This window comes from Pseudophryne corroboree, unplaced genomic scaffold (genome assembly GCF_028390025.1).
Source record: "Pseudophryne corroboree isolate aPseCor3 unplaced genomic scaffold, aPseCor3.hap2 scaffold_746, whole genome shotgun sequence".
Lineage (NCBI taxonomy): Eukaryota > Metazoa > Chordata > Amphibia > Anura > Myobatrachidae > Pseudophryne > Pseudophryne corroboree.
The window spans coordinates 193,268-316,262 of record NW_026970326.1 but is presented as its reverse complement, the minus strand read 5'-3'; the positions used below and the strand labels follow the sequence as shown (position 1 = coordinate 316,262).

At 49.4% G+C, this 122,995-nt stretch overlaps 1 protein-coding gene and 1 pseudogene across 2 annotated transcripts; one reads left to right on the top strand and one right to left on the bottom strand.

Moving 5' to 3' along the window:
• The first annotated feature begins 2,746 nt into the window (after positions 1-2,746).
• Positions 2,747-84,124, top strand: LOC135040589 (arf-GAP with GTPase, ANK repeat and PH domain-containing protein 3-like; annotated as a pseudogene).
• Positions 84,125-101,138: 17,014 nt separating this feature from the next.
• Positions 101,139-111,453, bottom strand: LOC135040590 (homeobox protein CHOX-7-like). Of its 2 annotated transcripts, none has more exons than XM_063954832.1 (2): positions 109,326-111,453; positions 101,139-101,926 (listed from the first exon to the last, which is right to left on the bottom strand). In XM_063954832.1, the coding sequence occupies exons 1-2, from the start codon at positions 109,369-109,371 to the stop codon at positions 101,415-101,417; spliced, it is 558 nt and encodes a 185-aa protein (XP_063810902.1). In that variant the 5' UTR covers positions 109,372-111,453; the 3' UTR covers positions 101,139-101,414. The 2 variants fall into 2 exon arrangements, with proteins under 2 accessions (XP_063810902.1, XP_063810901.1); XM_063954831.1 differs by lacking the exon at positions 109,326-111,453 and adding an exon at positions 104,877-105,319.
• Between the last annotated feature and the right edge of the window lie 11,542 nt (positions 111,454-122,995).

Here is a 122,995-nt window from a genome sequence, read left to right as displayed (position 1 = left end):
TCTGGACACAAGGGGAATCTGAGGGTGTATCAGGATAGTGACACTGAGGGGAGACGTAGACTGATGTATACACTGTAAGGGATCAGAGCTCTGGACACAAGGGAATCTGAGGGTGTATAGTGACACTGAGGGGAGACGTAGACTGATGTATACACTGTAGGGATCAGAGCTCTGGACACAAGGGAATCTGAGGGTGTATCAGGATAGTCACCACTGACGTGGGGAGACGTAGACTGATGTATACACTGTAGGGATCAGAGCTCTGGACACAAGGGAATCTGAGGGTGTATCAGGATAGTGACACTGAGGGGAGACGTAGACTGATGTATACACTGTAGGGATCAGAGCTCTGGACACAAGGGAATCTGAGGGTGTATCAGGATAGTGACACTGAGGGGAGACGTAGGACTGATGTATACACTGTAGGGATCAGAGCTCTGGACACAAGGGAATCTGAGGGTGTATCAGGATAGTGACACTGAGGGGAGACGTAGACTGATGTATACACTGTAGGGATCAGAGCACTGGACACAAGGGAATCTGAGGGTGTATCAGGATAGTGACACTGAGGGGAGACGTAGACTGATGTATACACTGTAGGGATCAGAGCTCTGGACACAAGGGAATCTGAGGGTGTATCAGGATAGTGACACTGAGGGGAGACGTAGACTGATGTATACACTGTAGGGATCAGAGCTCTGGACACAAGGGAATCTGAGGGTGTATCAGGATAGTGACACTGAGGGGAGACGTAGACTGATGTATACACTGTAGGGATCAGAGCTCTGGACACAAGGGAATCTGAGGGTGTATCAGGATAGTGACACTGAGGGGAGACGTAGGCTGATGTATACACTGTAGGGATCAGAGCTCTGGACACAAGAGAATCTGAGGGTGTATCAGGATAGTGACACTGAGGGGAGACGTAGACTGATGTATACACTGTAGGGATCAGAGCTCTGGACACAAGGGAATCTGAGGGATGTATCAGGATAGTGACACTGAGGGGAGACGTAGACTGATGTATACACTGTAGGGATCAGAGCTCTGGACACAAGGGAATCTGAGGGTGTTATAGTGACACTGAGGGGAGACGTAGACTGATGTATACACTGTAGGGATCAGAGCTCTGGGACACAAGGGAATCTGAGGGTGTATCAGGATAGTCACACTGAGGGGAGACGTAGACTGATGTATACACTGTAGGGATCAGAGCTCTGGACACAAGGAATCTGAGGGTGTATCAGGATAGTGACACTGAGGGGAGACGTAGACTGATGTATACACTGTAGGGATCAGAGCTCTGGACACAAGGGAATCTGAGGGTGTATCAGGATAGTGACACTGAGAGGAGACGTAGACTGATGTATACACTGTAGGGATCAGAGCACCGGACACAAGGGAATCTGAGGGTGTATCAGGATAGTCACACTGAGGAGAGACGTAGACTGATGTATACACTGTAGGGATCAGAGCTCTGGACACAAGGGAATCTGAGGGTGTATCAGGATAGTGACACTGAGGGGTGACGTAGACTGATGTATACACTGTAGGGATCAGAGCTCTGGACACAAGGGAATCTGAGGGTGTATCAGGATAGTCACACTGAGGGGAGACGTAGACTGATGTATACACTGTAGGGATCAGAGCTCTGGACACAAGGGAATCTGAGGGTGTATCAGGATAGTGACACTGAGGGGAGACGTAGACTGATGTATACACTGTAGGGATCAGAGCTCTGGACACAAGGGAATCTGAGGGTGTATAGTCACACTGAGGGGAGACGTAGACTGATGTATACACTGTAGGGATCAGAGCTCTGGACACAAGGGAATCTGAGGGTGTATCAGGATAGTCCACACTGAGGGGAGACGTAGACTGATGTATACACTGTAGGGATCAGAGCTCTGGACACAAGGGAATCTGAGGGTGTATCAGGATAGTGACACTGAGGGGAGACGTAGACTGATGTATACACTGTAGGGATCAGAGCTCTGGACACAAGGGAATCTGAGGGTGTATAGTGACACTGAGGGGAGACGTAGACTGATGTATACACTGTAGGGATCAGAGCTCTGGACACAAGGGAATCTGAGAGTGTATCAGGATAGTGACACTGAGGGGAGACGTAGACTGATGTATACACTGTAGGGATCAGAGCTCTGGACACAAGGGAATCTGAGGGTGTATCAGGATAGTGACACTGAGGGGAGACGTAGACTGATGTATACACTGTAGGGATCAGAGCTCTGGACACAAGGGAATCTGAGGGTGTATCAGGATAGTGACACTGAGAGGAGACGTAGACTGATGTATACACTGTAGGGATCAGAGCTCTGGACACAAGGGAATCTGAGGGTGTATAGTGACACTGAGGGGAGACGTAGACTGATGTATACACTGTAGGGATCAGAGCTCTGGACACAAGGGAATCTGAGGGTGTATCAGGATAGTGACACTGAGGGGAGACGTAGACTGATGTATACACTGTAGGGATCAGAGCTCTGGACACAAGGGAATCTGAGGGTGTATCAGGATAGTGACACTGAGAGGAGACGTAGACTGATGTATACACTGTAGGGATCAGAGCTCTGGACACAAGGGAATCTGAGGGTGTATCAGGATAGTCACACTGAGGGGAGACGTAGGCTGATGTATACACTGTAGGCATCATGGATGAAAATGATAATTACCGATATATGAGACCTGGGAGATGGAGTAACTCTAACACTCTGTCGCAATGTAGAACCAGAAGAATCCTACGGCTTTGTCATTGTGTCACTCTCACTGGTCAGAGCTGGCACTTTGAGGCATCTCTGTACGAGGATCGGGAGCTTTGGGTTCAGGCCATCGAGAGCCAAATCTTAGCTAGTCTACAGGGGTGCGAGAGTACAAAAAATAAGGTAAAGTGACCCACGTTCCCTCTCCAGTGATGTCTCCCTCCCCATGTCCTGCTCATTGCCTCTCATTCCTCTCCTTCCTTTCCAGACTCGTCTCGGCAGTCAAAGTGATGCTCTCGCCATCCAGTCTATCCGGAGCGTGAGGGGGAACAGCATGTGTGCAGATTGTGACACCCCTAGTGAGTACTCATCTGTTCCCTTCCTCACCTCCCTCCATCATCCTCTCACACACCCCACCTCCCTCCATCATCCTCTCACACACCCCACCTCCCTCCATCATTCTCTCACACACCCCCACCTCCCTCCATCATCCTCTCACACACCCCACCTCCCTCCATCATCCTCTCACACATCCCACCTCCCTCCATCATCCTCTCACACCCTCACTCCCTCCATCATCCTCTCACACATCCCACCTCCCTCCATCATCCTCTCACACATCCCACCTCCCTCCATCATCCTCTCACACATCCCCCTCCCTCCATCATCCTCTCGCACATCCCGTCTCCATCATCCTCTCACACATCCCGCCTCCCTCCATCATCCTCTCACACACCCCACCTCCTTCCATCATGCTCTCACACATCCCACCTCCCTCCATCATCCTCTCACACCCTCACTCCCTCCATCATCCTCTCACACATCCCACCTCCCTCCATCATCCTCTCACACCCTCACTCCCTCCATCATCCTCTCACACATCCCACCTCCCTCCATCATCCTCTCACACATCCCACCTCCCTCCATCATCCTCTCACACATCCCACTCCCTCCATCATCCTCACACACATCCCGTCTCCATCATCCTCTCACACATCCCGCCTCCCTCCATCATCCTCTCACACACCCCACCTCCTTCCATCATCCTCTCACACATCCCACCTCCCTCCATCATCCTTTCACACATCCCACCTCCCTCCATCATCCTCTCACACATCCCACCTCCCTCCATCATCCTCTCACACATCCCGTCTCCCTCCATCATCCTCTCACACATCCCGTCTCCATCATCCTCTCACACATCCCACCTCCCTCCATCATCCTCTCACACATCCCACCTCCTTCCATCATCCTCTCACACATCCCACCTCCCTCCATCATCCTCTCACACATCCCACCTCCCTCCATCATCCTCTCACACATCCCGCCTCCATCATCCTCTCACACATCCCGCCTCCCTCCATCATCCTCTCACACACCCCACCTCCCTCCCTCATCCTCTCACACATCCCACCTCCCTCCATCATCCTATCACACATCCCACCTCCCTCCATCATCCTCTCACACATCCCGCCTCCCTCCATCATCCTCTCACACATCCCGTCTCCATCATCCTCTCACACATCCCGCCTCCATCATCCTCTCACAAACCCCACCTCCCTCCATCATCCTCTCACACATCCCACCTCCCTCCATCATCCTCTCACACATCCCACCTCCCTCCATCATCCTCTCACACATCCCGCCTCCCTCCATCATCCTCTCACATATCCCGCCTCCCTCCATCATCCTCTCACACATCCCCCCTCCCTCCATCATCCTCTCACACACCCCACCTCCCTCCATCATCCTCTCACACACCCCACCTCCTTCCATCATCCTCTCTCACATCCCACCTCCCTCCATCATCCTCTCACACATCCACCTCCCTCCATCATCCTCTCACACATCCCGCCTCCCTCCATCATCCTCTCACACATCCCACCTCCTTCCATCATCCTCTCACACATCCCACCTCCCTCCATCATCCTCTCACACATCCCACCTCCCTCCATCATCCTCTCACACATCCCACCTCCCTCCATCATCCTCTCACACATCCCGCCTCCCTCCATCATCCTCTCACATATCCCACCTCCCTCCATCATCCTCTCACACATCCCGTCTCCATCATCCTCTCACACATCCCGTCTCCATCATCCTCTCACACATCCCACCTCCTTCCATCATCCTCTCACACATCCCACCTCCCTCCATCATCCTCTCACACATCCCACCTCCTTCCATCATCCTCTCACACATCCCGTCTCCATCATCCTCTCACACATCCCGTCTCCATCATCCTCTCACACATCCCGCCTCCTTCCATCATCCTCTCACACATCCCCCTCCCTCCATCATCCTCTCACACATCCCACCTCCCTCCATCATCCTCTCACACACACCCCTCCATCATCCTCTCACACATCCCCCTCCCTCCATCATCCTCTCACACATCCCCCTCCCTCCATCATCCTCTCACACATCCCACCTCCCTCCATCATCCTCTCACACATCCCACCTCCCTCCATCGTCCTCTCACACATCCCCCTCCCTCCATCATCCTCTCACATATCCCACCTCCCTCCATCATCCTCTTACACATCTTACCTCCCTCCCTCCATCATCCTCTTACACATCTTACCTCCCTCCCTCCATCATCCTCTCACATCCCGCCTCCCTCCATCATCCTCTCACACATCCCGCCTCCCTCCATCATCCTCTCACACATCCCGCCTCCCTCCATCATCCTCTCACACATCCCGCCTCCCTCCATCATCCTCTCACACATCCCGCCTCCCTCCATCATCCTCTCACACATCCCGCCTCCCTCCATCATCCTCTCACATATCCCACCTCCCTCCATCATCCTCTCACATATCCCGTCTCCCTCCCTCCATCATCCTCTTACACATCCCGCCTCCCTCCATCATCCTCTCACACATCCCACCTCCCTCCATCATCCTCTCACACATCCCATCTCCCTCCATCATCCTCTCACACATCCCACCTCCCTCCATCATCCTCTCACACACACCCCTCCCTCCATCATCCTCTCACACATCCCGCCTCTCTCCATCATACTCTCACATATCCCACCTCCCTCCATCATCCTCTCACACATCCCGCCTCTCTCCATCATACTCTCACATATCCCACCTCCCTCCATCAGTCTCTCACACATCCCGCCTCCCTCCATCATCCTCTCACACATCCCGCCTCCCTCCATCATCCTCTCACACATCCCGCCTCCCTCCATCATCCTCTCACACATCCCACCTCCCTCCATCATCCTCTCACACATCCCGCCTCCCTCCATCATCCTCTCACACATCCCGTCTCCATCATCCTTTCACACATCCCGCCTCCCTTCATCATCCTCTCACATATCCCACCTCCCTCCATCATCCTCTCACATATCCCACCTCTCACACATCCCGCCTCCCTCCATCATCCTATCACACATCCCACCTCCCTCCCTCCATCATCCTCTCACACATCCCACCTCCCTCCCTCCATCATCCTCTCACATATCCCACCTCCCTCCATCATCCTCTCACATATCCCACCTCCCTCCATCATCCTCTCACATATCCCACCTCTCACATATCCCACCTCCCTCCATCATCCTCTCACATCCCGCCTCTCTCCATCATCCTCTCACACATCCCCCCTCCATCATCCTCTTACACATCCCGCCTCCCTCCATCATCCTCTCACACATCCCACCTCCCTCCATCATCCTCTCACACACACCCCTCCCCTCCATCATCCTCTCACACATCCCGCCTCTCTCCATCATACTCTCACACATCCCACCTCCCTCCATCATCCTCTCACATATCCCACCTCTCACATATCCCACCTCCCTCCATCATCCTCTCACATCCCGCCTCTCTCCATCATCCTCTCACACATCCCCCCTCCATCATCCTCTTACACATCCCGCCTCCCTCCATCATCCTCTCACACATCCCACCTCCCTCCATCATCCTCTCACACATCCCACCTCCCTCCATCATCCTCTCACACACCCCCCTCCCTCCATCATCCTCTCACACACCCCCCTCCCTCCATCATCCTCTCACACATCCCGCCTCTCTCCATCATACTCTCACATATCCCACCTCCCTCCATCAGTCTCTCACACATCCCACCTCCTTCCATCATCCTCACACATCCCGTCTCCCTCCATCATCCTCTCACACATCCCACCTCCCTCCATCATCCTCTCACACATCCCAACTCCCTCCATCATCCTCTCACACATCCCACCTCCCTCCATCATCCTCTCACACATCCCACCTCCCTCCATCATCCTCTCACACATCCCCCTCCCTCCATCATCCTCTCACACATCCCCCTCCCTCCTTCATCCTCTCACACATCCCACCTACCTCCATCATCCTCTCACACATCCCACCTCCCTCCATCATCCTCTCACACATCCACCTCCCTCCATCATCCTCTCACACATCCCCCTCCCTCCATCATCCTCTCACACATCCCACCTCCCTCCATCATCCTCTCACACATCCCCCCTCCATCATCCTCTTACACATCCCGCCTCCCTCCATCATCCTCTCACACATCCCACCTCCCTCCATCATCCTCTCACACATCCCACCTCCCTCCATCATCCTCTCACACACCCCCCTCCCTCCATCATCCTCTCACACATCCCGCCTCCCTCCATCATCCTCTCACACATCCCACCTCCCTCCATCATACTCTCACATATCCCACCTCCCTCCATCAGTCTCTCACACATCACACCTCCCTCCATCATCCTCTCAAACATCCCACCTCCCTCCATCATCCTCTCACACACCCCCCTCCCTCCATCATCCTCTCACACACCCCCCTCCCTCCATCATCCTCTCACACATCCCGCCTCTCTCCATCATACTCTCACATATCCCACCTCCCTCCATCAGTCTCTCACACATCCCACCTCCCTCCATCATCCTCTCACACATCCCGCCTCCCTCCATCATCCTCTTCACACATCCCGCCTCCCTCCATCATCCTCTCACACATCCCGCCTCCCTCCATCATCCTCTCACACATCCCGTCTCCATCATCCTTTCACACATCCCGCCTCCCTCCATCATCCTCTCACATATCCCACCTCCCTCCATCATCCTCTCACATATCCCACCTCTCACACATCCCGCCTCCCTCCATCATCCTATCACACATCCCACCTCCCTCCCTCCATCATCCTCTCACACATCCCACCTCCCTCCCTCCATCATCCTCTCACACATCCCACCTCCCTCCATCATCCTCTCACATATCCCACCTCCCTCCATCATCCTCTCACATCCCGCCTCTCTCCATCATCCTCTCACACATCCCCCCTCCATCATCCTCTTACACATCCCGCCTCCCTCCATCATCCTCTCACACATCCCACCTCCCTCCATCATCCTCTCACACATCCCACCTCCCTCCATCATCCTCTCACACACCCCCCCCTCCATCATCCTCTCACACATCCCGCCTCTCTCCATCATCCTCTCACACATCCCACCTCCCTCCATCATCCTCTCACATATCCCACCTCTCACATATCCCACCTCCCTCCATCATCCTCTCACATCCCGCCTCTCTCCATCATCCTCTCACACATCCCCCCTCCATCATCCTCTTACACATCCCGCCTACCTCCATCATCCTCTCACACATCCCACCTCCCTCCATCATCCTCTCACACATCCCACCTCCCTCCATCATCCTCTCACACACCCCCCTCCCTCCATCATCCTCTCACACATCCCGCCTCTCTCCATCATACTCTCACACATCCCACCTCCCTCCATCATCCTCTCACATATCCCACCTCTCACATATCCCACCTCCCTCCATCATCCTCTCACATCCCGCCTCTCTCCATCATCCACTCACACATCCCCCCTCCATCATCCTCTTACACATCCCGCCTCCCTCCATCATCCTCTCACACATCCCACCTCCCTCCATCATCCTCTCACACATCCCACCTCCCTCCATCATCCTCTCACACACCCCCCTCCCTCCATCATCCTCTCACACATCCCGCCTCTCTCCATCATACTCTCACATATCCCACCTCCCTCCATCAGTCTCTCACACATCCCACCTCCTTCCATCATCCTCACACATCCCGTCTCCCTCCATCATCCTCTCACACATCCCACCTCCCTCCATCATCTTCTCACACATCCCACCTCCCTCCATCATCCTCTCACACATCCCCCTCCCTCCATCATCCTCTCACACATCCCCCTCCCTCCTTCATCCTCTCACACATCCCACCTCCCTCCATCATCCTCTCACACATCCCGTCTCCATCATCCTTTCACACATCCCGCCTCCCTCCATCATCCTCTCACATATCCCACCTCCCTCCATCATCCTCTCACATATCCCACCTCTCACACATCCCGCCTCCCTCCATCATCCTCTCACACATCCCACCTCCCTCCCTCCATCATCCTCTCACAAATCCCACCTCCCTCCCTCCATCTTCCTCTCACATCCCGTCTCCCTCCATCATCCTCTCACACATCCCACCTCCCTCCATCATCCTCTCACACATCCCACCTCCCTCCATCATCCTCTCACACATCCCACCTCCCTCCCTCCATCATCCTCTCACACATCCCACCTCCCTCCCTCCATCATCCTCTAACACATCCCACCTCCCTCCCTCCATCATCCTCTCACATCCCGTCTCCCTCCATCATCCTCTCACACATCCCGTCACCATCATCCTTTCACACATCCCGCCTCTCTCCATCATCCTCTCACATATCCCACCTCCCTCCATCATCCTCTCACACATCCCACCTCCCTCCATCATCCTCTCACACATCCCACCTCCTTCCATCATCCTCTCACACATCCTGTCTCCCTCCATCATCCTCTCACACATCCCACCTCTCTCCATCATCCTCTCACACATCCCCCTCCCTCCATCTTCCTCTCACACATCCCACCTCCCTCCATCATCCTCTCACACATCCCCCTCCCTCCATCATCCTCTCACACATCCCACCTACCTCCATCATCCTCTCACACACCCCTCCCTCCATCATCCTCTCACACACCCCTCCCTCCATCATCCTCTCACACACCCCCCTCCATCATCCTCTCACACATCCCCCTCCCTCCATCATCCTCTCACACATCCCCCCTCTCTCCATCATCCTCTCACACATCCCGTCTCCCTCCATCATACTCTCACACATCCCCCTCCCTCCATCATCCTCTCACACATCCCCCTCCCTCCATCATCCTCTCACACATCCCCCCTCCATCATCCTCTCACATATCCCACCTCCCTCCATCATCCTCTCACATATCCCACCTCCCTCCATCATTCTCTCACACATCCCGCCTCCCTCCCTCATCCTCTCACACATCCCGCCTCCCTCCATCATCCTCTCACACATCCTACCTCTCTCCATCATCCTCTCACACATCCCGTCTCCCTCCATCATACTCTCACACATCCCCCTCCCTCCGTCATCCTCTCACACATCCCCCCTCCATCATCCTCTCACACATCCCCCTCCCTCCATCATCCTCTCACATATCCCACCTCCCTCCATCATTCTCTCACACATCCCGCCTCCCTCCATCATCCTCTCACACATCCCGCCTCCCTCCATCATCCTCTCACACATCCCCCCTCTCTCCATCATCCTCTCACACATCCCGTCTCCCTCCATCATCCTCTCACATATCCCACCTCCCTCCATCATTCTCTCACACATCCCGCCTCCCTCCATCATCCTCTCACACATCCCCCTCCCTCCATCATCCTCTCACACACCCCTCCCTCCATCATCCTCTCACACACACCCCTCCATCATCCTCTCACACACACCCCTCCATCATCCTCTCACACATCCCCCTCCCTCCATCATCCTCTCACACATCCCCCCTCTCTCCATCATCCTCTCACACATCCCGTCTCCCTCCATCATCCTCTCACACATCCCGTCTCCCTCCATCATACTCTCACACATCCCCCTCCCTCCATCATCCTCTCACACATCCCGCCTCCCTCCATCATCCTCTCACACATCCCGCCTCCCTCCATCATCCTCTCACACATCCCGTCTCCCTCCATCATCCTCTCACACATCCCGTCTCCCTCCATCATCCTCTCACACATCCCCCTCCATCATCCTCTCACACATCCCGCCTCCCTCCATCATCCTTTCACACATCCCCCTCCCTCCATCATCCTCACACACATCCCGCCTCCCTCCATCATCCTCTCACACATCCCGCCTCCCTCCATCATCCTCTCACACATCCCATTCCTTCCATCATCCTCTCACACATCCCCCTCCCTCCATCATCCTCTCACACATCCCCCTCCCTCCATCATCCTCTCACACATCCCACCTCCTTCCATCATCCTCTCACATATCCCACCTCCTTCCGTCATCCTCTCACATCCCACCTCCCTCCGTCATCCTCTCACACATCCCACCTCCCTCCATCATTCTCTCACACATCCCACCTCCCTCCATCATCCTCTCACACATCCCCTCCCTCCATCATCCTCTCACACATCCCACCTCCCTCCATCATCCTCTCACACATCCCGCCTCCCTCCATCATCCTCTCACACATCCCACCTCCCTCCATCATCCTCTCACACATCCCCCTCCCTCCATCATCCTCTCACACATCCCCCTCCCTCCATCATCCTCTCACACATCCCCCTCCCTCCATCATCCTCTCACACATCCCCCTCCCTCCATCATCCTCTCACACATCCCCCTCCCTCCATCATCCTCTCACACATCCCCCTCCCTCCATCATCCTCTCACACATCCCCCTCCCTCCATCATCCTCTCACACATCCCCCTCCCTCCATCATCCTCTCACACATCCCCCTCCCTCCATCATCCTCTCACACATCCCCCTCCCTCCATCATCCTCTCACACATCCCACCTCCCTCCATCATCCTCTCACACTTCCCACCTCCCTCCATCATCCTCTCACACATCCCACCTCCCTCCATCATCCTCTCACACATCCCACCTCCCTCCATCATCCTCTCACACATCCCGTCTCCCTCCATCATCCTCTCACACATCCCCCTCCCTCCATCATCCTCTCACACATCCCGCCTCCCTCCATCATCCTCTCACACATCCCCCTCCCTCCATCATCCTCACACACATCCCGCCTCCCTCCATCATCCTCTCACACATCCCGCCTCCCTCCATCATCCTCTCACACATCCCATTCCTTCCATCATCCTCTCACACATCCCCCTCCCTCCATCATCCTCTCACACATCCCGCCTCCCTCCATCATCCTCTCACACATCCCATTCCTTCCATCATCCTCTCACACATCCCCCTCCCTCCATCATCCTCTCACACATCCCCCTCCCTCCATCATCCTCTCACACATCCCACCTCCTTCCATCATCCTCTCACATATCCCACCTCCTTCCGTCATCCTCTCACATCCCACCTCCCTCCGTCATCCTCTCACACATCCCACCTCCCTCCGTCATTCTCTCACACATCCCACCTCCCTCCATCATCCTCTCACACATCCCCTCCCTCCATCATCCTCTCACACATCCCACCTCCCTCCATCATCCTCTCACACATCCCGCCTCCCTCCATCATCCTCTCACACATCCCACCTCCCTCCATCATCCTCTCACACATCCCCCTCCCTCCATCATCCTCTCACACATCCCCCTCCCTCCATCATCCTCTCACACATCCCCCTCCCTCCATCATCCTCTCACACATCCCCCTCCCTCCATCATCCTCTCACACATCCCCCTCCCTCCATCATCCTCTCACACATCCCCCTCCCTCCATCATCCTCTCACACATCCCCCTCCCTCCATCATCCTCTCACACATCCCCCTCCCTCCATCATCCTCTCACACATCCCCCTCCCTCCATCATCCTCTCACACATCCCACCTCCCTCCATCATCCTCTCACATTTCCCACCTCCCTCCATCATCCTCTCACACATCCCACCTCCCTCCATCATCCTCTCACACATCCCACCTCCCTCCATCATCCTCTCACACATCCCGTTTCCATCATCCTCTCACACATCCCGCCTCCCTCCATCATCCTCTCACACACCCCACCTCCCTCCATCATCCTCTCACACATCCCGCTCACGTGATTCGCCGTATACTGTTATATACGCTCTATAACTATAGCGCCATGTCCTTATACCTAGAAGTAAATGAAGATTGGAGATTTTAAAAGATATGATTACGTATCAGTGATAAACAGCACAGGATCTCTCTTGGAAGTGAAGAATATTCTCCAGGGTTGTTGTGCTGGGATAACCCTTCATGCCTTTAGGATGTTACTTATTAGCTGTCAGATCTATGCTGCACCCAGAACACAGGAAATGCCAAACTGCATACAAATACAAGGAGAGGAGCCGGGTCAGTATAGAAGACACGGATAAGGAAAGGAGCAGGGTCAGTATAGAAGACACGGATAAGGAGAGGAGCAGGGTCAGTATAGAAGACACGGATAAGGAGAGGAGCAGGGTCAGTATAGAAGACACGGATAAGGAGAGGAGCAGAGTCAGGATAGAAGACACAGATAAGGAGCGGAGCAGGGTCAGGATAGAAGACACAGATAAGGAGAGGAGCAGGGTCAGGATAGAAGACACAGATAAGGAGAGGAGCAGGGTCAGGATAGAAGACACAGATAAGGAGCAGGGTCAGGATAGAAGACACAGATAAGGAGAGGAGCAGGGTCAGGCTAGAAGACACAGATAAGGAGAGGAGCCGGGTCAGGATAGAAGACACAGATAAGGAGAGGAGCAGGGTCAGGATAGAAGACACAGATAAGGAGAGGAGCAGGGTCAGGATAGAAGACACAGATAAGGAGAGGAGCAGGGTCAGGATAGAAGACACAGATAAGGAGAGGAGCAGGGTCAGGATAGAAGACACAGATAAGGAGAGGAGCCGGGTCAGGATAGAAGACACCGATAAGGAGAGGAGCCGGGTCAGAATAGAAGACACAGATAAGGAGAGGAGCCGGGTCAGGATAGAAGACACAGATAAGGAGAGGAGCCGGGTCAGGATAGAAGACACCGATAAGGAGAGGAGCCGGGTCAGAATAGAAGACACAGATAAGGAGAGGAGCCGGGTCAGGATAGAAGACACAGATAAGGAGAGGAGCAGGGTCAGGATAGAAGACACAGATAAGGAGAGGAGCAGGGTCAGGATAGAAGACACAGATAAGGAGAGGAGCAGGGTCAGGATAGAAGACACAGATAAGGAGCCGGGTCAGGATAGAAGACACAGATAAGGAGTGGAGCAGGGTCAGTATAGAAGACACAGATAAGGAGAGGAGCCGGGTCAGAATAGAAGACACAGATAAGGAGAGGAGCAGGGTCAGGATAGAATGCACAGATAAGGAGAGGAGCAGGGTCAGGATAGAAGGCACAGATAAGGAGAGGAGCCGGGTCAGTATAGAAGACACAGATAAGGAGAGGAGCAGGGTCAGTATAAAAGACAGATAAGGAGAGGAGCAGGGTCAGGATAGAAGACGCAGATAAGGAGAGGAGCAGGGTCAGTATAGAAGACGCAGATAAGGAGAGGGGCAGGGTCAGTATAGAAGACATAGATAAGGTGAGTAGCAGGGTCAGTATAGAAGACATAGATAAGGTGAGTAGCAGGGTCAGGATAGAAGACACAGATAAGGTGAGGAGCAGGGTCAGTATAGAAGACACAGATAAGGAGAGGAGCAGGGTCAGTATAGAAGACATAGATAAGGTGAGGAGCAGGGTCAGGATATAAGACACAGATAAGGAGAGGAGCAGGGTCAGGATAGAAGACACAGATAAGGAGAGGAGCAGGGTCAGGATAGAAGACACAGATAAGGAGAGGAGCAGGGTCAGGATAGAAGACACAGATAAGGAGAGGAGCCGGGTCAGGATAGAAGACACAGATAAGGAGAGGAGCAGGATAGAAGACACAGATAAGGAGAAGAGCAGGGTCAGGATAGAAGACACAGATAAGGAGAGGAGCAGGGTCAGGATAGAAGACACAGATAAGGAGAGGAGCAGGGTCTGGATAGAAGACACAGATAAGGAGAAGAGCAGGGTCAGTATAGAATGCGCAGATAAGGAGAGGAGCAGGGTCAGGATAGAATGCACAGATAAGGAGAGGAGCAGGGTCAGGATAGAAGACACATAAGGAGAGGAGCAGGGTCAGGATAGAAGACACAGATAAGAAGAGGAGCAGGGTCAGGATAGAAGACACAGATAAGGAGAGGAGCAGGATAGAAGACACAGATAAGGTGAGGAGCAGGGTCAGGATAGAAGACACAGATAAGGAGAGGAGCAGGGTCAGGATAGAAGACGCAGATAAGGAGAGGAGCAGGATAGAAGACACAGATAAGGAGAGGAGCAGGGTCAGGATAGAAGACACAGATAAGGAGAGGAGCAGGGTCAGGATAGAAGACACAGATAAGGAGAGGAGCAGGGTCAGGATAGAAGACACAGATAAGGAGAGGAGCAGGGTCAGGATAGAAGACACAGATAAGGAGAGGAGCAGGGTCAGGATAGAAGACAGATAAGGTGAGTAGCAGGGTCAGGATAGAAGACACAGATAAGGAGAGGAGCAGGATAGAAGACGCAGATAAGGAGAGGAGCAGGGTCAGGATAGAAGACACAGATAAGGTGAGTAGCAGCTTCAGGACAGAAGACACAGATAAGGAGAGGAGCAGGGTCAGGATAGAAGACACAGATAAGGAGAGGAGCAGGATAGAAGTCGCAGATAAGGAGAGGAGCAGGGTCAGGATAGAAGACACAGATAAGGAGAGGAGCAGGATAGAAGACACAGATAAGGAGAGGAGCAGGGTCAGTATAGAAGACACAGATAAGGAGAGGAGCAGGGTCAGTATAGAAGACACAGATAAGGAGAGGAGCAGGGTCAGGATAGAATGCACAGATAAGGAGAGGAGCAGGGTCAGGATAGAAGACACAGATAAGGAGAGGAGCAGGGTCAGGATAGAAGACGCAGATAAGGAGAGGAGCAGGGTCAGTATAGAAGACGCAGATAAGGTGAGTAGCAAGGTCAGGATAGAAGACGCAGATAATGAGAGGAGCAGGGTCAGGATAGAAGACACAGATAAGGTGAGTAGCAGGGCCAGGATAGAAGACACAGATAAGGAGAGGAGCAGGGTCAGGATAGAAGACACAGATAAGGTGAGTAGCAGGGTCTGGATAGAAGACACAGATAAGGAGAAGAGCAGGGTCAGTATAGAATGCGCAGATAAGGAGAGGAGCAGGGTCAGGATAAAATGCACAGATAAGGAGAGGAGCAGGGTCAGGATAGAAGACACAGATAAGGAGAGGAGCAGGGTCAGGATAGAAGACACAGATAAGGAGAGGAGCAGGGTCAGGATAGAAGACACAGATAAGGAGAGGTGCCGGGTCAGGATAGAAGACACAGATAAGGAGAGGAGCCGGGTCAGAATAGAAGACACAGATAAGGAGAGGAGCAGGGTCAGGATAGAAGACACAGATAAGGAGAGGAGCAGGGTCAGGATAGAAGACACAGATAAGGAGAGGAGCAGGGTCAGAATAGAAGACACAGATAAGGTGAGGAGCAGGGTACTGTGGAGTCCTACATACTGTAGGAACCCACTGTGCCAGATACACACATGCCCCCACTGTGCCTGATACACACATGCCCCCACTGTGCCAGATACACACATGCCCCCACTGTGCCAGATACACATATGCCCCCACTGTGCCAGATACACACATGCCCCCACTGTGCCAGATGCACACATGCCCCCACAGTGCCAGATACACACATGCCCCCACTGTGCCAGATACACACATGCCCCCACTGTGCCAGATACACACATGCCCCCACTGTGCCAGATACACACATGCCCCCACTGTGCCTGATACACACATGCCCCCACTGTGCCAGATACACACATGCCCCCACAGTGCCAGATACACACATGCCCCCACAGTGCCAGATACACACATGCCCCCACAGTGCCAGATACACACATGCCCCCACTGTGCCTGATACACACATGCCCCCACAGTGCCAGATACACACATGCCCCCACAGTGCCAGATACACACATGCCCCCAATGTGCTCACCCTCGCTTCTGCCTGGGATCTACTGTCTGGCTGTGTGTGAGGGCAGGAGAGCGCAGCGCGCGCCTCTCCTGCTTTTCAGTCCGGTCTCTGGCGGTGGTGCCAGTATCTTAAAACAAGCGCCGGTTCATGAGCCAATCAGAGCTTGCGGACCCACAGCTCCTGATTGGCTCATGAACCGGCACCAGATTTAAGATACCTGCGCCGCCACCGTAGACCGGGCTGAGGAGCAGGAGAGGCGCACGCTGCGCTCTACTGCCCTCGCTGCATATAAGGCGGTCAGGCTGCAAAAGGACTCCTGCCCGACCCTGCCAGCGGGCCGGAAAAGGATACAGTAGGTGCCGCCGTGCGTTTGACACCCCTGCTGTACACCATTACACTAACCTGTCTGTCACAGGTCTACCAAGTCTCCTCACACTCTACAAATGTCCTACATTCCCCCCTCTCTGCCCCCGCTACTCTCACCAGTCTCTATGTTCTCCTGCACACTCTACACCATTACACTAACCTCCCTGTCACAGGTCTACCAAGCCTCCTCATACTCTACCAGTGTCCTACATTCCCACCTCTCTGTCCCAGCTACTCTCACCAGTCTCTATGTTCTCCTGCACACTCTACACCATTACACTAACCTCTATGTCACAGGTCTACCAAGCCTCCTCATACTCTACTAATGTCCTACATTCCCACCTCTCTGCCCCAGCTACTCTCACCAGTCTCTATGTTCTCCTGCACACTCTACACCATTACACTAACCTCCCTGTCACAGGTCTACCAAGCCTCCTCATACTCTCCTAATGTCCTACATTACCACCTCTCTGCCCTCGCTACTCTCACCAGTCTCTATGTTCTCCTGCACACTCTACACCATTACACTAACCTCTATGTCACAGGTCTACCAAGCCTCCTCATACTCTCCTAATGTCCTACATTCCCACCTCTCTGCCCTCGCTACTCTCACCAGTCTCTATGTTCTCCTGCACACTCTACACCATTACACTAACCTCTGTCACAGGTCTACCAAGCCTCATCATACTCTCCTAATGTCCTACATTCCCACCTCTCTGTCCCAGCTACTCTCACCAGTCTCTATGTTCTCCTGCACACTCTACACCATTACACTAACCTCTATGTCACAGGTCTACCAAGCCTCCTCATACTCTCCTAATGTCCTACATTCCCACCTCTCTGCCCTCGCTACTCTCACCAGTCTCTATGTTCTCCTGCACACTCTACACCATTACACTAACCTCTATGTCACAGGTCTACCAAGCCTCATCATACTCTCCTAATGTCCTACATTCCCACCTCTCTGTCCCAGCTACTCTCACCAGTCTCTATGTTCTCCTGCACACTCTACACCATTACACTAACCTCTATGTCACAGGTCTACCAAGCCTCCTCATACTCTCCTAATGTCCTACATTCCCACCTCTCTGTCCCAGCTACTCTCACCAGTCTCTATGTTCTCCTGCACATTGTACACCATTACACTAACCTCTATGTCACAGGTCTACCAAGCCTCCTCATACTCTCCTAATGTCCTACATTCCCCCCTCTCTGCCCTCGCTACTCTCACCAGTCTCTATGTTCTCCTGCACACTCTACACCATTACACTAACCTATCTGTCACAGGTCTACTAAGCCTCCTCATACTCTACTAATGTCCTACATTCCCACCTCTCTGCTCCTGCTACTCTCACCAGTCTCTATGTTCTCCTGCACACTCTACACCATTACACTAACCTCTCTGTCACAGGTCTACTAAGCCTCCTCATACTCTACTAATGTCCTACATTCCACCTCTCTGCCCCTGCTACTCTCACCAGTCTCTATGTTCTCCTGCACACTCTACACCATTTCACTAACCTCTCTGTCACAGGTCTACTAAGCCTCCTCATACTCTCCTATTGTCCTACATACCCCCCTCTCTGTCCCAGCTACTCTCACCAGTCTCTATGTTCTCCTGCACATTGTACACCATTACACTAACCTCTATGTCACAGGTCTACCAAGTCTCATCATACTCTCCTAATGTCCTACATTCCCCCCTCTCTGTCCCAGCTACTCTCACCAGTCTCTATGTTCTCCTGCACACTCTACACCATTACACTAACCTCTATGTCACAGGTCTACCAAGCCTCCTCATACTCTCCTAATGTCCTACATTCCCACCTCTCTGCCCTCGCTACTCTCACCAGTCTCTATGTTCTCCTGCACACTCTACACCATTACACTAACCTCTCTGTCACAGGTCTACCAAGCCTCCTCATACTTTCCTAATGTCCTACATTCCCCCCTCTCTGCCCTCGCTACTCTCACCAGTCTCTATGTTCTCCTGCACACTCTACACCATTACACTAACCTCTATGTCACAGGTCTACCAAGCCTCATCATACTCTCCTAATGTCCTACATCCCCACTTCTCTGTCCCAGCTACTCTCACCAGTCTCTATGTTCTCCTGCACACTCTACACCATTACACTAACCTCTCTGTCACAGGTCTTCCAAGCCTCATCATACTCTCCTAATGTCCTACATTACCACCTCTCTGTCCCAGCTACTCTCACCAGTCTCTATGTTCTCCTGCACACTCTACACCATTACACTAACCTCTCTGTCACAGGTCTACCAAGCCTCCTCATACTTTCCTAATGTCCTACATTCCCCCCTCTCTGCCCTCGCTACTCTCACCTGTCTCTATGTTCTCCTGCACACTCTACACCATTACACTAACCTCTATGTCATAGGTCTACCAAGCCTCCTCATACTCTCCTAATGTCCTACATTCCCACCTCTCTGCTCCTGCTACTCTCACCAGTCTCTATGTTCTCCTGCACACTCTACACCATTACACTAACCTCTATGTCACAGGTCTACCAAGCCTCATCATACTCTCCTAATGTCCTACATTCCCCACTCTCTGTCCCAGCTACTCTCACCAGTCTCTATGTTCTCCTGCACACTCTACACCATTACACTAACCTCTATGTCACAGGTCTACCAAGCCTCCTCATACTCTACTAATGTCCTACATTCCCCACTCTCTGCCCTCGCTACTCTCACCAGTCTCTATGTTCTCCTGCACACTCTACACCATTACACTAACCTCTATGTCACAGGTCTACCAAGCCTCCTCATACTCTACTAATGTCCTACATCCCCACCTCTCTGTCCCAGCTACTCTCACCAGTCTCTATGTTCTCATGCACACTCTAGTTTACACCATTACACTAACCTTTATGTCACAGGTCTACCAAGCCTCCTCACACTCTACTAATGTCCTACATTCCCCCCTCTCTGTCCCAGCTACTCTCACCAGTCTCTATGTTCTCCTGCACATTGTACACCATTACACTAACCTCTCTGTCACAGGTCTACCAAGCCTCCTCATACTCTACTAATGTCCTACATTACCACCTCTCTGTCCCAGCTACTCTCACCAGTCTCTATGTTCTCCTGCACACTCTACACCATTTCACTAACCTCTCTGTCACAGGTCTACTAAGCCTCCTCATACTCTACTAATGTCCTACATTCCCACCTCTCTGCTCCTGCTACTCTCACCAGTCTCTATGTTCTCCTGCACACTCTACACCATTACACTAACCTCTCTGTCACAGGTCTACTAAGCCTCCTCATACTCTACTAATGTCCTACATTCCCACCTCTCTGCTCCTGCTACTCTCACCAGTCTCTATGTTCTCCTGCACACTCTACACCATTACACTAACCTCTATGTCACAGGTCTACCAAGCCTCCTCATACTCTACTAATGTCCTACATTCCCACCTCTCTGTCCCAGCTACTCTCACCAGTCTCTATGTTCTCATGCACACTCTAGTTTACACCATTACACTAACCTCTCTGTCACAGGTCTACCAATCCACCTCACACTCTACTAATGTCCTACATTCCACCTCTCCCCCTGCTACTCTAACCAGTCTCTATGTTCTATTGGACACTCTACACCATTACACTAACCTCTCTGTCACAGGTCTACCAAGCCTCCTCATACTCTACCAGTGTCCTACATTCCCACCTCTCTGCTCCTGCTACTCTCACCAGTCTCTATGATCTCCAGCACATTGTACACCATTACACTAACCTCTCTGTCCCAGGTCTACCAAGCCTCATCATACTCTACTAATGTCCCACATTCCCACCTCTCTGCCCCCGCTATTTTCACCAGTCTCTATGTTCTCCTGCACATTGTACACCATTACACTAACCTCTATGTCACAGGTCTACCAAGCCTCATCATACTCTCCTAATGTCCTACATTCCCACCTCTCTGCCCTCGCTACTCTCACCAGTCTCTATGTTCTCCTGCACACTCTATACCATTACACTAACCTCTATGTCACAGGTCTACCAAGCCTCATCATACTCTCCTAATGTCCTACATTCCCACCTCTCTGTCCCAGCTACTCTCACCAGTCTCTATGTTCTCCTGCACATTGTACACCATTACACTAACCTCTATGTCACAGGTCTACCAAGCCTCCTCATACTCTCCTAATGTCCTACATTCCCACCTCTCTGCTCCTGCTACTCTCACCAGTCTCTATGTTCTCCTGCACACTCTACACCATTACACTAACCTCTCTGTCACAGGTCTACCAAGCCTCCTCATACTCTACCAGTGTCCTACATTCCCACCTCTCTGTCCCTGCTACTCTCACCAGTCTCTATGTTCTCCTGCACACTCTACACCATTACACTAACCTCTATGTCACAGGTCTACCAAGCCTCCTCATACTCTACTAATGTCCTACATTCCCCACTCTCTGCCCTCGCTACTCTCACCAGTCTCTGTTCTCCTGCACACTCTACACCATTACACTAACCTATCTGTCACAGGTCTACTAAGCCTCCTCATACTCTACTAATGTCCTACATTCCCACCTCTCTGCTCCTGCTACTCTCACCAGTCTCTATGTTCTCCTGCACACTCTACACCATTACACTAACCTCTATGTCACAGGTCTACCAAGCCTCCTCATACTCTACTAATGTCCTACATCCCCACCTCTCTGTCCCAGCTACTCTCACCAGTCTCTATGTTCTCATGCACACTCTAGTTTACACCATTACACTAACCTTTATGTCACAGGTCTACCAAGCCTCCTCACACTCTACTAATGTCCTACATTCCCCCCTCTCTGTCCCAGCTACTCTCACCAGTCTCTATGTTCTCCTGCACATTGTACACCATTACACTAACCTCTCTGTCACAGGTCTACCAAGCCTCCTCATACTCTACTAATGTCCTACATTACCACCTCTCTGTCCCAGCTACTCTCACCAGTCTCTATGTTCTCCTGCACACTCTACACCATTTCACTAACCTCTCTGTCACAGGTCTACTAAGCCTCCTCATACTCTACTAATGTCCTACATTCCCACCTCTCTGCTCCTGCTACTCTCACCAGTCTCTATGTTCTCCTGCACACTCTACACCATTACACTAACCTCTCTGTCACAGGTCTACTAAGCCTCCTCATACTCTACTAATGTCCTACATTCCCACCTCTCTGCTCCTGCTACTCTCACCAGTCTCTATGTTCTCCTGCACACTCTACACCATTACACTAACCTCTATGTCACAGGTCTACCAAGCCTCCTCATACTCTACTAATGTCCTACATTCCCACCTCTCTGTCCCAGCTACTCTCACCAGTCTCTATGTTCTCATGCACACTCTAGTTTACACCATTACACTAACCTCTCTGTCACAGGTCTACCAATCCACCTCACACTCTACTAATGTCCTACATTCCACCTCTCCCCCTGCTACTCTAACCAGTCTCTATGTTCTATTGGACACTCTACACCATTACACTAACCTCTCTGTCACAGGTCTACCAAGCCTCCTCATACTCTACCAGTGTCCTACATTCCCACCTCTCTGCTCCTGCTACTCTCACCAGTCTCTATGATCTCCAGCACATTGTACACCATTACACTAACCTCTCTGTCCCAGGTCTACCAAGCCTCATCATACTCTACTAATGTCCCACATTCCCACCTCTCTGCCCCCGCTATTTTCACCAGTCTCTATGTTCTCCTGCACATTGTACACCATTACACTAACCTCTATGTCACAGGTCTACCAAGCCTCATCATACTCTCCTAATGTCCTACATTCCCACCTCTCTGTCCCAGCTACTCTCACCAGTCTCTATGTTCTCCTGCACACTCTACACCATTACACTAACCTCTATGTCACAGGTCTACCAAGCCTCCTCATACTCTCCTAATGTCCTACATTCCCACCTCTCTGCCCTCGCTACTCTCACCAGTCTCTATGTTCTCCTGCACACTCTATACCATTACACTAACCTCTATGTCACAGGTCTACCAAGCCTCATCATACTCTCCTAATGTCCTACATTCCCACCTCTCTGTCCCAGCTACTCTCACCAGTCTCTATGTTCTCCTGCACATTGTACACCATTACACTAACCTCTATGTCACAGGTCTACCAAGCCTCCTCATACTCTCCTAATGTCCTACATTCCCACCTCTCTGCTCCTGCTACTCTCACCAGTCTCTATGTTCTCCTGCACACTCTACACCATTACACTAACCTCTCTGTCACAGGTCTACCAAGCCTCCTCATACTCTACCAGTGTCCTACATTCCCACCTCTCTGTCCCTGCTACTCTCACCAGTCTCTATGTTCTCCTGCACACTCTACACCATTACACTAACCTCTCTGTCACAGGTCTACCAAGCCTCCTCACACTCTGACTAATGTCCTACATTCCCACCTCTCTGCCCTCGCTACTCTCACCAGTCTCTATGTTCTCCTGCACACTCTACACCATTACACTTACCTCTCTGTCACAGGTCTACCAAGCCTCATCATACTCTACTAATGTCCTACATTCCCACCTCTCTGTCCCAGCTACTCTCACCAGTCTCTATGTTCTCCTGCACACTCTACACCATTACACTAACCTCTCTGTCACAGGTCTACCAAGCCTCCTCACACTCTGACTAATGTCCTACATTCCCACCTCTCTGCCCTCGCTACTCTCACCAGTCTCTATGTTCTCCTGCACACTCTACACCATTACACTAACCTCTCTGTCACAGGTCTACCAAGCCTCCTCACACTCTGACTAATGTCCTACATTCCCACCTCTCTGCCCTCGCTACTCTCACCAGTCTCTATGTTCTCCTGCACACTCTACACCATTACACTAACCTCTCTGTCACAGGTCTACCAAGCCTCATCATACTCTACCAGTGTCCTACATTCCCACCTCTCTGTCCCTGCTACTCTCACCAGTCTCTATGTTCTCCTGATATTGCTGTACGACATCTTATCCTAACCCTAGAAATAGCCCTTAATGTGGTTCCAGGATCTCTACATAATGCACATATCCTTTCATCAAACACGGCACAGCCAATGATGTCCTCACATACAGTATACATCTTTCTGTCACTCCTGTGGCCAGGCTCTGTACATGGCCAAACCATTATTTCTCTTACATCCTAGAGGATGCTGGGGACTCCGTAAGGACCATGGGGATAGACGGGCTCCGCAGGAGACATGGGCACTAAAAAAGAACTTTAGGTATGGGTGTGCACTGGCTCCTCCCTCTATGCCCCTCCTCCAGACCTCAGTTTATTACTGTGCCCAGAGGAGACTGGGTGCATTACAGGGAGCTCTCCTGAGTTTCCTGAAAAGGAAGTATTTTGTTAGGTTTTTTTATTTTCAGGGAGCCTGCTGGCATCAGACTCCCTGCAGCGAGGGACTGAGGGCAGAGAAACAGACCTACTTTAATGTTAGGCTCTGTTTCTTAGGCTACTGGACACCATTAGCTCCAGAGGGAACTGAACGCAGGTCTCACCCTCGTCATTCGTCCCAGAGCCGCGCCGCCGTCCTCCTCGCAGAGCCAGAAGATAGAAGCCGGGTGAGTATGTGAAGAAAGAAGACTTCAGAGGCGGCAGAAGACTTCAGATTTTCATAGAGGTAACGCTGTGCGTCATTGCTCCCACACAGCGCACACACGGCAGTCACTATAAGGGTGCAGGGGGGGCGCCCTGGGCAGCAATAAGGACCTCCAAATCTAGCTTAAATAGTGATATACAGGCAAGGCACTGTATATATGAGACCCCCGCCAGTTTTTTTAAATTTTTCAGCGAGACCGAAGCCCGCCGCTGAGGGGGCGGAGCTTGTTCCTCAGCACTCACCAGCGCCATTTTCTCCACAGCACACCGCTGAGAGGAAGCTCCCCGGACTCTCCCCTGCTTACCACGGTGACAGAGAGTTTTTAAGAAGGGGGGGGGCACATAATTAGTCGCAAAATAGATGATAACAGCGCTATCTGGGTAAACATATAGTGTGTTTTTTCCCTGGGTCATTAGCGCTGGGTGTGTGCTGGTATAACCTCTCTCTGTCTCTCCAAAGGGCCTTAAGGGGGAACTGTCTTCAGATAAGAGGATTCCCTGAGTGTGTGGTGTGTCGGTACGCGTGTGTCGGCATGTCTGAGGTAGAAGGCTCTCCTAGGGAGGAGGTGGGAGCAAATGACTGTGGTGTCTCCGTCGGCAACACCGACACCTGACTGGTTGGATATGTGGAATGTTTTAAGTGCTAATGTGAATTTATTGCACAAAAGGTTGGACAAAGCTGAGTCCAGGGGATGTACAGGGTGTCAAACCCTGCCTGCCCCTATGTCACAGGGCCCTTCGGGGTCTCAAAAGCGCCCACTATCCCAAATAGTAGACACGGATACCGGCATGGATTCGGACTCCAGTGTCGACTACGATGATGCAAAGTTTAGCCAAAATTGGCTAAAAGTATTCAATATATGATTATTGCAATAAAAGATGTTTTGCATATCACAGAGGAACCCCCTGTCCCTGACACGAGGGTACACATGTATAAGATAAAGAAACCTGAGGTAACCTTTCCTTCGTCTCATGAGCTGAACGAGTTATGTGAAAGGGCTTGGGAATCTCCAGACAAAAAACTGCAGATTCCCAAAAGGATTCTTATGGCGCATCCTTTCCCGGCAAAGGACATGATACGGTGGGAATCCGCCCCAAGGGTGGACAAAGCGTTGACACGCTTGTCCAAAAAGGTAGCGCTGCCATCCCAAGAGGTACCTTACTCAGACCGGCGATAGCGTCGGCTTGGGTTTGTAGCGCTGTAGCAGCGTGGACAGATACCTTATCGGTGGAAATTGATACCCTGGATAAGGATACCATGTTATTGACCCTGGGTAATATTAAAGATGCTGTTTTATATATGAGAGATGCTCAAAGAGACATTGGCCTACTGGGTTCTAGAGTCAACGTTATGGCGATTTCTGCTAGACGAGTCCTATGGACCCGGCAATGGACAGGTGATGCCGACTCAAAGAGGCATATGGAGGTTTTACCTTACAGGGGTGAGGAATTGTTTGGGGAAGGTCTCTCGGACCTGGTTACCACAGCTACGGCAGGTAAATCAAATTTTTTGCCTTATATTCCCTCACAGCCTAAGAAAGCGCCACATTATCAGATGCAGTCCTTTCGGTCAAATAGAAACAAGTGAGTACGAAGACCGTCCTTTCTTGCCAGAGGTAAGGGCAGAGGGAAAAAGCTGCCTACCACAGCTAGTTCCCAGGAGCAGAAGTCCCCCCCGTCCTCTACAAAATCCACCGCATGACGCTGGGGCTCCACTGAGGGAGTCCGCCCCAGTGGGGGCACGTCTTCGACTTTTCAGCCACATCTGGGTTCACTCACAGGTGGATCCCTGGGCAATAGAAATTGTTTCCCAGGGGTACAAGCTGGAATTCGAAGAGGTGCCTCCTCGCCGGTTTTTCAAATCGGCCCTGCCAGCTTCTCCCCCAGAAAGGGAGATAGTTTTAAATGCGATTCACAAATTGTATCTTCAACAGGTGGTGGTCAAAGTTCCCCTGCTTCAACAAGAGAAGGGGTATTACTCAACCCTGTTTGTAGTCCCGAAACCGGATGGTTCGGTCAGACCCATTCTAAATTTAAAATCCTTCAACCTATACTTGAAAAGGTTCAAGTTCAAGATGGAATCGCTCAGAGCGGTCATCGCCAGCTCAGAAGGGGGGGATTTTATGGTATCACTCGACATAAAGGGTGCATACCTTCATGTTCCCACTTATCCACCTCATCAGGCGTACCTGAGATTTGCGGTACAGGAGTGTCATTACCAATTTCAGACGTTGCCGTTTGGGCTTTCCACGGCCCCGAGGATTTTCACCAAGGTAATGGCGGAGATGATAGTGCTCCTGCGCAAGCAGGGTGTCATAATTATCCCGTACTTGGACGATCTCCTCATAAAAGCGAGATCACGAGAGCAGTTGTTGAACAGCGTGTCACTTTCAATTAAGGTGTTGCAGCAACACAGCTGAATTCTCAATATCCCAAAGTCACAGTTGGTTCCTACGACTCGTTTGACCTTCTTAGGCATGATTCTGGATACGGACCAGAAAAGGGTTTATCTTCCGATAGAAAAGGCCCAGGAACTCATGACTCTGGTCAGGGACCTATTGAAGCCAAAACAGGTGTCAGTGCATCACTGCACTCGAGTCCTGGAAAAGATGGTGGGGTCTTACGAGGCCATTCCCTTCGGCAGGTTCCATGCGAGGACTTTCCAATGGAACCTACTGGACAAGTGGTCCGGGTCACATCTACAGATTCATCAGTTGATCACCCTGTCCCCCAGGGCCAGGGTATCTCTCCTGTGGCGGCTGCAGAGTGCTCACCTTCTAGAGGGTCGCAAGTTCGGCATTCAGGATTGGATTCTGGTAACCACGGACGCGAGCCTCCGAGGTTGGGGAGCAGTCACACAGGGAAGAAACTTCCAAGGTCTTTGGTCAAGCCAGGAGGCTTGTCTTCACATCAACGTCCTGGAGCTGAGGGCCATATACAACGCCCTTCGTCAAGTGGATACTTTGCTTCGCGATCTACCGGTTCTGATTCAGTCAGAAAACATCACCGCAGTGGCTCATGTAAACCGCCAAGGCGGCACAAGGAGCAGAGTGGCAATGACGGAAGCCACCAGGATTCTTCGCTGGGCGGAAAATCATGTCAGCGCACTGTCAGCAGTGTTCATTCCGGGGGTGGACAACTGGGAAGCAGACTTCCTCAGCAGACACGATCTACAGCCAGGAGAGTGGGGACTTCATCAGGAAGTCTTCACACAGATTGCAAGTCGGTGGGGACTGCCCCAAATAGACATGATGGCGTCCCGCCTCAACAAAAAACTACAGAGACCCTCAGGCGGTGGCAGTGGATGCCCTGGTGACACCGTAGGTGTTCCAGTCGGTCTATGTGTTTCCTCCTCTTCCTCTCATCCCCAAGGTGTTGAGAATCATAAGAAAAAGAGGAGTACAGACAATTCTCATTGTTCCAGACTGACCGCGAAGGGCCTGGTATCCGGATCTGCAGGAAATGCTCACAGAAGATCCGTGGCCCTTTCCGCTAAGACAGGACCTGTTGCAGCAGGGGCCCTGTCTGTTCCAAGACTTACAGCGGCTGCGTTTGACGGCATGGCGGTTGAACGCCGGATCCTAGCGGAAAAGGGCATTCCGGATGAGGTCATTCCTACTCTGATAAAGGCTAGGAAGGACGTGACAGCTAAACTTTATCACCGTATATGGCGGAAGTATGTTTCTTGGTGTGAGGCCAGGAATGCTCCTACGGAAGAATTCCATCTGGGCCGTTTCCTTCACTTCTTACAAACTGGAGTGAATTTGGGCCTAAAATTAGGCTCCATTAAGGTTCAGATTTCGGCCCTATCCATTTTCTTTCAGAAGGAATTAGCTTCTTTTCCAGAAGTACAGACTTTTGTGAAGGGAGTGCTGCATATTCAGCCTCCTTTTGTACCTCCGGTGGCGCCTTGGGACCTTAACGTGGTGTTAAGTTTCCTTAAGTTCCACTGGTTTGAACCACTTAAAAAGGTGGAATTAAAGTATCTCACTTGGAAAGTGGTTATGTTAGCCTTGGCTTCGGCTAGGCGAGTGTCGGAGTTGGCGGCTTTGTCTCACAAAAGCCCCTATCTGGTTTTCCATGTGGATAGAGCAGAATTGCAGACTCGTCCTCAATTCTTGCCAAAAGTGGTTTCATCTTTTCATATGAACCAACCTATTGTGGTGCCTGTGGCTACGCGAGACTTGGAGGATTCTGAGTCCCTTGATGTAGTCAGGGCTTTGAAAATTTACGTGGCCAGAACGGCTCGGGTCAGAAAAACAGAGGCACTGTTTGTCCTGTATGCAGCCAACAAGGTTGGCGCACCTGCTTCTAAGCAGACTATTGCTCGCTGGATCTGTAACACAATTCAGCAGGCTCATTCTATGGCTGGATTGCCGTTACCAAAATCGGTTAAGGCCCATTCCACTAGGAAGGTGGGCTCTTCTTGGGCGGCTGCCCGAGGCGTCTCGGCATTACAGTTGTGCCGAGCAGCTACTTGGTCGGGTTCAAACACCTTTGCAAAGTTTTACAAGTTTGATACCCTGGCTGAAGAGGACCTCCTGTTTGCTCAATTCGGTGCTGCAGAGTCATCCGCACTCTCCCGCCCATTTGGGAGCTTTGGTATAATCCCCATTGTCCTTAAGGAGTCCCCAGCATCCTCTAGGACGTAAGAGAAAATAAGATTTTAAACCTACCGGTAAATCTTTTTCTCCTAGTCCGTAGAGGATGCTGGGCGCCCGTCCCAGTGCTGACTTACTCTGCAAGACTTGTATATAGTTATCGGGCAAAACAGATTACAGAGGACTAGTCCTGCACTGGGACGCCAGTGTAAGGAAAAGTGGAGATTTTTATTTAAACATCTAATTTTTATATGGTATTTTATTACATATATAACGACACAGAATATTGAGAGTTATGTGGCAATAACGGCAACTGAAACATCTGATTAATGTTCCCTACTAAATAGATATTTATGTAGGCTTATTGGTGAAATCAATTAATCTGAGTGGCTTTTTAGTTTATTATCACTTGCAATAAGGACTGCAATTGGTTGAAACAAAATAGCTATTTTGAGCTGATACATGTTATTGTGCATTTTTACAAAGTATTTTTATATTTGTTATATTTTATGTATTATATTTGTTTTCAGTAAAAGAAAATAATTCAACAAGTCTCTTGGTTTTTTAGTAAAGGCAAACATTTTTACTATCACTGTGTTTGGAGTCACTGAAGCGCATAGACACATTTTTTCTTTATTTTAAATTATCTTCAGGCATTTGCAAAGCCTGAGTTTGTGCAGCTAGTGTCTACCTAACACAAGTGAATTAAAAAATTATCTATAGAAATTTGCGCCTGGGATTTTGGTGTTAAGTACACCCACCTGTTTTTTGTCTGTGTTATATAGTTATTGCTACATAAGGGTTATGTTACAGTTTTGTTCAGTCTCTGACTGATGCTGTGTTGTTTCATGCTGTTCACTGGTTCGTATTACCCGAGTTATACGGTGTGAATGGTGTGGGCTGGTATGAATCTTGCCCTTGGATTAACAAAAATCCTTTCCTCGTACTGTCCGTCTCCTCTGGGCACAGTTTCTCTAACTGAGGTCTGGAGGAGGGGCATAGAGGGAGGAGCCAGTGCACACCCACACCTAAAGTTCTTTTTTAGTGCCCATGTCTCCTGCGGAGCCCATCTATCCCCATGGTCCTTACGGAGTCCCCAGCATCCTCTACGGACTAGGAGAAAAAGATTTACCGGTAGATTTAAAATCTTATTTTCCAATCTCATCTCTGCTCAGGCATCAAATCCCAAATGCCTCCTTATTACACCTTAATTTGTTTTCCCCTCTCCTGCACCCAACCCACTGACCATCAGTAGTGCCAAAGGCCTTGTTTCCTACATAAGGACCAGGGTGATCAGATCTGCCACAAAATGGTATTCTCAGCCAGTAACCAGACAAATACCTTCCTTGAACCCTCTGCCACCTTCTCTTCATTTCTTTTCACAAACCCGCACTCTTCTCATTCTCCTCCTCTACTGCATCCCATTTCATAAATCCACACTCTTCTCATTCTCCTCTACTGCATCTCATTTCATAAATCCACACTCTTCTCATTCTCCTCCTCTACTGCATCTCATTTCATAAATCCACACTCTTCTCATTCTCCTCCTCTACTGCATCTCATTTCATAAATCCACACTCTTCTCATTCTCCTCTACTGCATCTCATTTCATAAATCCACACTCTTCTCATTCTCCTCCTCTACTGCATCTCATTTCATAAATCCACTCTTCCCATTCTCCTCCACTGCATCTCATTTCATAAATCCACACTCTTCTCATTCTCCTACTCTACTGCATCTCATTTCATAAATCCACTATTCCCATTCTCCTCTACTGCATCTCATTTCATAAATCCACACTCTTCTCATTCTCCTACTCTACTGCATCTCATTTCATAAATCCACTCTCTTCTCATTCTCCTCCTCTACTGCATCTCATTTCATAAATCCACACTCTTCTCATTCTCCTCCTCTACTGCATCTCATTTCATAAATCCACACTCTTCTCATTCTCCTACTCTACTGCATCTCATTTCATAAATCCACTCTTCCCATTCTCCTCTACTGCATCTCATTTCATAAATCCACACTCTTCTCATTCTCCTCCTCTACTGCATCTCATTTCATAAATCCACTATTCCCATTCTCCTCTACTGCATCTCATTTCATAAATCCACACTCTTCTCATTCTCCTCCTCTACTGCATCTTATTTCATAAATCCACACTCTTCTCATTCTCCTCCTCTACTGCATCTCATTTCATAAATCTACACTTTTCTCATTCTCCTCCTCTACTGCATTTCATTTCATAAATCCACACTCTTCTCATTCTCCTCCTCTACTGCATCTCATTTCATAAATCCACACTCTTCTCATTCTCCTACTCTACTGCATCTCATTTCATAAATCCACTCTCTTCTCATTCTCCTCCTCTACTGCATCTCATTTCATAAATCCACACTCTTCTCATTCTCCTCCTCTACTGCATCTCATTTCATAAATCCACACTCTTCTCATTCTCCTACTCTACTGCATCTCATTTCATAAATCCACTCTTCCCATTCTCCTCTACTGCATCTCATTTCATAAATCCACACTCTTCTCATTCTCCTCCTCTACTGCATCTCATTTCATAAATCCACTATTCCCATTCTCCTCTACTGCATCTCATTTCATAAATCCACACTCTTCTCATTCTCCTCCTCTACTGCATCTTATTTCATAAATCCACACTCTTCTCATTCTCCTCCTCTACTGCATCTCATTTCATAAATCTACACTTTTCTCATTCTCCTCCTCTACTGCATTTCATTTCATAAATCCACACTCTTCTCATTCTCCTCCTCTACTGCATCTCATTTCATAAATCCACACTCTTCTCATTCTCCTACTCTACTGCATCTCATTTCATAAATCCACTCTCTTCTCATTCTCCTCCTCTACTGCATCTCATTTCATAAATCCACACTCTTCTCATTCTCCTCCTCTACTGCATCTCATTTCATAAATCCACACTCTTCTCATTCTCCTACTCTACTGCATCTCATTTCATAAATCCACTCTTCCCATTCTCCTCTACTGCATCTCATTTCATAAATCCACACTCTTCTCATTCTCCTCCTCTACTGCATCTCATTTCATAAATCCACTATTCCCATTCTCCTCTACTGCATCTCATTTCATAAATCCACACTCTTCTCATTCTCCTCCTCTACTGCATCTTATTTCATAAATCCACACTCTTCTCATTCTCCTCCTCTACTGCATCTCATTTCATAAATCTACACTTTTCTCATTCTCCTCCTCTACTGCATTTCATTTCATAAATCCACACTCTTCTCATTCTCCTCCTCTACTGCATCTCATTTCATAAATCCACACTCTTCTCATTCTCCTCCTTTACTGCATCTCATTTCATAAATCCACACTCTTCTCATTCTCCTTCTCTACTGCATCTCATTTCATAAATCCACACTCTTCTCATTCTCCTCCTCTACTGCATCTCATTTCATAAATCCACACTCTTCTCATTCTCCTCCTCTACTGCATCTCATTTCATAAATCCACTCTCTTCTCATTCTCCTACTCTACTGCATCTCATTTCATAAAACCACACTCTTCTCATTCTCCTCCTCTACTGCATCTCATTTCATAAATCCACACTCTTCTCATTCTCCTACTCTACTGCATCTCATTTCATAAATCCACTCTTCCCATTCTCCTCTACTGCATCTCATTTCATAATTCCACACTCTTCTCATTCTCCTCCTCTACTGCATCTCATTTCATAAATCCACACTCTTCTCATTCTCCTCCTCTACTGCATCTCATTTCATAAATCCACACTCTTCTCATTCTCCTACTCTACTGCATCTCATTTCATAAATCCACACTCTTCTCATTCTCCTCCTCTACTGCATCTCATTTCATAAATCCACTATTCCCATTCTCCTCTACTGCATCTCATTTCATAAATCCACACTCTTCTCATTCTCCTCCTCTACTGCATCTTATTTCATAAATCCACACTCTTCTCATTCTCCTCCTCTACTGCATCTCATTTCATAAATCCACACTCTTCTCATTCTCCTCCTCTACTGCATCTCATTTCATAAATCCACACTCTTCTCATTCTCCTCCTCTACTGCATCTCATTTCATAAATCCACTCTTCCCATTCTCCTCTAGTGCATCTCATTTCATAAATCCACACTCTTCTCATTCTCCTCCTCTACTGCATCTTATTTCATAAATCCACACTCTTCTCATTCTCCTCCTCTACTGCATCTCATTTCATAAATCCACACTCTTCTCATTCTCCTCCTCTACTGCATCTCATTTCATAAATCCACACTCTTCTCATTCTCCTCCTCTACTGCATCTCATTTCATAAATCCACACTCTTCTCATTCTCCTACTCTACTGCATCTCATTTCATAAATCCACACTCTTCTCATTCTCCTCCTCCACTGCATCTCATTTCATAAATCCACTCTTCCCATTCTCCTCTACTGCATCTCATTTCATAAATCCACACTCTTCTCATTCTCCTCCTCTACTGCATCTCATTTCATAAATCCACTCTTCCCATTCTCCTCCACTGCATCTCATTTCATAAATCCACACTCTTCTCATTCTCCTACTCTACTGCATCTCATTTCATAAATCCACTATTCCCATTCTCCTCTACTGCATCTCATTTCATAAATCCACACTCTTCTCATTCTCCTACTCTACTGCATCTCATTTCATAAATCCACTCTCTTCTCATTCTCCTCCTCTACTGCATCTCATTTCATAAATCCACACTCTTCTCATTCTCCTCCTCTACTGCATCTCATTTCATAAATCCACACTCTTCTCATTCTCCTACTCTACTGCATCTCATTTCATAAATCCACTCTTCCCATTCTCCTCTACTGCATCTCATTTCATAAATCCACTCTTCCCATTCTCCTCTACTGCATCTCATTTCATAAATCCACACTCTTCTCATTCTCCTCCTCTACTGCATCTCATTTCATAAATCCACTATTCCCATTCTCCTCTACTGCATCTCATTTCATAAATCCACACTCTTCTCATTCTCCTCCTCTACTGCATCTCATTTCATAAATCCACTATTCCCATTCTCCTCTACTGCATCTCATTTCATAAATCCACACTCTTCTCATTCTCCTCCTCTACTGCATCTCATTTCATAAATCCACTCTCTTCTCATTCTCCTCCTCTACTGCATCTCATTTCATAAATCCACACTCTTCTCATTCTCCTACTCTACTGCATCTCATTTCATAAATCCACTCTTCCCATTCTCCTCTACTGCATCTCATTTCATAAATCCACTATTCCCATTCTCCTCCTCTACTGCATCTCATTTCATAAATCCACACTCTTCTCATTCTCCTCCTCTACTGCATCTCATTTCATAAATCCACACTCTTCTCATTCTCCTCCTCTACTGCATCTCATTTCATAAATCCTCACACTTCTCATTCTCCTCCTCTACTGCATCTCATTTCATAAATCCACACTCTTCTCATTCTCCTCCTCTACTGCATCTCATTTCATAAATCCACACTCTTCTCATTCTCCTCCTCTACTGCATCTCATTTCATAAATCCACACTCTTCTCATTCTCCTCCTCTACTGCATCTCATTTCATAAAACCACACTCTTCTCATTCTCCTCTACTGCATCTCATTTCATAAATCCACACTCTTCTCATTCTCCTCCTCTACTGCATCTCATTTCATAAATCCACACTCTTCTCATTCTCCTCCTCTACTGCATCTCATTTCATAAATCCACTCTTCCCATTCTCCTCTACTGCATCTCATTTCATAAATCCACTATTCCCATTCTCCTCCTCTACTGCATCTCATTTCATAAATCCACACTCTTCTCATTCTCCTCCTCTACTGCATCTCATTTCATAAATCCACACTCTTCTCATTCTCCTCCTCTACTGCATCTCATTTCATAAATCCGCACTCTTCTCATTCTCCTCCTCTACTGCATCTCATTTCATAAATCCACACTCTTCTCATTCTCCTCCTCTACTGTATCTAATTTCATAAATCCACACTCTTCTCATTCTCCTCCTCTACTGCATCTCATTTCATAAATCCACTATTCCCATTCTCCTCTACTGCATCTCATTTCATAAATCCACACTCTTCTCATTCTCCTCCTCTACTGCATCTCATTTCATAAAATATCCTAAACATTGTTTCTCTAACGTCCTAGTGGATGCTGGGAACTCCGTAAGGACCATGGGGAATAGCGGGCTCCGAAGGAGGCTGGGCACTCAAGAAAGATTTAGGACTACCTGGTGTGCACTGGCTCCTCCCACTATGACCCTCCTCCAAGCCTCAGTTAGATTTCGTGCCCGGCCGAGGTTGGATGCACACTAGGGGCTCTCCTGAGCCCTTAGAAAGAAAGTATAATTTTAGGTTTTTTATTTTCAGTGAGACCTGCTGGCAACAGGCTCACTGCAGCGAGGGACTAAGGGGAGAAGAAGCGAACTCGCCTGCTTGCAGCCGGATTGGGCTTCTTAGGCTACTGGACACCATTAGCTCCAGAGGGATCGACCGCAGGCCCAGTCCTTGGTGTTCGGTCCCGGAGCCGCGCTGCCGTCCCCCTTACAGAGCCAGAAGCAAGAAGAGGTCCGGAAAATCGGCGGCAGAAGACATCAGTCTTCACCAAGGTAGCGCACAGCACTGCAGCTGTGCGCCATTGCTCCTCATGCACACTTCACACTCCGGTCACTGAGGGTGCAGGGCGCTTGGGGGGGGGCGCCCTGAGCTGCAATAAAAACACCTTGGCTGGCAAAAATACCACAATATATAGCCCTAGAGGCTATATATGTGGTAAATTCCCCTGCCAGAATCCAGAAAAAAGCGTGAGAATAGGCCGCGGAAAAGGGGCGGAGCTATCTCCCTCAGACACACTGGCGCCATTTCTCCTTCACAGATCCGCTGGAAGGAAGCTCCCTGGCTCTCCCCTGCAGTCTACACTTCAGAACAGGGTAAAAACAGAGAGGGGGGGCACTAAATTTGGGCACAATACATATATAATATAAAAAGCAGCTATAGGGGACATAACTTAGTTAGTCCCTGCATTATATAGCGCTCTGGTGTGTGCTGGCATACTCTCACTCTGTCCCCCCCAAAGGGCTTTTGTGGGTCCTGTCCTCATTCGGAGCATTCCTTGTGTGTGTGCGGTGTGTCGGTACGGCTGTGTCGACATGTTTGATGAGGATAATGATGTGGAGGCGGAGCAGATGCCTTTAGAAGGGATGTCACCCCCTGCGGGGCAGACACCTGAGTGGATGGGCTTATGGAAAGTAATGAGTGCACGTATAGACTCCTTATATAAGAAAATCGACGACATGCCAAATGTGGGACAGCCGATTTCTCAGCTCGTGCCTGCCCAGGCGTCGCATGGGTCGTCAGGGGCTCTAAAACGCCCGCTACCTCAAGCAGACCCAGATGTCGACACGGATACTGACACCAGTGTCGACGACGATGAGTCAAACCTGATGCCCACTAAGGCCATTCACTGTATGATTGAGGCAATGAAAGAGGTGTTAAACATTTCTGATATAAATACAGGTACCACTAAAAAGGGTATTATGTTTGGAGAGAAAAAACTACCCGTAGTCTTTCCCCCGTCAGAGGAATTAAATGAAGTGTGTGAAGAAGCGTGGGCTTTCCCTGATAAAAAATTGGTAATTCCTAAGAAGGTACTAATGGCGTTCCCTTTCCCGCCAGAGGATAGGTCACGTTGGGAAACACCTCCTAGGGTGGATAAAGCGCTCACACGTTTGAATAAAAAGGTGGCACTACCGTCTCCGGATACGGCCGCCCTCAAGGAACCTGCTGATAGAAAGCAGGAGGCGATCCTGAAGTCTGTATATACACACACAGACATTATACTTAGGCCAGCTATTGCGTCAGCTTGGATGTGCAGTGCTGCCGCTGCGTGGTCAGATAAACTGTCAGAAAATATTGACACATTAGACAGAGACACGATCCTGTTAACCATAGACCATATAAAAGACTCAGTTTTATATATGAGAGATGCACAAAGGGAAATCTGCCGATTGGCATCTAAAGTAAGTGCATTGTCCATTTCTGCTAGGAGAGGCTTATGGACTCGCCAGTGGACAGGAGATGCAGATTCAAAAAAGCACATGGAAGTGTTACCATATAAGGGTGAGGAATTATTTGGGGATGGTCTCTCGGACCTAGTTTCCACAGCAACGTCTGGGAAGTAAGCATTTTTACCCCATGTCCCCTCACAGCCTAAGAAGGCGCCGTTTTATCAGGTTCAGTCCTTTCGGACCCAGAAAAACAGGCGTGGAAAAGGCGGGTCCTTTCTGTCCAGAGGCAGAGGTAGGGGAAAAAGACTGCAACAAACAGCTGGTTCCCAGGAGCAAAAGTCCTCCCCCGCTTCTTCTTCCAAGTCCGCCGCATGACGGTGGGGCTCCACAGGCGGAGCCAGGTACGGTGGGGGGCCGCCTCAAGAATTTCAGCGATCAGTGGGCTCGCTCACAGGTGGATCCCTGGATCCTTCAAATAGTATCTCAGGGGTACAAACTGGAATTTGAGGCGTCTCCACCCCACCGGTTCCTAAAATCTGCCTTGCCGATTGCTCCCTCAGACAGGGAGGCGGTGCTAGCGGCAATTCACAAGCTGTATTCCCAGCAGGTGATAATCAAGGTACCCCTACTTCAACAAGGCCGGGGTTACTATTCCACACTATTTGTGGTACCGAAACCGGACGGTTCGGTGAGACCCATTTTAAATTTGAAATCCTTGAACACATACATAAAAAAATTCAAGTTCAAGATGGAATCGCTCAGGGCGGTTATTGCAAGCCTGGACGAGGGGGATTACATGGTATCCCTGGACATCAAGGATGCTTACTTGCATGTCCCCATTTACCATCCTCACCAGGAGTACCTCAGATTTGTGGTACAGGATTGCCATTACCAATTCCAGACGCTGCCGTTTGGACTGTCCACGGCACCGAGGGTATTTACCAAGGTGATGGCGGAAATGATGATACTCCTTCGAAAAAAGGGAGTTTTAATTATCCCGTACTTGGACGATCTCCTAATAAAGGCGAGGTCCAAGGAACAGTTGTTGGTGGGAGTAGCACTATCTCAGGAGGTGCTGCACCAGCACGGCTGGATTCTGAATATCCCAAAGTCACAGCTGGTTCCGACGACACGTCTACTGTTCCTGGGAATGATTCTGGACACAGTCCAGAAAAAAGTGTTTCTCCCGGAGGAGAAAGCCAGGGAGTTGTCATCTCTAGTCAGAGACCTCCTGAAACCAAAACAGGTATCAGTGCATCGCTGCACGCGGGTCCTGGGAAAGATGGTGGCTTCTTACGAAGCAATTCCCTTCGGCAGGTTCCATGCCAGAATCTTTCAGTGGGACCTGTTGGACCAGTGGTCCGGATCGCATCTTCAGATGCATCGCTTGATAACCCTGTCTCCAAGAACCAGGGTGTCGCTACTGTGGTGGCTGCAGAGTGCCCATCTTCTAGAGGGCCGCAGGTTCGGCATACAGGACTGGGTCCTGGTGACCACGGATGCCAGCCTTCGAGGCTGGGGGGCAGTCACACAGGGAAGAAACTTCCAAGGACTATGGTCGAGTCAGGAGACTTCCCTTCACATAAATATTCTGGAACTAAGGGCCATCTACAATGCCCTAAGTCAAGCAAAATCCCTGCTCCTACACCAGCCGGTGCTGATCCAGTCAGACAACATCACGGCAGTCGCCCATGTAAATCGACAGGGCGGCACAAGAAGCAGGATGGCGATGGCGGAAGCCACAAGAATTCTCAGATGGGCGGAGAATCATGTACTAGCACTGTCAGCAGTGTTCATTCCGGGAGTGGACAACTGGGAAGCAGACTTCCTCAGCAGACACGACCTCCACCCGGGAGAGTGGGGACTTCATCCAGAAGTCTTCCAGATGCTGGTAAACCGTTGGGAAAAACCACAGGTGGACATGATGGCATCCCGCCTCAACAAAAAGTTAAAAAGATATTGCGCCAGGTCAAGGGACCCTCAGGCGATAGCTGTGGACGCTCTAGTGACACCGTGGGTGTACCAGTCGGTTTATGTGTTCCCTCCTCTGCCTCTCATACCAAAGGTATTGAGAATAATAAGAAAGCGAGGAGTAAACACCATTCTCGTGGTTCCGGATTGGCCAAGACGAGCGTGGTACCCGGAACTTCAAGAGATGCTCTCAGAGGACCCGTGGCCTCTACCGCTCAGACAGGACCTGCTACAACAGGGGCCCTGTCTGTTCCAAGACTTACCGCGGCTGCGTTTGACGGCATGGCGGTTGAACACCGGATCCTAAAGGAAAAGGGTATTCCGGAAGAAGTCATTCCTACGCTTATTAAGGCCAGGAAAGATGTTACGGCAAAGCATTATCACCGCATATGGCGGAAATATGTTGCATGGTGCGAGGCCAAAAAGGCCCCAACAGAGGAATTTCAACTAGGTCGATTTCTGCATTTCCTGCAAGCAGGAGTGAATATGGGCCTAAAATTAGGCTCCATTAAAGTACAGATCTCGGCTCTGTCGATTTTCTTTCAAAAAGAACTAGCTTCACTACCTGAAGTTCAGACATTTGTGAAAGGAGTGCTGCATATTCAGCCCCCGTTTGTGCCTCCAGTGGCACCTTGGGATCTCAACGTGATGTTGAGTTTCTTAAAATCACATTGGTTTGAGCCACTAAAAACCGTGGATCTGAAATATCTCACGTGGAAAGTTGTCATGTTATTGGCCTTGGCTTCAGCCAGGCGAGTGTCAGAATTGGCGGCTTTATCATGTAAAAGCCCTTATCTGATTTTCCATATGGATAGGGCAGAATTGAGGACTCGTCCCCAGTTTCTCCCTAAGGTGGTGTCAGCGTTTCACCTGAACCAGCCTATTGTGGTGCCTGCGGCTACTAAGGATTTGGAGGACTCCAAGTTGCTGGACGTTGTCAGGGCCTTGAAAATATATGTTTCCAGGACGGCTGGAGTCAGAAAATCTGACTCGCTGTTTATCCTGTATGCACCCAACAAGATGGGTGTTCCTGCTTCTAAGCAGTCTATTGCTCGCTGGATTTGTAGTACAATTCAGCTTGCACATTCTGTGGCAGGCCTGCCACAGCCAAAATCTGTAAATGCCCATTCCACAAGGAAGGTGGGCTCATCTTGGGCGGCTGCCCGAGGGGTCTCGGCTTTACAACTTTGCCGAGCAGCTACTTGGTCAGGGGCAAACACGTTTGCAAAATTCTACAAATTTGATACCCTGGCTGAGGAGGACCTGGAGTTCTCTCATTCGGTGCTACAGAGTCATCCGCACTCTCCCGCCCGTTTGGGAGCTTTGGTATAATCCCCATGGTCCTTACGGAGTTCCCAGCATCCACTAGGACGTTAGAGAAAATAAGAATTTACTCACCGGTAATTCTATTTCTCGTAGTCCGTAGTGGATGCTGGGCGCCCATCCCAAGTGCGGATTGTCTGCAATACTTGTAAATAGTTATTGTTAACTAAAGGGTTATTGTTGTAGTGAGCCATCTGTTGAGAGGCTCTGTTGTTTTTCATACTGTAAAACTAGATATAGTATCACGAGTTGTACGGTGTGATTGGTGTGGCTGGTATGAGTCTTACCCGGGATTCTAAATCCTTCCTTATTATGTCTGCTCGTCCGGGCACGGTGTCCTAACTGAGGCTTGGAGGAGGGTCATAGTGGGAGGAGCCAGTGCACACCAGGTAGTCCTAAATCTTTCTAGAGTGCCCAGCCTCCTTCGGAGCCCGCTATTCCCCATGGTCCTTACGGAGTTCCCAGCATCCACTACGGACTACGAGAAATAGAATTACCGGTGAGTAAATTCTTATTTTCTATGCAAGGTCATTTCTCTTACAATCAAGTGCAACATTTAACTGATATTCATTTCATACGGTTTTCTTATTGCATAAATTATATTAGCCCTACAGTCTATAGTGCAGCGCCTACACTGATCCTCCTCACACAACGTTCTGCTGCTGCTCCGCTCTGTCACTCCCTACACTCTATACTGAATGCAGCGCTTACACTGATCTTCCTCACACAACGTTCTGCTGCTGCTCCGCTCTGTCACTCCCTACACTCTATACTGAATGCAGCACCTACACTGATCCTCCTCACACAACGTTCTGCTGCTCCGCTCTGTAACTCCCTACACTCTATACTGAATGCAGCACCTACACTGATCCTCCTCACACAACGTTCTGCTGCTGCTCCGCTCTGTAACTCCCTACACTCTATACTGAATGCAGCACCTACACTGATCCTCCTCACACAACGTTCTGCTGCTGCTCCGCTCTGTCAGTCCCTACACTCTATACTGAATGCAGCACCTACACTGATCCTCCTCACACAACGTTCTGCTACTGCTCCGCTCTGTCACTCCCTACACTCTATACTGAATGCAGCGCCTACACTGATCCTCCTCACACAACGTTCTGCTGCTCCGCTCTGTCACTCCCTACACTCTATACTGAATGCAGCACCTACACTGATCCTCCTCACACAACGTTCTGCTGCTGCTCCGCTCTGTCACTCCCTACACTCTATACTGAATGCAGCGCCTACACTGATCCTCCTCACACAACGTTCTGCTGCTGCTCCGCTCTGTCAGTCCCTACACTCTATACTGAATGCAGCGCCTACACTGATCTTCCTCACACAACGTTCTGCTGCTGCTCCGCTCTGTCACTCCCTACACTCTATACTGAATGCAGCGCCTACACTGATCCTCCTCACACAACGTTCTGCTGCTGCTCCGCTCTGTCACTCCCTACACTCTATACTGAATGCAGCGCCTACACTGATCTTCCTCACACAACGTTCTGCTGCTGCTCCGCTCTGTCACTCCCTACACTCTATACTGAATGCAGCGCCTACACTGATCCTCCTCACACAACGTTCTGCTGCTGCTCCGCTCTGTCACTCCCTACACTCTATACTGAATGCAGCTCCTACTCTGATCTTCCTCACACAACGTTCTGCTGCTGCTCCGCTCTGTCAGTCCCTACACTCTATATTGAATGCAGCACCTACACTGATCCTCCTCACACAACGTTCTGCTGCTGCTCCGCTCTGTCACTCCCTACACTCTATACTGAATGCAGCACCTACACTGATCTTCCTCACACAATGTTCTGCTGCTCCGCTCTGTCACTCCCTACACTCTATACTGAATGCAGCACCTACACTGATCTTCCTCACACAATGTTCTGCTGCTCCGCTCTGTCACTCCCTACACTCTATACTGAATGCAGCACCTACACTGATCTTCCTCACACAATGTTCTGCTGCTCCGCTCTGTCACTCCCTACACTCTATACTGAATGCAGCACCTACACTGATCTTCCTCACACAACGTTCTGCTGCTGCTCCGCTCTGTCACTCCCTACACTCTATACTGAATGCAGCGCCTACACTGATCTTCCTCACACAACGTTCTGCTGCTGCTCCGCTCTGTCACTCCCTACACTCTATACTGAATGCAGCACCTACACTGATCTTCCTCACACAATGTTCTGCTGCTCCGCTCTGTCACTCCCTACACTCTATACTGAATGCAGCACCTACACTGATCTTCCTCACACAATGTTCTGCTGCTCCGCTCTGTCACTCCCTACACTCTATACTGAATGCAGCACCTACACTGATCTTCCTCACACAATGTTCTGCTGCTCCGCTCTGTCACTCCCTACACTCTATACTGAATGCAGCACCTACACTGATCCTCCTCACACAATGTTCTGCTGCTGCCCCGCTCTGTCACTCCCTACACTCTATACTGAATGCAGCACCTACACTGATCCTCCTCACACAACGTTCTGCTGCTGCTCCGCTCTGTCACTCCCTACACTCTATACTGAATGCAGCGCCTACACTGATCTTCCTCACACAACGTTCTGCTGCTCCGCTCTGTCACTCCCTACACTCTATACTGAATGCAGCGCCTACACTGATCCTCCTCACACAACGTTCTGCTGCTCCGCTCTGTCACTCCCTACACTCTATACTGAATGCAGCACCTACACTGATCCTCCTCACACAACGTTCTGCTGCTGCTCCGCTCTGTCAGTCCCTACACTCTATACTGAATGCAGCACCTACACTGATCTTCCTCACACAACGTTCTGCTGCTCCGCTCTGTCACTCCCTACACTCTATACTGAATGCAGCACCTACACTGATCCTCCTCACACAATGTTCTGCTGCTGCTCCGCTCTGTCACTCCCTACACTCTATACTGAATGCAGCGCCTACACTGATCTTCCTCACACAACGTTCTGCTACTGCTCCGCTCTGTCACTCCCTACACTCTATACTGAATGCAGCACCTACACTGATCCTCCTCACACAACGTTCTGCTGCTGCTCCGCTCTGTCACTCCCTACACTCTATACTGAATGCAGCGCCTACACTGATCTTCCTCACACAACGTTCTGCTGCTGCTCCGCTCTGTCAGTCCCTACACTCTATACTGAATGCAGCACCTACACTGATCCTCCTCACACAATGTTCTGCTGCTGCTCCGCTCTGTCACTCCCTACACTCTATACTGAATGCAGCACCTACACTGATCTTCCTCACACAATGTTCTGCTACTGCTCCGCTCTGTCACTCCCTACACTCTATACTGAATGCAGCGCCTACACTGATCTTCCTCACACAACGTTCTGCTACTGCTCCGCTCTGTCACTCCCTACACTCTATACTGAATGCAGCGCCTACACTGATCTTCCTCACACAACGTTCTGCTGCTGCTCCGCTCTGTCAGTCCCTACACTCTATACTGAACGCAGCACCTACACTGATCTTCCTCACACAACGTTCTGCTGCTCCGCTCTGTCACTCCCTACACTCTATACTGAATGCAGCACCTACACTGATCTTCCTCACACAACGTTCTGCTGCTGCTCCGCTCTGTCACTCCCTACACTCTATACTGAATGCAGCACCTACACTGATCCTCCTCACACAACGTTCTGCTGCTGCTCCGCTCTGTCACTCCCTACACTCTATACTGAATGCAGCACCTACACTTATCTTCCTCACACAACGTTCTGCTGCTGCTCCGCTCTGTCACTCCCTACACTCTATACTGAATGCAGCACCTACACTTATCTTCCTCACACAACGTTCTGCTACTGCTCCGCTCTGTCACTCCCTACACTCTATACTGAATGCAGCACCTACACTGATCCTCCTCACACAACGTTCTGCTGCTCCGCTCTGTCACTCCCTACACTCTATACTGAATGCAGCACCTACACTTATCTTCCTCACACAACGTTCTGCTGCTGCTCCGCTCTGTCACTCCCTACACTCTATACTGAATGCAGCACCTACACTTATCTTCCTCACACAACGTTCTGCTGCTGCTCCGCTCTGTCACTCCCTACACTCTATACTGAATGCAGCACCTACACTGATCCTCCTCACACAACGTTCTGCTGCTCCGCTCTGTCACTCCCTACACTCTATACTGAATGCAGCACCTACACTGATCCTCCTCACACAACGTTCTGCTGCTGCTCCGCTCTGTCACTCCCTACACTCTATACTGAATGCAGCGCCTACACTGATCTTCCTCACACAACGTTCTGCTGCTGCTCCGCTCTGTCAGTCCCTACACTCTATACTGAATGCAGCACCTACACTGATCCTCCTCACACAACGTTCTGCTGCTGCTCCGCTCTGTCACTCCCTACACTCTATACTGAATGCAGCACCTACACTGATCTTCCTCACACGACATTCTGCTGCTGCTCCGCTCTGTCAGTCCCTACACTCTGTACTGAATGCAGCACCTACACTGATCCTCCTCACACAACGTTCTGCTGCTGCTCCGCTCTGTCACTCCCTACACTCTATACTGAATGCAGCACCTACACTGATCTTCCTCACACAACATTCTGCTGCTGCTCCGCTCTGTCAGTCCCTACACTCTGTACTGAATGCAGCACCTACACTGATCCTCCTCACACAACGTTCTGCTGCTGCTCCGCTCTGTCACTCCCTACACTCTATACTGAATGCAGCACCTACACTGATCTTCCTCACACAATGTTCTGCTACTGCTCCGCTCTGTCACTCCCTACACTCTATACTGAATGCAGCGCCTACACTGATCTGCATCACACAACGTTCTGCTGCTGCTCCGCTCTGTCAGTCCCTACACTCTATACTGAATGCAGCGCCTACACTGATCTTCCTCACACAACGTTCTGCTGCTGCTCCGCTCTGTCACTCCCTACACTCTATACTGAATGCAGCGCCTACACTGATCCTCCTCACACAACGTTCTGCTGCTCCGCTCTGTCACTCCCTACACTCTATACTGAATGCAGCACCTACACTGATCTTCCTCACACAACGTTCTGCTGCTGCTCCGCTCTGTCAGTCCCTACAGTCTATACTGAATGCAGCGCCTACACTGATCCTCCTCACACAACGTTCTGCTGCTGCTCCGCTCTGTCACTCCCTACACTCTATACTGAATGCAGCACCTACACTGATCTTCCTCACACAACGTTCTGCTGCTGCTCCGCTCTGTCACTCCCTACACTCTATACTGAATGCAGCACCTACACTGATCCTCCTCACACAATGTTCTGCTGCTGCTCCGCTCTGTCACTCCCTACACTCTATACTGAATGCAGCACCTACACTGATCCTCCTCACACACTGTTCTGCTGCTGCTCCGCTCTGTCACTCCCTACACTCTATACTGAATGCAGCACCTACACTGATCCTCCTCACACAACGTTCTGCTGCTGCTCCGCTCTGTCACTCCCTACACTCTATACTGAATGCAGCGCCTACACTGATCTTCCTCACACAACGTTCTGCTGCTGCTCCGCTCTGTCACTCCCTACACTCTATACTGAATGCAGCACCTACACTGATCTTCCTCACACAATGTTCTGCTGCTGCTCCGCTCTGTCACTCCCTACACTCTATACTGAATGCAGCACCTACACTGATCCTCCTCACACAACGTTCTGCTGCTCCGCTCTGTCACTCCCTACACTCTATACTGAATGCAGCACCTACACTGATCTTCCTCACACAACGTTCTGCTACTGCTCCGCTCTGTCACTCCCTACACTCTATACTGAATGCAGCGCCTACACTGATCTGCATCACACAACGTTCTGCTGCTGCTCCGCTCTGTCAGTCCCTACACTCTATACTGAATGCAGCACCTACACTGATCCTCCTCACACAACGTTCTGCTGCTCCGCTCTGTCATTCCCTACACTCTATACTGAATGCAGCACCTACACTGATCTTCCTCACACAATGTTCTGCTGCTCCGCTCTGTCACTCCCTACACTCTATACTGAATGCAGCGCCTACACTGATCTGCATCACACAACGTTCTGCTGCTGCTCCGCTCTGTCAGTCCCTACACTCTATACTGAATGCAGCACCTACACTGATCCTCCTCACACAACGTTCTGCTGCTCCGCTCTGTCACTCCCTACACTCTATACTGAACGCAGCACCTACACTGATCCTCCTCACACAACGTTCTGCTGCTCCGCTCTGTCACTCCCTACACTCTATACTGAATGCAGCACCTACACTGATCCTCCTCACACAACGTTCTGCTGCTGCTCCGCTCTGTCACTCCCTACACTCTATACTGAATGCAGCACCTACACTGATCCTCCTCACACAATGTTCTGCTGCTGCTCCGCTCTGTCAGTCCCTACACTCTATACTGAATGCAGCACCTACACTGATGTTCCTCACACAACGTTCTGCTGCTGCTCCGCTCTGTCACTCCCTACACTCTATACTGAATGCAGCACCTACACTGATCCTCCTCACACAACGTTCTGCTGCTCCTCCGCTCTGTCACTCCCTACACTCTATACTGAATGCAGCACCTACACTGATCTTCCTCACACAATGTTCTGCTGCTGCTCCGCTCTGTCAGTCCCTACACTCTATACTGAATGCAGCGCCTACACTGATCCTCCTCACACAACGTTCTGCTGCTCCGCTCTGTCACTCCCTACACTCTATACTGAATGCAGCACCTACACTGATCTTCCTCACACAACGTTCTGCTGCTGCTCCGCTCTGTCACTCCCTACACTCTATACTGAATGCAGCACCTACACTGATCTGCATCACACAACGTTCTGCTGCTGCTCCGCTCTGTCACTCCCTACACTCTATACTGAATGCAGCACCTACACTGATCTTCCTCACACAACGTTCTGCTGCTGCTCCGCTCTGTCACTCCCTACACTCTATACTGAATGCAGCACCTACACTGATCCTCCTCACACAACGTTCTGCTGCTGCTCCGCTCTGTCACTCCCTACACTCTATACTGAATGCAGCGCCTACACTGATCCTCCTCACACAACGTTCTGCTGCTCCGCTCTGTCACTCCCTACACTCTATACTTAATGCAGCACCTACACTGATCTTCCTCACACAATGTTCTGCTGCTGCTCCGCTCTGTCAGTCCCTACACTCTATACTGAATGCAGCGCCTACACTGATCCTCCTCACACAACGTTCTGCTGCTGCTCCGCTCTGTCAGTCCCTACACTCTATACTGAATGCAGCGCCTACACTTATCTTCCTCACACAATGTTCTGCTGCTGCTCCGCTCTGTCAGTCCCTACACTCTATACTGAATGCAGCGCCTACACTGATCTGCCTCACACAACGTTCTGCTGCTGCTCCGCTCTGTCACTCCCTACACTCTATACTGAATGCAGCGCCTACACTGATCTTCCTCACACAACGTTCTGCTGCTGCTCCGCTCTATCACTCCCTACACTCTATACTGAATGCAGCATCTACACTGATCCTCCTCACACAACGTTCTGCTGCTGCTCCGCTCTGTCAGTCCCTACACTCTATACTGAATGCAGCACCTACACTGATCCTCCTCACACAACGTTCTGCTGCTGCTCCGCTCTATCACTCCCTACACTCTATACTGAATGCAGCATCTACACTGATCTTCCTCACACAACGTTCTGCTGCTGCTCCGCTCTGTCAGTCCCTACACTCTATACTGAATGCAGCGCCTACACTGATCTTACTCACACAACGTTCTGCTGCTGCTCCGCTCTGTCACTCCCTACACTCTATACTGAATTCAGCGCCTACACTGATCCTCCTCACACAACGTTCTGCTGCTGCTCCGCTCTGTCACTCCCTACACTCTATACTGAATGCAGCGCCTACACTGATCTTACTCACACAACGTTCTGCTGCTGCTCCGCTCTGTCACTCCCTACACTCTATACTGAATGCAGCGCCTACACTGATCCTCCTCACACAACGTTCTGCTGCTCCGCTCTGTCAGTCCCTACACTCTATACTGAATGCAGCGCCTACACTGATCTTACTCGCACAACGTTCTGCTGCTGCTCCGCTCTGTCAGTCCCTACACTCTATACTGAATGCAGCGCCTACACTGATCCTCCTCACACAACGTTCTGCTGCTGCTCCGCTCTGTCAGTCCCTACACTCTGTACTGAATGCAGCGCTTACACTGATCCTCCTCACACAACGTTCTGCTGCTGCTCCGCTCTGTCAGTCCCTACACTCTGTACTGAATGCAGCGCTTACACTGATCCTCCTCACACAACGTTCTGCTGCTGCTCCGCTCTGTCACTCCCTACACTCTATACTGAATGCAGCGCCTACACTGATCCTCCTCACACAACGTTCTGCTGCTCCGCTCTGTCACTTCCCACACTCTATACTGAATGCTGCGCTTACACTGATCCTCCTCACACAACGTTCTGCTGCTGCTCCGCTCTGTCAGTCCCTACACTCTATACTGAATGCAGCGCCTACACTGATCCTCCTCACACAACGTTCTGCTGCTGCTCCGCTCTGTCAGTCCCTACACTCTGTACTGAATGCAGCGCTTACACTGATCCTCCTCACACAACGTTCTGCTGCTGCTCCGCTCTGTCAGTCCCTACACTCTATACTGAATGCAGCGCCTACACTGATCTTCCTCACACAACGTTCTGCTGCTGCTCCGCTCTGTCACTCCCTACACTCTGTACTGAATGCAGCACCTACACTGATCTTCCTCACACAACGTCCTGCTGCTGCTCCGCTCTGTCACTCCCTATACTCTATACTGAATGCAGCGCCTACACTGATCCTCCTCACACAACGTTCTGCTGCTCCGCTCTGTCACTCCCTACACTCTATACTGAATGCAGCGCCTACACTGATCCTCCTCACACAACGTTCTGCTGCTGCTCCGCTCTGTCAGCCCCTACACTCTATACTGAATGCAGCGCCTACACTGATCTTCCTCACACAACGTTCTGCTGCTGCTCCGCTCTGTCAGTCCCTACACTCTATACTGAATGCAGCGCCTACACTGATCTTCCTCACACAACGTTCTGCTGCTCCGCTCTGTCACTCCCTACACTCTATACTGAATGCAGCGCCTACACTGATCTGCATCACACAACGTTCTGCTGCTGCTCCGCTCTGTCACTCCCTACACTCTATACTGAATGCAGCACCTACACTGATCCTCCTCACACAACGTTCTGCTGCTGCTCCGCTCTGTCACTCCCTACACTCTATACTGAATGCAGCACCTACACTGATCCTCCTCACTCAACGTTCTGCTACTGCTCCGCTCTGTCACTCCCTACACTCTATACTGAATGCAGCGCCTACACTGATCCTCCTCACACAACGTTCTGCTGCTCCGCTCTGTCACTCCCTACACTCTATACTGAATGCAGCGCCTACACTGATCCTCCTCACACAATGTTCTGCTGCTGCTCCGCTCTGTAACTCCCTACACTCTATACTGAATGCAGCACCTACACTGATCTGCATCACACAACGTTCTGCTGCTGCTCCGCTCTGTCACTCCCTACACTCTATACTGAATGCAGCACCTACACTGATCCTCCTCACACAACGTTCTGCTGCTGCTCCGCTCTGTCACTCCCTACACTCTATACTGAATGCAGCGCCTACACTGATCTTCCTCACACAACGTTCTGCTGCTGCTCCGCTCTGTCAGTCCCTACACTCTATACTGAATGCAGCGCCTACACTGATCTTCCTCACACAACGTTCTGCTGCTGCTCCGCTCTGTCACTCCCTACACTCTATACTGAATGCAGCACCTACACTGATCTGCATCACACAACGTTCTGCTGCTGCTCCGCTCTGTCACTCCCTACACTCTATACTGAATGCAGCACCTACACTGATCTTCCTCACACAACGTTCTGCTGCTGCTCCGCTCTGTCACTCCCTACACTCTATACTGAATGCAGCACCTACACTGATCTTCCTCACACAACGTTCTGCTGCTCCGCTCTGTCACTCCCTACACTCTATACTGAATGCAGCACCTACACTGATCTTCCTCACACAACGTTCTGCTGCTGCTCCGCTCTGTCAGTCCCTACACTCTATACTGAATGCAGCACCTACACTGATCTTCCTCACACAACGTTCTGCTGCTGCTCCGCTCTGTCAGTCCCTACACTCTATACTGAATGCAGCGCCTACACTGATCTTCCTCACACAACGTTCTGCTGCTCCGCTCTGTCACTCCCTACACTCTATACTGAATGCAGCGCCTACACTGATCTTCCTCACACAACGTTCTGCTACTGCTCCGCTCTGTCAGTCCCTACACTCTATACTGAATGCAGCGCCTACACTGATCTTCCTCACACAACGTTCTGCTGCTGCTCCGCTCTGTCACTCCCTACAGTCTATACTGAATGCAGCGCCTACACTGATCTTCCTCACACAACGTTCTGCTGCTGCTCCGCTCTGTCACTCCCTACACTCTATACTGAATGCAGCACCTACACTGATCTTCCTCACACAACGTTCTGCTGCTGCTCCGCTCTGTCACTCCCTACACTCTATACTGAATGCAGCACCTACACTGATCCTCCTCACACAACGTTCTGCTGCTGCTCCGCTCTGTCACTCCCTACACTCTATACTGAATGCAGCACCTACACTGATCTTCCTCACACAACGTTCTGCTGCTGCTCCGCTCTCACTCCCTACACTCTATACTGAAGGCAGCGCCTACACTGATCCTCCTCACACAACGTTCTGCTACTGCTCCGCTCTGTCAGTCCCTACACTCTATACTGAATGCAGCGCCTACACTGATCCCCCTCACACAACGTTCTGCTGCTGCTCCGCTCTGTCACTCCCTACACTCTATACTGAATGCAGCACCTACACTGATCCTCCTCACACAACGTTCTGCTGCTCCGCTCTATCACTCCCTACACTCTATACTGAATGCAGCGCCTACACTGATCTTCCTCACACAACGTTCTGCTGCTGCTCCGCTCTGTCAGTCCCTAGAGTACACTGTCTGCCTATTTTTTTTACTGAATCCCACATCAAATACTTCTACTTACATAGAAACATAGAATTTGTCGGCAGATAAGAACCACTTGGCCCATCTAGTCTGCCCTTTTTTTTTTTTTTAATATTATTTTTATTTCTAACCTTATTTGATCCTTATTTCTTTGTAAGGATATCCTTATGTCTATCCCATGCATGTTTAAATGGCTCTACTGTCTTAGCCTCTACCACGTGAGGTTATTAAACAAACAAAACCAACATGATCTCCTCGCTTATCTCATAACATCACCCAGCTCGCCCCCTGTGCTCTGCACAAGATCTGCGTCTCTCATCCACACTCATCACCTGCAACCAGTCACAGGGCTGTATTCAGGCTGCGCACACTCTGTGGCATTCCCTCCCACAAGACTTTCCTCTAGTCTGCAACCCTTCCAGTGTTCCCTGATAACTGACCTCCACAGGCAGCTTCTTATATTCCAGAGCCACCAACATATCCCACATACACAATTCTACTGATGACCTCCCCTCTGTACAGTCCCCACGTAATGTTACATGTTCTCTCACTAGACTCGCGTCTGTCTGTTACTATCCGGAATATGCCGGCAGTAACTGTTCTCTCCTCTCTTACTGTATTGCAGATCCAGACTGGGCTAGTCTGAACCTTGGCGCCTTGATGTGTATAGAATGCTCCGGAATTCACCGCAATCTGGGGACACACTTATCTCGTGTCCGATCTCTGGATTTGGATGACTGGCCCGTTGAGCTCACAATGGTCATGATGGCGATTGGAAACAGCCTGGTCAATGTTGTCTGGGAGCACTGTATTGAGGGTTATAACAAGCCATGTCCAGAGAGTTCCCGGTAAGTGGAATCTGTCTGCGATAACATGGAGGCGCCCTTCACGTTCCTAGTGATGTGTCCATGACACAATGTGATGTTCTGCTATTACTGTCTGAGATAACATGGAGGCGCCCATCAGGTTACTAGTGATGTGTCCATAACACAACGTGATGTTCTGCTATTACTGTCTGAGATAACATAGAGGCGCCCATCATGTTCCTAGTGATGTGTCCATAACACAACGTGATGTTCTGCTATTACTGTCTGAGATAACATGGAGGCGCCCATCATGTTCCTAGTGATGTGTCCATGACACAACGTGATGTTCAGCTATCACTGTCTGAGATAACATGGAGGCACCCATCAGGTTACTAGTGATGTGTCCATAACACAACGTGATATTTCTGCTATTACTGTCTGAGATAACATGGAGGCGCCCATCATGTTCCTAGTGATGTGTCCATGACACAACGTGATGTTCTGCTATTACTATCTGAGATAACATGGAGGCGCCCATCAGGTTACTAGTGATGTGTCCATAACACAACGTGATGTTCGGCTATTACTGTCTGAGATAACATGGAGGTGCCCATGATGTTCCTAGTGATGTTCCCATGCCACAACGTGATGTATCGCTATTACTGTCTGAGATAACATGGAGGCGCCCATCAGATTCCTAGTGATGTGCCATGACACAACGTGATGTTCAGCTATTACTGTCTGCGATAACATGGAGTCGCCCATCAGGTTACTAGTGATGTGTCCATGACACAACGTGATGTTCTGCTATTACTATCTGAGATAACATGGAGGCACCCATCAGATTCTTAGTGATGTGTCCATGACACAATGTGATATTCCGCTATTACTGTCTGAGATAATATGGAGGCACCCATCAGATTCCCAGTGATGTTCCCATGACACAATGTGATGTTCTGCTATTACTGTCTGAGATAACATGGAGGTGCCCATCAGATTCCCAGTGATGTGCCCATGACACAATGTGATTTTCAGCTATTACTGTCTGAGATAACATGGAGGTGCCCATCATGTTCCTAGTGATGTGTCCATGACACAACGTGATGTTCTGCTATTACTGTCTGAGATAACATGGAGGCGCCCATCAGGTTACTAGTGATGTGCCCATGACACAACGTGATGTTCTGCTATTACTGTCTGAAATATAATGGAGGCACCCATCAGATTCTTAGTGATGTGTCCATGACACAACGTGATGTTCGGCTATTACTGTCTGAGATAACATGGAGGCACCCATCAGATTCCCAGTGATGTGTCCATGACACAACGTGATGTTCGACTATTACTGTTTGAAATAACATGGAGGCACCCATCAGATTCCTAGTGATGTGTCCATGACACAACGTGATGTTCTGCTATTACTGTCTGAGATAACATGGAGGCGCACATCAGGATTCCTAGTGATGTGCCATGACACAACGTGATGTTCAGCTATTACTGTCTGAAATAGCATGGAGGCGCCCATCAGATTCCTTGTGATGTGGCCATGACACAGCGTGATGTTCAGCTATTACTGTCTGCGATAACATGGAGTCGCCCATCAGGTTACTAGTGATGTGTCCATGACACAATGTGATATTCCGCTATTACTATCTGAAATAACATGGAGGCACCCATCAGATTCCTAGTGATGTGCCATGACACAACGTGATGTTCAGCTATTACTGTCTGAGATAACATGGAGGTGCCCATCATGTTCCTAGTGATGTGTCCATAACACACCGTGATGTTCAGCTATTACTGTCTGAAAAACATGGAGGCGCCCATCATGTTCCTAGTGATGTGCCATGACACAACGTGATGTTCAGCTATTACTATCTGAAATAATATGGAGGCACCCATCAGATTCTTAGTGATGTGTCCATGACACAACGTGATGTTCGACTATTACTGTCTGAAATAACATGGAGGCGCCCATCAGATTCCTAGTGATGTGTCCATGACACAACGTGATGATCAGCTATTACTGTCTGAGATAACATGGAGGCGCACATCAGATTCCTAGTGATGTGTCCATGACACAACGTGATGTTCAGCTATTACTGTCTGAAATAACATGGAGGTGCCCATCAGATTCCTAGTGATGTGTCCATGACACAACGTGATGTTCAGCTATTACTGTCTGCGATAACATGGAGTCGCCCATCAGGTTACTAGTGATGTGCCCATGCCACAACGTGATGTTCCGCTATTACTGTCTGAGATAACATGGAGGCGCCCATCAGATTCCCAGTGATGTGTCCATGACACAACGTGATGTTCGGCTATTACTGTCTGAGATAACATGGAGGCACCCATCAGATTCCCAGTGATGTGTCCATGACACAACGTGATATTCCGCTATTACTGTCTGAAATAACATGGAGTCGCCCATCAGATTCCCAATGATGTGTCCATGACACAACGTGATGTTCAGCTATTACTGTCTGAGATAACATGGAGGCACCCATCAGATTCCCAGTGATGTGTCCATGACACAACGTGATGTTCAGCTATTACTGTCTGCGATAACATGGAGGTGCCCATCATGTTCCTAGTGATGTGTCCATGACACAACGTGATGTTCTGCTATTACTGTCTGAGATAACATGGAGGCGCACATCAGATTCCTAGTGATGTGCCATGACGCAACGTGATGTTCAGCTATTACTGTCTGAAATAACATGGAGGCGCCCATCAGATTCCTAGTGATGTGCCCATGACACAATGTGATGTTCTGCTATTACTGTCTGAGATAACATGGAGGCACCCATCAGATTCCTAGTGATGTGTCCATAACACACCGTGATGTTCAGCTATTACTGTCTGAAATAACATGGAGGCGCCCATCATGTTCCTAGTGATGTGTCCATGACACAACGTGATGTTCTGCTATTACTGTCTGAGATAACATGGAGGCGCCCATCAGGTTACTAGTGATGTGCCCATGACACAACGTGATGTTCTGCTATTACTGTCTGAAATAATATGGAGGCACCCATCAGATTCCTAGTGATGTGCCATGACACAACGTGATGTTCAGCTATTACTGTCTGAAATAACATGGAGGTGCCCATCAGATTCCTAGTGATGTGTCCATGACACAACGTGATAATCAGCTATTACTGTCTGAGATAACATGGAGGCGCCCATCAGGTTACTAGTGATGTGTCCATAACACAACGTGATGTTCAGCTATTACTGTCTGAGATAACATGGAGGCGCCCATCAGGTTACTAGTGATGTGCCCATGACACAATGTGATATTCCGCTATTACTGTCTGAGATAATATATTCCCAGTGATGTGCCCATGACACAATGTGATTTTCAGCTATTACTGTCTGAGATAACATGGAGGTGCCCATCATGTTCCTAGTGATGTGTCCATGACACAACGTGATGTTCTGCTATTACTGTCTGAGATAACATGGAGGCGCACATCAGATTCCTAGTGATGTGCCATGACGCAACGTGATGTTCAGCTATTACTGTCTGAAATAACATGGAGGCGCCCATCAGATTCCTAGTGATGTGCCCATGACACAATGTGATGTTCTGCTATTACTGTCTGAGATAACATGGAGGCACCCATCAGATTCCTAGTGATGTGTCCATAACACACCGTGATGTTCAGCTATTACTGTCTGAAATAACATGGAGGCGCCCATCATGTTCCTAGTGATGTGTCCATGACACAACGTGATGTTCTGCTATTACTGTCTGAGATAACATGGAGGCGCCCATCAGGTTACTAGTGATGTGCCCATGACACAACGTGATGTTCTGCTATTACTGTCTGAAATAATATGGAGGCACCCATCAGATTCCTAGTGATGTGCCATGACACAACGTGATGTTCAGCTATTACTGTCTGAAATAACATGGAGGTGCCCATCAGATTCCTAGTGATGTGTCCATGACACAACGTGATAATCAGCTATTACTGTCTGAGATAACATGGAGGCGCCCATCAGGTTACTAGTGATGTGTCCATAACACAACGTGATGTTCAGCTATTACTGTCTGAGATAACATGGAGGCGCCCATCAGATTCCTAGTGATGTGTCCATGACACAACGTGATGTTCAGCTATTACTGTCTGAGATAACATGGAGGTGCCCATCAGTTTCCCAGTGATGTGTCCATAACACACCGTGATGTTCAGCTATTACTGTCTGAAATAACATGGAGGCACCCATCAGATTCCCAGTGATGTGTCCATAACACACCGTGATGTTCAGCTATTACTGTCTGAAATAACATGGAGTCGCCCATCAGATTCCCAGTGATGTGTCCATAACACACCGTGATGTTCAGCTATTACTGTCTGAAATAACATGGAGGCACCCATCAGATTCTTAGTGATGTGTCCATGACACAACGTGATGTTCTGCTATTACTGTCTGAAATAACATGGAGGCACCCATCAGATTCTTAGTGATGTACCATGACACAACGTGATGTTCAGCTATTACTGTCTGAGATAACATGGAGGCGCCCATCATGTTCCTAGTGATGTGTCCATGACACAACGTGATGTTCAGCTACTACTGTCTGAAATATAATGGAGGCGCCCATCAGATTCTTAGTGATGTGTCCATAACACAACGTGATGTTCAGCTATTACTGTCTGAAATAACATGGAGTCGCCCATCAGGTTACTAGTGATGTGCCATGACACAACGTGATGTTCTGCTATCACTGTCTGAAATAACATGGAGGCACCCATCAGATTCCTAGTGATGTACCATGACACAACGTGATGTTCAGCTATTACTGTCTGAAATAACATGGAGGCGCCCATCAGATTCCTAGTGATGTGTCCATAACACAACGTGATGTTCAGCTATTACTGTCTGAAATAACATGGAGGCACCCATCAGATTCCTAGTGATGTACCATGACACAACGTGATGTTCAGCTATTACTGTCTGAAATAACATGGAGGCACCCATCAGATTCCTAGTGATGTGGCCATGAAACAACGTGATGTTCAGCTATTACTGTCTGCGATAACATGGAGTCGCCCATCAGATTCCTAGTGATGTGTCCATAACACAACGTGATGTTCAGCTATTACTGTCTGAAATAACATGGAGGCACCCATCAGATTCCTAGTGATGTACCATGACACACCGTGATGTTCAGCTATTACTGTCTGAAATAACATGGAGGCACCCATCAGATTCCTAGTGATGTGGCCATGACACAACGTGATGTTCAGCTATTACTGTCTGCGATAACATGGAGTCGCCCATCAGATTCCTAGTGATGTGTCCATGACACAACGTGATGTTCTGCTATTACTGTCTGAGATAACATGGAGGCAACCATCAGATTCCTAGTGATGTGTCCATGACACAACGTGATGTTCTGCTATTACTGTCTGAGATAACATGGAGGCACCCATCATGTTACTAGTTATGTGTCCATGACACAATGTGATGTTCAGCTATTACTGTCTGCGATAACATGGAGTCGCCCATCAGATTCCTAGTGATGTGCCATGACACAACGTGATGTTCTGCTATTACTGTCTGAGATAACATGGAGGCGCCCATCAGATTACTAGTGATGTGTCCATAACACAACGAGATGTTCAGCTATTACTGTCTGAAATAACATGGAGGCACCCATCAGATTCTTAGTGATGTGTCCATGACACAACGTGATATTCCGCTATTACTGTCTGAAATAACATGGAGGCGCCCATCAGATTCCTAGTGATGTGGCCATGACACAACGTGATGTTCAGCTATTACTGTCTGAAATAACATGGAGGCGCCCATCAGATTACTAGTGATGTGTCCATGACACAACGTGATATTCCGCTATTACTGTCTGAGATAACATGGAGGCGCCCATCAGATTACTAGTGATGTGTCCATAACACAACGAGATGTTCAGCTATTACTGTCTGAAATAACATGGAGGCGCCCATCAGATTACTAGTGATGTGTCCATGACACAACGTGATGTTCTGCTATTACTGTCTGAGATAACATGGAGGCGCCCATCAGATTACTAGTGATGTGTCCATAACACAACGAGATGTTCAGCTATTACTGTGTGAAATAACATGGAGGCGCCCATCAGATTACTAGTGATGTGTCCATGACACAACGTGATATTCCGCTATTACTGTCTGAAATAACATGGAGGCGCCCATCATATTCCTAGTGATGTGGCCATGACACAACGTGATGTTCAGCTATTACTGTCTGAAATAACATGGAGGCACCCATCACATTCCTAGTGATGTGGCCATGACACAACGTGATGTTCAGCTATTACTGTCTGAAATAACATGGAGTCGCCCATCAGGTTACTAGTGATGTGCCATGACACAACGTGATGTTCAGCTATTACTGTCTGAGATAACATGGAGTCGCCCATCAGTTTCCCAGTGATGTTCCCATGACACAACGTGATGTTCTGCTATTACTGTCTGAGATAACATGGAGTCGCCCATCAGTTTCCTAGTGATGTGTCCATAACACAACGTGATGTTCTGCTATTACTGTCTGAAATAACATGGAGGCGCCCATCAGATTCCTAGTGATGTGCCATGACACAACGTCATGTTCAGCTATTACTGTCTGAAATAACATGGAGGCGCCCATCAGATTCCTAGTGATGTGCCATGACACAACGTGATGTTCTGCTATTACTGTCTGATATAACATGGAGGCGCCCATCAGATTCCTAGTGATGTGCCATGACACAACTAGTGATGAGCGAGGTTCGGTTTTACTCGGTTTTACTCGGTTTTACTCGGTTCTCAAAACGGCATCTTATTGGCTATCCAAAACACGTGACATCCGTGAGCCAATAAGATGCCGTTTTGAGAACCGAGTAAAACCGAGTAAAACCGAATCCGCTCATCACTAGACACAACGTGATGTTCAGCTATTACTGTCTGAAATAACATGGAGGCGCCCATCAGATTCCTAGTGATGTGGCCATGACACAACGTGATGTTCAGCTATTACTGTCTGAAATAACATGGAGGCGCCCATCAGATTCCTAGTGATGTGCCATGACACAACGTGATGTTCAGCTATTACTGTCTGAGATAATATGGGGGCACCCATCAGTTTCCCAGTGATGTTCCCATGACACAACGTGATGTTCAGCTATTACTGTCTGATATAACATGGAGGCACCCATCAGATTCTTAGTGATGTGTCCATGACACACCGTGATATTCCGCTATTACTGTCTGAGATAACATGGAGGCGCCCATCAGTTTCCCAGTGATGTTCCCATGACACAACGTGATGTTCAGCTATTACTGTCTGAGATAATATGGGGGCACCCATCAGTTTCCCAGTGATGTGCCCATGACACAACGTGATGTTCAGCTATTACTGTCTGAGATAACATGGAGGCGCCCATCAGTTTCCCAGTGATGTTCCCATGACACAACGTGATGTTCTGCTATTACTGTCTGAGATAACATGGAGGCGCCCATCAGTTTCCCAGTGATGTTCCCATGACACAACGTGATGTTCAGTTATTACTGTCTGAGATAACATGGAGGCGCCCATCAGTTTCTTAGTGATGTGTCCATGACACAACGTGATGTTCAGCTATTACTGTCTGAAATAACATGGAGGCGCCCATCAGATTCCTAGTGATGTGGCCATGACACAACGTGATGTTCAGCTATTACTGTCTGAGATAACATGGAGTCGCCCATCAGTTTCCCAGTGATGTTCCCATGACACAACGTGATGTTCTGCTATTACTGTCTGAGATAACATGGAGTCGCCCATCAGTTTCCTAGTGATGTGTCCATAACACAACGTGATGTTCTGCTATTACTGTCTGAAATAACATGGAGGCGCCCATCAGATTCCTAGTGATGTGCCATGACACAACGTCATGTTCAGCTATTACTGTCTGAAATAACATGGAGGCGCCCATCAGATTCCTAGTGATGTGCCATGACACAACGTGATGTTCTGCTATTACTGTCTGATATAACATGGAGGCGCCCATCAGATTCCTAGTGATGTGCCATGACACAACTAGTGATGAGCGAGGTTCGGTTTTACTCGGTTTTACTCGGTTTTACTCGGTTCTCAAAACGGCATCTTATTGGCTATCCAAAACACGTGACATCCGTGAGCCAATAAGATGCCGTTTTGAGAACCGAGTAAAACCGAGTAAAACCGAATCCGCTCATCACTAGACACAACGTGATGTTCAGCTATTACTGTCTGAAATAACATGGAGGCGCCCATCAGATTCCTAGTGATGTGGCCATGACACAACGTGATGTTCAGCTATTACTGTCTGAAATAACATGGAGGCGCCCATCAGATTCCTAGTGATGTGCCATGACACAACGTGATGTTCAGCTATTACTGTCTGAGATAATATGGGGGCACCCATCAGTTTCCCAGTGATGTTCCCATGACACAACGTGATGTTCAGCTATTACTGTCTGATATAACATGGAGGCACCCATCAGATTCTTAGTGATGTGTCCATGACACACCGTGATATTCCGCTATTACTGTCTGAGATAACATGGAGGCGCCCATCAGTTTCCCAGTGATGTTCCCATGACACAACGTGATGTTCAGCTATTACTGTCTGAGATAATATGGGGGCACCCATCAGTTTCCCAGTGATGTGCCCATGACACAACGTGATGTTCAGCTATTACTGTCTGAGATAACATGGAGGCGCCCATCAGTTTCCCAGTGATGTTCCCATGACACAACGTGATGTTCTGCTATTACTGTCTGAGATAACATGGAGGCGCCCATCAGTTTCCCAGTGATGTTCCCATGACACAACGTGATGTTCAGTTATTACTGTCTGAGATAACATGGAGGCGCCCATCAGTTTCTTAGTGATGTGTCCATGACACAACGTGATGTTCAGCTATTACTGTCTGAAATAACATGGAGGCGCCCATCAGATTCCTAGTGATGTGGCCATGACACAACGTGATGTTCAGCTATTACTGTCTGAAATAACATGGAGGCACCCATCAGGTTACTAGTGATGTGCCCATGCCACAACGTGATGTTCCGCTATTACTGTCTGAGATAACATGGAGGCACCCATCAGATTCCTAGTGATGTGTCCATGACACAACGTGATGATCAGCTATTACTGTCTGAGATAACATAGAGGCACCCATCAGATTCCTAGTGATGTGTCCATGACACAACGTGATGTTCGACTATTACTGTCTGCGATAACATGGAGGCGCCCATCAGATTCCCAGTAATGTGTCCATGATAGAACGTGATGTTCGACTATTACTGTCTGAAATAACATGGAGGCGCACATCAGATTCCTAGTGATGTGTCCATGACAGAACGTGATGTTCAGCTATTACTGTCTGAAGTAACATGGAGGCGCCCATCAGATTCCTAGTGATGTGCCCATGACACAACGTGAAGTTCTGCTATTACTGTCTGAAATAACATGGAGGCACCCATCAGATTCCTAGTGATGTGCCATGACACAACGTGATGTTCAGCTATTACTGTCTGAAATAACATGGAGGCGCCCATCAGATTCCTAGTGATGTGGCCATGACACAACGTGATGTTCAGCTATTACTGTCTGAAATAACATGGAGGCGCCCATCAGTTTCCCAGTGATGTTCCCATGACACAACGTGATGTTCAGCTATTACTGTCTGAAATAACATGGAGGCGCCCATCAGATTACTAGTGATGTGTCCATAACACAACGTGATGTTCAGCTATTACTGTCTGAAATAACATGGAGGCACCCATCAGTTTCCCAGTGATGTTCCCATGACACAACGTGATGTTCTGCTATTACTGTCTGAAATAACATGGAGGCACCCATCAGATTACTAGTGATGTGTCCATGACACAACGTAATGTTCAGCTATTACTGTCTGAAATAACATGGAGGCACCCATCAGATTACTAGTGATGTGTCCATGACACAACGTGATGTTCTGCTATTACTGTCTGAGATAACATGGAGGCACCCATCAGATTCCTAGTGATGTGTCCATGACACAACGTGATGTTCAGCTATTACTGTCTGAAATAACATGGAGGCACCCATCAGATTACTAGTGATGTGTCCATGACACAACGTGATGTTCAGCTATTACTGTCTGAGATAACATGGAGGCACCCATCAGATTCTTAGTGATGTGTCCATAACACAACGTGATGTTCAGCTATTACTGTCTGAAATAACATGGAGGCGCCCATCAGTTTCCCAGTGATGTTCCCATGACACAACGTGATATTCAGCTATTACTGTCTGAAATAACATGGAGGCGCCCATCAGATTCTTAGTGATGTGTCCATGACACAACGTGATATTCAGCTATTACTGTCTGAGATAACATGGAGGCGCCCATCATGTTCCTAGTGAAGTGTCCATGACACAACGTGATGTTCTTCTATTACTGTCTGAGATAACTTGGAGGCGCCCATCAGGTTACTAGTGATGTGCCCATGACACAACGTGATGTTCAGCTATTACTGTCTGAGATAACATGGAGGTGCCCATCAGTTTCCCAGTGATGTTCCCATGACACAACGTGATGTTCAGCTATTACTGTCTGAAATAACATGGAGGCGCCCATCAGATTACTAGTGATGTGTCCATGACACAACGTGATGTTCAGCTATTACTGTCTGAAATAACATGGAGGTGCCCATCAGATTACTAGTGATGTGTCCATAACACAACGTGATGTTCAGCTATTACGGTCTGAAATAACATGGAGGCACCCATCAGATTACTAGTGATGTGTCCATGACACAACGTGATGTTCAGCTATTACTGTCTGAAATAACATGGAGGCGCCCATCAGATTACTAGTGATGTGTCCATAACACAACGTGATGTTCAGCTATTACTGTCTGAGATAACATGGAGGCACCCATCAGTTTCCCAGTGATGTTCCCATGACACAACGTGATGTTCTGCTATTACTGTCTGAAATAACATGGAGGCGCCCATCAGATTACTAGTGATGTGTCCATGACACAACGTGATGTTCAGCTATTACTGTCTGAGATAACATGGAGGCGCCCATCAGTTTCCCAGTGATGTTCCCATGACACAACGTGATGTTCAGCTATTACTGTCTGAAATAACATGGAGGTGCCCATCAGATTCCCAGTGATGTGTCCATAACACAACGTGATGTTCTGCTATTACTGTCTGAGATAACATGGAGGCACCCATCATGTTACTAGTGATGTGTCCATGACACAATGTGATATTCCGCTATTACTGTCTGAGATAACATGGAGGCACCCATCAGTTTACTAGTGATGTGCCCATGACACAACGTGATATTCCGCTATTACTGTCTGAAATAACATGGAGGCACCCATCAGATTCCCAATGATGTGTCCATGACACAACGTTATGTTCGGCTATTACTGTCTGAGATAATATGGAGGTGCCCATGATGTTCCTAGTGATGTTCCCATGCCACAACGTGATGTTCCGCTATTACTGTCTGAGATAACATGGAGGCACCCATCAGATTCCTAGTGATGTGTCCATGACACAACGTGATGTTCGACTATTACTGTCTGCGATAACATGTAGGCGCCCATCAGATTCCCAGTAATGTGTCCATGATAGAACTTGATGTTCAGCTATTACTGTCTGAAATAACATGGAGGCGCACATCAGATTCCTAGTGATGTGTCCATGACACAACGTGATGTTCAGCTATTACTGTCTGAAATAACATGGAGGCGCCCATCAGATTCCTAGTGATGTGGCCATGACACAACGTGATGTTCAGCTATTACTGTCTGAAATAACATGGAGGCACCCATCAGGTTACTAGTGATGTGCCCATGCCACAACGTGATGTTCCGCTATTACTGTCTGAGATAACATGGAGGCACCCATCAGATTCCTAGTGATGTGTCCATGACACAACGTGATGATCAGCTATTACTGTCTGAGATAACATAGAGGCACCCATCAGATTCCTAGTGATGTGTCCATGACACAACGTGATGTTCGACTATTACTGTCTGCGATAACATGGAGGCGCCCATCAGATTCCCAGTAATGTGTCCATGATAGAACGTGATGTTCGACTATTACTGTCTGAAATAACATGGAGGCGCACATCAGATTCCTAGTGATGTGTCCATGACAGAACGTGATGTTCAGCTATTACTGTCTGAAGTAACATGGAGGCGCCCATCAGATTCCTAGTGATGTGCCCATGACACAACGTGAAGTTCTGCTATTACTGTCTGAAATAACATGGAGGCACCCATCAGATTCCTAGTGATGTGCCATGACACAACGTGATGTTCAGCTATTACTGTCTGAAATAACATGGAGGCGCCCATCAGATTCCTAGTGATGTGGCCATGACACAACGTGATGTTCAGCTATTACTGTCTGAAATAACATGGAGGCGCCCATCAGTTTCCCAGTGATGTTCCCATGACACAACGTGATGTTCAGCTATTACTGTCTGAAATAACATGGAGGCGCCCATCAGATTACTAGTGATGTGTCCATAACACAACGTGATGTTCAGCTATTACTGTCTGAAATAACATGGAGGCACCCATCAGTTTCCCAGTGATGTTCCCATGACACAACGTGATGTTCTGCTATTACTGTCTGAAATAACATGGAGGCACCCATCAGATTACTAGTGATGTGTCCATGACACAACGTAATGTTCAGCTATTACTGTCTGAAATAACATGGAGGCACCCATCAGATTACTAGTGATGTGTCCATGACACAACGTGATGTTCTGCTATTACTGTCTGAGATAACATGGAGGCACCCATCAGATTCCTAGTGATGTGTCCATGACACAACGTGATGTTCAGCTATTACTGTCTGAAATAACATGGAGGCACCCATCAGATTACTAGTGATGTGTCCATGACACAACGTGATGTTCAGCTATTACTGTCTGAGATAACATGGAGGCACCCATCAGATTCTTAGTGATGTGTCCATAACACAACGTGATGTTCAGCTATTACTGTCTGAAATAACATGGAGGCGCCCATCAGTTTCCCAGTGATGTTCCCATGACACAACGTGATATTCAGCTATTACTGTCTGAAATAACATGGAGGCGCCCATCAGATTCTTAGTGATGTGTCCATGACACAACGTGATATTCAGCTATTACTGTCTGAGATAACATGGAGGCGCCCATCATGTTCCTAGTGAAGTGTCCATGACACAACGTGATGTTCTTCTATTACTGTCTGAGATAACTTGGAGGCGCCCATCAGGTTACTAGTGATGTGCCCATGACACAACGTGATGTTCAGCTATTACTGTCTGAGATAACATGGAGGTGCCCATCAGTTTCCCAGTGATGTTCCCATGACACAACGTGATGTTCAGCTATTACTGTCTGAAATAACATGGAGGCGCCCATCAGATTACTAGTGATGTGTCCATGACACAACGTGATGTTCAGCTATTACTGTCTGAAATAACATGGAGGTGCCCATCAGATTACTAGTGATGTGTCCATAACACAACGTGATGTTCAGCTATTACGGTCTGAAATAACATGGAGGCACCCATCAGATTACTAGTGATGTGTCCATGACACAACGTGATGTTCAGCTATTACTGTCTGAAATAACATGGAGGCGCCCATCAGATTACTAGTGATGTGTCCATAACACAACGTGATGTTCAGCTATTACTGTCTGAGATAACATGGAGGCACCCATCAGTTTCCCAGTGATGTTCCCATGACACAACGTGATGTTCTGCTATTACTGTCTGAAATAACATGGAGGCGCCCATCAGATTACTAGTGATGTGTCCATGACACAACGTGATGTTCAGCTATTACTGTCTGAGATAACATGGAGGCGCCCATCAGTTTCCCAGTGATGTTCCCATGACACAACGTGATGTTCAGCTATTACTGTCTGAAATAACATGGAGGTGCCCATCAGATTCCCAGTGATGTGTCCATAACACAACGTGATGTTCTGCTATTACTGTCTGAGATAACATGGAGGCACCCATCATGTTACTAGTGATGTGTCCATGACACAATGTGATATTCCGCTATTACTGTCTGAGATAACATGGAGGCACCCATCAGTTTACTAGTGATGTGCCCATGACACAACGTGATATTCCGCTATTACTGTCTGAAATAACATGGAGGCACCCATCAGATTCCCAATGATGTGTCCATGACACAACGTTATGTTCGGCTATTACTGTCTGAGATAATATGGAGGTGCCCATGATGTTCCTAGTGATGTTCCCATGCCACAACGTGATGTTCCGCTATTACTGTCTGAGATAACATGGAGGCACCCATCAGATTCCTAGTGATGTGTCCATGACACAACGTGATGTTCGACTATTACTGTCTGCGATAACATGTAGGCGCCCATCAGATTCCCAGTAATGTGTCCATGATAGAACTTGATGTTCAGCTATTACTGTCTGAAATAACATGGAGGCGCACATCAGATTCCTAGTGATGTGTCCATGACAGAACGTGATGTTCAGCTATTACTGTCTGAAGTAACATGGAGGCGCCCATCAGATTCCTAGTGATGTGCCCATGACACAACGTGAAGTTCTGCTATTACTGTCTGAAATAATATGGAGGCACCCATCAGATTCCTAGTGATGTGCCATGACACAATGTGATGTTCAGCTATTACTGTCTGAAATAACATGGAGGCACCCATCAGATTCCTAGTGATGTGCCATGACACAATGTGATGTTCAGCTATTACTGTCTGAAATAACATGGAGGCGCACATCAGATTCCTAGTGATGTGCCATGACACAACGTGATGTTCTGCTATTACTGTCTGAAATAACATGGAGGCACCCATCAGATTCCTAGTGATGTGCCATGACACAATGTGATGTTCAGCTATTACTGTCTGAAATAACATGGAGGCACCCATCAGATTCCTAGTTATGTTCCCATGACACAATGTGATATTCCGCTATTACTGTCTGAGATAATATGGAGGCTCCCATCAGATTCCCAGTGATGTGCCCATGACAGAACGTGATGTTCTGCTATTACTGTCTGAGATAATATGGAGGCTCCCATCAGATTCCTAGTGATGTGTCCATAACACACCGTGATGTTCAGCTATTACTGTCTGAAATAACATGAAGGCGCCCATCAGATTCCCAGTGATGTGTCCATGACACAACGTGATGTTCTGCTATTACTGTCTGAAATAACATGGAGGCACCCATCAGATTCCTAGTGATGTGCCATGACACAACGTGATGTTCAGCTATTACTGTCTGAAATAACATGAAGGCGCCCATCAGATTCCCAGTGATGTGTCCATGACACAACGTGATGTACGACTATTACTGTCTGAAATAACATGGAGGCACCCATCAGATTCCTAGTGATGTGCCCATGACACACCGTGATGTTCAGCTATTACTGTCTGAAATAACATGAAGGCGCCCATCAGATTCCCAGTGATGTGTCCATGACACAACGTGATGTACGACTATTACTGTCTGAAATAACATGGAGGCACCCATCAGATTCCTAGTGATGTGCCCATGACACAACGTGATGTTCAGCTATTACTGTCTGAGATAATATGGAGGCTCCCATCAGATTCCCAGTGATGTGCCCATGACACAACGTGATGTACGACTATTACTGTCTGCGATAACATGGAGTCGCCCATCAGATTCCCAGTGATGTGCCCATGACAGAACGTGATGTTCTGCTATTACTGTCTGAGATAACATGGAGGCGCCCATCATGTTCCTAGTGATGTTCCCGTGACACGACTTCATGTTCAGCTTTTACTGTCTGAGATAACATGGAGACACCCATCAGATTCCTAGTGATGTGCCATGACACAATGTGATGTTCAGCTATTACTGTCTGAGATAACATGGAGGCACCCATCAGATTCCCAGTGATGTTCCCATGACTCAACGTGATGTTTGGCTATTACTGTCTGAGATAACATGGAGGTGCCCATCAGATTCCCAGTGATGTGTCCATGACACACCGTGATGTTCGGCTATTACTGTCTTAGATAACATGGAGGCAACCATCAGATTCCCAGTGATGTTCCCATTACACAACGTGATGTTTGGCTATTACTGTCTGAGATAACATGGAGGCGCCCATCAGATTCCCAGTGATGTGTCCGACATACAACATAATGTTCTGCTATTACTGTCTGAGATAACATTGAGGAGCCCATCAGATTCCCAGTGATGTTCCCATTACACAACGTGATGTTTGGCTATTACTGTCTGAGATAACATGGAGGCGCCCATCAGATTCCCAGTGATGTATCCGACATACAACATAATGTTCTGCTATTACTGTCTGAGATAACATTGAGGAGCCCATCAGATTCCCAGTGATGTGCCCGTTACACACCTTGATGTTCGGCCATTACTGTCTGAAATAACATGGAGGCACCCATCAGGTTCCCAGTGAAATGCCCCTTTACATGACGGGATGAGATTTTGCCTGTGCTGCTCCTCTACCTCTAGAACTCTCCCTACACTTCTTCATCAAAGCCATCCAACTGTCATCCTAACCCACTGACCTATGCTCACTATTTCTCTCCTGAGTAACCTCTGCCCCTCCCTTTACACTGTAAGCTCTATTGAGCAGGGTCCTCTTCCCTCATGTGTTTTTTCCTCCACTAATGCCATCATCTCTTCCCCACTGCCTATAACGTCACCTAACTTTTGGGTTCTGCCGCCCTGCTGATTATTTGTATTAGCTTATATTATGACCTCTGATGCAGAAATGTTTATATACCATGTTCTTGTTCTGCATTGTCTTGTACTGTAAGTTGCTGTTTTCTTGTTCTGTTCATACTGCCTCTGTGTATGTACCAAGTAAGGCTCTTCGGAACCCTATTGGCGCCATATAATTGTAAATACAGGATAGTAATAATCACACGTCTCACTGACTGCACTCTAAATCACACCTGTCTCACTGACTGCACTCTATATCATGCCCGTCTTAATGACTGCACTCTATATTATGCACATTTCACTGACTGCACTCTATATCACTCCCGTCTCGCTGACTGCACTCTATATCACACCCATTCATGTCCGTTTTACTGACATTTGTCCTCTGATTGTACTCTATATCACATCTGTCTCACTGACTGCACTCTATATCACTCACTCCCGTCTCACTGACTACACTCTGTTATGCACGTCTCAATGACTGTACTCTATATCACGCCAGCTTCACTGACTGCACTCTATATTACACCCACCTCACTGACTGCACTCTATACCCACACCATCTCACTGACCGCACTCTATATCATGTCCGTCTCACTGACCGCACTCTATATCATGTCCGTCTCACTGACCGCACTCTATATCACGCCAGTTTCACTGACTGCACTCTATATCACGCCAGTTTCACTGACTGCACTCTGTATTACGCCCGTTTCACTGACTGCACTCTGTATTACGCCCGTTTCACTGACTGCACTCTGTATTACGCCCGTTTCACTGACTGCACTCTGTATTACGCCCGTTTCACTGACTGCACTCTGTATTACGCCCGTTTCACTGACTGCACTCTGTATTACGCCCGTTTCACTGACTGCACTCTGTATTACGCCCGTTTCACTGACTGCACTCTGTATCACGCCCGTTTCACTGACTGCACTCTATATCACTCCCGTCTCACTGACTGCACTCTATATCACTCCCGTCTCACTGACTGCACTCTATATCACTCCCATCTCACTGACTGCACTCTGTATTACGCCCGTTTCACTGACTGCACTCTATATCACTCCCATCTAACTGACTACACTCTCTATCAATCACTTCTGTCTCGCTGACTGTACTCTATATTATGCACGTCTCAATGACTGTACCCTATATCACGCCCGCTTCACTGACTGCACTTGCTATTACGCCCACCTCCCTGACTGCACTCTATACCCACACCATCTCACTGACCGCACTCTATATCATGTCCGTCTCACTGACTGCACTCTGTATTACGCCCGTTTCTCTGACTGCACTCTGTATTACACCCGTTTCACTGACTCCACTCTATATTACTCCCGTTTCACTGACTGCGCGCTATATCACGGCCGCCTCACTAACTGCACTCTATATTACGCCCACCTCACTGACTGCACTCTATACCAACACCATCTCACTAACTGCACTCTATACCAACACCATCTCACTGACTGCACTCTATATCACACCAGTTTCACGGACTGCACTCTATATCATGCCAGTTTCACTGACTGCACTCTATATCACGCCAGTTTCACTGACTGCACTCTGTATTACGCCCGTTTCACTGACTGCACTCTGTATTACGCCCGTTTCACTGACTGCACTCTGTATTACGCCCGTTTCACTGACTGCACTCTGTATTACGCCCGTTTCACTGACTGCACTCTGTATTGCGCCCTTTTCACTGACTGCACTCTGTATTACGCCCGTTTCACTGACTGCACTCTATATCACACCTGTTTCACTGACTGCACTCTATATCATGCCAGTTTCACTGACTGCACGCTATATCACACCTGTTTCACTGACTGCACTCTATATCACGCCCGTTTCACTGACTGCACGCTATATCACGCCCGCCTCACTGACTGCACTCTGTATTACGCCTGTTTCACTGACTGCACTCTATATTACTCTCGTCTCACTGACTGCACTCTATATTACTCTCGTCTCACTGACTGTACTCTATATCACGCCCGCCTCACTAACTGCACTCTATATTACGCCCACCTCACTGACTGCACTCTATACCCACACCATCTCATTGACCGCGCTCTATATCATGTCCGTCTCACTCACCGCACTCAATATCACGCCAGTTTCACTGACTGCACACCATATCATGCCCGCCTCACTGACTGCACGCTATATTACGCCCGTTTCACTGACTGCACTCTATATTACGCCCGTTTCACTGACTGCACTCTATATTACGCCCGTTTCACTGACTGCACTCTATATTACTCTCGTCTCACTGACTGCACGCTATATCACGCCCGTTTCACTGACTGCACTCTATATTACGCCCGTTTCACTGACTGCACTCTATATTACTCTCGTCTCACTGACTGCACGCTATATTACGCCTGCCTCACTGACTGCACTCTATATTACTCTCGTCTCACTGACTGCACGCTATATTACGCCTGCCTCACTGACTGCACTCTATATTTCTCTGACGTCCTAGTGGATGCTGGGAACTCCGTAAGGACCATGGGGAATAGCGGCTCCGCAGGAGACTGGGCACATCTAAAGAAAGCTTTAGGACTAGCTGGTGTGCACTGGCTCCTCCCCCTATGACCCTCCTCCAAGCCCCAGTTAGATTTCTGTGCCCGACGAGAAGGGTGCACACTAGGGGCTCTCCTGAGCTCTTTGTGAAAGTTTTAGTTTAGGTTTATTATTTTCAGTGAGACCTGCTGGCAACAGGCTCACTGCATCGTGGGACTAAGGGGAGAAGAAACGGACTCACCTGCGTGCAGAGTGGATCGGGTTTCTTAGGCTACTGGACATTAGCTCCAGAGGGACGATCACAGGTTCAGCCTGGATGGGTCCCGGAGCCGCGCCGCCGGCCCCCTTACAGAGCCAGAAGAGCGAAGAGGTCCGGTGAAATCGGCGGCAGAAGACGATCCTGTCTTCAGATAAGGTAGCGCACAGCACCGCAGCTGTGCGCCATTGCTCTCAGCACACTTCACACTCCGGTCACTGAGGGTGCAGGGCGCTGGGGGGGCAGCGCCCTGAGACGCAATAAATCGATTAAAACCTTATATGGCTAAAATAAATGCATCACATATAACTCCTGGGCTATATGGATGCATTTAACCCCTGCCAAAACATATAAAAAAACGGATGATAAGGACGCCGAGAAAGGGGCGGAGCCTATCTCCTCAGCACACTGGCGCCATTTTCCCTCACAGCTCAGTTGGAGGGAAGCTCCCTGGCTCTCCCCTGCAGTCACTACACTACAGAAAGGGGTTAAAAAAGAGAGGGGGGCACAAATTAGGCGCAGTATAAACAATACAGCAGCTATAAAGGGAAAAACACTTATATAAGGTTATCCCTGTATATATATAGCGCTCTGGTGTGTGCTGGCAAACTCTCCCTCTATCTCCCCAAAGGGCTAGTGGGTCCTGTCCTCTATCAGAGCATTCCCTGTGTGTGTGCTGTGTGTCGGTACGTTTGTGTCGACATGTATGAGGAGAAAAATGATGTGGAGACGGAGTAGAGTGTCTGTAATAGTGTTGTCACCCCCTAGGGGGTCGACACCTGAGTGGATGTACTGTTAAAATTGCGTGACAGTGTCAGCTTTGTATAAAAGACAGTGGTTGACATGAGACAGCCGGCTACTCAGCTTGTGCATGTCCAGACGTCTCATACAGGGGCTCTAAAGCGCCCGTTACCTCAGATACAGACGCCGACACGGATACTGACTCCTGTGTCGACGGTGAAGAGACAACCGTGATTTCCAATAGGGCCACACATTGCATGATTGAGGCAATGGAAAATGTTTACACTTTTCTGATAATATGAATACCACCAAAAAAAAAAAAAGGGGGTATTATGTTTGGTGAGGAAAAACTTCCTGTAGTTTTCCTGAATCTGAAAAACAAAATGAGGTGTGTGATGATGCGTGGGTTTTCCTCCGATAACAATTGATAATTCTAAAAAGTTATTGGCAGTATACCTTTTCCCGCCAGAGGTTAGGGTGCGTTGGGAAACACCCCCTACAGGGGATAAGGCGCTCACACGATTGTAAGAACAAGGGCTCTACCCTCTCTTGAGATGGCCGCCCTTAAGGATCCTGCTTATAAAAAGCAGGAGGGTATCCTAAAATGTATTTACACACATACTGGTGTTATACTGCGACCAGCAATCGCCTCAGCCTTGATGTGCAGTGCTGGGTGGCGTGGTCGGATTCCCTGACTGGAAATATTGATATCCTAGATAAGGACAGTATATTATTGCCTATAGAGCAATTAAAAGATGCTTTTCTATATATGCATGATGCACAGCGGAATATTTGCCGACTGGCATCAAGTATAAGTGCGTTGTATTCTACCAGTAAAGTGGTCAGGGATTCCAAACGGCATTTGGAAGTATTGCCTTAAAAAAGGGGATGTACCCTAGGTCGCCTCTCAAAATAAGACGCCGTATTATCAGGCGCAGTCCTGGTTGGCAAGCGGACAAAAGGGTTCCTCTTTTCTGCTCGTGACAGAGGGAGAGGAAAATGGCTGCAGAGATCAGCCAGTTCCCAGGAACAGAAACCCTTTTCCGCCTCTGCCAAGCCCTCAGTATGACGCTAGGGCTTTACAAGTTCAAGCACGGTGGGGGCCCGTTCTCAGTGAATTTCAGTGCGCAGTGGGCTCACTCGCAAGTAGACCCCTGGATCCTTCAGGTAATATTTCAGGGGTACAAATTGGAATTCGAGACGTATTCCCCTCGCCGTTTCCAAAAGTCTGTTTTACCGACGTCTCCCGCTGACAGGGAGGCAGTTTTGGAAGCCATTCACAAGCTGTATTCCCAGCAGGTGATAATTAAGGTACCCCTCCTGCAACAGGGAACGGGGTATTATTCCACACTATTGTGGTACCGAAGCCAGACGGCTCGGTGAGACCGATTTTAAAATCTAAAATCTTTGAACACTTACATACAGAGGTTCAAATTCAAAATTGAGTCACTCAGAGCAGTGATTGCAAACCTGGAAGAAGGGGACTACATGATGTCTCGGGACATCAAGGAGGCTTACCTTCATGTCAAAATTTGCCCTTCTCACCAAGGGTATCTCAGGTTATGGTACAGAACTGTCACTATCAGTTCAGACGCTGCCGTAGGGATGGTCCACGGCACCCCGGGTCTTTACTGAAGTAATGACCGAAATGATGATATTCCTTCGAAGGAAGGGAATTTTAGTTATCCCTTACTTGGACGATTCCCTGATAAGGGTAAGATCCAGAGAACAGTTGGAGGTCGGTGTAGCACTATCTCAGGTAGTGTTGCGGCAGCACGAGTGGATTCTCAATATGCCAAAATCGCAGCTGGTTCCGACGACTTGTCTTCTGTTCCTAGGGATGATCCTGGACACAGTCCAGAAAGACGGTGTTTCTCCCGGAGGAGAAAGCCAGGGAGTTATCCGAGCTAGTCAGGAACCTCCGAAAACCGAACCAAGTCTCAGTGCATCAATGCACAAGGGTTCTGGGTAAAAATGGTGGCTTCCTACGAAGCAATCCCATTCGGCAGATTCCACACAAGAACTTTCCAGTGGAACCTACTGGACAAATGGTCCGGGTCGCATCTTCAGATGCATCAGCGGATAACCCTGTCACCAAGGACAAGGGTGTCCCTCCTGTGGTGGTTGCAGAATGCTCATCTTCTAGAGGGCCGCAGATTCGGCATTCAGGACTGGGTCCTGGTGACCACGGATGCCAGCCTGCAAGGCTGGGGAGCAGTCACACAGGGAAGAAATATCCAGGGCTTATGGTCAAGCCTGGAGACATCACTTCACATAATATCCTGGAACTAAGGGCCATTTACAATGCCCTAAGTCAAGAAAAGCCTCTGCTTCAGGGTCAACCGGTATTGATCCAGTCGGACAACATCACGGCTGTCGCCCACGTAAACAGACAGGGCGGCACAAGAAGCAGGAGGGCAATGGCAGAAGCTGCAAGGATTCTCCGCTGGGCGGAAAATCATGTGATAGCACTGTTAGCAGTGTTCATTCCGGGAGTGGACAACTGGGAAGTAGACTTCCTCAGCAGACACGACCTCCACCCGGGGGAGTGGGGACTTCACCCAGAAGTCTTCCAACTGATTGTAAACCGTTGGGAAAAACCAAAGGTGGACATGATGGCGTCCCGTCTTAACAAGAAACTGGACAGATATTGCGCAAGGTCAAGGGACCCTCAGGCAATAGCGGTGGACGCTCTGGTGACACCGTGGGTGTACCAGTCAGTGTATGTGTTCCCTCCTCTGCCTCTCATACCAAAAGTACTGAGAATCATAAGAAGGAGAGGAGTAAGAACGATACTCGTGGTTCCGGATTGGCCAAGAAGGACTTGGTACCCGGAACTTCAAGAGATGCTCACGGAAGACCCGTGGCCTCTACCTTTAAGAAAGGACCTGCTCCAGCAGGGGCCTTGTCTGTTCCAAGACTTACCGCGGCTGCGTTTGACGGCATGGCGGTTGAACGCCGGATCCTGAAGGAAAAAGGCATTCCAGATGAAGTCATCCCTACCCTGGTCAAAGCCAGGAAGGATGTAACCGCAAAACATTATCACCGCATTTGGCGAAAATATGTTGCGTGGTGTGAGGCCAAGAAGGCCCCTACAGAGGAATTTCAACTAGGTCGTTTCCTCCATTTCCTGCAGACAGGACTGTCTATGGGCCTAAAATTAGGGTCCATTAAGGTTCAAATTTCGGCCCTGTCGATTTTCTTCCAGAAAGAACTGGCTTCAGTACCTGAAGTTCAGACATTTGTAAAAGGGGTACTGCATATACAACCTCCTTTTGTGCCTCCAGTGGCAACTTGGGATCTCAATGTTGTTTTGAGGTTCCTTAAGTCACATTGGTTTGAACCACTCACCACTGTGGACTTAAAATATCTCACATGGAAGGTGACGATGCTGTTAGCCCTGGCTTCAGCCAGGCGTGTGTCAGAATTGGCGGCTTTATCATATAAAAGCCCTTACTTAATTTTTCATTCTGACAGGGCAGAATTGAGGACTCGTCCTCAATTTCTCCCTAAGGTGGTTTCTGCTTTTCACATGAACCAACCTATTGTGGTGCCTGCGGCTACTAGGGACTTGGAGGACTCCAAGTTACTTGACGTTGTCAGGGCCCTGAAAATATATGTTTCCAGGACGGCGGGAGTCAGAAAGTCTGACTCGCTGTTTATCCTGTATGCACCCAACAAGCTGGGTGCTCCTGCTTCTAAGCAGACTATTGCTCGTTGGATTTGTAGTACAATTCAGCTTGCACATTCTGTGGCAGGCCTGCCACAGCCAAAATCTGTAAAAGCCCATTCCACAAGGAAAGTGGGCTCATCTTGGGCGGCTGCCCGAGGGGTCTCGGCTTTACAACTTTGCCGAGCAGCTACTTGGTCAGGGGCAAACACGTTTGCTAAATTCTACAAATTTGATACCCTGGCTGAGGAGGACCTGGAGTTCTCTCATTTGGTGCTGCAGAGTCATCCGCACTCTCCCGCCCGTTTGGGAGCTTTGGTATAATCCCCATGGTCCTTACGGAGTTCCCAGCATCCACTAGGACGTCAGAGAAAATAAGAATTTACTTACCGATAATTCTATTTCTCATAGTCCGTAGTGGATGCTGGGCGCCCATCCCAAGTGCGGATTGTCTGCAATACTTGTACATAGTTATTGTTAACTAAATCGGGTTATTGTTGTTGTGAGCCATCTTTTCAGAGGCTCCTTCGTTGTTATCATACTGTTAACTGGGTTCAGATCACAAGTTGTACGGTGTGATTGGTGTGGCTGGTATGAGTCTTACCCGGGATTCAATATCCTTCCTTATTATGTACGCTCGTCCGGGCACAGTATCCTAACTGAGGCTTGGAGGAGGGTCATAGGGGGAGGAGCCAGTGCACACCAGCTAGTCCTAAAGCTTTCTTTAGATGTGCCCAGTCTCCTGCGGAGCCGCTATTCCCCATGGTACTTACGGAGTTCCCAGCATCCACTACGGACTATGAGAAATAGAATTATCGGTAAGTAAATTCTTATTTACTCTCGTCTCACTGGCTGCACGCTATATTACGCCTGCCTCACTGACTGCACTCTATATTACTCTCGTCTCACTGGCTGCACGCTATATTACGCCTGCCTCACTGACTGCACTCTATATTACTCTCGTCTCACTGACTGCACGCTATATCACGCCCGCCTCACTGACTGCACTCTATATTACGCCCGTTTCACTGACTGCACTCTATATTACTCTCGTCTCACTGACTGCACGCTATATCACGCCTGCCTCACTGACTGCACTCTATATTACTCTCGTTTCACTGACTGCACGCTATATCACGCCTGCCTCACTGACTGCACTCTATATTACTCTCGTTTCACTGACTGCACGCTATATCACGCCTGCCTCACTGACTGCACTCTATATTACTCTCGTCTCACTGGCTGCACGCTATATTACGCCTGCCTCACTGACTGCACTCTATATTACTCTCGTCTCACTGACTGCACGCTATATCACGCCCGCCTCACTGACTGCACTCTATATTACGCCCGTTTCACTGACTGCACTCTATATTACTCTCGTCTCACTGACTGCACGCTATATCACGCCTGCCTCACTGACTGCACTCTATATTACTCTCGTCTCACTGACTGCACGCTATATCACGCCTGCCTCACTGACTGCACTCTATATTACTCTCGTTTCACTGACTGCACGCTATATCACGCCTGCCTCACTGACTGCACTCTATATTACTCTCGTCTCACTGACTGCACGCTATATTACGCCTGCCTCACTGACTGCACTCTATATTACTCTCGTCTCACTGGCTGCACGCTATATCACGCCCGCCTCACTGATTGCACTCTATATCATGCCCATCTTACTGATAGTCTGCCTCTTGTTGTGGTGCAGGGAAGAGAAGGAATGCTGGATCCGAGCAAAGTATGAGCAGAAGTTGTTTCTGTGCCCTCTGCCGGCATCAGACGTGCCGCTCGGACAGCAGCTGTTACGGGCAGTTGTGGAGGATGATTTACAAATGGTGGTTACGCTGCTCGCTCATGGTACCAAGGAGGAGGTGAACGAAACATACGGTGATGGAGATGGACGGTCAGCTCTTCATCTCTCGGCAGGGATGGCCAATGTCGTATGCACACAGCTGCTGATATGGGTGAGGTGCTGGAAGGTCAGGACAGTCTACAGCTGAGAATCTCCCATTCTGACACTTGTCTCTTCTTTCTCTGTAGTACGGTGTGGATGTGCAATGCTGCGACGCCCGCGGACTGTCACCACTGTCGTACGCCCGCAGAGCCGGCAATACAGAATGCACAGATCTTCTCCTCATGTACGGCTGCCCTAACGACAGCTGCAGCCCAACACCTGCTCTGTGACGTGTGCGTACCTGCGCCAGGTGACCGGGAATCATGCAGCCATTCTCAGGATACAGGATTATACCTCCCTTGTCCCTTTATAAATGTTATAACGCTGCTGGATTCTGGAACCCTTACAGAACAGTGTATAAATACCTGTACCATAGTGATATGTACATACGGAGCAGACTCGCCGTCACGTGTGTCAGAGACACCAGACCAGGGAACATTAACTTAAGGTGTCACAGAATTTAATACTACAATGGAGATCAGATCCTTGAAGGTGTGTACATGTTATCCCTCTATATGAGGCACCGTATAATGCATGTACATGTTATCCCTCTATATGAGGCACCGGATAACGCGTGTACATGTTATCCCTCTGTATGCGGTACCGGATAACACGTATACATGATATCCCTGAATATGAGGCACCAGATAACACGTATACATGTTATCGCTGTATGAGGCACTAGAGTACGTGTATACATGGCATCCCTGAGTATGAGGCACCGAGGTTTCTGCTGCGAGCGCAGCCCAGAGTGTTAATATTTCCATAATCTGTACATTCCGCTGATATGTGAATATTGATCTTTACAAGGTACCTATAGATATGTATTTGTGTATTTGTATATATGTAATATATGTATAAGATTGTGTGCGGAGTTTACCCTTTATTCATAAACATTATGCTGACTGTGTTCTGTATGTGCCATAGCCACCCGCTGTGCCGGGAATCCGGTGTCGCAGCCTGGCGTGGATGAGTCTTTACTGGTCAGGTGGGTAGAAGATGGTGAGAGACCTAGCTTCAGATGGCGAGGCATCGGATGAGGGACAGCACTACTGGCTGAGGGTGTACTCATACACAGCAGTATACATTGTTATACATACACACATGAAGGATAAACGCTGCTAGTGTCTGAGCTGCAGGACAGTGAGGACAGAATGTAACTGATGTCTCACACCATGTACTATTAGATATACAGTTACTTATTGGATCTTGGTTTGGGTGAGGCAGAATCTGAGCCCTCAGAGAGATGCTGACGTTTGTGAGGGTCTGTACTGCAGAGTATGGGGTGTAAACTGCTCTGGTCTCTCAGTGTACCTGCGCTGTGTGATGTCTGCAGAGTATTTCATGGCCCGGGATAATGGTAAGATTTGAGTATATTAGGAGATTGGGATATATGATGGTAGGAGACAATAGAGATTGGGGTATATGATGGTATGAGACAATAGAGATTGGGGTATATGATGGTAGGAGACAATAGAGATTGGGATATATGATGGTATGAGATGATGGTGAGATTGGGGTATATGATGGTATGAGATGATGGTGAGATTGGGGTATATGATGGTAGGAGACAATAGAGAGACTGGGGTATATGATGGTATGAGACTATGGTGAGATTGGGGTATATGATTGTATGAGACTATGGTGAGATTGGGGTATATGATGGTATGAGACTATGGTGAGATTGGGGTATATGATGGTATGAGACTATGGTGAGATTGGGGTATATGATGGTATGAGACGATGGCGAGATTGGGGTATATGATGGTATGAGACTACGGTGAGATTGGGGTATATGATGGTATGAGACGATGGTGTGATTGCGGTATATGATGGTATGAGACGATGGTGAGATTGGGGTATATGATGGTATGAGACTATGGTGAGATTGGGGTATATGATGGTATGAGACTATGGTGAGATTGGGGTATATGATGGTATGAGACTATGGTGAGATTGGGGTATATGATGGTATGAGACTATGGTGAGATTGGGGTATATGATGGTAGGAGACCATAGAGATTCGGGTATATGATAGTAGGAGACAATAGAGATTGAGATATATGATGGTATGAGACAATGGTGAGATTGGGGTATATGATGGTATGAGACGATGGTGAGATTGGGGTATATGATGGTAGGAGACAATAGAGATTGGGGTATATGATAGTAGGAGACAATAGAGATTGGGGTATATGATGGTATGAGACAATGGTGAGATAGGGGTATATGAAGGATGAGACGATGGTGAGATTGGGGTATATGAAGGATGAGACGATGGTGAGATTGGGGTATATGATGGTAGGAGACAATAGAGATTGGGGTATATGATAGTAGGAGACAATAGAGATCCGGGTATATGATGGTATGAGACAATGGTGAGATAGGGGTATATGAAGGATGAGACGATGGTGAGATTGAGGTATATGAAGGATGAGACGATGGTGAGATTGGGGTATATGATGGTAGGAGACAATAGAGATTGGGGTATATGATAGGAGACATTAGAGATTGGTGTATATGATGGTATGAGACAATGGTGAGATAGGGGTATATGAAGGATGAGATGATGGTGAGATTGGGGTATATGAAGGATGAGACGATGGTGAGATTGGGGTATATGATGATAGGAGACAATAGAGATTGGGGTATATGGTAGTAGGAGACAATAGAGATTGGGGTATATGATGGTATGAGACGATGGTGAGATAGGGGTATATGAAGGATGAGACGATGGTGAGATTAGGGTATATGAAGGATGAGACTATGGTGAGATTGGGGTATATGATGGTATGAGAAAAGGGTGAGATTGGGGTATATGAAGGATGAGACAATGGTGAGATTGGGGTATATGATGGTATAAGACAATGGTGAGATTGGGGTATATTAAGGATGAGACAATGGAGAGATTGGGGTATATGATGGCATGAGACAATGGTGAGATTGGGGTATATGAAGGATGAGACAATGGTGAGATTGGGGTATATGATTGTATGAGACAATGGTGAGATTGGGGTATATGAAGGATGAGACGATGGTGAGATTGGGTTATGAGAATGAGATATTGGTAAGATTGGGGTATGTAGTGGTATAAGATGTTGGTGAGTTTGGGGTATATGAGGGTATAAAATAATGGTGAGATTGGGGTACAGTATATGATAGTATGAGACGATGGTGAGATTGGGTTATATGATGGTATGACAATAGAGAGATTGGGGTATGTGGTGGTCTGAAATGGTGAGATTGGTGTATATGATAGGACTGAGATGATGGTGAGATTGGTGTATATGATAGGTCTGAGATGATGGTGAGATTGGGGCATATGATGGTGAGATTGGGGTATGTGGTGGTGTGAGATGATGGTGAGATTGGAGTATGTGGTGGTCTGAGATGATGGTGAGATTGGGGCATATGATGGTATAGATGATGGTGAGATTGGGGTATGTGGTGGTCTGAGTTGATGTGAGATTGGGGCATATGATGGTATGAGATGGTGAGATTGGGGCATATGATGGTAAGATTGGTGTATGTGATGGTCTGAGATGATGGTGAGATTGGTGTATGTGATGGTCTGAGTTGATGGTGAGATTGGGATATATGATGGTCTGAGATGGTGGTGAGATTTGGGTATATGATGATCTGAGATGGTGATGAGATTGGGGTATGTGGTGGTCAGAGATGATGGTGAGATTGGGGTATGTGATGGTCTGAGATGGCGAGATTGGGGTATGTTATTGTCTGAGATGGTGGCATATGATGGTCTGAGATGATGGTGAGATTAAGGCATTTGGTGGTCTGAGCTGGTGGTGAGATTGGGGCATGTGGTGGTCAGAGATGATGGTGAGATTGGGGTACAGATGGAGCCACCTTTGTCTTGGCCTTTAATAGGATTAAGGGGGTAATTCCAAGATGATCGCAGCAGGAATTTTGTTAGCAGTTGGGCAAAACCATGTTCACTGCAGGGAGGCAGATTTAACATGTGCAGAGAGAGTTGGATTTGGGTGTGGTGTGTTCAATCTGCAATCTAATTTGCAGTGTAAAAATAAAGCAGCCAGTGTTTACCCTGCACAGAAACAAAATAACCCACCCAAATCTAACTCTTTCTGCACATGTTATATCTGCCTACCCTGCAGTGCACATGGTTTTGCCCAACTGCTAACAAAATTCCTGCTGCGATCAATTTGGAATTACCCCCTAAGTGAGCCAGGGCAGTCGGACTTAATCCCCTGCTGTAATGACTTAATCCCCTGATGTATTGTTCTCTGTATTGTATTGCATCTGAGAACAATAGATGAAGGTCTTATGTTAGACCCATCTGTATGTGATGGTATGAGATGGTGAGATTGGGGTATATGGTAGTGAGATTGTGGCATATGATGGTGAGATTGGGGTATGTGGTGGTTGGAGAGGATAGTGAGATTGGGGCATATGATGATATGAGATGATGTTGAGATTGGGGCATATGATGGTATGAGATGATGGTGAGATTGGGGCATATGATGGTATGAGATGATGGTGAGATTGGGGCATATGATGGTGAGATTGGGGCATATGATGGTATGAGATGATGGTGAGATTGGGGTATGTGATGGTTTGAGTTGATGGTGAGATTGGGGTTCAGTATGTGGTGGTCTAAGGTAATGAGATTGGGGTATGTGATGGTCTGAGTTGATAGTGAGATTGGGGTTCAGTATGTGGTGGTCTGAGATGATGAGATTGGGCCATATGATGGTCTGAGTTGATGGTGAGATTGGGGTATGTGGTGGTCTCAGATGATGGTGAGATTGGGGTATGTGGTGGTCAGAGATGATGGCAACAATCAGGCAGGATGTACAATTGATGTGATTGTAGATTATTAAATGTAGAGTTTATGCCGTGGTTGAGTCTACTTTTTTTTTTGAACAGTGTGGAATACAGTAGATGCTGGTCTGAAATAACTACAATGTATAAAAGGGGCAATAGACCACTAGATGAGCACCCATGTCATCTGCGACACAAGACCTTTACCTCCATTGTAATCTGGACACAATGAGACAACGACTAGATGAGGGTTTGAGCTTCAGGTCAATTATTCAGCTGTGGATAGATGCTGGGATGAGGGAGATCTCGCCGATGGTGTGGCTGGGTCTTTGGGGGAGCTGCTAAACTTACTAAGGTTTGAAATCGTCATTGAATTAGGGTTTAGTGGGTCACTACACATAGCGTCCTTGTCATTGTACTGCAGGTGTACTCATGACATCCACAGGTGAGTATATGTAACAGTTTGAAGAGCTTCTCATAACAGAAGATATTGATATAAAGTGATAGTGGTTGAGGATATTTCCCTACATTGCAGGATTCTTACTGCAAATCTAATAATGTAACACAAATCTTACATTCAGTCAGTATACGGAACCCGCTACACGTGTATCTGCTGCATTGTACCTGGTTATACTTCGCTGATCGCTGCAGTTCCGTCCTATAGCTCTGAATCCATTGTGACACATGAAGAGGACCAATCACATGCAGGAGAGTCCCTGCTTTGTATACTTTGTACAGTATATTTATATTGCAGTGTACACACAGCGTGCTGTCCTGTGTATGTGCTGTGAAATAAAATATCTTGTCTAATGGTCTGATGCGGATTTATTGGAGTTCTCCACACAGTATTCCAGTGTCATGTCCAAGTCACTCGGTTCTCTCCCATTTATCTCTGATACTTAGTTCTATCCCTCATTACCCTGTCGCCCAGTTTCTTCCCCCATGTCCTGTCAGTGTGCCCTCATACCCATGTCCCAGTCATTCATTTATGTCCTCCCATGTCCTGTCACTGTGCCCTCATACCCATGTCCCAGTCATTCATTTCCATCCTCCCATGTCCTGTCACTACGCCCTCATACCCATGTCCCAGTCATTCATTTCCATCCTCCCATGTCCAGTCACTATGCCCTCATACCCATGTCCCAGTCATACATTTCCATCCTCCCATGTCCTGTCACTGTGCCCTCATACCCATGTCCCAGTCATTCATTTCCATCCTCCCATGTCCTGTCACTATACCCTCATACCCATGTCCCAGTCATTCATTTCCATCCTCCCATGTCCAGTCACTATGCTCTCATACCCATGTCCCAGTCATACATTTCCATCCTCCCATGTCCTGTCACTGTGCCCTCATACCCATGTCCCAGTCATTCATTTCCATCCTCCCATGTCCTGTCACTATACCCTCATACCCATGTCCCAGTCATTCATTTCCATCCTCCCATGTCCTGTCACTGTGCCCTCATACCCATGTCCCAGTCATTCATTTCCATCCTCCCATGTCCAGTCACTATGCCCTCATACCCATGTCCCAGTCATTCATTTCCATCCTCCCGTGTCCTGTCAGTGTGCCCTCATACACATGTCCCAGTCATTCATTTCCATCCTCCCATGTCCTGTCACTGTGCCCTCATACCCATGTCCCAGTCATTCATTTCCATCCTCCCATGTCCTGTCACTATGCCCTCATACCCATGTCCCAGTCATACATTTCCATCCTCCCATGTCCTGTCACTGTGCCCTCATACCCATGTCCCAGTCATTCATTTCCATCCTCCCATGTCCTGTCACTATGCCCTCATACCCATGTCCCAGTCATTCCTTTCCATCCTCCCATGTCCTGTCACTATGCCCTCATACCCATGTCCCCGTCATTCATTTCCATCCTCCCATGTCCTGTCACTATGCCCTCATACCCATGTCCCAGTCATTCCTTTCCATCCTCCCATGTCCTGTCACTATGCCCTCATACCCGTGTCCCAGTCATTCATTTCCATCCTCCCATGTCCTGTCACTATGCCCTCATACCCATGTCCCAGTCATTCATTTCCATCCTCCCATGTCCTCTCACTGTGCCCTCATACCCATGTCCCAGTCATTCATTTCCATCCTCCCATGTCCTGTCAGTGTGCCCTCATACCCATGTCCCAGTCATTCATTTCCATCCTCCCATATCCAGTCACTATGCCCTCATACCCATGTCCCAGTCATTTATTTCCATCCTCCCATGTCCTGTCACTATGCCCTCATACACATGTCCCAGTCATTCATTTCCATCCTCCCATGTCCTGTCAGTGTGCCCTCATACCCATGTCCCAGTCATTCATTTCCATCCTCCCATGTCCTGTCACTATGCCCTCATACCCGTGTCCCAGTCATTCATTTCCATCCTCCCATGTCCTGTCAGTGTGCCCTCATACCCATGTCCCAGTCATTCATTTCCATCCTCCCATGTCCTGTCACTATGCCCTCATACCCGTGTCCCAGTCATTCATTTCCATCCTCCCATGTCCTGTCACTATACCCTCATACCCATGTCCCAGTCATTCATTTATGTCCTCCCATGTCCTGTCACTGTGCCCTCATACCCATGTCCCAGTCATTCATTTCCATCCTCCCATGTCCTGTCACTATGCCCTCATACACATGTCCCAGTCATTCATTTCCATCCTCCCATGTCCAGTCACTGTGCCCTCATACCCATGTCCCAGTCATTCATTTCCATCCTCACATGTCCTGTCACTATGCCCTCATACCCATGTCCCAGTCATTCATTTCCATCCTCCCATGTCCTGTCACTGTACCCTCATACCCATGTCCCAGTCATTCATTTCTATCCTCCCATGTCCTGTCACTATACCCTCATACCCATGTCCCAGTCATTCATTTCCATCCTCCCATGTCCTGTCACTGTACCCTCATACCCATGTCCCAGTCATTCATTTCCATCCTCCCATGTCCTGTCACTATGCCCTCATACCCATGTCCCAGTCATTCATTTCCATCCTCCCATGTCCTGTCAGTGTGCCCTCATACCCTTGTCCCAGTCATTCATTTCCATCCTCCCATGTCCCAGTCATTCATTTCCATCCTCCCATGTCCTGTCACTATACCCTCATACCCATGTCCCAGTCATTCATTTCCATCCTCCCATGTCCTGTCAGTGTGCCCTCATACCCATGTCGCAGTCATTCATTTCCATCCTCCCATGTTCCAGTCATTCATTTCCATCCTCCCATGTCCTGTCACTGTGCCCTCATATCCATGTCCCAGTCATTCATTTCCATCCTCCCATGTCCAGTCACTATGCCCTCATACCCATGTCCCAGTCATTAATTTCCATCCTCCCATGTCCTGTCAGTGTGCCCTCATACCCATGTCGCAGTCATTCATTTCCATCCTCCCATGTCCAGTCACTACGCCCTCATACCCATGTCCCAGTCATTAATTTCCATCCTCCCATGTCCTGTCACTATACCCTCATACCCATGTCCCAGTCATACATTTCCATCCTCCCATGTCCAGTCACTATGCCCTCATACCCATGTCCCAGTCATTAATTTCCATCCTCCCATGTCCTGTCACTATGCCCTCATACCCATGTCCCAGTCATTCATTTCCATCCTCCCATTTCCTGTCACTATGCCCTCATACCCATGTCCCAGTCATTCATTTATGTCCTCCCATGTCCCAGTCATTCATTTCCATCCTCCCATGTCCTGTCACTGTGCCCTCATACCCATATCCCAGTCATTCATTTCCATCCTCCCATGCCCTGTCACTATGCCCTCATACCCATGTCCCAGTCATTCATTTCCATCCTCCCATTTCCTGTCACTATGCCCTCATACCCATGTCCCAGTCATTCATTTCCATCCTCCCATGTCCTGTCACTATGCCCTCATACCCATGTCCCACTCATTCATTTCCATCCTCCCATGTCCTGTCACTGTGCCCTCATACCCATGTCCCAGTCATTCATTTCCATCCTCCCGTGTCCTGTCACTATACGCTCATACACATGTCCCAGTCATTCATTTCCATCCTCCCATGTCCTGTCACTATGCCCTCATACCCATGTCCCAGTCATTAATTTCTATCCTCCCATGTCCTGTCAGTGTGCCCTCATACCCATGTCCCAGTCATTCATTTCCATCCTCCCATGTCCCAGTCATTCATTCCATCCTCCCATGTCCTCTCACTGTGCCCTCATACCCATGTCCCAGTCATTCATTTCAATCCTCCCATGTCCTGTCACTGTGCCCTCATACACATGTCCCAGTCATTCATTTCCATCCTCCCATGTCCTGTCACTATGCCCTCATACCCATGTCCCCGTCATTCATTTCCATCCTCCCATGTCCTGTCACTATGCCCTCATTCCCTTGTCCCAGTCATTCATTTCCATCCTCCCATGTCCTGTCACTATGCCCTCATACCCATGTCCCAGTCATTCATTTCCATCCTCCCATGTCCTGTCACTATGCCCTCATACCCATGTCCCCGTCATTAATTTCCATCCTCCCATGTCCTGTCACTATGCCCTCATTCCCATGTCCCAGTCATTCATTTCCATCCTCCCATGGTCTGTCACTGTGCCCTCATACCCATGTCCCAGTCATTCATTTCCATCCTCCCGTGTCCTGTCACTATACCCTCATACCCATGTCCCAGTCATTTATTTCCATCCTCCCATGTCCTGTCACTATGCCCTCATACCCATGTCCCAGTCATTCATTTCCATCCTCCCATGTCCTGTCACTATGCCCTCATACCCGTGTCCCAGTCATTCATTTCCATCCTCCCATGTCCTGTCACTATGCCCTCATACCCATGTCCCAGTCATTCATTTCCATCCTCCCATGTCCTGTCACTGTGCCCTCATACCCATGTCCCAGTCATTAATTTCCATCCTCCCATGTCCTGTCACTATACCCTTATACCCATGTCCCAGTCATTCCTTTCCATCCTCCCATGTCCTGTCACTACGCCCTCATACCCATGTCCCAGTCATTAATTTCCATCCTCCCATGTCCTGTCACTATACCCTCATACCCATGTCCCAGTCATTCATTTCCATCCTCCCATGTCCTGTCACTATACCCTCATACCCATGTCCCAGTCATTCATTTCCATCCTCCCATGTCCTGTCAGTGTGCCCTCATACCCATGTCCCAGTCATTCATTTCCATCCTCCCATGTCCCAGTCATTCATTTCCATCCTCCCATGTCCTGTCACTATACCCTCATACCCATGTCCCAGTCATTCATTTCCATCCTCCCATGTCCTGTCAGTGTGCCCTTATACCCATGTCCCAGTCATTCATTTCCATCCTCCCATGTCCCAGTGATTCATTTCCATCCTCCCCATGTCCTGTCACTGTGCCCTCATACCCATGTCCCAGTCATTCATTTCCATCCTCCCATGTCCAGTCACTATGCCCTCATACCCATGTCCCAGTAATTCATTTCCATCCTTCCATGTCCTGTCACTATGCCCTCATACCCATGTCCCAGTCATTCATTTCCATCCTCCCATGTCCTGTCACTATGCCCTCATACCCATGTCCCAGTCATTCATTTCCATCCTTCCATGTCCTGTCACTATGCCCTCATACCCATGTCCCACTCATTCATTTCCATCCTCCCGTTTCCTGTCACTATGCCCTCATACACATGTCCCAGTCATTCATTTCCATCCTCCCATGTCCTGTCACTATGCCCTCATACCCATGTTCCAGTCATTCATTTCCATCCTCCCATGTCCCAGTCATTCATTCCATCCTCCCATGTCCTCTCACTGTGCCCTCATACCCATGTCCCAGTCATTAATTTCCATCCTCCCATGTCCTGTCAGTGTGCCCTCATACCCATGTCCCCGTCATTCATTTCCATCCTCCCATGTCCTGTCACTATGCCCTCGAGTCCCTGCTTTGTATACTTTGTACAGTATATTTATATTGCTGTGTACACACAGCGTGCTGTCCTGTGTATGTGCTGTGAAATAAAATATCTTGTCTAATGGTCTGATGCGGATTTATTGGAGTTCTCCACACAGTATTCCAGTGTCATGTCCAAGTCACTCGGTTCTCTCCCATTTATCTCTGATACTTCGTTCTATCCCTCATTACCCTGTCGCCCAGTTTCTTCCCCCATGTCCTGTCAGTGTGCCCTCATACCCATGTCCCAGTCATTCATTTATGTCCTCCCATGTCCTGTCACTGTACCCTCATACCCATGTCCCAGTCATTCCTTTCCATCCTCCCATGTCCTGTCACTGTACCCTCATACCCATGTCCCAGTCATTTATTTCCATCCTCCCATGTCCTGTCACTATGCCCTCATACCCATGTCCCAGTGATTCATTTCCATCCTCCCATGTCCTGTCACTGTGCTCTCATACCCATGTCCCAGTCATTCATTTCCATCCTCCCATGTCCTGTCACTATGACCTCATACCCATGTCTCCGTCATACATTTCCGTCCTCCCATGTCCTGTCAGTGTGCTTTCATACCCATGCCCCAGTCATTCATTTATGTCCTCCCATGTCCCGGTCACTTAGTGTTGTTCTCCAGCTATGTCTTTGTCCCTTAGTTCTGTCCTCCCATGTCCGGACCTTTAGTCCTGTCCTACCTTCATGTCCCATTGCTGTAGTTGTGCCCCCCTCCCATGTCCCCCAGTCCCTTAGTTCTGACCTTCCCATGTCCCGACTCCTTACACCTGTCCACCACTGTGTCCCAGTCCCTCTGTCTGTCTTCCCCCTGTATCCCAGTCCCTTATTTCTGTCCCATGTCATGTTCCTCTAGTTCTTTCCTGTCCCCCCCCCCCCCCCCCCTCCCCATGTCCTGATATCTTAGCTCTATCGTCCCCCTGTGCCCACGGTCTTTAGTTATGTCCTCCCGCAATGTCACGGTCTCTTAATTCTGTCCTCCCCCTGTGTCACGGGCCCCTTGGTTCTTTCCTACCTTCATATCTCGGTTCCTTAGATCTGTTCTCCTATGTCCAGGGCCCTTAGGTCTACTCACCACACGTGTCCTCCTTAGTTAGCTCTATCCTCCTCGCATGTTCCGATCCCTTAGTTCTGTCGCATAATGGCCTTAGTTATGTCCCTCCCATATATTAGTCCCTTAGCTCTGTCCTGTCATGTACCAGTCCCTTCGTTCTATCCCCCAATTACTCAGTTCCTTAGTTCTGTTGTCCCATATCCTGATACCATAGTTGTGTCCTTGTCTTCCCCCCGTGTCCCGGTCTTTTAATTTTGTCCTCCTCCCATGTCCTTGTCCCTTAGTTCAGTCCTCCTCCCATGTCTTGGTACCTTAGTTCTGTCCCATGTCTTGGTCCCTTAGTTCTGGCCCCTCAGTTTTGTCCCCCCATGTCTTGGTCCCTAAGTTCAGTCCTCTTCCCATGTCTAGGTCCCTTGGTTCTGTCACCCATGTCCTGGCCCCTCAGTTCTGTCTCTCCATGTCCTACCCCTCAGTTTTGTCCCCCCATGTCTTGGTCCCTTAGTTCAGTCACCCATGTGATCCCTCAGTTTTGTCCCTCCATGTCTTGGTCCCTAAGTTCAGTCCTCTTCCCATGTCTTGGTCCCTTAGTTCTGTCCCCCCATGTCCTGATCCCTCAGTTCTGTCCCTCCATGTCCTGGCCCCTCAGTTTTGTCCCCCCCATGTCTTGGTCCCTTAGTTCAGTCCTCTTCCCATGTCTTGGTACCTTAGTTCTGTCCCCCCATGTCCTGATCCCTCAGTTCTGTCCCCCCATGTCCTGATCCCTCAGTTCTGTCCCTCCATGTCCTGGCCCCTCAGTTTTGTCCCCCCATGTCCTGATCCCACAGTTCTGTCCCTCCATGTCCTGGACCCTCAGTTTTGTCCCCCCATGTCTTGGTGCCTTACTTCTGTCCCCTCCATGTCTGGGTCAGCTAGTTTAGCCCTTGCATGTCCTCACCAATTCTCTCCCGCCATATTACCCTGTCATGTCCCACCACTCCGTTCTCAGGCTTCACAGTCGGTGTTGTGGTAGACGTGCCCCCTCCCTGTTTCTTCAGTGCAGGACTGGAGAGGAAGCAGCCGCTGGGAAACCCCTGGGGGGCTGTGTAATCACCCTACAGACAGCTTGCCTTGATTACAAGTAGCATAAAATTCATTAGCACCTTCAGCTATGACAAGTGGCAGCGGCAGAGAGATGTGGCTCATTACACAGCCAGCTAAGTGCCCCGAGCCCCCATACACCTCCCTGCAGGCAGCCCAAGCACTGTATCCATCCACAGCAAGGCATGCTCCTGCCGGGGGGTGGAGTGTGACCTCACATTTTATATATATATATATATATATATATACATACATATATATATATATATATATATATACACACACACACACACATACAGTGCATCGCTGTGTTTAACCCTTGCATGAGTGTGAGCTATGATTTCATTACAGCCCAGCATACATGCGGTATACACTACATCCTCTTCCTGGTGCAGGTGAATGATGTTCCGTTAATACAGTACCTGTTTCACCAGTTACTACAGGGACACATGGTGCTGTTCTGTGACTCCAACTAACAACTAAAGAATTACTGTACACTGCCATATCGCAGCCAGTTTCCATCACAGCCATGATGTCCTATCATATCTCAGTTCATCTATTAAGAAATACATTGGTGAGTGTGATGATCTGGCTGAATGAACAGGCTCCTTCCATAGCTAAATGCTTGGAGTAATTGGACACACGGGGCCTGGTTCAGAATCAGGAATAAAGAGAAAGTAACTACATTGTACAAAGCGTGTTGCAGTGTAAGGGGTGCAAGTACATACTTTTCTTACATATGTGATAAATGGCTGCTTCTACATGTAGCCCACATACACTGGGTAGCTGTATTCTCACACTGCAATGTAGATCTGAGCTAGGACATGCCTCTCCCACATATAACTCTCTGCACATGTTACATCTGCCGCCCCCCCCTGCAGTGCAGCATGGTGTTACCCAGGTGCTCAGTTACTGGCTGCTTCTGCATGTAGCCCACACATGCTGGGCAGCTTTATTCTCGCTGCAATGTAGACCTGAGCTAGGACACACCCCTCCCACACCTATCTCTCTGCACATGTTACATCTGCCTCCTGCAGGATTTATTATGTTTTCCGAGCTCCTTCAAAAACTGTGTGCAAGTGTACATAGAAGAATTGATGCTGTTGTGAAGGCAAAGAGTGATTTGATTTATATTTCTGTTCTTTCACTTTGCATTTTGTTAATTGTTTAAACTATTAACACTTTTGAAAGCCTTCGCAAAATGTTTCCTCTAAACTTTTGCACAGATTCCTCCTACTGAAGTGTGGCTGGGGGAGACTGAGAACGATGTACCTCCTACTGAAGTCTGGCTGGGGGAGACAGAAAACGCTTTACCTCCTACTAAAGTGTGGCTGGGGGAGACTGAGAACGATATACCTCCTACTGAAGTGTGGCTGAGGGAGACAGAATGCTGTACCTCCTACTGAAGTGTGGCTGGGGGAGACAGAGAACGATGTTCCTCCTACTGAAGTCTGGCTGGGGGAGACAGAGAACGATGTACCTCCTACTGAAGTGTGGCTGGGGGAGACAGAGAACGATGTTCCTCCTACTGAAGTGTGGCTGGGGGAGACAGAGAACGATGTACCTCCTACTGAAGTGTGGCTGGGGGAGACCGAGAACGATGTACCTCCTACTGAAGTGTGGCTGGGGGAGACCGAGAACGATGTACCTTTTACTGAAGTGTGGCTGGGGGAAACAGAGAACGATGTTCCTCCTACTGAAGTGTGGCTGGGGGAAACAGAGAACGATGTTCCTCCTACTGAAGTGTGGCTGGGGGAGACAGAGAACGATGTACCTCCTACTGAAGTGTGGCTGGGGGAAACAGAGAACGATGTTCCTCCTACTGAAGTGTGGCTGGGGGAAACAGAGAACGATGTTCCTCCTACTGAAGTGTGGCTGGGGGAGACAGAGAACGATGTTCCTCCTACTGAAGTGTGGCTGGGGGAGACTGAGAACGATGTTCCTCCTACTGAAGTGTGGCTGGGGGAGACAGAGAGCGATGTACCTCCTACTGAAGTGTGGCTGGGGGAGACAGAGAACGATGTACCTCCTACTGAAGTGTGGCTGGGGGGAGACAGAGAGCGATGTTCCTCCTACTGAAGTGTGATTGGGGGAGACTGAGAACGATGTACCTCCTACTGAAGCGTGGCTGGGGGAGACAGAGAACGATGTTCCTCCTACTGAAGTGTGGCTGGGGTAGACAGAGAGCGATGTTCCTCCTACTGAAGCGTGGCTGGGGGAGACTGAAAACGATGTACCACCTACTGAAGCGTGGCTGGGGGAGACAGAGAACGATGTACCTCCTACTGAAGTGTGGGTGGGGGAGACGGTGAACGATGTACCTCCTACTGAAGTGTGGCTGGGGGAGACTGAGAACGATGTTCCTCCTACTGAAGTGTGGCTGGGGGAGACTGAGAACGATGTTCCTCCTACTGAAGCGTGGCTGGGGGAGACAGAGAGCGATGTACCTCCTACTGAAGTGTGGCTGGGGGAGACAGAGAACAATGTACCTCCTACTGAAGTGTGGCTGGGGGAGACTGAGAACAATGTACCTCCTACTGAAGTGTGGCTGGGGGAGACAGAGAACGATGTACCTCCTACTGAAGTGTGGCTGGGGGAGACAGAGAACGATGTACCTCCTACTGAAGTGTGGCTGGGGGAGACTGAGAACGATGTTCCTCCTACTGAAGTGTGGCTGGGGGAGACAGAGAACAATGTACCTCCTACTGAAGTGTGGCTGGGGGAGACTGAGAACGATGTTCCTCCTACTGAAGTATGGCTGGGGGAGACATAGAGCGATGTACCTCCTACTGAAGTGTGGCTGGGGGAGACAGAGAACGATGTACCTCCTACTGAAGTGTGGCTGGGGGGAGACAGAGAACGATGTTCCTCCTACTGAAGTGTGGCTGGGGGAGACTGAGAACGATGTTCCTCCTACTGAAGCGTGGCTGGGGGAGACAGAAAACGATGTTCCTCCTACTGAAGTGTGGCTGGGGGAGACAGAGAGCGATGTACCTCCTACTGAAGTGTGGCTGGGGGAGACAGAGAACAATGTACCTCCTACTGAAGTGTGGCTGGGGGAGACTGAGAACGATGTTCCTCCTACTGAAGTGTGGCTGGGGGAGACAGAGAACAATGTACCTCCTACTGAAGTGTGGCTGGGGGAGACTGAGAACGATGTTCCTCCTACTGAAGTGTGGCTGGGGGAGACAGAGAGCGATGTACCTCCTACTGAAGTGTGGCTGGGGGAGACAGAGAACGATGTACCTCCTACTGAAGTGTGGCTGGGGGGAGACAGAGAGCGATGTTCCTCCTACTGAAGTGTGATTGGGGGAGACTGAGAACGATGTTCCTCCTACTGAAGTGTGGCTGGGGGAGACAGAGAACAATGTACCTCCTACTGAAGTGTGGCTGGGGGAGACTGAGAACGATGTTCCTCCTACTGAAGTGTGGCTGGGGGAGACAGAGAGCGATGTACCTCCTACTGAAGTGTGGCTGGGGGAGACAGAGAACGATGTACCTCCTACTGAAGTGTGGCTGGGGGGAGACAGAGAGCGATGTTCCTCCTACTGAAGTGTGATTGGGGGAGACTGAGAACGATGTACCTCCTACTGAAGCGTGGCTGGGGGAGACAGAGAACGATGTTCCTCCTACTGAAGTGTGGCTGGGGTAGACAGAGAGCGATGTTCCTCCTACTGAAGCGTGGCTGGGGGAGACTGAGAACGATGTACCACCTACTGAAGCGTGGCTGGGGGAGACAGAGAACGATGTACCTCCTACTGAAGTGTGGGTGGGGGAGACGGTGAACGATGTACCTCCTACTGAAGTGTGGCTCGGGGAGACGGAGAACGATGTTGCTCCTACTGAAGTGTGGGTGGGGGAGACGGTAAACGATGTACCTCCTACTGAAGTGTGGCTGGGGGAGACTGAGAACGATGTACCTCCTACTGAAGTGTGGCTGGGGGAGACAGAGAACGATGTTGCTCCTACTGAAGTGTGGCTGGGGGAGACTGAGAACGATGTTGCTCCTACTGAAGTGTGGCTGGGGGAGACGGTGAACGATGTACCTCCTACTGAAGTGTGGCTGGGGGAGACTTGAGAACGATGTACCTCCTACTGAAGTGTGGCTCGGGGAGACGGAGAACGATGTTGCTCCTACTGAAGTGTGGCTGGGGGAGACGGTGAACGATGTACCTCCTACTGAAGTGTGGCTGGGGGAGACTGAGAACGATGTACCTCCTACTGAAGTGTGGCTGGGGGAGTCTGAGAACAATGTACCTCCTACTGAAGGGTGGCTGGGGGGAGACAGAGAACGCTTTACCTCCTACTGAAGTGTGGCTGGGGGCTAGTCAGAACGATGTACCTCCTACTGAAGTGTGGTTCGGGGGAGTCAGAACGATGTACCTCCTACTGAAGTGTGGCTGGGGGCTAGTCAGAACGGTGTACCTCCTACTGAAGTGTGGTTCGGGGGAGTCAGAACGATGTGCCTCCTACTGAAGTGTGGCTGGGGGGAGACAGAGAACGATGTACCTCCTACTGAAGTGTGGCTGGGGGCTACTCAGATCAAAATGTACCTCCAACTGTATTGTTGCTGGGCAGAGACAGAACGATGTACTTAAGTGTGGCTGGGGGAGACAGAGAACTATTTACCTCCTACTGAAGTGTGCTGGGGGCGACTGAGCGATAGTGTGGCTGGGGGAGACGGAGAACTATGTACCTCCTACTGAAGTGTGGCTGGGGGAGACGGAGAACGATGTATCTCCAACTGAAGTGTGGCTGGGGGAGACGGAGAAACACTTCCTACTGAAGTGCTGGGGGAGACGGAAAACGATGTACCTCCAACTGAAGTGTGGCTGGGGGAGATGGAGAACGCTTTACCTCCTACTGAAGTGTGGCTGGGGGCTAGTCAGAACGATGTACCTCCTACTGAAGTGTGGTTCGGGGGAGTCAGAACGATGTACCTCCTACTGAAGTGTGGCTGGGGGCTAGTCAGAACGATGTACCTCCTACTGAAGTGTGGTTCGGGGGAGTCAGAACGATGTGCCTCCTACTGAAGTGTGGCTGGGGGGAGACAGAGAACGATGTACCTCCTACTGAAGTGTGGCTGGGGGAGACCGAGAACGATGTTCCTCCTACTGAAGTGTGGCTCAGCAGAGACAGAACGCTGTACCTCCTACTGAAGTGTGACTGGGGGGACACGGAGAACGATGTACCTCCTACTGAAGTGTGGCTAGGGGAGACGGAGAACTATGTACCTCCTACTGAAGTGTGGCTGGGGGAGACGGAGAACGATGTACCTCCTACTGAAGTGTGGCTGGGGGAGACGGAGAATGATGTACCTCCTACTGAAGTGTGCTGGGGGCCACTGAGAACGATGTACCTCCTACTGAAGTGTGGCTGGGGGAGACACAGAATGATGTACCTCCTACTGAAGTGTGCCTGGGGGAGACAGATAACGCTGTACCTCCTACTGAAGTGTATCTGGGGGGATTCAGAACGCTTTACCTCCTACTGAAGTGTGGCTGGGGGAGACAGAGAACCATGTACCTCCTGCTGAAGTGTGGCTGGGAGAGACAGAGAACGCTTTACCTCCTACTGAAGTGTGGCTGGGCAGAGACAGAACGATGTACCTCCTTCTGAAGTGTGGCTGGGGGGAGACGGAGAACAATGTGCCTCCTACTGAAGTGTGGCTGGGGGGAGACGGAGAACGCTGTACCTCCTACTGAAGTGTGGCTGGGGGCGACGGAGAACGATGTACCTCCTACTGAAGTGTGGCTGGGGGAGACAGAGAACGATGTACCTCCTACTGAAGTGTGGCTGGGGGAGACAGAGAACGATGTACCTCCTACTGAAGTGTGGCTGGGCAGAGACAGAACGATGTACCTCTTACTGAAGTGTGGCTGGGGGAAACAGAACGCTGTACCTCCTAATGAAGTGTGGAGTGTGGCTGGGGAAGACTGAGAACGATGTACATCCTACTGAAGTGTGGCTGGGGGCGACGGAGAACGATGTACCTCCTACTGAAGTGTGGCTGGGGGAGACAGAGAACGATGTACCTCCTACTGAATTGTGGCTGGGCAGAGACAGAACGATGTACCTCCTACAGCAGTGTGGCTGAGGGAGACAGAATGCTGTACCTCCTACTGAAGTGTGGCTGGGGGAGACGGAGAACGATGTATCTCCTACTGAAGTGTGGCTGGGGGGAGACGGAGGTCGATGTACCTCCTACTGAAGTGTGGCTGGGGGAGACAGAGAACACTTTACCTCCTACTGAAGTGTGGCTGGGTGGATACAGAGAACGATGTACCTCCTACTGAAGTGTGGCTGGGGTAGACAGAGAGCGATGTTCCTCCTACTGAAGCGTGGCTGGGGGAGACAGAGAACGATGTTCCTCCTACTGAAGTGTGGCTCAGCAGAGACAGAACGCTGTACCTCCTACTGAAGTGTGACTGGGGGGACACGGAGAACGATGTACCTCCTACTGAAGTGTGGCTAGGGGAGACGGAGAACTATGTACCTCCTACTGAAGTGTGCCTGGGGGAGACAGATAACGCTGTACCTCCTACTGAAGTGTATCTGGGGGGATTCAGAACGCTTTACCTCCTACTGAAGTGTGGCTGGGGGAGACAGAGAACCATGTACCACCTACTGAAGCGTGGCTGGGGGAGACAGAGAACGATGTACCTCCTACTGAAGTGTGGGTGGGGGAGACGGTGAACGATGTACCTCCTACTGAAGTGTGGCTCGGGGAGACGGAGAACGATGTTGCTCCTACTGAAGTGTGGGTGGGGGAGACGGTAAACGATGTACCTCCTACTGAAGTGTGGCTGGGGGAGACTGAGAACGATGTACCTCCTACTGAAGTGTGGCTGGGGGAGACAGAGAACGATGTTGCTCCTACTGAAGTGTGGCTGGGGGAGACTGAGAACGATGTTGCTCCTACTGAACGATGTGCCTCCTACTGAAGTGTGGCTGGGGGGAGACAGAGAACGATGTACCTCCTACTGAAGTGTGGCTGGGGGCTACTCAGATCAAAATGTACCTCCAACTGTATTGTTGCTGGGCAGAGACAGAACGATGTACCTCCTACTTAAGTGTGGCTGGGGGAGACGGAGAACTATTTACCTCCTACTGAAGTGTGCTGGGGGCGACTGAGCGATAGTGTGGCTGGGGGAGACGGAGAACTATGTACCTCCTACTGAAGTGTGGCTGGGGGAGACGGAGAACGATGTATCTCCAACTGAAGTGTGGCTGGGGGAGACGGAGAAACACTTCCTACTGAAGTGCTGGGGGAGACAGAAAACGATGTACCTCCAACTGAAGTGTGGCTGGGGGAGATGGAGAACGCTTTACCTCCTACTGAAGTGTGGCTGGGGGCTAGTCAGAACGATGTACCTCCTACTGAAGTGTGGTTCGGGGGAGTCAGAACGATGTACCTCCTACTGAAGTGTGGCTGGGGGCTAGTCAGAACGATGTACCTCCTACTGAAGTGTGGTTCGGGGGAGTCAGAACGATGTGCCTCCTACTGAAGTGTGGCTGGGGGGAGACAGAGAACGATGTACCTCCTACTGAAGTGTGGCTGGGGGAGACCGAGAACGATGTACCTCCTACTGAAGTGTGGCTCAGCAGAGACAGAACGCTGTACCTCCTACTGAAGTGTGACTGGGGGGACACGGAGAACGATGTACCTCCTACTGAAGTGTGGCTAGGGGAGACGGAGAACGATGTACCTCCTACTGAAGTGTGGCTGGGGGAGACGGAGAACGATGTACCTCCTACTGAAGTGTGGCTGGGGGAGACGGAGAATGATGTACCTCCTACTGAAGTGTGCTGGGGGCCACTGAGAACGATGTACCTCCTACTGAAGTGTGGCTGGGGGAGACACAGAATGATGTACCTCCTACTGAAGTGTGCCTGGGGGAGACAGATAACGCTGTACCTCCTACTGAAGTGTATCTGGGGGGATTCAGAACGCTTTACCTCCTACTGAAGTGTGGCTGGGGGAGACAGAGAACCATGTACCTCCTGCTGAAGTGTGGCTGGGAGAGACAGAGAACGCTTTACCTCCTACTGAAGTGTGGCTGGGCAGAGACAGAACGATGTACCTACTTCTGAAGTGTGGCTGGGGGGAGACGGAGAACAATGTGCCTCCTACTGAAGTGTGGCTGGGGGGAGACGGAGAACGCTGTACCTCCTACTGAAGTGTGGCTGGGGGCGACGGAGAACGATGTACCTCCTACTGAAGTGTGGCTGGGGGAGACAGAGAACGATGTACCTCCTACTGAAGTGTGGCTGGGGGAGACAGAGAACGATGTACCTCCTACTGAAGTGTGGCTGGGCAGAGACAGAACGATGTACCTCCTACTGAAGTGTGGCTGGGGGAGACAGAACGCTGTACCTCCTAATGAAGTGTGGAGTGTGGCTGGGGAAGACTGAGAACGATGTACATCCTACTGAAGTGTGGCTGGGGGCGACGGAGAACGATGTACCTCCTACTGAAGTGTGGCTGGGGGAGACAGAGAACGATGTACCTCCTACTGAAGTGTGGCTGGGGGAGACAGAGAACAATGTATCTCCTACTGAATTGTGGCTGGGCAGAGACAGAACGATGTACCTCCTACAGCAGTGTGGCTGAGGGAGACAGAATGCTGTACCTCCTACTGAAGTGTCGCTGGGGGAGACGGAGAACGATGTATCTCCTACTGAAGTGTGGCTGGGGGGAGACGGAGATCGATGTACCTCCTACTGAAGTGTGGCTGGGGGAGACAGAGAACACTTTACCTCCTACTGAAGTGTGGCTGGGTGGATACAGAGAACGATGTACCTCCTACTGAAGTGTGGCTGGGGGAGACACAGAATGATGTACCTCCTACTGAAGTATGCCTGGGGGAGACAGATAACGCTGTACCTCCTACTGAAGTGTATCTGGGGGGATTCAGAACGCTTTACCTCCTACTGAAGTGTGGCTGGGGGAGACAGAGAACCATGTACCTCCTGCTGAAGTGTGGCTGGGAGAGACAGAGAACGCTTTACCTCCTACTGAAGTGTGGCTGGGCAGAGACAGAACGATGTACCTCCTTCTGAAGTGTGGCTGGGGGGAGACGGAGAACAATGTGCCTCCTACTGAAGTGTGGCTGGGGGGAGACGGAGAACGCTGTACCTCCTACTGAAGTGTGGCTGGGGGAGACGGAGAACGATGTACCTCCTAATGGAGTGTGGCTGGGAGAGACGAAGAACGATGTACCTCTTACTGGAGTGTGGCTGGGGGGAGACAGAGAACAATGTTCCTCCTACTGAAGTGTGGCTGGGGGAATAAGATAATGATATACCTTGCATGAGCACTACGGAACCTGGCATGAGCACATACGGATGCTCACATTTTCATATGGTGATGCAAATACCGTTACAAAGAATCAGGGCTGTTTTCACTTCCTGACATCAATAGTCACCTTGGTACCAGAGCGGAGCCAGATAACCCCGACTGTCCCACCACAGCCATCCCTTCGTTACATTCTGTTCTTGTCTCCTTCTGAAGCTACATCTCATCTCTGCTCTACCCCCAACCTTAGGGGACGGGAGCAGCCCCTATATGCTCCATATACCGTGGAAGCTTTGTGATGTAGAGAACCTCTCTAGTCGTGTGCACATCTTATTCAGCATATGTAATTTTTGTCTGTAGAGGTTTCTCCAAAGTGCTTTATATTCCCACTATGCTACGGACACAAAGACAGGGATCATGAACATAGATTATATATTATGTCGGCAACACAGACACCAGTTGCAGATGATCACATTACAGGACAGAGATATGTGTCCGTGTCCTCAGAATTATTCCTACATGAAGACTGTACAACCAGTAACATCACATCCTGCGTTTCCCAATCTCACACTACTGTCCACTCTGCCACAGTTCATGCTTCACCCTTCACATCAGACTGTCCGCAATGTGGGGACTCCAAGGTCCATTCATAAGTTCTCAGTTCTTCTTGTCTTTCACCTCTGACCATTAGAGTCTTATCAACCTACTTCTACTCCTTCATCTATGGTCGAGCTCCATCCACCTGTTGTGTCCTGACGGTGAAGCGGTTGACATGCACTGGGATGGGCACCACAATTTTCGGGTTGCGGACAGGCTCCCCTGCGCGGCTGCTGATATTCCCTGCCTTGATGCGTTTCCATTTGGCTCTGCGGTTCTGAAACCAGATTTTCACCTGTACTTCACTGAGTTTTAGGCTGTGAGCAATCTGGGACCTCTCGGTGAGAGACAGGTACTTCTTACAATGAAACTCTTTCTCCAGCTCCAGTAACTGCTCACTGGTGAATGCTGTCCTACGTCTCCGGCTTTTCCCTGGCGTGCCCGCCCCATCCCTCACCTGCTCCTGAGAGCCACTCTTTCCCTTCACCCTGGGCCTGTTCGGGCTGTGGCCGTGATCCAAGAGATTCTCATCAGAGCTATCTCCAGTGCTCTCTTCTTCATCCCGGTCACTACAGCCTGGATCCGAGCTCTTCCCTTCCAGCTTCTCCTCGTCAGAGCTGTACAACTTCCCATCTCCTGCAGGTAGAAAAGGCTTACATTAAATGTGTGCGGAGATCAGGACAAGTAACCACTGGCAGTGATTATACAACATAGGGCGACACTAGTACTTATTATTACAGATGTCTAGGGAGCAAGACCTCTCTCGCAGTCCCAATAACCCCTGACCATCTGTCCCAATAACACCTGCACATCTGTTCCAATAATGGCCAAGTAATTGTTCATCTGTCACTATACCTCTCCTCTCCTGACCTCTCTCCCTCAGCACTCTCTCGGGTATCCAGCTGCCTCTCCGCCATCTTCTCCTAGATGTCTGAGTGCTCCCTGAAGCTCAACATGGACAGAACTGAACTCATCTTTCCCCCCTTCAAGAGTCTCCTCCACCCCCCTAGTATCTCTATCACAGTTGACAACTCCATCATCTCCCCCATTCCCTGCTCACTCTTGATTCCTCCCTCTCCTATCCCACATCCAGTCTCTGGCTAAATCCGGTCTCCTCCAGCCACGCAACATCACTCATATCAGGCCGTTCTTCTCCCAGAGTGCAACTAAGCTTATCATCCACTCACTGGGCATCTCACGGCTCGACTACTGCAATGTTCTCCTCACTGGCCTCACTCGCTCCCCTCCAATCTGTCCTCAACTCCGCAGCTAGGCTCATCTTCCTCTCCCGCCGCTCCACTTCTGCCACTCCCCGTCCCCAATACCTGCACTGGCTCCCATTCTCCTACAGAATCCTCCTCACCCTCACATACAAGTCCATCTCTAATTCCACTGCTCCCTACATCTCTATCCTTATCTCCTGACATACTCCCTCCTGCCCTCTCCGGTCGGCCAATGACCATCGCCCCTCCTCTACCCTAGTCACTGCATCCCATGTGAGAATCCAAGATTTTACCTGTGCTGCACCTCTTCACTGGAACAAGCTCCCTCGCTCTATCAGACTCTCCCCGTCGATGTCATAGCTTCGAACGGGCCCTGAAAACCCACCTGTTCATCACAGCGTACCCTTCCACATAACCCCGTCTCCAGGCCACTCTCCTAACCCCCTGCCTCATGCCTCGCCCATCTCTGCCTCGCTTACTTCCTACCATCACAGTTAAAATTAGTTTTAAAAATATTACAGTGTAGGAGACCATTCATAGGCTGAACTCGATGGACAAAATGCCACCTTCCACTTGCTTATCCCTCATGTAACCTGTCCGTCCATCCCCTCTCCCTAGATTGTGAGCTCCTTTGGAGCAGGGCCCTCTTCCCTCCTGCTCTCACAGCCCTTTTCTCTTGCACTTCAATTACAGCTCTCTCCTACGTAGTGTCTGTCTGTACCCGCATCTCCTCTGGCTCGTTACTGTCTATCTCTTACAGTGGCTGCCTGCTCCTAGTAGTACACTGATTACCCCTGTGCTTCCTGACATCTCCCCTGTAGTGTGTACTGAGACCTGTGCTGCTGATTGTTACCTGTGCTCTGTTGTAGCTTCTCATAGACTGTCTATACCCGCATGTGGTATATATATATAAGTGTATATATATATGTGGTATATATATATAATAAGCTGCTGGAGGCACATGGGGAGGTGAAAGGCTGCTGGAGGGACACAGGGGAAGTGAGAGGCTGCTGGAGGGACACAGGGGAAGGTGAGAAGCTGCTGGAGGGACACAGTGAGAGGTGAGAGGCTGCTGGAGGGACACAGGGGAAGTGAGAGGCTGCTGGAGGGACACAGGGGAAGGTGAGAAGCTGCTGGAGGGACACAGTGGGAGGTGAGAGGCTGCTGGAGGGACACAGGGGAAGTGAGAGGCTGCTGGAGGGACACAGGGGAAGGTGAGAAGCTGCTGGAGGGACACTGGGAGGTGAGAGGCTGCTGGAGGGACACAGGGGAAGTGAGAGGCTGCTGGAGGGACACAGGGGAAGGTGAGAAGCTGCTGGAAGGACATGGTGGGAGGTGAGAAGCTGCTGGAGGGACACAGGGGCAGGTGAGAGGATGCTGGAGGGACATGGTGGGAGGTGAGAGGCTGCTGGAGGGACACAGTGACAGATGAGAGGCTGCTGGAGGGACACAGGGAGATGAGAAGCTGCTGGAGGGACACAGGGAGATGAGAAGCTGCTGGAGGGACACGTTAGGAAGTGAGAGGCTGCTGAAGGGACACAGTGATAGGCTGCTGAAGGGACATGGGGAGATGAGAAGCTGCTGGAGGGACACTGCGGGAGGTGAGAGGCTGCTGAAGGGACAAGGTGGGAGGTGATAGGCTGCTGAAGGGACATGGTGGGAGGTGATAGGCTGCTGAAGGGACATGGTGGGAGGTGATAGGCTGCTGAAGGGACATGGTGGGAGGTGATAGGCTGCTGAAGGGACATGGTGGGAGGTGATAGGCTGCTGAAGGGACATGGTGGGAGGTGATAGGCTGCTGAAGGGACATGGTGGGAGGTGATAGGCTGCTGAAGGGACATGGGGAGGTGAGAGGCTGCTGGAGGGACACAGTGGGAGGTGAGAGGCTGCTGGAGGTACACAGGGGAGGTGAGAGGCTGCTGAAGGGACACAGGGGGAGGTGAGAGACTGCTGGAGGGACATGGTGGGAGGTGAGAGGCTGCTGGAGGGACAAAGGGGAGGTGAGAGGCTGCTGGAGGGACACAGGAGGAAGGTGAGAGGCTGCTGAAGGGACACAGGGGGAGGTGAGAGGCTGCTGGAGGGACACGGGGGAGGTGAGAGGCTGCTGAAGGGACACAGGGGGAGGTGAGAGGCTGCTGGAGGGACATGGTGGGAGGCTGCTGGAGGGACATGGTGGGAGGTGAGAGGCTGCTGAAGGGACACAGTGACAGGTGAGAGGCTGCTGGAGGGACACGGGGAGGTGAGAGGCTGCTGGAGGGACACGGGGAGGTGAGAGGCTGCTGGAGGAACACGGGGAGGTGAGAGGCTGCTGGAGGGACACGGTGGGAGTGTCAGGAATCTGCATTTTGCATCACATCACTTACTGGTGCTCTGATGTGCTGGACTCTTTCCAGTGTGTACCCCGATGTATTCCCACCATCTCTGGAGTATGGACGCTGCAATGACACCTGAAGTCAGCTGACTTGGTCTTATCCATACCTGAGCACTGGATCGCTCACATGACTTGAATCTCCAATCCCTGCTGACCATGGGGTATATAGCCAGAGTTCCTGCTCAGTATCATGGCCTTAAACAACGCGTCACATCCTGTGAACAAGTGTCTCCTGGCTCAAGTCTCCTGCCTTCTGAGATTCACATGTATCAAGGCTCCGTGGAACTACAGGCACCAGCCATCCAGTTCAGGTGCAGCTCCATCTGCCTTACGTTCCAGCATTCACTAGCAGTCTCCTGAGACTCTCATGTGTCAGTGCTCCGTGAAACTACAGATATCAGCCATCCAGTTTGGCTTCAGCTTCAGCTACACTCTGCTCCTACAATCACTTGCAGTAAGAGACTCTGGGGGTCATTCCGAGTTGTTCGCTCGTTGCCGATTTTCGCAACGAAGCGATTAAGGCAAAAATGTTCATGCGCATGGTACGCAGTGCGCATGCGGTTAGTATTTTAGCAAAAAACTTAGTAGATTTACTCACGTCCGAACGAAGATTTTTCATCGTTGAAGTGATCGGAGTGTGATTGACAGGAAGTGGGTGTTTCTGGGCGGAAACTGGCCGGTTTCTGGGAGTACGCAGGCGTGCCAGGAAAAAACGCAGGAGTATCTGGAGAAACGGGGGAGTGGCTGGCCGAACGCAGGGCGTGTATGTGACGTCAAACCAGGAACGAAACTGCCTGAGCTGATCGCAATCTGTGAGTCTGGAGCTACTCAGAAACTGCTAAGAATTTTCTATTCACAATTCTGCTAATCTTTCGTTCGCTTTTCTGCTAAGCTAAGATACACTCCCAGAGGGCGGCAGCCTAGCGTGTGCAATGCTGCTAAAAGCAGCTAGTGAACCCCTCTCTCCAGGTGCTGCATCTCATTCTCCCCTGTTATTACTCTGCATCAGCACTGTGCTATTCCACCTGCACTGAAGCATCCAGATCAGCTGTCTCCTGCAATAACCTAACCTGGTTCTGTTGTTGTATTGGAGCCAGTGGTGTAACTACTGCCCCCGCAGCCCTCGTGGTGGCTTGGAGGCGCAGGGCTGCGGGGGGCGCCCCCACTGATTTAGCGCAGATTGACATGCGGACGAGCCGTCCGCATGTCAATCTGCTGTCTCCCTACTTCCCTCCAACCCTCCGCTGGCGCCCTAGCCGCTGCTGTGAAGGAGGGACACGGAGGGCACAGCGCGCGCCTCTTCTGTGTCCCTCCTGCGTCTCCTGTGTGTCTATTAAATGAAGTGCCCGTTCGTGAGCTCTGATTGGCTCACGAACCGGCACTTCATTTAACAGACACACCGGAGACGCAGGAGGGACACAGGAGAGGCGCGCGCTGTGCCCTCCGTGTCCCTCCTTCACAAAACAGCGGGGGAGCAGGGGTTAGAGTTGTAACTGCCACTGGGGGAGCATATCTGGCACTGGGGGAGGGGGAGCATATTTGGCACTTGGGGGGGTATATATGTGGCACTGAGGGGGCCTATGTGGCACTGGGGGGAATATGTGTACCTGGCACATGGGGGGGGGGGCTATATTTGGCACTGGGGTCATGTGTGTACCTGGCACTGTGGGGGAATATCTGGCACTGGGGCATATGTGGCACTGGGAGCACAGCCCTAGCAACAAGCATTACCCCCCGCAACGAGCATGACACCCAGTGCATGAAACCCCTGGTAACGAGCATGACACCCAGTGCATGAAACCCCTGGCAACGAGCATGACACCCAGTGCATGAAACCCCTGGCAACGAGCATGAAACCCTGAGCATGAAAACCTCTGGCACCCTGCATGACACCCTGAGCATGAAAACCCCTGGCACCGTGCATGGAACCAAGAGCATGAAACCCATGGCAACAAACATGACACCCAGTGCATGAAACCCCTGGCAACGAGCATGACACCCAGTGCATGAAACCCCTGGCAACGAGCATGACACCCTGAGCATGAAAATCCCTGGCACCGTGCATGGAAGCAAGAGCATGAAACCCCTGGCAACGAGCATGTAATTTAAAAGTAATTAGAAGCCTTACTGTAGGACTTAATGTGTAATGGGCATTGCGGTGTGTGGCATACTGTATCACGGACATTGCGGTGTGTGGCATGTGTCACAGGCATTACGGTGTGTGGCATACTATATCACGGGCATTGTGGTATAATGTCTCAGGGGCATTGCAGTGTGTGGCATAATGTATAACGGGCATTGCAGTGTGTGGCATAGGGTATAATGGGCATTGCGGTATGTGTCACAGGCATTACGGTGTATGGCATACTATTTCACGTGCATTGTGGTATGTGGTATAATGTCTCAGGGGCATTGCAATGTGTGGCATAATGTATCACGGACATTGCGGTGTGTGTCATAATGTGTCAGGCATTACGGTGTGTGGTATACTATATCACGGGCATTGTGGTATAATGTCTCAGGGTCATTGCGATGTGTGTCATAATGTATCACAGGCATTACGGTGTGTTGTATACTATATCACAGGCATTGTGGTATAATGTCTCAGGGTCATTGCAGTGTGGCATAATGTGTCACAGGCATTGTATGTGCTATAATGTATCAGGGGCATTGCAGTGTGTAGCATAATGTATAACGGGCATTGCGATGCGTGGCATAATGTGTCACAGGCATTGTATGTCCTATAATGTATCACAGACATTGCGGTGTGTGTCATAATGTGTCAGGCATTACGGTGTGTTGCATACTATATCACAGGCATTGTGATATGTGGTATAATGTCTCAGGGTCATTGCGGTGTGTGTCATAATGTGTCACAGGCATTGTATGTGCTATAATGTATCGGGCATTTCAGTGAGTAGCATAATGAATAACGGGCATTGCGATTCCTGTCATAATGTGTCACAGGCATTACGGTGTGTGGCATAATGTGCCGGGGGCATTACGGTGTGTGGCATAATGTGTCACAGGCATTACGATGTGTGGCATACTATATCACGGGCATTGTGGTATGTGGTATAATGTCTCAGGGGCATTGCAGTGTGTGGCATAATGTATCACGGACATTGCGGTGTGTGTCATAATGTGTCACAGGAATTACGGTGTGTGGCATACTATATCACGGGCATTGTGGTATGTGGTATAATGTCTCAGGGGCATTGCAGTGTGGCATAATGTATAACGGGCATTGTGGTGTGTGGCATAGGGTATAACAGGCATTGCGGTATGTGTCACAGGCATTACGGTGTATGGTATACTATATCACGGGCATTGTGGTATGTGGTATAATGTCTCAGGGGCATTGCAGTGTGGCATAATGTATAACGGGCATTGCGGTGTGTGGCATAGGGTATAACAGGCATTGCGGTATGTGTCACAGGCATTACGGTGTATGGTATACTATATCACGGGCATTGTGGTATGTGGTATAATGTCTCAGGGGCATTGCAGTGTGGCATAATGTATAACGGGCATTGCGGTGTGTGGCATAGGGTATAACAGGCATTGCGGTATGTGTCACAGGCATTACGATGTGTGGCATACTATATCACGGGCATTGTGGTATGTGGTATAATGTCTCAGGGTCTTTGCAGTGTGTGGCATAATGTATAACGGACATTGCGGTGTCTGGCATAATGTGTCAGGCATTACGGTGTGTTGTATACTATATCACAGGCATTGTGGTATGTGGTATAATGTCTCAGGGTCATTACGGTGTGTGTCATAATGTGTCAGGCATTTCGGTGTGTTGTATACTATATCACGGGCATTGTGGTATGTGGTATAATGTCTCAGGGTCATTGCGGTGTGTGTCATAATGTGTCACAGGCATTGTATGTGGTATAATGTATCAGGGGCATTGCAGTGTGTAGCATAATGTATAACGGGCATTGCGATTCCTGTCATAATGTGTCACAGGCATTACGGTGTGTGGCATAATGTGTCGGGGGCATTACAGTGTGTGCATTATTGTGTGCGGCATAATGTCTAAGGGCCATTGCAGTATGTGGCATAATGTATACTGGGCATTACTATAAGGAGGAAAAATGACAAATAATGTAAGGGGCATGAATCAGGATTATTTTTCTTTCCTGTGGTGGCCAATGTCTGGGCGTGCAAGATGCAAAACTGGGGTATAAAGTAGTCTTTTCCTGCAATGCTACGCCCATTCCAACATAGCCACACCCCTTTTTTTGCGGCGCGCGCAGATTCATCTCTTTACTAGTACCAATTATGGGGGGGAGGGGGCGCCGCCAGGGAATTTTTTGGCTTGGGGGAGAAAAATTTCTACTTACACCACTGATTGGAGCATTGCCTATTGACTGTGTACCTCTGTTTCAAGTTACTGTCGGTTCCCAGGCCGATCATCTGCATTACTTACCTGCAAAGTACGGTTTCCAATTGCCATCGGTTTCCAGGCCGATCATTTATATTGCCAAGTATCTGTGTAAAGTTCTGTTTAAGTTATCATCGGTTTCCAGGCCGATCATCATTTACTTCCAGTTGTTATTGCTTCCCAAACCGACCTATTGCATGTGACTGCTTTTCCAAAGACTCAGTCAGCCTCCACGCTGAAGTACAGTTGTATTTGCTATTGCTCCAGTGATAGTTATATTTCTGTGTGCTTCAATAAATACCATTTGCGCACATGTGAAGGAACTTATTACAGCCTCCTCGTTTCCTCCACCGCACCATCACTGACTAACTAGTGCCCCTTCCGGGAACAGACACCAACCCAGACCTGACAGGGAGGTTTGAAGCTGCTGGAGGGACATGGGGAGGCGAAAGGCTGCTGGAGGGACACAGGGGAAGGTGAGAGGCTGCTGGAGGGACACAGGGGAAGGTGAGAGGCTGCTGGAGGGACACAGGGGAAGGTGAGAGGCTGCTGGAGGGACACAGGGGGAGGTGAGAGGCTGCTGAAGGGACATGGTGGGAGGTGATAGGCTGCTGGAGGGACACAGGGGAAGGTGAGAGGCTGCTGGAGGGACACAGGGGGAGGTGAGAGGCTGCTGAAGGGACATGGTGGGAGGTGAGAGGCTGCTGGAGGGACACAGGGGAAGGTGAGAGGCTGCTGGAGGGACACTGCGGGAGGTGAGAGGCTGCTGGAGGGACATGGTGGGAGGTGAGAGGCTGCTGGAGGGACACAGTGACAGATGAGAAGCTGCTGGAGGGACACAGGGAGATGAGAAGCTGCCAGAGGGACACAGGGAGAGGTAGAGGCTGCTGGAGGGACACGTTAGGAAGTGAGAGGCTGCTGAAGGGACACAGTGGTAGGCTGCTGAAGGGACACGGTGATAGGCTGCTGAAGGGACATGGGGAGATGAGAAGCTGCTGAAGGGACATGGGGAGATGAGAAGCTGCTGGAGGGACACTGCGGGAGGTGAGAGGCTGCTGAAGGGACATGGTGGGAGGTGATAGGCTGCTGAAGGGACATGGTGGGAGGTGATAGGCTGCTGAAGGGACATGGGGAGGTGAGAGGCTGCTGAAGGGACATGGGGAAGTGAGAGGCTGCTGGAGGGACACAGGGGAAGGTGAGAAGATGCTGGAGGGACACAGGGGAAGGTGAGAGGCTGCTGGAGGGACACAGGGGAAGGTGAGAGGCTGCTGGAGGGACATGGGAGGTGAGAGGCTGCTGGAGGGACACAGGGGCAGGTGAGAGGCTGCTGGAGGGACACAGGGGCAGGTGAGAGGCTGCTGGAGGGACACAGGGGCAGGTGAGAAGCTGCTGGAGGGACACAGGGAGATGAGAAGCTGCTGGAGGGACACAGGGAGATGAGATGCTGCTGGAGGGACACAGGGGGAGGTGAGAGGCTGCCAGAGGGACACAGGGAGAGGTAGAGGCTGCTGGAGGGACACGTTAGGAAGTGAGAGGCTGCTGAAGGGACACAGTGATTGGCTGCTGAAGGGACATGGGGAGATGAGAAGCTGCTGGAGGGACACTGCGGGAGGTGAGAGGCTGCTGAAGGGACAAGGTGGGAGGTGATAGGCTGCTGAAGGGACAAGGTGGGAGGTGATAGGCTGCTGAAGGGACAAGGTGGGAGGTGAGAGGCTGCTGAAGGGACATGGTGGGAGGTGATAGGCTGCTGAAGGGACATGGTGGGAGGTGATAGGCTGCTGAAGGGACATGGTGGGAGGTGATAGGCTGCTGAAGGGACATGGGGAGGTGAGAGGCTGCTGGAGGGACACAGTGGAAGGTGAGAGGTTGCTGGAGGGACACAGTGGGAGGTGAGAGGCTGCTGGAGGTGTGATACCCCACTTCTAGTGAGAACAGTTACGGTTTCTTTGTAAATACTGCCATTATATACATGCAGCCACAGCATCATTGGTGACAGTGGAGTAGAGCTACAGAGTTATCGCATGGTGAATGGGAACTCTCTCCCACACGCTGGCTACCAGGATGTCACATGCTGCTTCAGGGAGAGGCTGGCTCATGACGCGACTGTGACTGTTGGAGGTCACATGAAACTCCAGAGAGAGGCTGGCTCATGCTGGCTGGTGTGTGACAGTTGCTGGTCGTTGAGCAGCCATTTTGAGAGGAGTGGCTAGCAGTGAGGAGAAGTGCTGCACTATTTACACGGTCCTGACTACTGTTCCCGGTGACCAGAGAGGGAGAGCTAGAGATGGAGGGGGAGGTGAGAGGCTGCTGGAGGTACACAGGGGAGGTGAGAGGCTGCTGAAGGGACATGGTGGGAGGTGAGAGGCTGCTGGAGGGACAAAGGGGAGGTGAGAGGCTGCTGGAGGGACACAGGGGAGGTGAGAGGCTGCTGAAGGGACACAGTGACAGGTGAGAGGCTGCTGGAGGGACACGGGGAGGTGAGAGGCTGCTGGAGGAACACGGGGAGGTGAGAGGCTGCTGGAGGAACACGGTGGGAGTGTCAGGAATCTGCATTTTGCATCACATCACTTACTGGTGCTCTGATGTGCTGGACTCTTTCCAGTGTGTACCCCGATGTATTCCCACCATCTCTGGAGTATGGACGCTGCAATGACACCTGAAGTCAGCTGACTTGGTCTTATCCATACCTGAGCACTGGATCGCTCACATGACTTGAATCTCCAATCCCTGCTGACCATGGGGTATATAGCCAGAGTTCCTGCTCAGTATCATGGCCTTAAACAACGCGTCACATCCTGTGAACAAGTGTCTCCTGGCTCAAGTCTCCTGCCTTCTGAGATTCACATGTATCAAGGCTCCGTGGAACTACAGGCACCAGCCATCCAGTTCAGGTGCAGCTCCATCTGCCTTACGTTCCAGCATTCACTAGCAGTCTCCTGAGACTCTCATGTGTCAGTGCTCCGTGAAACTACAGATATCAGCCATCCAGTTTGTCTTCAGCTTCAGCTACACTCTGCTCCTACAATCACTTGCAGTAAGAGACTCTGGGGGTCATTCCGAGTTGTTCGCTCGTTGCCGATTTTCGCAACGAAGTGATTAAGGCAAAAATGTTCATGCGCATGGTACGCAGTGCGCATGCGGTTAGTATTTTAGCAAAAAACTTAGTAGATTTACTCACGTCCGAACGAAGATTTTTCATCGTTGAAGTGATCGGAGTGTGATTGACAGGAAGTGGGTGTTTCTGGGCGGAAACTGGCCGGTTTCTGGGAGTACGCAGGCGTGCCAGGAAAAAACGCGGGAGTATCTGGAGAAACGGGGGAGTGGCTGGCCGAACGCAGGGCGTGTATGTGACGTCAAACCAGGAACGAAACTGCCTGAGCTGATCGCAATCTGTGAGTCTGGAGCTACTCAGAAACTGCTAAGAATTTTCTATTCACAATTCTGCTAATCTTTCGTTTGCTTTTCTGCTAAGCTAAGATACACTCCCAGAGGGCGGCAGCCTAGCGTGTGCAATGCTGCTAAAAACAGCTAGTGAACCCCTCTCTCCAGGTGCTGCATCTCATTCTCCCCTGTTATTACTCTGCATCAGCACTGTGCTATTCCACCTGCACTGAAGCATCCAGATCAGCTGTCTCCTGCAATAACCTAACCTGGTTCTGTTGTTGTATTGGAGCCAGTGGTGTAACTACTGCCCCCGCAGCCCTCGTGGTGGCTTGGAGGCGCAGGGCTGCGGGGGGCGCCCCCACTGATTTAGCGCAGATTGACATGCGGACGAGCCGTCCGCATGTCAATCTGCTGTCTCCCTACTTCCCTCCAACCCTCCGCTGGCGCCCTAGCCGCTGCTGTGAAGGAGGGACACGGAGGGCACAGCGCGCGCCTCTTCTGTGTCCCTCCTGCGTCTCCTGTGTGTCTATTAAATGAAGTGCCCGTTCGTGAGCTCTGATTGGCTCACGAACCGGCACTTCATTTAACAGACACACCGGAGACGCAGGAGGGACACAGGAGAGGCGCGCGCTGTGCCCTCCGTGTCCCTCCTTCACAAAACAGCGGGGGAGCAGGGGTTAGAGTTGTAACTGCCACTGGGGGAGCATATCTGGCACTGGGGGAGGGGGAGCATATTTGGCACTTGGGGGGGTATATATGTGGCACTGAGGGGGCATATGTGGCACTGGGGGGAATATGTGTACCTGGCACATGGGGGGGGGGCTATATTTGGCACTGGGGTCATGTGTGTATCTGGCACTGTGGGGGAATATCTGGCACTGGGGGCATATGTGGCACTGGGAGCACAGCCCTAGCAACAAGCATTACCCCCCGCAACGAGCATGACACCCAGTGCATGAAACCCCTGGTAACGAGCATGACACCCAGTGCATGAAACCCCTGGCAACGAGCATGACACCCAGTGCATGAAACCCCTGGCAACGAGTATGAAACCCTGAGCATGAAAACCTCTGGCACCCTGCATGACACCCTGAGCATGAAAACCCCTGGCACCGTGCATGGAACCAAGAGCATGAAACCCATGGCAACGAACATGACACCCAGTGCATGAAACCCCTGGCAACGAGCATGACACCCAGTGCATGAAACCCCTGGCAACGAGCATGACACCCTGAGCATGAAAATCCCTGGCACCGTGCATGGAAGCAAGAGCATGAAACCCCTGGCAACGAGCATGTAATTTAAAAGTAATTAGAAGCCTTACTGTAGGACTTAATGTGTAATGGGCATTGCGGTGTGTGGCATACTGTATCACGGACATTGCGGTGTGTGGCATGTGTCACAGGCATTACGGTGTGTGGCATACTATATCACGGGCATTGTGGTATGTGGTATAATGTCTCAGGGGCATTGCAGTGTGTGGCATAATGTATAACGGGCATTGCAGTGTGTGGCATAGGGTATAACGGGCATTGCGGTATGTGTCACAGGCATTACGGTGTATGGCATACTATTTCACGTGCATTGTGGTATGTGGTATAATGTCTCAGGGGCATTGCAATGTGTGGCATAATGTATCACGGACATTGCGGTGTGTGTCATAATGTGTCAGGCATTACGGTGTGTGGTATACTATATCACGGGCATTGTGGTATAATGTCTCAGGGTCATTGCGGTGTGTGTCATAATGTGTCACAGGCATTACGGTGTGTTGTATACTATATCACAGGCATTGTGGTATAATGTCTCAGGGTCATTGCAGTGTGGCATAATGTGTGACAGGCATTGTATGTGCTATAATGTATCAGGGGCATTGCAGTGTGTAGCATAATGTATAACGGGCATTGCGATGCGTGGCATAATGTGTCACAGGCATTGTATGTCCTATAATATATCACAGACATTGCGGTGTGTGTCATAATGTGTCAGGCATTACGGTGTGTTGCATACTATATCACAGGCATTGTGATATGTGGTATAATGTCTCAGGGTCATTGCGGTGTGTGTCATAATGTGTCACAGGCATTGTATGTGCTATAATGTATCGGGCATTTCAGTGTGTAGCATAATGAATAACGGGCATTGCGATTCCTGTCATAATGTGTCACAGGCATTGCGGTGTGTGGCATAATGTGCCGGGGGCATTACGGTGTGTGGCATAATGTGTCACAGGCATTACGATGTGTGGCATACTATATCACGGGCATTGTGGTATGTGGTATAATGTCTCAGGGGCATTGCAGTGTGTGGCATAATGTATCACGGACATTGCGGTGTGTGTCATAATGTGTCACAGGAATTACGGTGTGTGGCATACTATATCACGGGCATTGTGGTATGTGGTATAATGTCTCAGGGGCATTGCAGTGTGGCATAATGTATAACGGGCATTGTGGTGTGTGGCATAGGGTATAACAGGCATTGCGGTATGTGTCACAGGCATTACGGTGTATGGTATACTATATCACGAGCATTGTGGTATAATGTCTCAGGGTCATTGCAGTGTGGCATAATGTATAACGGGCATTGCGGTGTGTGGCATAGGGTATAACAGGCATTGCGGTATGTGTCACAGGCATTACGATGTATGGTATACTATATCACGGGCATTGTGGTATGTGGTATAATGTCTCAGGGGCATTGCAGTGTGGCATAATGTATAACGGGCATTGCGGTGTGTGGCATAGGGTATAACGGGCATTGCGGTATGTGTCACAGGCATTACGATGTGTGGCATACTATATCACGGGCATTGTGGTATGTGGTATAATGTCTCAGGGTCATTGCAGTGTGTGGCATAATGTATAACGGACATTGCAGTGTCTGGCATAATGTGTCAGGCATTACGGTGTGTTGTATACTATATCACAGGCATTGTGGTATGTGGTATAATGTCTCAGGGTCATTACGGTGTGTGTCATAATGTGTCAGGCATTTCGGTGTGTTGTATACTATATCACGGGCATTGTGGTATGTGGTATAATGTCTCAGGGTCATTGCGGTGTGTGTCATAATGTGTCACAGGCATTGTATGTGGTATAATGTATCAGGGGCATTGCAGTGTGTAGCAAAATGTATAACGGGCATTGCGATTCCTGTCATAATGTGTCACAGGCATTACGGTGTGTGGCATAATGTGTCGGGGGCATTACAGTGTGTGCATTATTGTGTGCGGCATAATGTCTAAGGGCCATTGCAGTATGTGGCATAATGTATACTGGGCATTACTATAAGGAGGAAAAATGACAAATAATGTAAGGGGCATGAATCAGGATTATTTTTCTTTCCTGTGGTGGCCAATGTCTGGGCGTGCAAGATGCAAAACTGGGGTATAAAGTAGTCTTTTCCTGCAATGCTACGCCCATTCCAACATAGCCACACCCCTTTTTTTGCGGCGCGCGCAGATTCATCTCTTTACTAGTACCAATTATGGGGGGGAGGGGGCGCCGCCAGGGAATTTTTTGGCTTGGGGGAGAAAAATTTCTACTTACACCACTGATTGGAGCATTGCCTATTGACTGTGTACCTCTGTTTCAAGTTACTGTCGGTTCCCAGGCCGATCATCTGCATTACTTACCTGCAAAGTACGGTTTCCAATTGCCATCGGTTTCCAGGCCGATCATTTATATTGCCAAGTATCTGTGTAAAGTTCTGTTTAAGTTATCATCGGTTTCCAGGCCGATCATCATTTACTTCCAGTTGTTATTGCTTCCCAAACCGACCTATTGCATGTGACTGCTTTTCCAAAGACTCAGTCAGCCTCCACGCTGAAGTACAGTTGTATTTGCTATTGCTCCAGTGATAGTTATATTTCTGTGTGCTTCAATAAATACCATTTGCGCACATGTGAAGGAACTTATTACAGCCTCCTCGTTTCCTCCACCGCACCATCACTGACTAACTAGTGCCCCTTCCGGGAACAGACACCAACCCAGACCTGACAGGGAGGTTTGAAGCTGCTGGAGGGACATGGGGAGGCGAAAGGCTGCTGGAGGGACACAGGGGAAGGTGAGAGGCTGCTGGAGGGACACAGGGGAAGGTGAGAGGCTGCTGGAGGGACACAGGGGAAGGTGAGAGGCTGCTGGAGGGACACAGGGGGAGGTGAGAGGCTGCTGGAGGGACACAGGGGGAGGTGAGAGGCTGCTGAAGGGACATGGTGGGAGGTGATAGGCTGCTGGAGGGACACAGGGGAAGGTGAGAGGCTGCTGGAGGGACACAGGGGGAGGTGAGAGGCTGCTGAAGGGACATGGTGGGAGGTGAGAGGCTGCTGGAGGGACACAGGGGAAGGTGAGAGGCTGCTGGAGGGACACTGCGGGAGGTGAGAGGCTGCTGGAGGGACATGGTGGGAGGTGAGAGGCTGCTGGAGGGACACAGTGACAGATGAGAAGCTGCTGGAGGGACACAGGGAGATGAGAAGCTGCCAGAGGGACACAGGGAGAGGTAGAGGCTGCTGGAGGGACACGTTAGGAAGTGAGAGGCTGCTGAAGGGACACAGTGATAGGCTGCTGAAGGGACACAGTGATAGGCTGCTGAAGGGACACGGTGATAGGCTGCTGAAGGGACATGGGGAGATGAGAAGCTGCTGAAGGGACATGGGGAGATGAGAAGCTGCTGGAGGGACACTGCGGGAGGTGAGAGGCTGCTGAAGGGACATGGTGGGAGGTGATAGGCTGCTGAAGGGACATGGTGGGAGGTGATAGGCTGCTGAAGGGACATGGTGGGAGGTGATAGGATGCTGAAGGGACATGGGGAGGTGAGAGGCTGCTGAAGGGACATGGGGAAGTGAAAGGCTGCTGAAGGGACATGGGGAGGTGAGAGACTGCTGAAGGGACATGGGGAGGTGAGAGGCTGCTGGAGGGACACAGTGGGAGGTGAGAAACTGCTAGAGGTGTGATACCCCACTACTAGTGAGAACAGTTATGGTTTCTTTGTAAATACTGCCATTATATACATGCAGCCACAGCATCATTGGTGACAGTAGACTAGAGCTACAGAGCTAGCGCATGGTGAATGGGAACTCTCTCCCACACGCTGGCTACCAGGATGTCACATGCTGCTTCAGGGAGAGGCTGGCTCATGACACTACTGTGACTGTTGGAGGTCACATGAAACTCCAGAGATAGGCTGGCTTATGCTGGCTGGTGTGTGACAGTTGCTGGTCGTTGAGCAGCCATTTTGAGAGGAGTGGCTAGCAGTGAGCAGAAGTGCTGCACTATTTACACGGTCCTGACGACTGTTCCCGGTGACCAGAGAGGGAGAGCTAGAGATGGAGGGCAGCTGTGAGTCTTTCCCCAGTGAGCAGCAAGTGGAGAGTCTGCAGCCGGAGAGGCGGCACGGAAGGTGGCCCCAGCTTGGAGTGGCAGCCGAAGAGGGGTGAGCCAGCTGCAGCACTGATCAGGCTGTAAATCCCTAATTACTGCAATACTGACATCTCCAGGGGAATTAGAGCAGAGCTTCCCCAAAAGTTAGTTCATGACACCCCAGCAGCTTCATCAGACCAGTAAGTCACTTGATTACTACACGTATAGAAACGGGAGCATATCGATTATTGGAGATAGGGACACGTTCCCTGCAAAGTAGCCAGTACACCTAGAGACAGGCAGCCTCTGTTACTGATGGAGAGTCACAATATATAGTGCACTGGTGCAAGAGGAAACAGGACTATGTAAAACAGTTATACAAGGCTACTATCTAGGAAACAAGTGGAAGTCAGTGACCGCTGAAATATTGCATGTCCTCAGGCAATGTCAAATATAACGTTGCTAACAACAGAATTTATCTTATGTAAATAAACATCGTCACAGCAATTACATTCTTTTCTCTTTCTTATACTCCTAAAATGTAGTCACGTAACACATACATGTTTGAGCATTTTAGCAAACATTCTATAATTGTCTAAATCGGAGGGGTTTGATTCCCCTGATACTTCTAACAGGCCTTCTTATCCCTGTCCCTGGACTGGTTTCAACAGCCTGGTCACCCACTACCTTAGGCCCTACTTCTTCCCCTGATAAGGGTGTACACTGAGCTGGAAGAGCCCCTCCAACCCCAGAGGTGGGTGTAACGGTCCCCCCCCCCCCTCCCATAAATAGCAGAAGGTCCACCGGGTCACGTAAGGTCAATTGGTAAAATCCTCCCATGCTTCGGCAACGGGGGTCACTTCATTTGGAGCAGTCTCCTTTTCTATCTGGGATACACATAGCTTGAGCTGGTTCCGGTGCACCATTATCGGAGCAGCTCCCGTCTCCCCTTCTTTGGTTATTCCATAGACGACAGTGTCTAGAGTTGGCAGGTGAGTTACTGTGTAGGGCACAAGTTCCCATTTATGGTCTAGTTTGTTACTGCGCTGATTATTCTTTTTCCAGACTCGTTCCCCAATTTCCAATGGTTCCGCATAAGCATCTTTATTATAGAAACTCTCTTGCCTCTGGTGCACTCCTTCCATTCTTTGTTCCACTACTTTCCTAGCCTCCTCAATTCTGCGTCGGTGCTCCGTGACCCAGCCAGTTTGTGGAGTTATTGTATCACGTGGAATCGAGTTTAGTTCCAAATCCGCAGGAAATTTACCTAACCTTCCGAACAAGAGAAAATATGAAGTATATCCAGTGGACCCCTGCTCCATATTATTGTAAAGGTAGGTGAGTTCTGGTAATAACCGAGGCCAATTCAACCGTTGCGGCATCGGGATGGTGCGAAGCATTTCTATCAAAGTTTGGTTAGCCCGTTCGCATGAGCCATTGCCCTGGGGTGATACTTGGTTGTCTGGAGCTTTTTACACCCGTATGTTTGACACAACTCTGCAAACAGGGACTCAAAAGCAGGGCCCTGATCGGTTAGTACCCGCTCCTTATATCCATAAGGTTGAACAAAATTTTTCAGGAACACCTCAGCTGTAGTTTTAGCGGTTATATCTCGAACTGGCACAGCTACTACAAATTTAGAATAGTGGTCGATGATCATCCAGCATGGCTATTCCCTAACTTGACGTGATCCAGAGCCACAATGTCCAGTGGGCGCTGGCTCTGGATGGGGTGCAATGGTGCTTTCTGCCCCGGTTGGATGTTCCTCTTAACCGTACACAAAGGACACTCTTCCACCCATTCTTCAACATCAGCTCGCAAACCAACCCAAAAGAATCTCTTCCTGATAGCCGTTTCCATCTTTTTCCCTCCAAAGTGCCCTGATCAATTGTGATAGGCCTGGAGAATTAAGTTTTTCCTCTGACGTGGCACTATGATTTGACTGATGGCGTAGTGGGTACTTGAGTCTATGCTGCTGCGAACCATGATTCCTTGCGTGAAGCTAATCCGGTCCCTGTGCCTTAGTAACTGCACCAGTTCGGGCTCAGCTTCTTGCCATTTGGCTTTTCTTAGAAACTCTCCAGCAGAGACAATATGGTTGAGTCTCCGGAGTGCTGGGCTCTCGTGCTGGATCTGTTTCCAGTCTATGCCTCGCCCGGCCGGAATACCATCAACACCTTCAGAGATGACGACTTCTGTGTTGTTGATTAGCACAGCCCCTTGCTTATTTGGCCATGGGACAAATGTAGGAATCTCCACCTCTTCCCACTGGTCTTCCTGCTCGTCTTCCATCTTCCCAGGCAGACGAGAGAGAGCGTCGGCATTACCGGTAGATCGTCCTCTTCTGAACTTGATTAGATACTGGAAGTTCGCTAGCTGAGACATCCATCTCTGCTCTGATGCCCCCAACCGGGCGTTCTGTAAGTGGGCTAGCGGATTGTTTTCCATATATATAACACAGGGTGTGGCAGCCAAATAATCCTTAAATTTCTCTGTAACAGCCCAAATCAGTGCGAATAGCTCGAGCTTAAAGGAGCTGTAATTATCATCATTCCTTTCGGTCTTTCACAGGCCCCTACTCGTGTAAGCGATTACCCGTTCTTTCCCTTCTTGGTCCTGGACTAGTGCAGCTCCTAACCCCTGATTACTTGCATCCGTGTACACCTTAAAGGGGAGCTCATAATTAGGATAAGCCAACAATGGGGCTTCTATCAGCAGCTCTTTCAATTTCTTGAATGCCTCGTCCTGACGTTTTGTCCAGTTGACGGCAATGTTTGTCCGTAGTTCATGCTCTGGTCCACCTCATAACAGTTCATGCAGTGGGGTTGTGATCTTTGCAAAATTGACTATAAATCGTCTGTAATAGCCCACAAATCCAAGGAAAAGCCTTACATCCCGGACGGTCACCGGAGTAGGCCAGTCCTTGACTGCTCTCACCTTTTAGGGGTCAGGCTCCACCCCCTTGGAACCGACATCATGGCCCAGGTACTGTACACTCGACTTAAGTAGGTGACACTTGGACGGCTTTAGCTTGAATCCGTAGTCGGCAAGCAGAGCAAAAACTTCCTCCAGATGTTGCAGATGTTCTTGATCATTCTTGGAAAGCACGATTATGTCGTCTAAATACAGGAGGAGCATATCAAAGTTGTGCTGACCCAGGCAATGCTCCATCACACGTTGGAAAGTAGCGGGTGCATTGCACAATCCAAATGGCATCCTATGAAACTCAAATAAGGGGTGGTAAAAGCGTTTTTTTCTCTGTCCGTTGGGGCCACAGGAATTTGCCAATACCCGCTAGTTAGGTTCAACGTGGAGAAATATGCTGCAAATCTCAAAGCAGCCAATGACTCTTCTATCCGGGGCAATGGGTAGGCATCCCTGTGTGTAACCGCATTCAATTTTCGATAATCTACGCAAAAGCGTAAGCTCCCGTCCTTTTTCCTAACCAGAATGAGTGGAGCGGCCCACGGACTGTGGCTATCCCTCACTACCCCCGATGCTCTCATTTCTTCCAGCATCTTCTTTACTGACTGGTACAATGCTGGGGGGATAGGGCGATGACGTTCCCGTATAGGGCTAGCAGTCCCAGTGGGTATATGATGGTGAATTCCTTGGGCATGTCCAAAATCGGACGGATTCTTGCTGAACGTCTTCTCATCCCTTTGAACTACTTGGAGGGCCCCTTCTACCTCCTCCTTCGGGGTACTTTCATCCCCAATGTTTATCTCACTCCACCAAGGGGTTTTCCCGAGTTCCCCGGGAGGTTCTTCTGCCGTTAATACCTGTTGGGCCGCCACTCCTTCTGTGCCCACTATAGCCTGAAAAGTAACCTGGAAGATCTTGGCAATTGGTTGATATCTATATAGCCTAATTGGATTGTTGTGGGGATTCAGGATTCGAACCGGTACTCTCCCTCGGTTTACTATGGCTAGAGTCCTGGCTACAGCGAAGACCCTCATCACTCCTTTCAACAATGGCTTCATAGTCTTGCCCACGATTTCCTATTCTAGTTTTAACCAAACTATGGCCCTCATTCCGAGTTGATCGCTCGCTAGCTACTTTTAGCAGCAGTGCACACGCTAGGCCGCCGCCCTCTGGGAGTGTATCTTAGCTTAGCAGAAGTGCGAACTAAAGGTTAGCAGAATTGCTCAAAAATCTTTTCCTGCAGTTTCTGAGTAGCTCCAGACTTACTCCCAGATTGCGATCACTGCAGACTGTTTAGTTCCTGGTTTGATGTCACAAACACTCCCTGCGTTCGGCCAGCCAATCCCCCGTTTCTCCAGCCACTCCTGCGTTTTAGCCTGACACGCCTGCATTTTTTAGCACACTCCCAGAAAACGGTCAGTTTCCGCCCAGAAACACCCACTTCCTGTCAATCACTCACCGATCAGCAGAGCGATTTAAAAGCGTCACTCGCCCCTGTGTAAAATTGATTAGTTTTGTGTGAAATTACTTGGCGCGTGCGCCCTGCGGCCCATACGCATGCGCAGAAAAGCCGATTTTTAGCCTGATCGCTATGCTGCGAAAAACGGCAGCGAGCGATCAACTCGGAATGACCTCCTATGTTTTCAGAATTTGGGGGTAACGTAATGGTTCGTCGTTCCGCTATCCTAGGTGTTCCTACTTCCCCACTGTGGCCAGTGAAGAGCTGTTGACTTCGAAGGTGGCTGATGGTCTGTTGCAACGCTCGCCTCTCGGAGTATGTGCTGGTGCGCAATACCTGCTTTAGCACTGTGATTAACTCCTCGGGACAACTTCTTAAGACATTCATTCCAACTATTACAGGTGGCAAACCTCTGTCTTCAAGATTGGTGATGAGGCAACCTTGTTTGAACAATTGGGCTTGGCCTATCCTTATCTCAGCTTCCCAGTAGCCTCGACACTCTATGCCTTGACCATTACTTGCTAGCAAATTCAACCAGGCTGGCGGTGGTGAAATCATTTCTTCCTCTGTCCAGTGTCGTGCAAACT

Excerpts from the sequence above, each read along its gene's own strand:
- LOC135040590 (XM_063954831.1), bottom strand. The coding sequence starts at position 105,042 with ATGGTCAGCAGGGATTGGAGATTCAAGTCATGTGAGCGATCCAGTGCT. Across the intron at positions 101,927-104,876 it reads TCCAGCACATCAGAGCACCA|GAGATGGGAAGTTGTACAGC; the intron begins GTAAGTGATGTG and ends TTCTACCTGCAG.